The sequence below is a fragment of the Lissotriton vulgaris genome, chromosome 12 (genome assembly GCF_964263255.1).
Source record: "Lissotriton vulgaris chromosome 12, aLisVul1.2, whole genome shotgun sequence".
NCBI classification, from domain to species: Eukaryota; Metazoa; Chordata; class Amphibia; order Caudata; family Salamandridae; genus Lissotriton; species Lissotriton vulgaris.
Window position 1 is genome coordinate 762,845,117 of NC_141700.1, and position 144,179 is coordinate 762,989,295.

General features: G+C 45.8%; 1 protein-coding gene across 1 annotated transcript; it reads right to left on the reverse strand.

The window, feature by feature from the left end:
• Positions 1 to 6,075: 6,075 nt before the first annotated feature.
• LOC147678618 (protein mono-ADP-ribosyltransferase TIPARP-like) lies at positions 6,076 to 74,520 on the reverse strand. The gene is made up of 6 exons (XM_086946075.1): positions 74,188 to 74,520; positions 48,945 to 49,677; positions 21,832 to 21,994; positions 19,094 to 19,281; positions 16,540 to 16,803; positions 6,076 to 8,695 (listed from the first exon to the last, which is right to left on the reverse strand). The coding sequence occupies exons 2-6, from the start codon at positions 49,613 to 49,615 to the stop codon at positions 8,245 to 8,247; spliced, it is 1,737 nt and encodes a 578-aa protein (XP_086802201.1). The 5' UTR covers positions 49,616 to 49,677; positions 74,188 to 74,520; the 3' UTR covers positions 6,076 to 8,244.
• Between the last annotated feature and the right edge of the window lie 69,659 nt (positions 74,521 to 144,179).

Consider the following 144,179-nt stretch of genomic DNA (forward strand, 5'->3'; position numbering starts at 1 on the left):
CCAATATATTTTTATAGTTTTTTCATAAGATACATAAAAAAAACTTATCCTATTCAAATTTCATAGGTATAAATCCATATGTCCATTCATGTACGGCAACTCAAATATACACTGCTACCCAGTTTTTTAACATGTGCAGTGGTTTCTGACACAAAGAGTATATGGACAATATTTACAAATTTGCCATGTATACATTATTCAACGTTTATATACATAATTACAATACAATGATTGATATTATAAATAAAAAAAGTGTCATAACGTCAACGTTTCGGTCTCACACTCTGTAATTCTTCGAGACCATCATCAGGACATGTGTTGCACCATGAATAACAACAACTGGTAACTAAGACTTTAAGCCGTCTGGTCCTTCTGCCTCTTTATGTTAAGAGTATATAAGGAAGGCACCTTAATCTGCCCACGAAGAATTTTTGGGGGGAGATGGTATTAATCAGTCCTCATTCCCCTCGCTCGTCACAGTAGTCGAGTCGATACTGCAACCCTTCTATTTCCATACTCCAGCCCCATGTCCAGAGCCATATCTTCCTTGCTAACGCAGACCAAATTCCAGTGCACCAGCCACATCTGGAAGGACCATTCTGCCTAGCTAGCCCCTAATCCCCACAAAGGAGTACCATTAAAGTCGCCCAAGAACGCTCTTCACACCCTCAAATCCACCCTCACCCTTTCCACCAGTCATATGTGGTGATGCTGCAAGCAGCTGTACGATAACGCCTCCATCTTCACAGAATCTATTTCAAACCAAATGAATGTCAAAACTGTACCTGACCCACCATCTTCTCCGGTGCCAGCAGTACTCCCTCAACAACTCTTGAAAGTCCTTCAATAAGTGGTGGCAAGAACCAGGGTCAGTCTCCCCAAGGAAATAGTGTAAGACAGACTGAACCCCCGTTGTAATGTCAACAACCACTGTAAAAAAAGAACTGACCTTTTTAAACAGAGCACATGAAACAGCAATTTATTGGCAAGGCTTTATCCACATACGAACAGCCCTTAAACTGTATGCCCAAGAGCATAAAATCATCTGGATGCACCAGTAAAAGTCCAAATGCTGTCTTGACATCCCAGTTTGCCATGCATACACCTGCTCCTGCTTACTGTATCAATTCTATGGCTACATCCACGGAGGGTGCCCCTCACATATTAGCCCATCAAGTATAAAATCAGTAACAGATTGTCTTTCGGGTCAGGATAACCGTCCTATCAGTCTAAACTCACCTTTCAATTTCTTTGGGACCACGCCTGCAAATTAAATGACTTTTTCAAGCAGCTAGATCTTAAAAATATCCTGCTATCCTTTATCTTCCTCGATCTCCTTTGTCAATGTTTGCCTTGACACATCTGGGGGCTTTCTTGCCGAACTAAAGTTCTCTGCCCACTTTCCCACCCGTGAGCCCTCAGACCCAACCAAAATCTAAATTGATAACCTTCCAAAAGTAACTTTGTATTGTTTCTGTTTTCATTGAATTGCTATCAGGACTGTAAACACTCACGTCCTAACTAGCGCATGTGACTTTTCCCAACTGACCCAGATTGCCTCTTCCCCCACCCTTCCGCTGCTGCCGTCCTCCACCACCACGCCTTCCCTAAGCTCCTCCTGCCTGGATCCCCCAATGCCTCAGTGGGTGCTTACCTCCACATTTTGAACAATTGTGTTTAAATCTGCAATACCTTCTATTGCAGAAGCGTTTCCCCAAAGAGATCATGTTTGCCCTTAGCCTGCACACATCTTCTTGGGTGAACAACCCTTAAAAGGACCCATGAACCAGCAAACCACCAGATGTTGGCGTCGGTGCTGGTCTAGTTGGTGAAATCCACTGCAGCCACATGCTCATATCCAGGTCTCCCTATTTTACCTCAACATCTTCTTCCAAACTTGCCAGGAGATCTTGGTCATAACAAACCAAGGCATATCCACCAAATGTTATTTGAGCTTCCTTTTTGGCACGGATATACTTGCATAACGCTCACAGCGATCTAGCACAGTACGCACTTTGGGTAAATGAGAATCTAAGGCTCTTTGAAAGTTTGAATTTGTCCTCCTTGGAGCCTTCCTTGGCATTGTATAGCAACTTTAAACCCCCCCCCCCCCTTTCCATATTGTTTGCTTTGTGACGGTCATAAGATGTCCCCCAGCAGTTCTGGAATAGCCAAAGAAGGCAATTTTTAAAGTTTATCTGTTTACTCTTTTTTTAATCCTGGTCTTTATAGTGGTTGATCGCTGCATGAATCGACTTTCCAATAACCGACCTTTCACTTTCCTTTCAGCCATCATTTCTTTTACTGCTTGCTCTTCTCGCCCACTCCTTGATCTGACACATGTATATTTTAGTTACAGCACTTAGTTTCCTTCACCTCCATCCCCATTACTTACACTTTTGAATCTTGACCTTGCATCCAACTTACAAAACATTTTCCCAGCATTCCTACCTGTCCTCATGGTCAGGGCGCGCGCTGAAGCCGGCTGTCCTGCCAGAAGCCGCCTCCTTCCAGGGATACCACATGCCCCGTTGCCGCAGCTGGCAGCTCCTTCTGCACCTGCAAAACATCAACCTCTAATTGGCTCCCCTAGCCTTTCAAATCTTCTTAACACCAATGCCATTCCTCCTCACTCTTACTCTGTCCCCAACAATGCACCAGGCCCACAAATTCCCTTTCCTCCTGGTCATCATCCTCATCGTCGTGATCCTGCAACGTCTCATCCTGCTACTCACACATACTTGGTCACACGGTCACTCCAGTGGTGCATGGGACCGCTCCATCGTCCCCACAAACATCACCCAAATGCAAAGTCCTCTGTGCCAAGGTCTTCGTCAAGGAGCCACGCCAGACCTTCCTTACATTGCTCCTTTGGGGTCCATTGTGGCCACTGGGTCGGCCACCCAGGACCGTGCCCGGTCTTCAGTCCAGGATACAGGAGAAGCACAAAACGCTCCCATCTACCTTTCTTCACTTGCATTCTGGATTGAAAGACATTTCTGGCCACCCAACCCCCTCCCCATCATCCTAGTCCTTATCTGCGATCTACTCATCACTTTCCATCTACATTTCTTTGCCTTCAATCTCCTCTTCCCTGTGGCCTGCCAGTGGTCCAAGATTCCCTATTTCTGCTCATATGAACCATCCCCAAACCACTCTTTTCCTCCAGCCCCACCATTCTCCAGTAATCTCTAACCTTGTACCTGATCTTAACCCTTCCCTCCTCGTGGCCCTCTCCTACGCCCTTCACAAACCTTCAGGAAGCCTCTCACGTCCTCATTGGCCTGGTCTTCGCCCAAATCCAGCAGCGTTTCCACCACTGCATGGGTGCATCTATAATGCAGGCTTACTCTGCCGTCTGAAGGTGTGGCCAGTTTGTGAGTTGCAGCTTGCTGATGTCACACAACCACAATGCATGCTGGGACTGAGCTTGCACTACCTGACAGCGCCACCTGCTGCCCACCCTTCTCCTACATGGTCACCAGGCACAGTGCCTGGTGCCTTTTTTTCAAGCTCAGCGCCCTTTCTTCCTGCCACCCACAATGTGAACCCACCAAACCAGTTACGTCTTGTCTGTCCGCCCATACTGCCAGTCCCTCTCTCTTCCACAATACCGCTGCCTTCAAAGGCTTATCCGCCCTTGAAAGGTGTCCCTGGCTTCACCCCACAGCCTCCACCACTCCCGAATCCTCTATGCCCTCTGCCTTCTTCACCCGTGGCTTTGGCGGTGAGTAATCTAGCATTGCTGCACCACCCTCAGCTGAGCACCTAGGCAACCATGCATGCTCTAATGCCTCTGCAATAAACAAATCCACCCTTCCTGCATCCTTCAATGCCAGCAATTCCTCAACCTCTACTCTACCCTATGCATTAGCCATCTCCACCTCTACCAACACCGCCCCATCGTCAAGGCCTGGCCACTAACCAGAAGCCCGCCTTCTATGGTGGCTGAGGTGCTGTACTTGGCACATACCCATCCTGCTGACAGGGAGGTGCAATCAAAAGCATAAAAAACACAAAATACCAAACATTTCTAAGAAAAGCCAGCGTAGATGTATTGTTTTTCTAAAATGTTAACATTGGTGATTAACAAAAGTGAAACAAAATAAAATCAATCTCAAAATGAAAATGCCCTGAACAGGTCAACCCCATATTAAAACGCCCCAATCCAAACCTTTTATTTTTTTTATAAACAAAGTTTATTATGGTTATTATTAGTTTGCAAAAGGCAATACCTTTTTAAGGGCAAATAGGATATTTATGCCTCCTGTCCACAAAAAAAACCTAAATAAAGCATGGAAACGTAGGCAACTGGTGACCTATCCACTAATTCAGACCTCAAAGTCACGTATTGTTAATGAAACTCACACATTTCAAGGTTGTGTTAAGGTCTGACACAGAGAATGCTATTTGCCACACCTGGTGAAAAAGGACAGAACTTTAACATTTGGCTCTTTTCTTTAGGTCTTCTGCATCGGAGCAACTCCTGGTAATTATAGAGGATCCAGGAGGCGATCGATACTACATAGCCCAAGTTGACTGGAACGGCCACTTTTGACATATCCGAGTGTTACTCAAATACTTTTGTCCCGCTATGGCTAATGGGGTAACCCAGTATCTCGTAGAACCTGGGAAGTCAATTGGTATGGAGAACAGTTTGTCTGTAGGTAATTTCTTTATAAATCCCTTAATTTCCTGCTAAATTAGGAATCGCCACCTACATGGCGAAAAACACCCAGATTAATAACAAGAAAAAAATGTATAAGTTATTGACATCAAAGATTGTTAAAGGATAATGAGGTATATTAAAAATCATATACCAGGCAGTCTCACAATAGTACACAGGAACATTGTTTAACATGTACAAAGAATGCAAAAAATAATGGGTCCAAGATAGACAATTGGTGAACTGAATCACAAATACAGACATTTAAATATACAAGACTTTACATAATTACACAGAAAATAAAAAAATGATTCAAAAGTGGTGTCCAGGGATGGTTGAGACAGATTCAAGCGTGTGTCTTTATTGTTAGGATGTGGGATATGCTCAATCGTGATATGGAACAGCTGTAATAATAGTCAACATTTCGACCCAATTATGTTGTGTGCTCGCTCAGATCTAACATCATTACGGGTCTTCATCAGGACAAGAATACAGAGTTCGGCCTTGTGTAAATGGCCTCTACTTTGGTTAATGTATGAATCATAAGTATCGCTTTCCCGGGGTGAGGGCACTGGGTTTAGGGACCTGGGCACCAGAGTTGTCCAGTGTTAAGTTATTCAACATAATTGGGTCAAAATGTCGACAATTGTTACAGGTGTCCCATATCACGATTGAGCATATCCAACATCCTAACATAAGGACATACGCTTGAATCTGTCTCAACCATCCCTGGACACCACTTTTGAATCTTTTTTGTATTTTCAGTATAATTATGTAATGTCTTGTATACTTAAATGTTTGTATTTGTGATTCACTGCACCAATTGTGTATCTTGTACCCATTATTCTTTGCATATGTTTAACAATGGTCCTGTGTACTATTGTGAGCCCGCATTGTACATGAACTTTAATATAACTCATTCTTTAACAATCTTTGGTGTCAATGATTTATAAGAAATGTTTAGTTATTATCCGGTTGATTTTCGCACTTTAGGTGGCGATTCCCAACTAAACAGGAAATTAAGTGATTTATCATGAAATTCTCTACAGAAACAACTGGTCTCCATACTAAATACTCTTGCAAACCGCGTTAAACTTAGTAGCATGTTGGTGTAGGTGTATACATTTTAGATGTAATTAAATGTTTGTAAATCATTTTTACTGACGTTGCTTCCTGTGCCGTCCTTGATGCAAATGTTTGTGACATCACTTCCTCCGATTCCAGCACATATGGTAATTAATTCGCACTTAGAATTGAAAGTTCTGCATTTATTGGATGGCCTGCTTCAGAAACAAGCTGCACGTTTTCCCAAATGCCCGGAGGACCCAGCCCCCCAAACCTGCGCCCACTACAAGCAGAACAGAGTGCCTTTTTGTGCAACAAATCAAAACTCCTTCAAGGAGACATGGTTATAAAAAGTGTCTTTCTTTATTCAGCACACACATCTTCTTGACACAGAAATAGTTTGTAACAAAAACTCACAACTTTATTTTTCTTCCCTGGAAAACAGAGAAAAAAAATCTACTCATGAGGTTGGAAAGACAAGAGCGGCAGATAAAAACTGGTCTGGTCAAAAACATCCAAGCTTTTTACTAACCAGGAGACCCTGGGTGAATTGGGGTAAAGGGGTGAATCATTGGTCAGCAGCAGGTCTTTCTCCAGGGTCTGCAGAGTCCACTCTTTCAACCAATCGCAGCAGGTGAATTGTTGGCATGCTCTCAATTCATACATGGGGGTTGTGGGTGCACCGGACAATGCCTTTATCTAATTGACTCTTTGTGAAGGTGGGCAGTAAAGGGAACTGGTAATTTATAGGCTGTGCTAGTGAGGACAGGAAGAGGACAATCAACAAGAACACTGGAGTGTTGGTCAAGTGCTTGCATACAAAGGTGTGAGGAGTACAAACAGTGAAGTCAGAGTGGGAGGTGGTTCACAGAGTTACATTTTCGTGAGTAGTGGTTTTCGAAGTGTGAAAAGATAAGAAGTAGTGAAGGTATTTCAGCCTCCAACCATTTGATTCATCAGGTGAAAAATATATAATTCCTTCGATAATGAAGTAAAGTGAGGATTTCTTTTTTGGTCTCAATGGCCCAGTAGATCCAAGGGAGTGGCGCTTCCAGTTGAAAACATTTGGCAATGCTGAAGGTAAGGGCTCAAAGCCCGCGTTAAGGGTGCAAGAGAGAAATAAAATCTGATGTTAAAAAGTGTTCAGAATTAGTTGTGTTTCATATATTATTCTCTGTATATTTCTATATTTTACGCTTGCATTTGAATTTTTTGTATTTTTTTTCCTTGCAAAACTCCAATAAAAATCTTTAAAAATGTTTTTTTTTTTTAAGTGTTCAGAATGGTAACTTCAGGAAACGCCCCCAAGCTGCTTTGCAAACAGACCAGCTTCATAGCAGCGAGAGGTCCATCTTGATGCTTTGTAGCAAGACCACCACATTACGGATGGTCTGATGGGTCCGGTAAGGGCTTGTGAGATGGGCCGCATCCACCCACAGAGGCAGCCCCACCTGTCATTAAGCCCATGACTTTTTGTTAATTCTGTAAGTCTGCCAAAAAACAGTATGGGCTGGATTGGGAGTTTAGGTGCCATTTATCGCACCCGATAACTATACCACGGGTTATGTTATTTATCAGCAGTTACAAATCACACTTTTTACGAGTTAGTGGGGAATAACATGCAGATTTTGGTGTTTAATGCACAAAATCTGCACGACATAGTAAATCCTGTCTGCTTTTCCCTCGTTTAATTTCGGCAGGTTTGACTTGCAGAAAGTTAAAGAAGGTTGAGGTATTGACCGCATTCGATAATTATCGGATGTGTTAAATAACTACCAGCTCATAATTCTGACCCGTGCATAACACACAGGTCGGAGTACACCAACTACCTCGTAATCCGGCCATAAGAGGCAAGAGAGACAAACGCAGATAACATTTCTCTTGTCCTTAATTTCTGAAGCTGCTTCCTGGCTAAAAAGAGTATAGAGCCTAGACACATGCCTGCATTTATGAACTGTTTATCCTGGCTCAAGACAGTCTCAAGGCTGTTTTTTTCGAGTCTATGGTGCCCTTAGGACTGATGCCAGTGAAAAAGTTTATTAAGTAGGGTAAGTAGTATTTTTGGGGGATGCACTGGAAGACATTATCTAAGCCTCACCAGGTATTCTATTAGAGAAACACCATACCACAGTCAGAGTAGTTGCAACTCTCGTCAAAAACATGTAGTGAACAAGCATCTACTGCTTTGGCAAAAAGCGTGGTTAGAAGTTTTTGCTTCAACTCGCATACTAATAAAACATAAATTAAAACCAGTGGCTAAGGCACTAAACAAAGTGAGTTTTTCCCCTTCTTACATTTCAGCTACAAATCTTTGCAAATTTATTTTACTACAATGTTTTGCAACTTCACAGCACTTGATGGGGCTTGTGGGCGAAGATGTATCTTTCTTTTGAAACACAATCCTAAGGGGAATGGGTATCAAGGGAGTGGTTTTCTTCCGTTTCCGCTCCTGGTGTCCCATCCCAATTTTAGGCACGGTAAGCCCAGAGCCCAGCAATGGTCCAGGTCCAACCTCAGTCCAACTGGACGAGGTCTTTAATTTCTTCGTACTTTATGATGAAGTATGGGTAACACTGATCATTGTCAAAAATCACATAGATCTGTGGGTCCCTCAGGCTGTCAACGCACGAGTCATAGAGGTCGCTGGCGGGATCTTCTGGCACAAGGGCAGGGGGTCGCCTGAAAGTGCAGATGCCAGGTGAGGACTTGCCAACCAGCACTTTGGAGAGAAAGACATAGTGATGCCCGCTGGGCGAGCAGGGTGCATAGCGGTGAGAGTACTTCGCTTTCCTGGCAAAGTAGCTGCCCTGTCCATAGATGGTGGCGTGCTTGCCAGAGAGGCGGGGATCAAAGTTGTGTTTGCAGATCGCATCGATTGAAGAGTGTGAGGTACCGTGGAATAGATGCCGCTCGTTGACAAGCCGTTCCTGTTCGGACAACTTTCGAGACATGTGATCTTTTTTCCTATGGAACAAAAGAAAATTAGATTAGTAGAGTAGTATCTTTTGTGCGGCCATTGCCTTGAACAGAACAATGTACAACCGATTATTTCATGAATGAAATCAGAATTTATGGGCCACCAACTCTGACGCGGTAGCAGTTCACCATCGTGAATACTGACCAAGCCGTCTACCCAAAACTCAAAGGCAGCTAACCTCGAGCCACCAGTTCGCTCCATAACCTCGATCATCGGCGCTTCGTGGTCCACTGAAACATACCGTCTTCTGGCCCTGTTACTTCGGTAACGTATAACCAGTGCTGGCCTTACCATGTGCAACTAAGGTCCTGGACGCCTGAGGGCAACTGTAGCGCTTTATACATTTTATTTTCATTTCATTTCATTTTCATTTCATTTCCACTTAGAAACACACCATTGACTTTCTGTTCTTTTCACTCACTGCATACCCTGCTCATGGAGCCTGTAACCAGGCTGGATTCCCTTTCTAAGCTTCTTCATGTCCCATCTGGCTCTCATCCTGAATTTCTCAAGGTTGGCTACAATACATACTCAGCTACATCCCTCTTGGTGTAGATTCAGCCATGGATGCACCACACAACAGAAGAGGGCATCTAGGTTTCTATTTTTGAGACTGCTCCTCCAAGACACATGCGCCAACAACACAGCATCATCGAGGTGGGCATAAGACAAACAACTATACTCGACTGGAGCGATCAACACTAGAGGTGTGCCAGCTGCAAAGCCTCACAACTCCATCTAGACATTTTTTTCACATATGTATAACTATGTACACACAATCTGCAAGCATCCTCTTGACTCTCTTAAGTCTGCTTGCCCCAAGATCTGTTTTGGTTGCTCTCCCCCCCGCGCCTGCCACAGATCACATGACCTGCAACCTTCTGTCCATTTCCAACTCCTTGATGTCCCATCCAAGACCATACCGAAGCAAGAAACTAAAGATTTTTGCCACTCAAGTGAAGTACTGTGAAATTGGCCAAACTTCGGGTAACTGAGCAAGTCCCATTTTCACCTATTAGGCATGTGCAACAAAATCTTCACACAGTCCTAACAGACATCACACAACAACTGTCCACTCAAAACCACTCTTGACCAAACCCCCCCCCCCCCCCCCCCATCTCACCATTCTCATTACAACACACTATGCCTCACAATGCACTGAAATCAATTAAAGACAGGATAATTAGCAGTATTATAATCACACCGGCCCTTCCCAGGAGCCACTGCACTACACTGATCCAAGCAACAACCACCCACACGAGAACCTTTGGCTACGTGTCTTTTACTCATGCGCGGGCCAACACCACAAATGCCCATACATCAATATACAAGACCATCAATCACCTCAACACTGCAGGGTCTTCTCACCACAATCCACATATGCAGAAAATGCATCCTGCTAACCTACAGATTAAGGCCGACTATATCTCTCCACACCACACCAGTGAGGCAGCATATACTCTACACAACACAACACCCCCAGCACTACAGCTTATCCCTAAAGTATTTGTCATCTCCCAGAAACATACACACCTGATCTCTCGCTCATATACATACATATAAGCCTAACAGACACACACAACCACCTCACTCTCCCTAAACACTCAGTATCCCAGCCTCAATCCATCGATAAAAATGTCAGTTCCTCTTCTCTGCTCCATCCTAACAAGTAGGTAAATTGCCAAATAAGTCAACTCCCCACACCGGGGAAGACAGACAGTGCACACATATAGACTAAAATCTGGGAACCCTCCTCCTCAAAGACCGTGGTCTTGAAATGTGCTCAACCACTAACCCCAACTTGCATTAGCCAACTAACCTATGAAAAACTCTCAAGGCCCAACTTCTTTCTTCCCTGAACTCCTGAAGCAAGGCCACTTACAAACCCAAAACACAATAGGCAGTTTTCACTGTAAACCTCCACCTCTCTTTGCCCGCCCCAGAAGAGACAGTCTAGTAAATGAAACCAGGCTGGGGAAACATGCAAACCGGGAACAAAAGATAGGATAAGACCAGTGTACAGTAATACATATAGGATTGTATGTCCTTTAGGCTAATCCGGTCATGTATGCCCACTTTTTACATACATTGTCCCATCCACACAACAATAACAGTTCTGAATAGGTGACCTATTACCTACTTATTTTTATATCATAATCCCTGTACCCGATGTACATAATAAACATGTCCTTAGGTACTGCATAATTATTCCGTATTAAGGTCACAACGCTGTGATTGATTGCATTGTTTAGAAAAACATTTATGATTTCAAAACATTTAAGATTGTTTTCAACACATATTGGTTCTAGAAGAAACCCTGGAGTGACCACTCTAGTACATAAAACCCTTATCCCCCCCCACCCCTGCAAATTAGAGAATTCCTTCTTCGCTGACACAGGGTCCTACATGCCGACTCTTCGACACGCAGTGGTCTGACAGCCCTTGCGGGGTGTCATCCTCTGAGCAGAGACGGGGTCTCTCATTCTCTAGCATCAGGTGAGGGGGTTGGTTCTTCCTTAGGGGATTCTTGGCTATATACACACACATATATAAATATACACATATACATGCTACACCTACATAGCTAGGCACATTTAGGCAAATAATGTAGGGCGCGCATTATAGGAGTTTGCAAGTGCTGCTGTTTTATCTGAACTATACATGTTTATCTTCTTAGCACCATGGTATAAATGTATCTAATGTTTACTATTTTAGTACTTGCGATTTCTTTTGTATGCTTCTGTCTCTTGACTGTTGCAGCAAATATGTTTTACACAAGATTAACACTGGACTAATAAATACTTATCGAAGCGTCCTAACCACCATCCTGTGTATTTTCTGAGAATAAGTAAGCATGAGTGACTGAGCAAAAAGTACTGTACTGTTTTTCACGATCCCGGAGGAATCAGGGTTGTCATGTCCAGTGGTTGCCAGAAACTACCTACACCACTGTAAGATAAGGGTGCGGGGGGCGGCGTGGAAGTGCCACTGTAGAACTGGCTGGTCTAATGGCCGATCTCCTAGAACAGCCTGGAAATACCTAGTGCTCAAACATGACTTCAGGACTCCAGCCAATATCACTAGATATCCGAATTTCTTCCAACTATATTGGAACTGGCAGAACACAGCAGTGCAGTCATTTGCTTTGGCCACATTGTCACTAAAAGAGCACACCACAAACTACCCGCAGGAGGGTATGGAACTGAATTAGCATCAGGTGAATGGCAGCTGACACAGATTAGGCGGAGAGTCACAAGGCTGTAATTTCCACTGTAAACCGCGAAGTGTAGACAACCTCACTACTCACTCCACAGTCACCCGGATTAGGTTTGAAGTTTGCAAGACTCATCTCTCCTCATGGAACCTTGCCGTGCAGACAAACCACACCCTTTGAACACCACATCAAAAGTGTTTCAGGAGGAGACTTCCACATTGGAGATCCTCTGTTCGAAGAATAACAAGCAGAGATCACAGTCTGTAGAAAATGCCACAAAGCTACACAACTGGTAGATGCCATTGTATACAAACACTCACTAAAAGAACACAACATCAAATAACCTCTGCTGATCTCATCTTGTTAGACTGTTCTGGTACAATTTTGACTTCATGATTCAAAATTGCAATCCAATATATGCTGGCCTCTTGACTGAAACCATACAAGGAATACAAAAGGCCCAGAATTATGTAGAAATCATGCGCCCTCTCTCTTTTTTTCCAACCACACTACCTCAGACGTGAAGGCTTTGTAGTGTCTCCAGAAACTGGAAGCTTCAATGTGCCCCAGGCTTTTCATGCACTCATTTCTGCCTAACAAGGTATCCTTTTCCACAATTATCAGCCAACCAGATGCCTTCCTTCAGCTTCAGAGGCCACTACCAATCCAGCCAGGTTAAAATAATTCTAGAGAAGCCTCTAAACTCTACCCTTTGGAATTCTACTCCCAGAGTTTGGGATGTGTTGGACCGGGCAGACTCTGCCGGGTCACCCTCAAACGTTTGGCCTCCTTCCTCCTATTTTTTCTGAATTCATTTTTGCTGGCATTAGAACTCTGCACACCGGTGCTAAAGTGCTTGCGGTTTCTTCTTAAAACATGGCAGAACTGGCTTCTACCCAATCGGCATTGTTAATTTACTTGTAAGTCCATAATAAAGTGGCACTACATGTGCCATGGGCCTGTAAATTAAAGGCCTGCGCAGCACCGATTGTGCCACCCACAGTAGCCCTTTATACACTCCAGGATAGATGTGGATCCGCCAGGACGGGAGCACCGCGTACCACTGAAGTGGGCAGACACAACACTTGTGTCTTTCCTCGACTAGCGCAGTGCATTCCACAACATTTTTCTTATTAGGACCTATATAACATGGGAAGATGGTTTCCCGTATGTGATTGTACTGCCGTGATCTTTTTTTTAGCGAAATCGCTCAAGACCTCCGTGGTTTTCCAAATACTTGAGTCATTGAGCAAAGTGGTGGTCGGTTTGGAACTACCACCGACTTCACGTTCCAGCTATCTGTGGCCTTACTGGACAGCTACCTGCATTCTAGGGCTTATTTACTTTCCGTTTTGATGGACTTGTACCCCACCGGGTTGGAACTTTCACCGGCTGAGGGACTACACTGAGTTTGGAACTCTCCACACAGCCCTGAAGAATCAGAGACCACTGTTTCTCTGATGAAACACGTGTCGGCTGGCTTCTTTGTGTAACTACCGATTAAAAGAAAAACAAGATATTTACGTTGGATTTTGCAGTAATTTTGCTTCCTATCTACATTTGCATTGTCTGTTTTAATAACTGTGTGTGTGCATGGGATTGTCATTATATGCCCTTTATACAGGTCTCAGGCCTGCCACTGCATCCTGTAGGTGCAGTTGTAAACTCCCACCTTGGCCTGGCAAAAAAAAAACACGTTTGCCAGGCCTAAACCTTACTTTTTACTACACGCATGTTACCCCTAGGCGAGGCCCTGGACAGCCCAGAGTGCAGTGCATTCAAAAAGCTGGACATGTCCTTTAAGTTTGACATATCCTGGTAGTGAAAAACTCTTCAATTAGTTTCTCACTACTCCAAGGCCTACTTCTCCCATTCGATAACATTAAAGTTACCTTATTACATTTAATAAGCTGTAATTTCCAAATGGGAGCAGCTTTTCAGATCATATTTAGTGTCTTTGGAATTGTAATGACAAACCCTATCTTATGGTTAAGTTAGATTTTAAATCACAATTTAAAAAATGCCAATTTTAGAAGGTTGGCATTTTCCGTTCTTAGTCTTTTAGTGCATGAAGCAGGTCTCTGGGTCACATGACTGGGTGTAGTTGACATCTGGGCTTCGTGTATTACTCCTAGACAGCCACATACAACAAAGAGCTTAGATGTGGCTGAATGGACCATCAGTGGCAGGATGGGAAGGAGGAGCTGGGCCCAGCTCGGTTTACACATGAACAGGCTGTGTCCTTCCTCCACAAAAAGTGCTGCATACCCCCTGTAGTTAATCTGGAACCCGTGCCACGAAGGCAGGGCACCTGTGCACTTAAAAGGCATGCCTCTAGAACCTTCTCCTCTCAAAGGCACAACTATATATAAAAGAAGGACCTTAGACACCATCTCTTTAGTACACTAATGGACTTGTGGATACTCTGCCACGAAAAAGGACTGCCTTGCTGCTACAAGGACTGCCACACTCCTGGACTCCCACACTGAAAGAACTGCTGTCTTGCTTTGCTGACCTGCTGCCTGGGAGGAAGAAGTGGACCTGCAACCTCATCTTGAACCCAGGACCCCAGAGTGACTCCAAGGGCTAGTCCGCTGGCCTCCTGAAATGAGCCTTGTGGACATAAAAGGCTCCCAAACATCCTGCACCAGCCCCTGGGCACAGCTGTAGTGAGTTCCTGACCCCCAAGTGGTGCCCCTCAGATTCTGGGTGCTTGACGTTTTTCATGTTTTTCAGCTCTTTGCGACTGGGCTAGTTTGCATCGAGATCTCGCAGCTCGCGCCACAATTCAGTGCGAAGCTCAATCAGCCTGACTCTTCATGCTCCAGCATTGACCACTGCGGGGGCTGACAAAGCAAAGCGTCAGCAAAGCCCGCCTGCGATGCCTGGCCTTGGTGGTACTAGACAGCCTTCCAAGACACTCTCCCTTCTCCTCGAGGCTCCCTCCAATTCAAATGGGAGTCTTGGCATGGACTTTGAGATGGTAAACGTCAGAGAGCCTAACCTAGTGACTGTTGCCAGCCTGCACTCCATTGTGGTTGATGTGAAAGTGTGACTTTGACCCAGTCCAGCAGGACCTGATAGCCCTGGTTGGCACTATTTCAACCTAAAATCTTTTTTAATTTCATAACTCCGGTTTGGATTTGATTTTTGTCATTTTGGTCTTGTTTTATTTATTAGACTTTGCTCTATTCTAATGACTTGGTGTGGGATTCTTTTTGTGTGGTGTTTTTCACTTTACTATTGGAGGTAAAGTGTAAAGTATTTTTGCAACCCTTCCAAGTTAAGACGGACTGCTCTGTGCCAAGCTACCTAAGGGTTGAGCGCAGGCTTATCTGGGTTTTCTTGTTTCTTACCCGGAGACTGAGGTTGCTGCTTGACCGGGGGTCACACTCCAGTCAAACAACCCCATTGCGTACAGGACATAAGCAGCAAGAGGTGACTTTTCATTTTTAGAAAGATATCAGAAAGTCCTCTGCGTACATACGGTGCAGGTGAATAATTTTAGATTACAGCCTAGAGGCATCTCCATCTTGTCCCTTGACAAAACACTTCTGATATTCTACAGATTTATGAAAATCGTCCATTTCATGGCAACTTATAAGTGAATCCTGAAGTCACCTGTTCGCACCTTGCTTGCTCTCGTGTTCCACACTAAAAGGTATCTGGATGCCATAAACTGCTCATCCTGTGTCTGTCCTTTTTTACTGCTCTCACACACACCGTCTACAGCCTTCTCTTTCCATCTCCCTCCCATGGTATGCACTCTAAAGGCACACACATTAAAACGCAGCCAATCAGCTTCTCCTTTTCGACCTTAAAACAGTGCGCTGCATAATGCGCTGCATTATTTTATACTCCAAATCTGCACTCTGGAGGAGCACCACATTCCCAGCTGAAAAGAGCACCATGCATACCAATTTCACTTCTGTCCTCCAGCTAAGACACTACAATAACAGAAATGCTGCATCGTTTCTTATCCCAGTGGTACCCAATATCAGAGGAAATGCATCAGGTCTCCTTTCTGCAGTAACCAATACCAGAAACGCTGCACCACTTCCCCACTAGTGGCATCTAATATAATTTCCCCTCCCGCTGGTATTAAACACAACAGCCCCCCCCCCCCCCCCACAGGGGCTTATTTCCCAGTCTTAAGGTGCCTCCTTTCCAATAGGCAAGCTGTTCATCAACTACCAGCTCCCATTCACCTCCAAGCTGAATGAATGAATGAATACATTCTTCTATAGAGCATGACTACCCTAAGGCATCCCAGCGCTGTGTGACCTGAGAGCTGGTGGAATCTCAATGGAACAAGAATGTCTTTAATCGCTTCCTGAAGGCCAGATGGTTGGTCTCAAGCCTGATGTTATCCGGGAGAAGGTTCCAAAATGTGGCCGCTTGAAAGGAGAGCTGGCGGCCACCCATGCGCGCCCGCTTCACCCTAGGAACTACTAGGAGATTACGCTGATTAGATCTCAAAGGTCTATCTTAAATTTTCAAGAGTGGGTCTACCTCCAAGAATTAAGGCAAAGGCAATTAGGACCGAAGCTATTACAACGGGGTCAAGGATAATGAATCCTATGCGAGTGTGCCCAGTGTGATTACCCGATCACTCACCGTTTGTACTTGTCCCACAGGAAGCAGTTCTGTACTCGTTGAATGCTGACAATCATGTACTTGGACTCCGGCATGGTCTTGTGGAAGAAGCTGTAGATGAGCCGGTAGCCTCGGTCTTCAAAGGACATAGGAACCTGGGTGAAATCCTTCATGAGGTCAACCTCAAGCCATGTCTCGGGGTAAGGCTGGTACACACAGGAGGTACTCGAGGCCTGCGGCGAAAGTAACGCAGAGTTCTCCAGGTATTCGGTTCCGGACAAGGTGCTAAAGGAGGGAGAGAGAGTGGAAGAGTAAAATATGATACCGAGATACCAACGTGCCACCAAAATCTGCCCGGCTTTTCTGCAATAAAAAAAGTATACAAAAAGGAAGCCAAATTGGAGATAGACAGACAAAGGGGTTCATTTCAGTCACTGAGTTTAAATAAAGAAGCCAGAGATGCAAACACCTAAATGGCACAAGGAAAGTTCCACGTTAGGCATGGCATGTAAGCAAGAAAGAAACCCAACTGGAAGGCATGTATCCCTCAGAAGGTGTTAACCAGAGATGACAAGTAAGGAGAGTCACTGAAGGAGAAGATCTAGCAAAAATAAATATAGCCACACTGGCAAGCCAATAGAGATTCAGATTCATGGGCTTGTCAATGGTTGTTTACATTGGCACTTCCATGCACTTTATGTCTTGTATTTACATTAGTGTAAGAAATGGCAGTTAGCCATGCTGGATTGGTGAAGTTCAAAAATGAAATAAAAAAGGAAAACCTCACCCAATGCCTGCAGGTGCATCATGACCCCAGCGTCTACTTGACGTTGGACACAGACATGCATATGGCAGAGATCCTGGAATGGCACTTTAAGAATACAATTCTACGCTGGCTTATCTGCGCTAGCATTCCTGCACATGCACCAGCAGCCATTTTACTTTTTTTTTTTTTACACTTCATTGTTCCAACATGGCCATTAAAAAATGGTAAGGTAAACAAGTTTGTTCAGGAGTGCAAAAAGGAAGCCAACGTCCTGGTAGCAGCCTGCAGGTGGCTGAGCCAGCAACAAAGTAAATAAAGTTTTTAAAAAAACAGGAAATTGGGGAAGGAGAAGACTGGAGAGCAACAGACAAGAGGGAGGAGAGATGGATGCGATAAGATGGGGCGCAGAAATCCTCGAAGAAAAATAAATCAATGAACGCCACTGTGAATGTGTGTGTGCAAGAATGAGGGGAGACCAGTGCTTTAAATGGGCCGGTACTCGCAGGAACTGAGTACTGGCGCTTCTTAGTTTTAGCACTCTGAGTACCGGCACTTCTTAGTTTTATCACTCTGAGCACCGGCACTTCTCTACTGCTGAGGAGAGTACCGGTACTCATAAAGTGCTGGTGCTGGCGTCCTGTCCCTGACAGCCAAGGCACTTTTGTAGGCCTGAGCCGAGCCCCCGCTGAACTATTCAGCTTGGGCTCATATGCTTAGCGTCGGGTGTTCACCATCATGATGTGTTGCAAACACAGAAATCGAGGCAGCCCGATGACAACGCTATTCAGAAAGCTGTGGGAGGTAACCAGGTTCAAATGACTTTGACAACGTCGGTGCTCATGATGAGCTGAGGTCGTCTTGAGGCACAGAGCTGTGCTCATGACGAGCTGAGCTTGTCATAACTGCAGCGGAACGCCCACGCGGGGATGATTCCCCTCCTCTGCGGGGCGTTCCATTGAGTGGGCGGAGTCGTGACGAGCTCAGCTCGATATGAGCACAGCTCCATTGTGCTGCATGACGAGCTCAGCTCGTCACAAGCACTGCGGCGCAGCGCGTGGCCCCCCTCCCCCGCGCTGTGGGGGAATTAGCCCTGCGGCGAAGGGGTTAAACCCACCCGATTCTTTTGTGTAAGTGTCTGCTATTGTTTGTCTACTTGCCTGCGATTGTTTTTGAGTGAGAGAAATACGAGAAAGGGGGAGAGATTAGACACACTCTTAGAAGATATATTTAAGGAAATGTGTGGAATGCTTGTGCATGCACGTCTGCTCGTTTCTTTCTGTGTCGCTGAAGAATATATTGTGCAAAGCAACAGCAATTAACAGGCGTGATGTTGCAAATATTACGAAACAAGGATATGTTAAAATACCACCACGTTTACCTTTCGTTGTGTAATGAGAAATGAGTAAACAAAACTTCTTCTCATGTGTTTTGGTATGTGCTGCAAGTAGTACATAAGACAAGAAGCAGGTCTTCCCCTAAGCCCCGCCCACTCGCCACATTTAAATGAGTACCTGCCCCCCCCCCCGCCCCCCCTCTCCCCATTTAAAGCACTGGGGGAGAAGCTACTCTTTTATGCTATTCACATGCGGTAAATGTCGTGGGCTGATACCAACGCTGATTGACAGCCCTGCCAGCCACAGCAGCCAATGGCTGAATGGGGCTCTCGGAAACCTCCATTCAGGTTATGCATCTGTATGTGTGCGTTTGTGTATGTTAGCTCTTGACAGACAAACCATGCTCCCTGTAGGCCGGGCGCAAAAAGAGGGCGGCGTGCACAATGAGGGAAAAGCAAAGAGATCTCGTATTCACCGAAGCTGTGGGAGCAGCATGACGGGCGAGCAGAAGACGGGGCGGGCGCAGATCTGCCTCTTGGTGCCCGTCACCAGGTTCTGCTGGTAGCCGGCTAACAGGTCCAGGATGTACTGGTACTGGAGCGTCCGGCAGTGGGCCTCCCGCACGCCGTTCCGCAGGGCCTCCTCGATGTTCTGCACAAAAACCTGAGGGGAGAGCAGACAAGGAAATCACGTCCCTGCTGGATATTATAGAAATGTACATCTGTCGCCAAGCCCTGCACAGCTTCTTCGCGCAATAACTACACTCCACGCTGTTACTTGAAGCGTAAAAGGCCATTTTATTAGGACACGGTTGCATCATTTAACTTTATTGACATTACATAACTGTAAGAAAATACTTTTTCCATCCCATGCCGATACATTCTCTGTTCAGCCTTCTCAAAACCATCTCACCTGTTTGACTCTTCCCCATTCACTCAGTGACCTCCTTCCTCTCCCCATTCTCACCTTCACTTGCCCTCCAAAGATCCCCTGTTGACTTTCCTTCATTGCCTCCCGCGCCCCGTATCAGTCACCCGTGTACCGTTCTCCCTCCCTGAGGGGTGGATCCCCCTGTATGTGACTCACCACCCCTCCAAAGTACTGTAACGTCGCTACTCTGCAACCTGCCCTAAACTGGCATGCTAAGACCGCTCCAGTCCCAAGCCCTCCACGTAACCTGTAGGGTGGGTGGGTGGACAAACTTTCTTCTCTAATCCCCCAGGTGGTGCTAAGGTGTCAGGAAGAGGCTGGATCCTCCTCTCCTGACACCTTATATGTCTTCCTAACGCCCGCCCCTTCCCCTATCCACTAAACCCTCCCACACCGTGTCCTTCTGGGCCATCGCGCGAATAGCCCCGGGGGAAGACTGGTCTGCGACCTTAACTTCCCCCGGGGGCCCTCATTCACTCTGGGCGTCGTTTGTTTCTGATCTCTGTGGTGGCTGAAGTGCTGGGTTTCTGTTACTAGTGCTCTGCTAAAGTTGGAAAACATTTATACTGTGATCTGCTATGACTTAAGTCTGCAAATTCTGTGCCCAGAGCTCCTGCTGCAGCTGTACAGGGAGCAGGCCGGGCGTGCAGAAGGGAAGGAAATACCTTCCACAGCTGCACCTTAAAATGGATAACGTGCTTTTATAAGTGCTTCTGTAGAAGTGCAGCCAGAGAAAAGAGCATGATGCCAGGTGTAACATGGATTTAAAAACATGAATTATGGTGGCACAGGAAAGCGCCATTAAAACAAAGTCAACAGTGTACCACCAATCTGATCGAAATCTAACTTTACTGTTGTTATTTTGTGATCACCTATAATCCTTCTACTGGTTGGGAAATAGGAAAACATTTAGAGGTTTTTACCTAGGTACTTCAGGAAAAAGAAACGATTCTGAGAAGACAGAATTGTAAGGCAGCAAAAGCACAGAATTGCGGGGATTTTTTGTCTTTGATGCACTTTCACCTGAATACATAATCACCCGAAGAAACTGCCGGGGTTGTACACGTGCAGAAAGGGTATGCCCGGCTGCCCACAGTAACCCCCACCTCGTGGCCGTGTTGATTAAGAAACCATTTGATTTTGCTGCATAAAGTAAACTTCCTCATAGAAAACCAATGAATCCTCAGGGGTCAAATGTTTTAGGGCCTGTGGGAGCTCACAACCACTCACACCCCTCCCATAGGTTAGCAGCTCTATGTTCCACATATGTGAGGAGTTGAAGGTCCATGTGCCGCTGTGGAGCCCCCTGATCACGGAACCCACAAACCTACGCCTTCCGGGCGCTGCTGCGAGAGCTGGACCCAAAATGAATGGCTACTTGGTGTGATGGCGGCTGGAGGACGGAGGCTTGTCCCAGTGGTGCACAATGGGTATAGGAGAGACTTTGAGAGGCTGTCTCCCAGGGATTAGATGTATGCTGCCTTCTTGGGGAAGCATTTCTAGTTCTCCTGCTGCCAAATATGTGTCTGAAGCAAAGAAGGATTCTCAGCTATGACCTGATCCATGGCAGTACCCAACGCTTGCTTGCAATGGCCGCCTGGATCTAGTCTATTTGAACATTCAAAGGAGACCGGTACAGGAGTGGCATAGTCAACACCTGGGAAGAGATGTGAAGGGTGTTGAGAGGCTCTGCCCTGGATCACCTGCCACCCCCAAAAGCAAAATAAAGCTTCTCATTGAATACAATAATATATTTATTTTATGCCGATGCAATACACTCAATATCCATTATTCCCTCTTTCTTATAGAATCGCCTTCGCTACTCTGTGGATCTTATTTTCTTTTGTTTCCCTTTGGTATTCGTAAAATAATCTCTAGGATGAACTGTTCCTTAGGCCAATTCTCCAAATTGCGGGCTGTGCAGAGGGTGCAGGGCACCGGCTCTTCTGGCAGAACTGCCTACTCCCTTCCCCATAATTGCAAGACGGCCATTATTAGAGAAAGACATTTTTCATCAATATTTTGTTTGCACAAAGGTATTTCTTATGCAAAATATCACATATCGCCCTCAAGCCCTGGCGGCTCTCCGAAGGGGGTGCCTAGTGTTAGCCCGACATGGCTTAGCAGCTCTTGGACACAAACGCTGTGTTGTGCAACTAACTGGCGATGAAACGCAATATAAGTGGCACCACTTGAATATTAACTGCTAGGTTTCTCTGCGTTCAAGGATTTTTTTCACAGAAAATAATGTGGTAAAGAATACGGTATTACAGCATCTCTTACCGGGGAGCATTCGAGCCACTCCAAGGCTTCCTTGTAGTAGTACTTGTAGACCGTGTGGAAGGAGACGCTGGGATCCGCAGAGGTGCTCAGGCGCCGCACTCGGTTGAAGTCACTGCTGTACCAGACCAGCATAGAGTGCAGATCAATGACGAATCTTAGGCCCCTATGGAAAAAGCACATGTCATCAGAGACCTCCAGGAGTATGGGGACCAGCCACAGAAATAGAACAGCCTTTCTAAATGCAAGAGGTAGGGGAAACCATCCCAATCTGAGCACATGTATTCCTACACTTTTAACCCCTCCCATGCTCATGACGAGCTCAGCTGGTCATGAGCCACAGTTGCGCTGTGCTCATGACGATCTGAGCTCGTCATGACCCGCCCGGCGCTCCCACGCGGGGATAATTCCCCTGCTGTGCTGAGCGTTCTAAAGAAATGGGCGTGGTCATGACGAGCTCAGCTCGTCATGAGCACAGCGCAACCATGCTGCATGAGCACCGGGGCGCTGTGCGCGCCCTCCCCCACCCCCCAGCACAGTGTGGGAATTACCCCCGCGGCCAAGGGTTTAATGCAACTACAGAGCATTGTAGAATGCAACAATGGTAGATAGAGTAGGAAAGTTGACTTCTTGCAAGACCTTGATACTGGGACCACTGTTGGGCCTAATTTTAGACAAAGCTTTTCAGTTATGTGTTGGAGGAATCTCTCTTAAGCTGAGAAATGGTCGAAGGTTGTGAATCGGAGGACACCACTGCTACAGATATGAAACGTTTCCTTCTCTAACGTGGACAGTGGTGTCTGAGTCACACGTTTAAAATATGCATTCCTCACCCATGGAGAATAACCTCAACCTATCAATATTTATTTATGGTTTGGAACTCAACTAAGGTCCACATTAGAAATAAAAAAAATACATCCCTTATAAATATTTACACAGTCACTATTGCGACAACAATAAAACAATCAAAAAAAAACACAACATAAGAAATGAAAATGGGACATATAACTGCATAATTAGAATTTACAATTCATTTCAACTCAATAATAAAGTTGAACTGTGCCAATCTACTCGACTGAGGACCACATAGGAAATATAAAAGTACATCCTTTAAAGCATTTACGCATTCATTATTAAAACACTACAGAAATCTAAAAATACACGTTAAGTCCAAATGGGACGTATAAATGCATGATTCAAATTTACAATTCACTGCAACTCAATATTAAAGTGCTAATTGCACACAAAAGAGAATCAAAAACAATCCCAAGTAAAGTGCAAATGAAATGTATAACTGCCTGATTAGAGTTACAAAGCAATCGTATTCAGTAACAAAGAACCGAAGAGCAAAAATGCACATACATGCAAAAATTAAAACATAGTTACAAAAATATTTTAGAAAGTAAAAGCAATATGCGCAAACCATTTCAGTTGGGGGCGAATAGACATTGACGAGCCTCAACTGCGGAATATATTTTATACTGAAAGAAAATCGGTCTCAAAAAGTGACGACGTGTACATTTCAAATTTGGGCACATGAAAACCACCAGATTTAAATCTTGAATATGCTTAAAAGAAAATTCACAAAGGTTTTGCTCCTTCGATATCCCCTACCATATACCTGTGATCTCACGCAGAGGAAGCAGGTTTAGCCTAAAAAGCAAAATATTTCCATGTACACCATGGGGAAGGGTTCGAGTAAGGTAGGGTCGAGGATTTTTACATACACTATTTTCTAAAACAACCATATTCCCCTTATACCATGCGCAAAGCAAAATGTCCTTTTTGATGCTTACTCTATGCAAAGATTTTTTAGTAAGCTTTTAGAAAAAGATTTTGGAAGAGGGGAATGCTTATTTATAAAGAACTCCAACATCTACATTGATTTTACAAAAGAGGCATAAAAACACTTCTCTCTCATAATATCGAAAAAGTTATGCTTAATGTGTCTCCAATTGACCCCATTTCACTCCCAAGCAGGCAGTTCCTCAGTACTGCTGTCATAACAAGCATCAACAGTAGAGATAACCCAAATTTGAGCCGAAGAGCAAATGGGAAAACAAGAGAATACAGATTTGACCCAAACCCGCCCCTCCGCTATGTCGAAAAAGGTCCAGTGTCGCATGTCCATCACTTCACAGGCATAGCTCAATGTAGACAGGATTTTTGCCAAATAAACCGACCGCACATGTGCAAAGTGCCTTATCCCACAACTCGTATACAATCTATTGATGGTAGCAGCTTTGGAGAGTGCCTTACTTTTACAATGGTTTATGGTCATTATTGCTACAATTACTGGGAAAATCCTATCCAAGGAAGCGTAAAATTGCACTCGTTCCATCTTGACATTCCCCAAAAAATAATTAACATTTTGCCTGACTCTGGCACAGTTCTTTCTGAAAGACAAAAAACTTTACTCTTGGAGATGTTTATTTTTAGGAAATGCTCTACTGCATAGCCTGCCAAGACGCTGAAACGACTTTGGAGTCCTTTCGGTGCAATATCCAACAGGACTACATCATCGGCATTTAAAAGACCGCATACATCCATGGAAAAGATTTTAGGGGGGAACCCTTTGCCTTTCCTACTCTGATGGGCAGATCGTAAATATAGAGCGAAAAGAGCAGCTGCGCCAACAGGCACCCCTGCTTCAGACCGTTCTGAGTCTCCACTCTCTTTGATAAGTCTAGATTCCCACCCATCAAAACCCGAGTCCTCGTGGAGGAGCGAAGAGCTATAATGAGCCTCAAAGGATGATCGGGAGTTCCAAGCAGAAGCAATATTCTCCACAGCGTCCCTCGGACTACCCTATCGAACGCTGTGGAGAAATCAATGAATGCAGAGTACACCGGCATGCCCCTCAGCTGGGGCGACTTTTCTAGGACTGTTTGTAAAGCGGCGGAGTTAATCAGGGATACCATAGTACTTTCGAAAGCCAGAGATGGAGTAGAATGCTTTTGGCAAATAATTTGCCAATCGCATCCATAAAGGTAATTTGCCTATAACTGCCAGGGGAAGACTGCAAGCCATTTTTTTTGTTAACAGGGTGACTACAACGCTTCCCTTCTAGGAAGGCGGAACATTGAGCGAAAAGAAGCAATGATAAAATAGCCAACATAAGAATGAAGCGGATAGGAAGACCTCCGGCTTGACGATTGCTATTTCATCAGGTCCCATGGTACCAGAAGTTCTTGCACCTTTGATGAATCCCACGATCTCCTTACCAGAAGGTGGACCATATAAAGCAAAGTAAACTGCATCAACTCTTACGACAGGCGAGTCACGGCATGAATCCCACGATCTCCTTACCAGAAGGTGGACCATATAAAGCAAGGAAATCAGCATCAACTCTTACGACAGGCGAGTCACGGCGCCATGAGTTATATCCATTTAACTCAGAAAAATATACGGTCTAATTGTCTCCCGATAGCAGAATCACTTGAGCTGTAACTCTAGAGTCATAATATTGAGCGATTAGAGGCCAGTACTTTGAGGGTTTTAAAATGGCTGCCTCCCTCAGATTTATCCACTTCCTGTCCTCTTCATTTATTGGTTGAGTCACTTTCAATCTAACTCTTATGCTCGAGGCGATAAATGTCACCCTGTCTTGGAATTGTAAAGGAAATAAATTGCTTCCTCAATAGGTTTATTTCCTGATTGGTCCTGTTAGGTGGTGTAGGTCCTTTGTTTTCACTTTAACAGGAGAGGAGGGAAATCAACTGCAAACAGAAACGAAACATTGATGTGACATCACCAGATAATCAATGAAAGATTTACCAGGGGAGAATGAAAAGTGTAAGAAGCAGGTGAATCTTGGGGAAACCTCCCATTCAGGAAAATTAAATGATGCAATCTCATGTTATCTAGGAATAATAGACCCGCCTGTCTGTTCGGACCCTTTCCGGGGGAGCACCGCTTCAGGAACAGACCAAGCGTCATCCATTTTTGTATTATTAAAGATCATACATGCTGCATTAGATACCTTGACATTAAAGTCTTCTACGACAAATACAAGGGGACAGTCCTCCGACTGATGTTACTTACAAATGCAAACATGAAACAGACTAGACATTCCTGCGACTTGCCCAGGGGAATACACAAATTAACTAACAATTAAGCTACAGCCCTCCTTTCTCTTTGAACATAGCCAACTTTAAACAAAGATATAGGTTTGAACAAATATTTTTTGCCTCTAATTGATATTGCTTTTGAGTACGCCGCTTTGGCAGACGGTTTCGCTCTACAGGAAAAAAGTAAATAATTCTCATCCACAAAAATCGGAGCAGGCCCGCGTTTCCACCAAACATAAGATCAAGGGATTAAGATGCATTACATGGCTCAACTTCGAATCAGCTTGTTTACCTTACTCAGGGGGGTACCTCTGCCAACACTGTATACTTGGTAATGTTACTTGCACCCTTCAATGTTCCTGCTACCCAACTCCATTTAGTTAACTTAGGCCCCTGCTCAGGCACCTGGTCACCCAATTATACTGACTCCGAAACCTTTATAACTCTCCTCCCTTTGCCTCTGCCTACCGAGACAGTGAGATCCTTATCCTGAGTCCTGGAACTTTTCCCGGATCTTCAACTCAGGACTATTACAGTTCAACTCTGCCCTGGACACGACACACAATACATCAATTCCCCTTTTCAAGAAGTAATCAACATTCTCCAAGATTAGCATTAAGATCATCTTACAGCCAAATGTTACTCTAGAACTGGGCAGCAAGCCAGAAAAATATAAACATTTTCAATATCGCTGCTGGTTACCAGTCTTAAGGACTCATTTTACCAATTTTCATATAGCTACTAGAAACCTTCTCAGCAACAAATATGTTGAGACATTTTGGAGTAGCACGGCATAGTTTTCTGCTGAGAAGAAGTCTGGCAGAAAGCATGAGGGGAAGGTTTGTCCAACTCGGGGAGAGTTGGGGGGCTATTATGACGGCAGTCGTAAGGCCTCTGACCTCAGGTCGGAAAGCGTGCGTTTTCCTGTGCAGCCTCCGGTTGGTGGCCAAGGTGGCACCTAGGGTGCCCCTCAGTTAATCCCTGCATCCCCCAGGCAGGATCCTTGAGGTGCCTGCCACGAGGTTGCCACGAGGTGCAGGAATTAACACTTCCTCACATTTCTCCATAGTCGCATGTACTACGGCCAGTTTATGTCTGTAACACATGCTCCCATAGGGAAATTTCGGGGTGCGGTCACATCATAATGAGGTGGCCAGGACCGCCGATCGGAGGACGGTACTGTTTACGAGACGGTGTCGTCCGCCCGACATCCTAATAGGCCCCTTAGTGTTTAATGGAGTAGTGTTTGAGGGCAAGGTGAATGGGATTCAGTTTGTACTCAGTCACACCTTTTAAACTAGTGCTGGACAGGTGACCTTGCTAAAGTCATGTGGGTGATGTTTGAAAGCTCTGGTCTTCGGAGGGTTCTACAGCAGCGGTTCTTAACTTTTTGACTTCTCGGGACTTCCAAAGAATCATTAGTGGGATCCAGGGACCCCAATTGAGTGATTATTGGAAGCAGGAGATGCCTGGCCCAAGCAGTTTCAATGATTTTAACCACAAAACAATACACAAAAATACCAAAACACATATATACCAAACAAATGCTCAAATACTGAAATGTATTGTTTGATTTGTTATGAATTATAGAAAAAGAGTCCACATTTTCAATGTTGCTTCTATACTTGGTCATACTTTATTCATTTTAATTTATTAATTGTATTATCAATTTTGTAAAACTGTTGCAGATCCCTAGTAGGCCTTGCAGCCCCCCCAGGAGTCCTCAGACTGTAGGTTAAGAACCACTGTTCTTCAGCATTCCATCTAATTAAAAGCTTATAAAATAAGCGTTAGCAAGACTAATGGGTCTGGCATGCTTTAGATGTACATGCTCTTTATTGCATTGGTTCCATGCTATTGCATGATATTTTAGGATGCACTACCAGAAAAGAAACAGAGGCAAACCTTAATTTGTAGAACAACAACGAAAATACCAGGGCTCTCGTTAGGAGACTATTGGAGCGTGTACCACACATTGCCCCTGTTATGCGATGCGGTCAATGACAGTAACAACACAACTATTGGGCATTACACTCCTACAAGTGTGGCAATTCAGACTATTTCAGGATCCCAAAGCTATAATAATGGCGGAGGGTGACAGGGGGACAGGTAATAGTAATGTTTAACGCATATAGAATTATTAATGAACTGTTGTTTTGGCCACTTTTAAATTAACCAGACAGAGCCATAGTGTGACAGACTGTCACAAGCGCCAGTTTTTGGCAAATTAAGTGCTGAGCACCAAAAACCTCCAGCTAAAATAGCATAAAAGCGCCCATAAGCACACATGGGTGAGCAAGTGTGCCGAAGGGTGAGCACATGTAACGAAGGTGAGCACGTGCACTCACTCTTCCTCCCTCCCCCCCCCCATGCAGACACAGGTTGGGTACATGAAAGGATTCAAGGCTGTGACATTGAACAGAAGGATGAATGGATGGTTGATGATTGGGTGCAAGCAATGCTGGATGTGTGGAATACTCTGCTGGGCTGAGAAAATGTGAATGACACTTTCTTCACAGAATGACTACAGGAGCTAACAAAAAACAAGCCAATGACAGAAGTGGCCTGACCCAAAATCCCTCTCTGATCTATGTCAAAAGCCCTGGCTGCACCAGACCTAAAATGGATCTACTTTTAGGGCAGGCAAAGTTGTTGGCGTTATAAATGACAATGTCATTTCCCTATCTTAATTTTTTTTTTTGTGGTTTGGCAAAATAGTCAATATTTGCTTGTGCAATATATACTTGAGAACATACATGCCTATTTACATATTTACAGACATGCATACATATATGGGGATATTGCTACGCCTTAAACTAAAAACTGGAAACGTCGAACACTTGCGGCATTCCATCGCTGTATTATTTTCTGTAGTGTATGTGATCTAGGTGCTTTTTATGGTATACTACATCAGATGTGTGCAAAGTTTCAAATATACCAACTGACATAGTGGGTCATTTTGAACCTTTAAAACAAAAAATAACCCATCAACAAGTAGACAGTTGATGGAACCAGTACCAGGAAACTAACATTTGACCGGATTTACAGAACACAAATTTTCAAAATCTGCTCAGCGTGAGCCATTTATTGGGCTTGCTGTATGTTGGCATGTTGCCTTGTTCGTTCTAGCTGTATCCGATTTTGAGCACTTCAGTGTAATAGCCGACCGTCAGACAACAGAGCTATCATCTTTACATTGAAATATTGTTCATAATAAAACAAGAAGTCTACATTTTAATGCCTATATTAGTTATGTTAGAAACCAGGTTTAAGGGTTTCATAGTTTTAAAATCGTAAATCATAAAATGTTTGTAGATGAGCACAGTTAATTAATCTTTATATTTACTCTGATGGCGCTATACAAACTGATTTGTCTCTAGGCGCCGATGCTAAAAGGAGAAATGATTCTAGGCCATAACCATCACTCCTGCGGGAAAGTTCTCATCAGAGCTGCTGTACTTGCACCAGGATGCACCTCTCAGAATATACTTTTTATGTGCGTCACACATTGTACAGGGGATGCAGCGCCCGGTCACGACGACACGGCTCACCCACTTGCTTCAATTACACAAATTTACTATATGTGCTTTTCTCTTTCCCTGCTGGGTGACTTTCCACAAAAGGGTCATTTTTGGTGCATCATTCCTGTAATATCCTTTTCTCGTCATGCTACATCAAGCGCTCTCTCAGTGTCTCCATATTAAGTGTTATTGAGCGAGTGTTATTTTGAAACCATCACAGACCTAAGAAGGCCTTTTTAAACATTTGTCTAAAACGATTAAAATCAGGAGCCAGTAAATTAGAGTACTAAAGATAAATGTTTTTCAAGAATAAAACTGACCTTCTTATGAAACAGCAGCATATGAAGCAAGTGATATTGTGTATTTTATAAATTTTTTATATAAATCTTTTTATTTCAAGAACCAACAAGCAGATACATTCACCACAAATGAGTATACCACCCTTTCTCCTGATTATAGCTTTAATATTCTTGACACTCCTTACAGTCCTACTTGCAAGTTGTTCCTCCATCCTCAATCTATCTCTCCTGCATTTCCTCCACCCTCCTCTGAAGCTCTGGCGCCGTACATGGGTTGCCTCTAAAGTCATTCGATTTACTCCAGACCTTCCCCTATTTGCAGGGGTATCCTCTACTGGTATACATTGCCTTCTCCGCCACCATACACCAGTCCATATCCCTCTTCCAGTCTCCCAGGGAGGGAGTCGCATCAGATCCCCAAGGATGGACTATATTCCTTTTGGCGATCATCAGTGCTAGAGTCACCCCTATTTGGTCTCCACTTCCCAAATCTGTTGTCTCCCACACATTTAGGAGACGCCATTTTGCCAAACCTAGCAACGCACTCCTATTCACTTCATATAAACATTGAATTATTTTCGATCGGTATTCTTGTATTTTGGGGCAGGCCCATATTATATGGAAGAATATACCCTCCACTCTACAGCCCCTACGTCAGAAAGCTTCAGTTAGTTTCCCCATCTTTACCAAAGTGGTGCATGAAATGAAGGCCCTATGGAGTATTTTGCACCAGGCGAAACCGGGCTATGATCGCAACCTCCCAGGGGGAGGCCAGTGCCTCCTGCCACTCCTCATCTTGCAAATCAGGGGTGTCTTTTTCCCATTTCACTTTTAAGTGTGTTAAAGTATCTGGTGCATGATTTATTCGTTTTTTAGAGGTTAGTGAGGTCGCCTTTTTGGTTATATACTCTTCCAATAATCAGTTTTCGAGCGAGAATGACTCTGTAAGAGGGACCCCTTTTGGGAGGGTTGCCTGTAGGGCGCAACAGAGTCGTAGATAGCGGAACGCCTAGGCGGGGGCCAAGTTGTAGTCTTTCTGTAAATGGTCTCTTCCTCCGTCCCCTCCACACGTATCTCACTGTTGAGACACCCAGCGGGTCCCACTTGTCAAAACCCTGTCTCTCTTTCAAGGAGTTGAGATTCCCCCAGAGGAGTCACTTGTGTGATTTGATATTGTGTATTTTTAAAGGTGGGGAGCACAGATAAACAATCTTTTTTTAAATGAGAAGTTGCTTCAAAACTTTCTCAATGTGCACTCATTGCAAATGTTCGGAGTAACCAGCAGAGGATACATGGTTTATGTTCTTTCAAATGCCTGATCTACAGTAACAGAGAATGTGAAAGCAGCCAGCATGCATTCACAACAGCCTCTCCCCGTGCTTTTCTGTAGCCTCCTACCTGCTGGCCTCAGCGCCCGCTCTCCGGTGTTGTGGAATATGGCTGCACAGCAGCCGTGCCCACTTCAGGAGAGTTGAACCTTGGCTTTACAAGGCAGAAGCTGCTTCGAGCCACTGCTAGGAATGTGCCCATCGCTGTGGGTATGGAGACACTCTGAAAGAGTCTGAATAAAGTGCTCAACTGTTCCGTTTGAATGCACGGGTACGAATAATAATAATGAAGTTCCTGAAGGTTGCACATGAGCACTTTCCGAGTTGCACAACTTCAAACAAGCGGTCACTAATTAACCCCTTCCTTGCGGCCGCGATTCCCCTGGTGTGCTGTAAACAGCACGAACAGGGGCGGGCCGTGACGAACCCCAGCCTTCATCAGCACACGAGCACCGTAGTGCATGACGGCTGGGGTTCGTCATCAGCATGGAAGGGGTTAAAGCAGCCGATGTCTGCAGTGCGTGGAGTGGGAGGGTACAGAAAAGGCTGGCGGGTTGTGCGTAATGAAGGAGGGGGGAAGGTAATGGAGGAGAAGGGCAGTGATTAAAGATGTAAAGAAAGGGTGATGGAGGAGAGAATGACTACGTGCTCTACATGAAACACTGCTAAAGACGTTATAAAGCGCGGCAGCAGTCACGCCGATGATGATGAAAATGTACTCCTTTGAAAATGCAAACGTGGCGTCCCTGAAGCAGGCGCCGTGCTGATACACAAGCCCAAGGCAGACCTAAAAAAATAATAGTGCACAAAGGAATTTAAATTGAAAAAGTGTAAAACCACATGTAGCAGGGGCAGTCTGCTGGGAGGGTCTGACACGCTAAAAGGCAGGGCCGATTAAGCATGACCACCACACACAAGCAGGCATTTATGAAGGGCAGGGACAGGAATGAATAGAAAAGATGGGAGGGAAAGGATGTGGCCTTAGGGCTAGAGCTGCCGACTGAAGCTGGGGAACCAGGTTCGAGCCTCGGCGTAGGCCCAGCATCCTGTGATTCTGGGCAAATCACTTAATCTCGCTGCACCTACCAAAAAATGAATGTGTCCTTGTGTAACGTAACTGCTGCTGATGTAAAGCGCTCCAATTCCTTCAGGTCGATTTTGCGCTATATAAATAAGCAACAACAAAAAAGCAACAGTCAAGATCACAGCATGCATCGCAGATCAGCATGTGCGCTGCACAAGCGTATCCTAAAGAAAACGGTAAATAGGAGCCCTGCTCTCTGGCCATTGGACTGACTGCATTGCTTCAGGTACTTTTCAGCTAGGGACCAAAACTTAAAGCAAGAAAGTTCCAGCTGTTGGGTTTCCCGCATTCTACAAGGTGACCAAGCATCCAGGATTTGTTGGGCTAATTCGGTGCTTTTGCCAAATGTCTCACTAAATTTCAGAACATTTAGCACGTTCCAACTTTGACAGAGGGTGGACTGAACAGAGAGGGGGGCGAATATGTCCCAGGGCAGAACTGGCTTGGTTTCCTTCGTCATTACAAAACTACAGTCCTACTTCTCTGTCTGTAGAATGTCCCAGGCTTTGGTTTCCAAGATCTGGTCACGCTAGCAAGCCAGCCTCGACACGCCACACGCTGTGTTCACAGCCTTGTGGAGTGCAGTAAAATATGACGACTTTGACGATTTCCCCATTCACCGTGAGTGCGCGAGAATGGAATGAGTCAGGCCCTGAGCCCGAACCAAAAATGACAACATCTGCCTTCATGTCGGTTATGCAAAGTCACAGAAAGTCAGCTGAGCGCAGGCACGCCTCCCGGGCAGGGAGGGGGCCTGCAGCGCCGCTTCCATCCTGTCCCACACGAACATTTTGTACCTAGAGAGAACCGCTGGAGCACGCGCTTGCCAGCCCACTCTTGGAAACGTGTCCCTGCCAGCCCGAAGCCTTGAGATCCAGAGAAAGAACCCGGCGGGCGGCGCAAACCACCGGTGAAGGGGGGGTGGAGGCACGGCTTCCCTCTTTTTTTGGGTCAATCAGGGTGAGGAGAAGGATTCTTGGCACTCAACGAGGGTGAAGCCAAGTCCCAATCAGGGATCTGGTTATATTTATAGCCGCATCCTCCTGCAGGACAACAATTAAAGTGCTTGGATTCGCAGCCACCCCCGCGTCATTTGAACTTTACCATTCTCGTCCTCTGCGAGGAGGCAGGGCTGTCTGTGTGTTAAAGAGAATAAATAGTGCGCTATGTACTGGTGAGACCGCACACCGGTGTTCACAAGGAGATTTTATTAAACAAAGCCATACATGTCAAAAGACCCGATTCAGGCGGGAGACGACCGATTTTTCAAGCCAAAAATGGCTTTATTTCAGCTGCCTTCCGCCTGAAATAGCATTTTCTACAATAGAAGTCAGTGGGAAATGTTCATTCTCCCGATTTTTAATTTTGAATCTCCCACGTCCCTGTCCTAAAATGTTGGCATGTATGAAAAGCAGGTACAGTGGAAGATACTAAAGGGATTTTTTTTAATACAAACGATGACATCATCCGTTTTCCAACCAAATAATCAGTGTAAAGAACAGGTGCTTGTCTGCACAGGCAGCGTAAAAAAGCAGAAAACATTTTCACCAGAAGACATCCTACAATTTCTAAATCCAATGGTAGGGCCGAGTTTTAGCTTGAAACCATAGCGGACAGACAGCATTCCCCGACAATGAACGCACCCGGAGGCCCACTTCCGGGTAAGGAAGGCCTCTGGGGAGCACTTCCGGTACATTAAAAGCCACGGGGAGCACTTCCGGGCAGGACTGGATGGAGTCACACAATGCCAGTGCTAAGGAAACATCCGACCTCGGAGGTCGTGCTGGAACTAGTAACAAGAGTTTCCACATTGTTTCTCAGAATAATGCGTGTCTGGCAGAAGTTTCTGTTACAGAATTACAAAAAGCCCCAGTGACCCTGCTGTGTTTATCCTCCTTCCGACGGCCAGTTAATGCCTAGCCTTCAACACCAACAAGGGAGGGAGGAAGTGCTGGGGAGGGGTGAGAAACAGGTCAGAAGAAGGACGGGGAGCGAGGGCAAGAAGGGAGCCTGAAGGAGGAGGGGACGGAGCTGGGGCAGAAGAGAGCAGAGACCTCAAGTCTCACCCTTTGTGCGTGAGTCTCACGCTCAGAGTTCAAGTGGATCTCTCAGACACATTAGGCGAAATGTAAAACTATTACCAGGGATAGAACATAGACTCTAAAAACAACTCATTTTAGAGCTCTGCTGCGACCTGTGAAGCTCCAGGAAGCCATCAAGTTACAGAGAGAGCCATGCCAGAAGCCCCCTTTAGATGATGGAAAGTTAGATTTGGAAACCTCATACTAAGCAAGGTATTGGCGTCACTTTCTTTACTACCTATATTTAGATCTTCTCTTTCCATTTCCTCCCAAACCTTGTAATAGTCTGGCATGCTCCTATACCTACAAAACTATTAAATAAAGAAGGTCCGAAGAAGAAGAGACCAAAAGAAAAGAGTAACAGAGAAACTAAATAAATGTAAATTGGCAGTAGGGATGGGAAGCAAAGGCATTCTGTCCTGCTCTCCGCTGTGCAGCTCAGCTTGGGAACCAAGAAGGAACTCAGGACACGTCACTCCCCTCCTATAGTAAATATCTTTGTAGTGATATACAATAAGCCTTCTGTTTTCTCGAGTTAAGTGTTTCTGTGCCAGTCATGACCCCCCATAAGCAGTTAATATATACAGAGCTTCATTTTTTCTCAATGAGACACTCATAAGCTAACTTCATGACTAAGATTTTAATACTCGTTCCACTTTTTAGGTCTCGCCTAGACGAAAGCAAAAGCGAAGCTTTTGCTGTCTATGCGAGACAACTTATGTTGCCGCTTTTCTGGGAATATTGTGGACATCAGACTGTGACGAGCCTGTCCTCCTGGAGATTGCAGCTCGTGAGCGCGCACGTCGCGTCGCCCTGCCTGCTATTCGCATTCACACAAAGGCTCCCGCACGCATGCGCACATACACACACTCCATACACACACACGCACCCCCCTTTAACAGACACACGCGCAGACAGACACACGCACGCACAGACACACTACAACAGACACACGCGCACACCCCACCCCCACTCACCTCTCTCGGACAGTCTCTTCTCTCTCGCGCTGCGATGGGGGCGGGACTTCCGGTTGGGGCCGCGCTGCGATTGGCCGGCTGCCCAACCGCTTCCGGGTCGTCGCAGGCAGCGCGGCGGCAACTTGTTGTAATAGCAATGGTCTGAGAAGGACAGTGGCACATTTGTGTATGTTTTACTTCAAGGTGGTCGGTTCCGGAGGCACAGTAGCCTTGTAGCAGCATGACCATTAGGAATTACACTCATTCTTGTTTTTTCTTAAAATTCATTTTTCCCGGCCCGGCCACGCGGCCAATGCTTGTTTTGTAAATTTATGCACTCAGGCACCGCTTTCCCTCCCACAGCACCTAAACACCGCATCCATGCTTGGGGCCGCAGAGAGGAATTCCCTCCCACCTCTCCCCCGCTGCTTCCTGCATCATTTCCCACAAGCCGACCGTAACAGATTCCTAGCCCGCCACTAACCGATGTTCCGGAGCGGAAGCGCTGCAGAGCTCTAGGCGCTATGCACCCGTTGGCACTTGCAAACTCTGAGCTAGACAATGTACCAGAAGTGGTTTTCTTGGCGCTTACTTGGCAACCCATGTAAAACATGCGTGTCTTTTGTGCTATTACTAGCGAGGAGTGAACTGAAGGTTTCTTTACAGGTCGGGTCGGTGCTCTCAGCTGTGCCAGCCTTTCATATAGGCAGTGTGTGGCCTTATACAGCGCCCGTGCTCCGGGAGAATGGCAGCACTGCCACGGCTCAGTATCCTGCTCCCCAAGCTCCAAGCACACACGCATCCATGCTTGGGGTCGGAAGAAGGAATTCCCTCCCACCTCTCCCCGCTGCTTCCTGCATCATTTCCCACAAGCCGACCTTAACGGATTCTTAACTGAACTGTACCAGCTGTGCTGACGACCCTGGCACCCTGTGACCCTCTGCATCTCAGCGGCAGTGTAAAGCCTTGTTGGTTCTAGTGTGTGCTAAGACTGCAAGATGTCTATTTCGAGGCTCTATCCTGCGTCAGATGCATTACCAAAACACAGCAATATAACTCCCGATGCATTTAATTACTGGTTTGTAATTGCAATTAAAGTTTACAGAGCTGTGAGAGACAATAGGTATTGAGCACAGCCAGCAGTAATGCTACCTACAACCCCTGCACCGGGTTCAGCTATTATTCCCATGGAATGTGAATCCTGCTAAGAGGAAAGAAATCACCCGACAGCAGAGCGGCGTCACTTTGCTCTGTTAAGAGGCAATGCTGGCTGACTGCTTCCGACAGGCACGAGCATCAGTTCGAGCTGTCGGCTTTAATCACTTCCTCGGATCCTGAGGGGCAGAGAGAGCAGAGTGCAGAGCAAGTTAACACGCTTACTCTTATTAACTCTGTCGTTTGCACTGTAATGTGCTCCTAGAAATACGCTTGTCAGATGAACAAGGTCTATTTTATTAAATGCAGCATTCTGTGGCTACAGGTCGGTGATGTGAAACCGATGTGTGATGTCTCTGAGCACAAGATGTGGAATGCTGCATCTCAAACCCAGCCTGTGCAGTGAATCTGCCCATCAGACTAACTGGGGGAGTGACCCCAAGAACAACCAGCATTTGCAATGCAATAGGTCTCTCATTTAGGAGACTTTGAGCTATTGGCAATGTAAATGACAATGCCTTTTATTTGTTTTAAAAACCTATATAAAAGGCATTGCCATTTACAATGCCAATAGCTCAAACTCTCCTAAATGCGAGACCTATTGCATTGCAAATGCTTGTTTCTTTTAGAAGTCTACTTCTAGGTTCCAAAACGTTTCCTAATGAACGATTATGTAACTATCTTTTGCTGCTGAATTAAGTATAGAAGTGTGTTAAAGGCAAAAAAGCATAAAGGCTTGAATTTTAATTATCACTGTAGAATTTTTGAACACACGACTACGTCAGATTAAATTGGGCTTTGTCTATGCAATCACTTGCACACGATCAGAGTATTGTTTGGTAAAGTGCCCTTTGTTGATTTTAACCCAAGATCATGTGCACTATTTTAGAAGTCACCACTCTGAAGATAATGTGATGGAATCAGTGTCAACAATATATGTTAGAAAGGCCTGTTTTCACATGGTATGCCACTGCACATTTTTATCACAGAATATTGAGGGCTGAAGCCTGAAACATATACAGCGCCGGGACACCTCCTCGTGAGGTAGTTGTTCGTGCTATACAAAATTCTGTATTATTATTATTATTATTACTTGTCTATTATTTTAGAACAAATGACTTCCACTGCCACAAGCATAGGCAAAGCCTTTTCCTTGTGTATATATTTAGGCCATCCCAGGCACTGAAGCGGACTCGTTTTTAGGCTGCTGTGCACATGTGATCAAAAGACACAGAATTGATGGACGGTATGCAGAACAAATCAAAACATTCACCCCCCCCAGTCAAGAGATCTGGGCTAAATCCATCATTTCTTTGCTCACCATGCCACCCCAGTTTAGACCTGGCCATATGCAAATCAGTCTTGACCCTGTGCTTCATGGCAACAGTCCAACCCGAACTGCCAGGCCAGGTCCTTCTAGGACCGGAAACAAGCATCCTAGGACCGGTTTCGGGGTTTATCCCCTCTTCAGCCAGGATAGCTTGATTCCAGTGGCACAGTGAGCCCAGGACCCACATCTGGGCATACCTGGTGCAATTGAAATCAAAAGACACACATTTGATGGATGGAATACAGAACAAATTAAACATTCAAACCCCAGTCAAGAGATCTGGGTTAAATCTATCATTCCTTTGCTCACCATGCCAAGTTTAGACCTGGCCATGTGCAAATCGTGGAATCCTCCAGATTAAAATTTTTCAAATCGTGATGGAAAAAAAAAGGCAGTGCAGTCATTGTGTTTTACAGAAGTAGCAATCTGGGCAAAGAGAGCAGAGGGAGAGATCATAGGAGACACTAAAAGGGAAAGAAAATTGAAGTTTGGTCTCCAAATGTGGAAGACAAGTTTATAAAAAAAAGAAAGCACTGCCCATGGAATCCTGTATTCCATACACAGTCTTAAAGGTCCTGCTGGCGTTTTTTGCACCAAGCTAAAAATAGGCAGAGCTCTGGTAGCCTTTTTTGCAGTTGCATTATGATTGTTACAGATCTTAATTCGTGTAGACGAACATTAGTCAACAATGTTATAAATGAACTCCAGGCACAAGTTTCGCCGTCCTGTCGAGGGCACGGGTGTCGCTCTAGGTGGGCACGGCCTGCGCAGGCACAAAGAGCCCATGCCGGCAGCTGATGTCGGCTTCAGTCTCAGGGACACCGCTCAGCTTACACTTCCCTCTGTGAATCCTCCAGCTGGCAGGAGGCCCAACTACAGAGTCACTGCTCAGAACAATACCAGCCATTCAGCCACACGAAGCTGCACTGCCTTATGTGGAACTAGTGATCCAGGGAGAAGCTGGGATATGGTTCATGTTTCATAGGTTGGTCTTAGAATGTTTCTCTGCTCTATTATGCTGGCTCGTTTGTTAACGCAGGAGAGCGGGCTGGTAACACACACTGGTGTTGGGTGTAACGCTGTGTGGCAGTGATAAGGCTAAGAGAAGACGCTTCTGTTCATACTAACGGGATAATCTGTCTCTCGCCATTAATGAGGCAAGAGTACGATAGGGGGCCGCGGTTGGTAAGGCAAGAGCACAGTGGCAGTACATGGTACCTGTGTTAAATCAATGAGAACTAGTCTATCAAGACGTGATATGAGACTCAAAGCTGTATGTGGTTCGTGATATGAAGAAAATTATTTTTTCTTTTTATGAAGCCCTCACTCACCAACCTAGTTGGTGGCATGCTTCATCATCGGGCCCAGCTGGTAACACTGAATGTGCAACACATTTCTCGATCTACACACAATAGTGAGAATAGATAACACTTTTCATATACATTTCTAAATCCTGAAGAAAGCCAGTTAACACTAAAGGCCTGGCTGAAACATGTAGACCACCCACTGGATGCAGGAGTCCCCTAATACTACTACACCTACATCCATTGCCTTGCTTATACTACTGCCAGAGGCCCAAACATTGAAGATAATTCCTTTGGGTAATGGGACCACTGGACAGTTTTTAAACTTCACTTTCACGTCACTATCACTGCACACTCAGTAAATATACCTGCTCCACTGTAACACAGGTGTTGTAGCACACCCGGGACATTCAGTGTCACCAGGTGGGCCCAATGATGAAGCATGCCACCAACTAGGTTGGTGGGTGCGGGCTTCATAAAAAAGAAAAAAAAATGACTTTTCTTTTTATCACTAACAACATACAGCTTTGAGTCTCATATCACGTCTGGATAGACTAGCTCTCATTGATTTAACATATTAACCCAGGGGAAAAGGACTAGCTCTCTAATCCTCACTCTCCCTTTGATACTTAATAAGTATATGGTACTTACCATGCTGGATGGACAAGAGCACAATGTTATCTCTTGGTACCAACCACGGTTGGTGAGGCAAGAGCGTGCTTGAAGTCCAGTCCAGAGTACCCATCAGGGTTGGCAAGAGCGCAGTAGTACATGGTACTTACCACAGTTGTTAAGGCAAGAGCGCATTAGCATACATGGCTGCCACCATGCTCGATGGGCAAGAGTACAAGGTTAGCTTATGGTACCAACCAAGGTTGGTGAGGCAAAAGCATGCTTTTAGTCCACTGTACCCATCAGGGTTTGTAAGGCAAGAGCACAGTGGTAGTACTTGGGTGCTCCTACCATGATGGATGGGCAAGAACACCATGTTAGCCCCTGGTGCCAACCACGCTGGTGAGGCAAGAGCAAGATTGCAGCCTACGTACGGTACCCATCAGGATTGGTGAGGCAAGAGCGTAACAGCACGCGAAATATAACAGAAAATACCACCTCTTGATCTGTGCATAGGTGCCACACAATGGGAAATACTGACTTTTTGGGGGACAACTGGACAGATTAGTGCAAGTACATTTTTAGTTTCACCAACATAGGTAAAAAAAACACTGGTGCCTTACTGGCAATGCAGAGGACGTCACCCTCAAATAGAGCCCCCTTGTTCCCACGGCTGGCCACTGGCCGGACAACTAAACTAGCCATCCATCATTATCATCTTCACAATTTTCTAAGCTAAAAATTTTGTTATTTTTGCTTTTTTTCGCCAAAGTAAAATATAAATCAACTCCAATGCAAGTTGGAAAATTACTTTCCCGTGATTTTTAATTTTTTTTTTATGTGTTGCCAAGGATGTATAGAGCTCTCAAATTAACAGCGCCTTACAATGTAATGTGGAAGTGAAACTAACAGGCCACGCTGACCTGATCACGCCGACTCCAAAAGAATGTGGTTCCTGGGATGCTAGGGGCAGGATGAAAAGCAGGTACTGGGGGACCACCTAAAAGGAAGTATAAAAGGGGCCAGTTTGGGGGATCCGCGCACTCGAAAACGCTAGCAGATCTGTAGCTGAAACTATAGGGAACATGTAGGCAATACCATGACCACCACTGCTGGTACATACCACTCAAAGGGACCCCACTAAGGGCAGGGCTCGAGTCGGGGATGCACGCAGAAACACGGCGTCCCCCCACTGTTTTCACAGGGAGGACGCCGTCCCCCCTGCCAAGAAGCTGGGCCCCACAGAAATAAGCTGAACGTGTCCCGGTGTAATTTTCAGACACCTGGACACATTCAGGACGTGACGTCATTTGCATATTGTCAGCCCCCCACACTAGGACTTGTGCCCTGACTAAGGGGAAGGTGTTACAGTCTCCAGATACAGAGTGATTGATACATTACATAATAAAAATGTGGAGGAAATTATGGCCTCAAGCATTTAAAATACATTTGATGTATATATATATATATATATATATATATATATATATATATTCCCTCCCTCTCTCCCTCCCTCGGATCAGGACACGCAAAGGCATGTGCGAGCAAGTGTGGGCTTGCTGATGCTGGGAGCCACCGCGTGTACAGCGAGATCTGAGGCACGTGGGGCAGAGGGGCAGGGCGTTCATAGGCGTCAACAAGTGCATTTCCTGGAAAGAAAAATATCTGCACATTCAGTGGAGAAGCCAATAGTCCCTGCCATTTGAGGAGCGACACCCTGGGGTGGTACCGACAAGAACTGCAAGCCCTGGTAAAGGCGCCGGAAATGCACAGACAGCAGCAGCAGATCAAGGTTGGATAGCAGCTGTAAACCCAAGTAACACATGTAAATAAGTTAAGGTAGTAAATGAGGAGCAAAAAATCTACATTATATTTTTAAATATTCTATTTCTACTACAAGGGGGCTATTTTATATGAAGGTTCCAAGGGAGTTCGTTGTTCTTTGCATTATGTTACAATGTTTGATTGCATAAGCGGAAACTAATAAATAAATTCCTCAATTCAAATGAGGAACTAGTTCTTCAGATGCAGTAACACCATCACATGCCTGAGCAGTGAGGAAACCTACGCACAGGCCAAGAAAGTAACGTTGGCCATTTTCGATGGTTGACAAATAGAACATGACCGCATTTAATGGAACGTAAATGTAAAACGAATGCCACATGCCCAGCCTCTGAGGCCACGTGCAAGGTATCAGGAAGAAGCTGTAGCCATACATCACAGATGCACGAGCCCAGACAGGGCATTCCATTGGCCGCCATGCTCAAACATTCCTGCAAGTGCAGGAGTCACACTTCGATCGTCAATCACAGACGGTGATAGTCCGTGCTCTGATGTAAATGTAAATTGTAAATGTAAATTGATACTTGTATAGCGCACTACTCACCCGCAAGGGTCTCAAGGCGCTTGTACGAATACCGCTGTGGAACCCATCCTGGCTTTCCCTGTGAGGCGTCCACTCCTGGGCACCCCCAAGGTGGAGGCCAGGCATCCTTAGCGTTGTGGGGGCCGTTGTGGAGATTAAGCAAGCTATTGCCCAGAGTTGCAGAGTGGGACTCCATGATTGGAATAGGCACCGAGGCGAGAATTATCAGGTCCGTGGAATTTTTTAGCCCAAGACCCGCCGAGGTGGGGAATTGAACCCTAGTCCCGGGCTAGACCTCTGCATCAGGGTCTGCCTCTCTAACCATTGAGCCACACTTCTCCACTCCATGTTTGGCGCATGTAACGATCCAAATCAGAATAAAATGCTGCAAGGGGCAAATACGATCACTGTGCAGCAGCAGCAGCACAGGGAAACAGAAAAGGCCAGAGGTGTAAGTGAATTCTGGCACAGGTAAGGCGTCTTGCAGCATCCTTATTTCAGGCAGAGTGCACAAGCATGTGCTTAATCTCAACACCCAAGAAAAATATGGTACCACTCAGAAGTCAAGGCTACAAGGAGCACTGGCAAATCCAATAGGTCTCACCTATGCAAGAGTTATCGGCTTTCCCAATGTGTTTTAGTCGTGTTATACACCAGCGTAGATGCTGTTCTGCATGGCTAAAAGTTTGTGACACAGAAGAGAGTGATGTGGAGTAGCACATAGTGGCATAAGCTGGCATAGACTGTCGGAGTGAAGTGTCACAGCATCGTAGAATGTAGTGGCATAGATTCATGTGGGGGCAGGATAGACTAGAGTGGCGTGAAGTGCAGTGGCTTAGAGTAGAGTGGCGTAAAGTGCACTGGTGCAGCGTACAGTGCAGTGGGGTAGAGTGAGCCGAGTGACCCTGAGTCGAGTGACGCATGGTGCAGAGTAGAGTGGCACAAAGTTCAGTGGCAGGGAGTGAAGTGTTATAGAGTAGAGTGGCGTAGAGTGCAGTTCCATAATATAGAGTGGCATAGAGTAGAATATAGTGGCATACAGCGCAGTGACGCAGAGTGTAACAATACAGAGCTGAGTGGCGTAGCGTATAGTGGCATGGGGTGCAGAGTAGATTGCAGTGGTTTAGGGTATGGAGGTGTAGAGTGCAGTGGCATGGGGTAGAGTAGGGCAGAATAGAGTGGCATAGAGTGCAGTACGTAGAGTGGCACAGCTTTGAGTGGAGCAGTCCAGAGTAGAGAGGCATAGAGTGCAGTGGTGTAAAGTGGATTGTTTCAAATTAAAGTGGAGTGGTACAGGGTAAAGTGCAGTAGAGTGGCACACAGTAGAGTGTTTCTGTGTAGAACGTATTGGCAGAGTGTAGTGTTGCACAGTAGTGTGGTATGGAGTGGTGTAAAATGATGAGGCATGGAGTAGAGTGGTGCAGAATGGCGTAGACTAGAGTGGCATGGTGCAGACTAAAGTGCAGAAGCGTGGAGTTGAGTGGTACATCATGGAGTGTATTGGCACAGACTGCCGCAGTGCAGAGGGCAGTGTTGTAGAGTCATGTGTGGCACGGAGTCGTATAGAGTGGAGTGGCGCGGTGCAGAGTGGTGTAGAGAGCTGGGGAGCTAAGTGGAGTAGACTTAATTGACAAAGTTGAGTGGTGCCCAGTAAAGTGGAGGTGCATAGAGTGAAGTGGTGTGGAGTAGAGTGCAGTGAGAGTGGAGTGGCATAGAGTCAAGTCAAGTCAAAGGATTTGTATAGCGCGCTACATACCCGAGGGTCTCAAGGCGCTTGAAGAAGGGGGGGGATTACTTGTCAAATATCCAAGTTTTAAGTTGCTTTCTGAATAGAGTGCAGTGATCAGGAATAATGAATTGGAGTGGCGTAGACTGGAGTAACGTAGAGTCTCGTGGAGTATGCATGGCGTGGTAGCACACTGGCATTACGGACAAGATATTTTCAATTAAAACGACCATTACATTTGCAGACATACCGGATAAAACTATAAAGCACACCAACAGTGTGCAAATGTCATCACCTAGTGATTTGTTTTGATCGTATTAAAATACTTGTTTCCATCACACTTCAGAATTGCAAAAAAATAAAAGTTTATTTGTGCATTCCTAATTCTGAGATACTCAGAATTATATGCAGTTCATTACAAGCATTTAAACTTTGTGGTGTGCTAGAAAAAAAGTATTTCATAGCAAGATGATGCTATGAAACGTTTTAGGAAAGAGCTCTGGCACTGGGACCTGGTTAGCAGGGACCAGGCGCACTACCAATCGAAATCACATGTGGTATCAGGCAAAAAGTGGGGGCAACCCTATCAAAAAGGGGCACTTTCTACAAGCAAGACACTAGGTAACAGCCTAATGACAAAGACAGCCAGAGAAAATACAGGACACGCATCTATGTTTAAGAGTGCAACAAAAGGCAGGGATGAGGCCAAACATTGTGATGGAAGTACATAGGTGTCCTACATGGCAACAGTGCTATCTTATTCTGGTGAGACTTCTTGTTGTGGTCGCTTGATCAAATCGAAACCCATGCAATGGATCTTACAGCGGACACTGAAAATATCCGAAATGCTGGACAGCCGAGTGAAGGTCACTGAATAAAGAAGTTCTTATTCATAGTTAAATGACTAATCTGTCTCTGTTCTGAAAATAACTCGGAAAACAGGAATAACAAACTAACATGTCCTGATGGTACACACGGACCTAGCTTCACAGCAAGGAACCACAGAGCATAACCTGGTTCCTTAACGGAGAGAGATTCATACAGGTGCTCGGAAAAACCCTAACCGAGAAGCAAATATCACAGGAGCCAAGACAAAAAAACAACACGCACAGAGGGGGCATTAGTTCCTCATACTGCCCAAGTTTTTGTTGAAGTGCCTCTCTTAACACCTTCAGCGCGGCACAAATTTTCAAGCTGTGCGGAACTTTCTATTGAGCGGGCGGGGCCATGACGGAACGGTTCCGTCATAAGCACAGCCCAACCGGCGCTCATGACAGAACCGCTCCGTCATGAGCACCGAAGGGGTTAATCCTGTTTTCTTCATCCCTAGGTGCCGGCTTTCACCAGCACAGTCTCATTTTCTCCTGTAAAAATGGCCATATTCCCTTTAAAGGCAGAAAAATAAAACAAAGGCAGTTTTTCCTGCCTAAACTCCTAAGACCGCTTTTCTTAGGGCTGCCTCAACCCTCAATGACCATAACATGCGGTCCAGGGCAGAAAGAGAATTTGATTTCCGGCGCACAGATAAGGGGGTGGAGGGGTCACCTTTTCAACCAACCAGAATATGGCCAAGTGAAAGAACCAATCAGAACTAACCACTCATGAACTTCACAAACTGCCCACAAATTGCTAATTTCACAGACGTCCACTGGAAAATTACAGTCCACCTTCTTTTTTAGGTCACTGAACCCAAATGCAGATCTGGCAAAAATGGCGGATTTGATCTACAGTTTGTATTTGTATCTCATGGACTAAAATAGAAACTTTAAATCTGCCCTAGGACTGAATGATCAATTCCGCTGTCTGGCGGACAGGACCTTATACGGTCTCACTGTCCCAATTCTAGTGCCTCTATACGGCTACCTCCCACAGACAGTCAAGACACACACTATATGAAGGTTTGAAAAAGGCTTTCAGTGGTGGATCATCAAGAGATCAATCCATACACTTCTAGCACTGCATAGGAGAGTGAGATTTAAATAAAGCATTCACTTCTGTCATGTATTTCCTAGGAGTCCCATAGGACCTGCGCGTTTTGGAAGACCTAAACTGAGGGCTTGGTGTCCCAACCGCTTCCGGACACACCCACAGGATAGGTCAGCCGTTAGACCGGGCTGGCTCTACAATGCCGCTACCACCCCCCTGTATTCTACAGTGGTGTAGGTAGTCTCTGGCAACCACTGAACATGACAACCCTGACTCCTCATGGATCGTGGAAAACAGTACAGTACGTTTCGCTCAGACTCTCGTGCTGTCTTTCTCTCCGAGAACACACAGAACGGCAATTGGGACGTTTCAATAAGAATGTATTGGTCCAGCGACAGCCTGGTGTAAAAACAAACGTGTTGCGACAATCCGGAGACAGAAGCATACAAAAGATTTTGCTAGTACCAATATGTTGAATAGTAGATACAATTTTACCATAGTACTAATAAGATGAACAGATACAGTTCAGATCAAAACAGTAGCACTTGCATAGTCGTAAAATGCGCGCCCCAAGTAATTTGCTAAAATGTACCTAGCCTGACCTGGATGTGTAGGTGTGTATGCATATAGCTATGTTTATCTGTGCCAAGAAACCCACAGGGAAGAACCAGCCGCTCACCTGATGGTTCAGAACGAAGGACCCCGTCTCTGCATCAAGGATGACAACCTGTAAGGGATATCCGACCGCTGTGAGTCGAAGATTCACCATGCAAGACCCCCGTCTCAGTTTGTAAGGAATGCGCCTCTAATTTGTACAGGGGAATGAGGGTCTTTTATACTAAAGTGGTCATTCCAGGGTTTCTTCTAGAATCAATATGTTTTTAAAACAACCATGGATGTTTTGAAAACAATCTAATGTTTTGAAAACAATCACCGATGCTTTTCTAAACCAGTGCAATCATGCACAGCTGGCTGTTGGCCGAGGATGAAAAAAGTGGTGACCCTTATACAGAATAAATCTGCAGTGCCTGGGGACATTTTTATTTACGCCAGGTACAGGGATTATGATAAAATATTTAGAGCCTGGTGTCAAGGAGACAGGAGCAAGCTACTAGGTAAAAGGTCACATGTTTAGAATGATTATTGTCGTTTTTATGGGACAATGTATGTAAAGATGGGGTATACATTGATGGGACTATCCTAAAAGACATGACACTTCTGTCCATGTCTAGTCAACAATATTAAGTGCTCATTTTCGATTGCTGAGCATAAAAGCCATGAATCCCATTTTTTCAGTTTTTTTTTTAAGGTTTGAAATTAGCCAAGACTTTTTGATTGTACTAAAATTATATATATAATAAATTTACTTAAAGGGGCTTTTAGGCAGCCACCTTCACCCACTGATATGTTGTTGTGTCAATCACATGGGAATCCGCCCACCAACGCATATAGCGTGAGCCACGCTGGTTTAGCCCACTTATGCCATTGGCTAATTTTACGGTGAGCAAATCTGTCCTTTCACAAAGAGCACATGCAAACACAAACTCGTTTTCTTACGTTCTAGGGACCTCTTTGGTATTGGCCATAAATAAAAATTCCCAGACTTCTCCCAGGACGCGTACTTATTTCTCTATATGGTGGTACGCTTCGGTCCGGAGTCTACTTATTATTACAGTACCGAATAAAGAGCTTTGTTTGCCAATGATGATTTTTCGTCTTCGCTCTGAGATTCCAGATAGTCTCCAAGTAGATCCCTGGCAAAAGGTCCTTCTAGGGAACTGACTTGCCTCCCTGTTTGAGCCCATCCATGGTTGTTTTTCTAGGAAGTGCTGACCCCAGGGCCACAGAAGTAGGTGGCACTTTTGCCAAAACAAGTCTTGTGACTTTCCTAGGGTGTGCCAGGTAGGGTACAGGGTGTTTCAATCTACCTGAAATGTTCATATTGTGCATGCTATTCATGCCTGGGAATAAAATGTTTGTGGTGTCACATTAAACCAAGTTATTCAGAGTGAAGCATCACACCCTCTTCGCGTTGAATCCCTGCAGCACGTTTTGTCCTAATGCCTGTACTTGGAGGCCGTGCCCCGCCATGCTTCAAATCACCCAAAGAGGAGTTACTCAGCACACTCCAGTATGCCACAGAAGACAGAGGCAGGAAATCTAGAGTCTAACCATGACCAAACATCTGCACTAGTAGAGGCAGGATGGGATCTTGCTTAGCAATGTTCAGGTGATGCCAAGTTTCTGTCCAATTGAGATTAGTAGGTTTCTGTTGCAAATAGATACGTCTAACAGTTGTGAGCTTTTAACTAAGCCAGTTGAACTTATCACTTTAGACACATCTAACTCAGTCGGCCCTGAAACAATATACCTGCTTCTAACACTACTCATATGGTGTGTGTGTGTATTGGCATTTATATAGCGCACTACTTACCCGTAGGGTCCCAAGGCGCTTTGACCGCTGCGAAACCCTTCCTGGCTTCCCTGAGAGATGGTCCCTTAATGGGTATCTCCAGGGTGAGACCAGGCATCCCCGGCAGTCTGGTGGGGCCGTTGTTCAGCGCCAACACTACCAGCTCTCCGCAGCATGCCCACTCCTCCCTGCACCTCCCTCCCTTGTCCTCCGTCTGCCCTCATTTCTGCCCTTCCTCCTCTCGTCCTTACAAACCCAATCTGACCACCAACCTCCCTATCCTCCTCTGCAATTTTCCGGCTCTCTTTTCAATGTATGCCTGGTTATTTTTGATTATCACATCTCCCACTTTTCGGTGTTCTGATTTCCCATATTTATCATTTTGAAATATGTCTGGCGGAGACTTATATGTTGTTTATACTCATTTATGCTATGTATGACCCATGTCTTACTGACCTTCTTCTCTCAAAGATGTAAAGCGCTCTGATACCCCTGGGTCCAGCCAGCGCTATATAAAACCTCTAAATATAATAAATAAATAAATATCCTAACCAGACCTGTATCCCAGCTGCAAGTATTTTCGGCACTGAGAAGCCAACCCAGAATTCACATTGACAGTCCTGGGCATTATAACCAAAGTGAGGACTGGGCAGTATACCCACAGCTCACACTACCAGACTTTGCATTATACACTAAACCCACACTGGGCAGGACACCCACTGAAAACACACAGCAACACAACCACAGCTAACTCCACCAGACTCAGGCAGTACAACTACTAACAGTGGCAACTTTGAAGCACACCAACAGTGACAGAGTAGAGCAGTATCATCACAGAATAGCATTCCCACTACCACATGCGAACAAGCACTTCCACTGCAGGTGCAATCAGTACACCTGTATCAAACAATCGCAACAGCTGAAGCTGAACGGGTTATACACTTACTGGTAAGTCGCTCGGACGTGTACCTTAGCAGGGTCGCTGTAAAGTCTCTCTAAGATCTCCTGGGCATCTCCGCTCACACTTTCCCAGCTCTGTGTGGGTGTGTGCCAGAGCTGCCAGTGGTAGGGTAGAATGGTGTGGTGCTGTGGGCATAGTTGTCCGTAGAGGCAGCAACCCAAGAGGAAGGCAGAACACACCTCAATTCCCTCCTCCTTGTGGGTGTGGTAATGCAACTGGTTAACCACTTCCAGTATGTGGTCAAGGGTCAGCTCCTCCTCCAGCTCGGCTGTGTCCTCCCCCGCCACGCCCACCAGTGACTCCGCCTCCTGCAGGTCCTGCTCCACCCTATCAGCAAAGGCATCCTGGCCAGTTGGAGCCAGAGGGAGGTCAGTGAGCTTCAGAACGCACGGTCTGTCTTTTTGGGTGGCTTCCTGTTCTGGAGTTATGCAGCCTGGGGTTGCCAAGCACCTCATGTAAAATGGCAGCGCTCTCTGCCGACGCCGTCGGAGACGCCTTTCCCTCAGCAGGACCCGCTGGCAGGCCCGGATCAGCGCGCTCTTGTGATGCCGGTGAAACGGTTTGCTGCAGCCCCGAACACTGGAATCAGGCCCCGCCCTGCTGTTCACTGCTTTGAGCAGAACTGGCAGCTTAGTTCGCTCATGGCTGACAGCCATTGGCAGGTTGGGTGATCCGGGTCCAACCTCTCCCTTTTCACCGTTTACGGTCACTGGAAAACCTTAAAAAAAGAGAAAAAAAGAATCACTATTTATGACCAATCAAGACCAAATCTCAGTGCAGACACTCAAACAGAATTCATACAGATTGAAACAAGCTGTGAACTGGCCTACGAAGAGTTAGTGATGTGTTGAGGCTAACTGCTGCCTCTGAGAGAAATCTAGGGAGGAGAAAGGTCTGACTAATGTCAGCCTGCCTTTTCCCTACATGTCTCCAGGAGAAATGCTTCCCTACGTTAAGTTAGGGAACATTTTCAGAGAGAAAGGAAACATGTTTAGGTGAAAATCTTAGAACCATTGAACATTCTTCTTACAAGGCCTCTTTGGGTGATTTTAAGACTAGGTAAACTGTAAAAGAATTGCAAAGAGGGGGAGAATTGCAAAGAGGGGGATTCAGGAAGTAAAGACTTTTGAAAGATAGCAGTGGGCTTAAAATATCACCTCGCCGCAGCAGTCTCAAAGTAGTGGATGGGCAATGGTTTCCCATGAACATCACCCTGTAATGGTGGATACAGCCTAGTGGCATTGCGCATTTGGTACATACACAGCGTGTTAATAGATTGTCATGCACCAAACCAGAACCTTTTTAAACTGGATCAAAACCCAAAATGCATGACGTTGAGCACTGCACTCGACACCTTCCATAACTCTAGACATCTTCAGTTTAAAATCAAGGAAATAATTTACTCCTAATTCTTTGAGGAATGGAATATTTTGACATCCATTAAAGCAGGAATGCTTTCCAGGCTTTAACCCTGGAATTTTATCACCCAGCATTAAAGGGCTTTCTTTGGCAACCAACCAGTTACCGCCCAAAACCTTTGTTATAAGTGTTTACCCAACAAGGTATCCTGACATAACAAAATATCCAGGGAGGCTACCAGAATGCGAGGCGTTTTAAGAACATTTGACTGGTTGGACAAATAAAGATGCAGGAAGAAAAACAAACAGCACACGAACACCTTCAACCATTTTGCAATCACCACATTGCATGTTGCATTAAATGAGCTCCAAGGACAAAAACATACAGAGGTGGGATGAACAGAACACCCAGTCTAAAGAAAACACGGTTGAAAAGCCACAAAAAAAACTAGTTTGACGTTTTTATTTTTAACTGTTTAACTAAAGAATTATTTCTTGGTATGTGTTAGAATTCAGAGCACATTTCTGGTACGTCCTACGAGATCAGTTGATTTTGTAATAAACCCTTAAAGTTCATGGGGTTGTTCAGTAAACTCATGGGTCATCATGGTAGCCAGAACCCACAACTAGTGGTTGCGAAGCAGCGCTGCTGACAAACCAGGGCCCGGTTCCTGAACAATTTGAAGAGATCTGGACACACAACTCTCACAACAGCATGCACATGATCAAGAGCTCAAAGGATTTCAGGCCACTGAGGAAATGAAGTAACAATGCAAGTCCAGCACAGGGACCAGTTGTGTAAACTGGTACCGGGACACCCTGCTGCAGTTTACAGTCCCTGGTTTGACAAACTACACAACTAGGACTGCAATTATATTTAAAAATAGCGTATCCCTTTTTACAATCAAACCTTGGAACGAAAGTGAAAAATGGGGCGGGTAGTGGAGGGGAGGGGGGAAATGTACCTTAGTCAATGGCAGCTCAAGGGATCTGTGTAATGGATTCCCTGTAGGAGCAGTTTAAACCTCATCCCATCTACTGCTGAAACATGTGTGTCTGCTCACGTCCTTGCAGCCTGCCCTGCATAGATCCAACAAGCTACCATAGTTCATGAAGCAGGGTATATCCCCAGAAACACTTTCCTCCTCTGTGACTACTCATGCCCTCATCAGGGGTCTGTGTGCCTTAAGGGTGGTATCTACCAATGACCACTGCTCATACCCAGGCACGCCCCAAACACACGGCTCCAGACCCACACTCAAGTCCACCCGGCACCACCGTATTGTCTGGAGTAGTCTGGAGTGATTCTTCTTTTTAGTTGGTTTGGCCCCTGGTGTCCAGTTCTTGATGCCCCAATTAGAGAGTGGCACCAGTTCTGAAGGTCTCATCCATGGCAGAGGAAGATCCTTACTGGAGATCACCAGGAGCAAAACTGCCAAACAGTGCTAGATCTCCACAGGAGGTTCACAGTGAGAGTAGCTCCAGGAACAAGAGTTGCAAAGTCTAGAGCAGAGGGGGTTAAAGTGCACTCCTTAAATTACTTCCTGGGGCATGAATACAGAGGAGGCAGGGTTCTAGAAATATAGATCACAAGATGTTTAGGAGTGACATGAGAATGTTGCACACACTTGATGTGCCAGGTGGTCCTTCACTCCCATCAATATATTTGTGATACCCTATTAGGGTTGCTGGCTCAACTTTTCACCCAGTGGGACCACTTTTCAGCACAATACTGTTAGCATGCTCGCTTTCTTTCCTTCCCATGCCCAGAGACTGACCCAGTGTTCCTGACAAGTAACATCTTAACGGGCTGAACCCCTATTCCAGGCCAGCCTGTGCCAACTAAGAGATGGGCAGGGGCACATGCTGGAAGACTGCTGCAGAACAAGGCCATTTCAGTGGTGAAAAGGTAGTGCATGGAGATGTGAAAATGGAAAGCTACTGACTTAAAAACTGGGGAACCACTTTCGAGTCCCGGCGTCGGCTCAACATCCCATGATTCTGGGCAAATCAATTAATCTCCTCTTGCCTGAAAACAACGTGAATCCAATGTTATGTAATGCAACCTGGTTCTCAGGTGAAGTTGGCTAATCCCCTTGGACCAAGCCCAATACAGCGTTGGAAAGGGGAGGTCCAGGAGATGGACATAGGCTATACAGCACCACACCATATACGTTAGGTGGGGGAAAGAACGTTAGGGGAAAAGTAGTCCTTGGGCATATGCATAGTGTGATATGAACGCGGCGTATACAACGCTTGCGAGAGGCGCAATGGCGTGTGGGCGTGGCGTTACGTAAACGTGGCGTTCGGACAGGAGTGCGGGGAGGAGCGCGGAACTGACACCCGGTTCAGTGCAATGTCCGCCACCATCATAGCGAAGAGAGCGGCGGCGATAGTGGAGCCGTGGGGAGGAAAAGTAACGCGGCGTTCGGCAACCCTGTCGGTGAACGTAAGTCGCGCCTGACAGCTTCGCTATAAGCCCGCATGCATGCGCGCAGCCCAAACAACTAAGCCCTGTTTCCCAACCGTAGCCCCAGTTAGGCCAGAGCCAGACATCCTGCGGCTGGACCCAGCTCCCATGTGCTGCAGGTAGGGTGGGGGCGCGGCGGGGCAGAAGCTGAGGGCTGAGGAGCTGGGGGAAACTGTGGAAATGGTGTGGATGGCCTGAAGCTCTGCAATGGCACGTTGGGGAGGAAGAAAGAGGCACAGGGAACTTTGGAGTATATATTACACGTAGCGGGCGAGTAGAGTGCATGCAAGGGGAGAGGCCCAGTTCACTCGCTCTCCCGTGGAGCGTCGACGTGGGGGGAAAGAGGTATAAACTGCTTCCTCAAATGAAAACAAGCTGCAGCCAGCCACATTTGTTTTCAGGACACTCCCTCCACCCTGACTTCCCCATGGGAGGAATGGCAGGTATGTATGTGCCTGGGGCACCTCCCGCTACAGATGATGGGGAGGGGACTGTGATGGGGGAGAGAGGGGGGGACACTGCCTCTCTGGTGAGAGCCGTCAGGTAAACAAACAGATTAGCATTTCACAGAAACTGGAGCCGAAAAGAAACCATGACGGCAAATTGGATGGCCGGGACAGGTGAAGCTGAGGCTCTCAGAACAGAAGGCCAGGTAGTTTGAGGGGAAGTGGGCAAAAAGGGGTGATTGGTAAGAGAGAGAAAGGAGCTGCCCGTGTCTGGGGTGCGCAATGCTGGTGAGTACCTTTCACCTCGCAAAGCCTACCTGGACAACGTCGGGATGGGCTGCTAGTTTGGTTATATAGCGATTTTTGGGGACGTATTACAGTGAGCATCACTGGAGCATTTCCGCACACTTCTTACCCTCATGCATCCCCCCACACAGCACATTTTATCATAAAATGGGATGTAGATGCTTATGCAGCCCCTTCTATAATATGGATCGCTCTGATGCACTTTCTGCACCTTTGTGATTACTAGGGCATTTTCTCATTTGCATAGGGCTAGACTCCATGCAAATGAGGAAGCGCGTTGCGTCCACACTGCATGACAGACTCTGGCACAGAGGTAAAGAAGCTGTCGGGAGGCGCACTATCTGGGCAACACTTAGAGGTGGGTAACTTTAATGCACCCTTCAGAAGAGGAGACGTAGTCCTAGGGACCCACGTTTTTCCCGCTAGGCAGGTGGAGATACCCACTCTCAAATGCAGGCCAAACAGTGCTACCTGCTGGCTACCTGTACATCTAAAGCCAGGCTGGCGACTTGCAACAGCTGGTTCGCTTTTCACTAAAAGTGCTTTCACCAGTGCAAGTTTGCAGCTATATTCAGGAAAGCGCATGAACTGTAATTGTGCCCACTGTGCCAGTCTGTGCCCAGTGCACCCAGTTACATGTGTGCAAAAACAATTGATGGACAGAATGCAGAACAATGTCATACATTCACCCCAGTACGGAGATCTGGGCCTAAATCCATCGTTTTTTTGCACTCCACACCACTCCAGTTCGGACATGGCCATATGCAAATCAGCCTTGACCCTGTGCCTCATGGGAATAGTCCAGCCCGAACTGCCAAGCCATGTCTTTCCTGGACCGGGATCAAGCATCCTTGGACCGGTTTCTGGCTATCAGCCATTTTCAGCCAGGATAGCTCGACTCCAGTGGTGTGGAGAGCCTGGGACTCACGTCTGAGCATCCCCATCCCACTCGGGGTGACAAATGCAAAAAAAACAATTGATGGACAGAATGCAGAACAATGTCATACATTCACCCCAGTACAGAGATCTGGGCCTAAATCCATCGTTTTTTTGCACTCCACACCACCCCAGTTCAGACATGGCCATATGCATATCAGCCTGGACCCCTCGCCTCTTGGGAACAGTCCAGCCCGATCTGCCAAGCAGAAGCAGTGTGCCCTAGTTGTAATACAGGGCCCGATGTTTTTTTTTTTTGCAGAGTTTTATATAGCGCGAACTTGACCCGAAACCGAACAGGGGATCAGAGCGCTTTACATAGCACCAGTTACGTTACATGAGGACACGCACGGCGTCGGATTGGTAACGCGGGCATTCGGTCAATGCCCGAGGGGCCGGCCGGTGTCCGAGGGCTGCTGTGGGCTGGTTTTTTTAAGCAGTCTGGGGGGGCCATTTGGGCGCTGTCTCTGTTCTTCTGATACAGTCAGCGGCCCAGTGGGAGTCTGAGTGGCCTTTCTAGAGGCGGATGGGCGCTCATTACCTCCGTTTAGCACAGGTATCACTCCTCCCTTTGTCTCTCGGGCCGGCCCATTAATGTCTGCACATACTGAGCGGGGGCAGGGGGGCCTGAGTAGAAGTGGCCTCACTTGTTTCACCAGTGTAAACTAACGCGTGCATTTTTTTTACCCCCTCCTAAAGTTTTTTTATAAGATTTCACCAACGCAGTGATATGAAGAGTGTTTATGCAAATGTGGGCCGATTTTTTTTTTTTTGTGTGTACCCGGGCCGATTTTAATTCCCAATCCAACCCTGGACACGCACATTCATTTTTGTTAGGTGATGGGGAGATTAAGTGATTTGCCCAGAGTCACAGGAGGTTTAGCGTCGTTACCGAGACTCGAACCCAGTTCCTGATGCTTTACATAAGCGGTGGTCCGGCATCCATGTACCAACTCTTGGAAAGATGGCGGGTGAGTAACCCTAGCTGCGAATCGTTTCGCCGCGTCAGCGTTCAACTGGTTGACCCGTGCTGGCGGCCCAGGGTTCTTCCCAGAACACAGGGGTCGTTTGCTTTGTAATTTCCTGCGTTTTCAGACATCGCATGACACTGGGTGATCAGGCGTTTCCGTTTCCGTCAGACAGGCCAATCAGTCGCCGAGTTCTCAGGCTTGATCTTCTAAAATGAGAAACCCAAACCCGCAACTGCTTGAAAAAACATAGATAATATAAAAAGATAATAGTACAATGTAAAGTTACCTCTTCCAACTGCAAAAACGCGATAAAAAAACAACACTGCAACATGAATGCCTACCAGTAGCTGCTTGCAAAATGCGCTCATGAAAAACTAAAATACTGCGATATAAACTGGTTTAAAAAGCTAGTTTTAGAGAATGCCTTATGCTACTTGCCACTACTTTCTACATGGTACTGTTATGCATCAAAACTAAACAGAGATTAAACAGAACAAATACACATGCTTTTAAAGGAGTCAGTGCAAAAAATAGATGCATAGTTTCTTTAAAAAAAAATAAAACTGACAAGTTCAATGGCCACAACATTTCTGCAGATGCGAGTGCAAGATCTAAACTGTTGGGTACCACCATTCGAACTCGGGTGACCCTGGTCCTAAGGACTCTATCATTGACAGAGGCGTGGCCCCCAGGGGACCATCCTTCAGACATCTGACTCCAGCAGGTGATCCGTGGAGGAGAGAGGACACATCCAAGGAGGTACCCCTGGCCTGACGGACCCTGGAGCTCGAACAATGGCGACTTCTGTTGCAATGTGGGGGATTCTTGGCACCGCGGCTCGTGGCTCAGCCCGGACGGCCATGAGGAGAAGCTGCACGTGTCCCTTCAAGGCAAGAATGTGTCCAGAGACCAATTTAAATCACACCATAGGAAAAAAAAAAACACAATTTAAAAAACACTGGCCTTGGATTTTAGCAAACCCAAAACCATGTTTTAATGGTGCACCGCGAAGAGGCTTCCAACCCTCCCTCAACAGCAGGAGTTTGGGGCCGCCGCTTGAACTGGGTTGGAAGAGCTTTCATGGGGACTGCAGAGTGTGGGGGTTACCCATCCGACCCCAGCCACGCCAAGACGCTCTGTAGCCCCTCTGCATCCTTTAATGCCCCCGTGGAGGAAGAGATGGGCGGGGGAGGCTTCCTGAAAGTCTGGCCTCGAGCCACTGTCTGCTGCGCAATATTCGGACAGGTCCAACTCCTCCATTCAAGATCTTTTTTAACAGGTTTTCCCAAAATCATGCCAAAGTAGGCAGACCAGACAGACCTCAGAATAGTAAGGAAGCACATAGGGGGCAGAGAGGGGTTGAGGCATCTGTTTTTGCACAAGACAAAGGCTCTTTGCAGACAGCTGGGCCACGGGTAATATGATATTTATAACCAGGGAGTGTGGGAAGAGCCGGGGTTCTCAAGAAAAGCCCCACGGGGGGCGAGAGCCCCTCCTTTCTCTCAACCACGATAATGAGAAGTGTATTACTTTTTGTGGGTCTGCATGTACGGCGTATGTTATGGTGTGTTTTCATGTGCACATTAGCTTGGGATAAAGGTTTTTAAGCACGCACAGAGCACAAGGGGTCACGTGTGTGCAGAGACACAGAGTCACAACAGCTGGGCATAATGAGGCTGAACTCTCACTTTTTTCCTCTGTAAAACGACCCATAAAGGACGCAGGGAGACAAACATCGCTTATTTACATTAGATAACACTGGTCCCGTGGAAGGGACGTTGGATGGGACCTCTGCACCGCAGTAACACAAGAGGAAATGCAGGATTATTAAATAACAGGTTTAATTGGGACACCTGATTTTACTTCAGAGGCGGAATACCATATATAAACACACACATATGCAGATGTGACGAGTGCCATCTGCTATGTATTACCATTGATGCGTGGCGGAGGGGCCTATCCCCTCCCTCAATATTGGTCACAGTGTATTATGCGCTCATCTGCATATATAGTCTATTACGCCATGGAATTTCTAAATCTATTCATTTTGATAAATGTATTCAATTAAGCAAGAATTTAAGGGGTTAAATCTGTGTGGGAAGGTAAAACAACATTGAAAAGCCCCCCTGAAACTAGGAGGGTTGTCCCTCTGTGTATAATAATCGTAAGTGGCTAACTTGGGTCATTTGGATCGAATTGCATGTAGTAATGACTAAGTGGTTAGAAAAAATAGTGAGAGAACAGTTAAATAAAAAATAAAAAAAACAAGCAAACCAGGTAGGGCTAGTATTGGGGTACGGGTAACTTGGACGATGGATGAGGTTAGGCCAATGGCGTGAGTTAAACGTAGGATATAGGTATGGGTGAGAGTAATGTTTAGGTTTCAGCTTAGGATGTGAGTCAAGTTCAAAGCAATGGTTAAAGGGAGGGCTAGCATTAGGGTTACCCGATGGTTTTGGGTTAGAAATGGAGTTAAGGTGAGATTAGAGAAAAAGTTAATATTAAGGTGAAGAAAATTAAAAAAAATATTCAAACTAAAATGTAAATTCAAGTCAAATGATTTAAACAAATGTCCTTTTCTACACAAACTGCAATTTCTAGCCAGTCACAAAGTCTCTTTTGTGAAATACTTTTCTCACTAAATGATCCAACCTCCTCACAGGGCCCACAACAAGCATCTACCAAACGTTTTATTCAAAGCAGTGACTTTGGTACAATAACTCGCAGCCATATGGAGGGGAAACTGGATGGGGTTCAGGTATTCACACAATACTGACTTTCTCTCGAAATGCCTCCATCACTTACAGGTGTCTTCAGGTTTTTGCCCCAGGGCGGGATTTGAGCTAAGCTCAGTCATTTAACTGATTATCAGCTACATGGCCATCTCGAGCACCATGCCCTGGGGCTTTCACCGTCAAATAACTCGATCCTGGTAGCTGGATTGGCTGATCTATGCCAGAGCCAATGCTACTTTAAACACACTGCACCTTTAGAGGACAAGGACTGTCAAAGCCAACAGGACTCGCCATTTGCACACATCCGCTTTCAGAATGGTTTTAGCAATTTGTTTCTGTATACGCATTGCACATTTTACGTTAAGTACAAACTTACTTTGAACTTGTTAACATTCATACATTCTCTCTGATTTACTGGAATTTCGATTTGTATTGGACTTTAGAATTGGCAAAGTCCAAAGGTCTCTGCTCTAAAAGTCTGAGCTCCTCGGTTTCCTGGCGCTTGTATGGTACATGTGACCCGCGTCGCCTTTAGGTGCCCGCATGAGTTCTGGGTGTGGGAGGGTGACCTCTGGAGCTGAAGACAGTGTGAATCAGTGCATCATAACTGTGCTCAGATTCCAGCTCATCAAATCCTAGGCCTCTCCACATTGTGCATTTAGAAAGAGTCACATAGGTGCCTTTGTGATGACCAAATCCAATAATTTACAGAACCAGTGTTGTAACTCATTTCTTTCAAACTCCCAGCAAGTCATCAAGAAGGCCAACAGGCCTGGCTTGTTACAGTCATAGGTTTCTTGTGTGATCTGTTTAGTTGCAAAAGCAGAAAACTGAAACAGGCACTTGAATGCTGATCAGGCAGCATGCTGTGCAAAGCACAGAAATGTAGTTCACATGCTATATGCCATGGACTTAATTCCTAAGGCCACGCCTATTTTACAGAACCCACCCCACACACATACCCATTTCATGCCAATTAAAGCATTGTAGTCCACAGTAGGCTCTTGCCAACAGACAGCTTAACACTGTCTAGTAGTAAGATATTTCTAAAAATTGTGAGTTTGTAAAACTGTGGAGACGTGGCCCAATCCAAAAGTTGTGGAGCAGAAAGAAGTAGTGATCGCTTTGCTCTGGGGCACTCACACTGGGGAACTCACCCTGGGGCACTCACCCTGGGGCATTATCGGGAGGGCACAGCCAGTGTTGTGCACTTGAGTGAGAGAAATCAAAGAGCCTGGCCTCGTTCACTGACAAAACCTAAAACGCCCAGCCCAAAGGCCTTGTCTGGAAAGAGACTGGTCCCCTGTCCCGAGTCAGCTGAAGATTTATTTACTGGAGTTTTATATAGCGCTGGCTAGACCCGGAGGTATCGGAGCGCTTTACATGAGGAGAGTTACATAGGTTACAAATTACACATTGTTACAGTAAGCCAGAGGTTCACATCAGGCACTGCGTGAACCGAAGCAGTGGAAGAGGCCACCGAGGCTCTGATAAATGAAGGGGGTGATAGAGCCGGGTGCAGTGTTCCTAGCCCAGGGTGCTCCTTTCAATGGCAGTCACTCCAGAAGTCACAAGTTTCGTCACTCGACGACCAATGCAGCTCATTGCATCGGGGCACCCCCGTGGAGAGTCCGCACCCATCTAAAGCAAGAGGCAAGATGGCGCTTACAACCAAGGAGGCAAGCAGAAGAACGGAGTGGACGAAGGACTGGATTAGCCAGTCCCAGGGACTCTGATGAAAATCGAGAGCCAAGGAGGCGAAAACCTCCATTTTCTGACACAAACAGGTGAAATTCAGCCAATACGAATCTTCCTTGTCAGAATCGACCAAGAGTAATTTGAGGTCACCGATTTTTTAACAGAGACAAGATATACGATAAACTGGTCTTTAGAAATCTCCAAATGGACCCACGAGTACCGGTCAGAGACAGGCTGGACGGATGTATGACGTTACAACGCATGCTTTAACAACGCATGCTGTTACAACGCAGGTTTTACTACGCATACCATTACAACGCATAGCGCTTTGGGGTGCTGGATAGTGAATAGTTTAATTTACTATTCCAACTCCAGTCCCCGTGGACACTAGGGAAGGTGTTGGATAGTAAATTAAATCTATTCCCTATCCTAGAGCGCCCCCCAGCGCAATGCGTTGTAATGGTTTTAGTTGTAAAACCTGCGTTGTAATAGCACTGCGTTGTAAAGGTTTCGTTGTAAAGGATGTTTCCCGGATGGACATTACATCTCTCTATTTAGAGACCAGATCGGGGACGACCTGCTCAGAATGAGCGCTATTTACAATACATGATTGGGGCAAACCTGTCTCTAATAATCATAATCTCTATTCAGACATCAGGAGACCCAATCAATTGGGAAGTTCGTTTTGGGACACAATCAGGGGCCAATCAGACATTTATCCAAATCTATATTGAGGGACCTTTCGAACTGAAGGATCATTCTTGGCCACAACAAAAGGCGACCCAAAAATCAGGAGAAACTTCCCAGCGGACACCAAGTGCTGTCGCCCATCTTCTTCACAAGTCAGGGCGGTCACAGGTTGGTAACAGTGATACAACCGCAGACTAGGCTCATAGCGAGAGAACACTTCTTGTACCCTACCTCTACTCTCTCTCTCTCTCTCTCTTCTTACTATCCTGTCTCTAAGTTTCCAGCACGGCAACACAGAGACCAGCTGGGCGTGACAGTACCATGTAATTACTTTAATACCAACTACGTTTATCTGGAAACCCATAACAAAAATGCGAGTGTACCTGTTTTGTAAAAAATGTATTTAAATACTTGAAATGAAAAAAAAAAATAGCAAGACAGTCTCCCGCAGTCTGATTGGCCCTTGAGTGAACTGCTCACGTGACTGATCGCTGCGATAAACGCAGAGTTATCTTCTATGCTTTGAACCTCCTGTGAGCAAAGCAACTGTTCCGGGTTACTGCTCCGTGACGTCATCCCTTCCCTGTGAAAGGGGGAGGTTTGGTTCACAGGTGTCCTGGCTGTGCTCAAACCAGCCCAGGTAGGTATTGGTGATTCGCCATCAGCACCTTTCCTCGTGATGGCAGGTGCATGAACACGCCCACAGCGAGGCACGCTCCTATGTGGCAGCAGCCTTCTTAACCCCTTGGGCGCGGCCGCGATTCTGCGCCTGTGCGGCACATTCCGATCGCGGGTGCGGTCATGACGGCCGGGAGCCGTCATCAGCACACGAGCACTGTGTGCCATGACAGCTCCCGGCCGTCATCAGCATAGAAGGGGTTAAAGTCCAAAGTGGCAAAGATCGGAGCGTGTCCTCGTCCACTTTTGAGGGTTGTATGACGGTACAACTCAAAAATACTCAGCATGCCTTTACCACACTTTTTTTTTTTAGAACGCATATGCTTTTACAACGTATACCTTTACCACGCATTCTTTATATAAACAATGTATTTGTGGGAGGGCGGAAGATCCCCAACACCCATGAACTTACCTTAAATGCGTGCTAAAGGTTGACGTTGTAAAAACATGTGTTCTGAAAACATGCATGGCAAAAAAATGTGTGGTAAAAGTACAACGTGGTAAAAACATTGCTGTAAAGGCTGTTTCCTCTTTTGAGGCCCTTTGGCAGAGTTTACCATTAAGATCATCTCCATTCTGGCCCCAGTTCCCATGTCAAAAACAGAAGTTGAAAGGTTTGACTTTCTCTTCTCTGTTGTCCTATATCCGGGGTGTCAACAGGGTGTCCAGGAAGGCTTCTAAGTATATAACTTGCATTCAGATTCTCTGCAATGTAAATTTATTTTCTGTGGATACCCTGAAAATCTGGCATGGAGCCGAACCTCTTACGCCTGCGCTGGACACCCCTATTCTACAAGGATACCCCATCACCACATGTTATGGATCCGGAGTGCTATTTATGTATTTTTGTTACAGTAGCTAAGCTTCTCGTTTTACTTTTTCAGGTGGCGCGCCGCCCTCGCCAGGACCTTCTTTTTGCATATCTACCATAATCTTACCTCAAACTATTTAGACCAATTGCAGTTATAGAGCACTGTACGCTGCTTAAAAAGGAATTCTAGTGCTGAACAGTAGAGAAGAACTTCAAATGGGGTAGTCACAGCCTAAACAAACCGGTTTAAACCAGACCTCCGACTCCATAAGCATGGCGGATTTTTAGGTTTGGATTTTGATAGCGCAGTTTTTGCCTACAATATACAGAGTGGACTTGGAGTCTGTCCCTTTCAGCCATTGGCTTCCTTCCACCAGCCCCTTTAAGCCATTGGCTGGGGACTTTGTCAATCACAAGCCCAGTGGAGTATTCATCTCTCACCTAATGCTATTGCCTTTCTTAGTGTGTCCTTCCATTTTCATTCGAGTGCAAGCATTGAATTACAGGAGGGACTACTTTGCAACCATAGCGCCCTCTGTCCTCTCCTGCTGGCTTCCTGGAGTGTGTCTTGCTCTAATGTGCTAATGCTGCATGTGTTAGAACATTATACCAAGATCTTTTGGCTTTGCTAATGCTTGCTCTGAATAGCTTCTGGCCGACTGTTGCAACATTTAGAAACTGGATCTTCCTTCCACCCGTCCAGGCACGGCTGATGCTAGGAACAATTAATTGCCACTTGTCTTAGAATCTCTTCTCTGCAGGGGAAATGACAATGGGATTCTCTCCTACTAATAACATGAAGCAAACTCAGACTGTTCTAGGAACCCGAACCAGAGGTGGCACCGCTTTCACAAGAGGCCAGCGAGGTCATGGAGGGGTTGGGTCATGTCCATCGCTCTAGGATGTTTCTATAATAGCGCTGGTAATTTAATCTGGAACATTCTGCGGGTGATGAAAAAAAAAAACTCTCAGTGGGGCAGTATGGCGTTTAGCGAAGGAGAGGATGTGGCACTTTGGTCTGAGCTGCCGAATTTTGAACGAGGGAATGGATGGAAAGGGGGATAAAAGGAGGCGAGGAAGGGAGCAGGGCTGGCTCGAGCCTCTGTGCCATGGATGCGGCCCTCCCGCGCGTTCAGTTAATATGTGGCACCTTCATGAAGCGATTAGGGGTTGCTGTGTGTATAGCCCAAGAGGTGTCGTGCTTTGGGTATGTGCGCTGCTACGTCAGGAGTAGGAGTCTACGCCTACGGTGTCCTGCGGGGCCCACATAATCCGCGCAGCTGTGGGGTGTGACTTGGAGCACCGTGTGTTGTGTCCGAGGTGTGTGGTTTTATGATGAATGGGGCGTGCCCTCCGCGCTCCTCTGACGCATTCCTGGGTTGATTCTACCAAAAATGCAGGGGGGGGGGGGGGGAAGGGGGCAGCCGCTGGGCCTCTGCGGCCCTGCGGGGAGCGAGGGACCCATCTCTGCGGGGGCTGCGGCCCCGAGCTCCGTAGGCCTCGGCGGTCACATTTTCCACTCTAAATCTGGCTGCTTTTCCACACTCAGATGCCCTGGATGGTACCCCGGCCGCCGGGCAACGTCTACTGCCGTTTTTGGAAGGTGCCCACATCGCAGCGCCACTTAAGGGGGGGGGGGGGGGGGGGGGGGGGGTCCGGGGCAGCCTCTCGGCCTCCCCCTACGGAGCACAGCAAATAATGCCGGGAAGTGACAGGGACCAAGGTACTACCAGCAGGGCCCCAGGTGCTATCAGTACTCCATTAACTAGCGCCTTGCCAAACAGCGCTATACCGTGCCCTAGAAAGCCGCTCTGCCCCAGACCCACCCTGTCTAACCAGGTCATCTGACCCCACCCCGTGCAGACAGATGGTTTCATCCGGTGCTAAAGACTCGTGACTCCATAGTTCAGGCCCAGAAGCAGGGGGTCAAAGGTCGCGCACAGTAAACACCCGGTTAGTCACACCGACCCCTCCACCCAGCCTTACCCAGGCTGAGGTCAGCTGTTCCTCTGCCGGTCTCAGCCGTCTATCACAGGATGGGCCCTGCGTGACCTGTCACCCAGCACCAGCTTCCCCTCCCCCACTCAAGAAAAGAAAATAGACGCTTAGCAGGCTTGGAGTTGAGTTTGAGGCGCTATTAGGAGAGAGGGTGTGGCTAACGGCCAGACCTCCCGACTTTTCAACCGGAGAAACAGGTTCGAGTCTCGGCGTCGGCGCACCATCCTGTGATAGTGGGCAAATCACTTAATCTTAATTTACCGGCGAAAAACCGATTGTAACCTAATGCATGTAAAGCGCCCCAGTCCCTTAAGGTCAAGTTCGCGCTATATAAAATTGCAACAACAAAAATACAACGAAAATAGTAGTGTCAGAAGTTTAGGCATCGTAGGGTCGCCACACTCCTCAAGAGAATGCCAGGGTAAATCCGCGGATCTCGAGCGCTTGGACAGACACAGGGTGTCAGACCACGACGTCTGTCGGGTCTTCATTAAACTCCGGATGTACCGTGGACAAACAGCCAGCCCTAACTATCACTGATCTTTTTGAGCACTGCACGGTTTGTACAGCGTCTCCGACCACGGACGAGCCGTGTTTAATCCAATGGTTACCGGTTGGAAACTGGAATTCGTTTTTTTATTGCCAACGGCATCATTCCAAGCATCCGTTCCGGTTTCTCTCTGATCGATAAGAGGGGGTGAGCTAAGTCCCGGGGCCCCTGTGGGTTCTTATAAACGGATGATGAACTTAACAGATGGACGAGAGGAGGCCAGGTTTTGCTAAACTGCGTCAGTATGGTTCAAAAGAGGATAGGTTGTGGGCAATGAAAGGAGATTTTGACAATTTCCAAAAATACAATAAACGAGATTAAGGGGGCAGGCTTGTGACTGAGAGAGTAGGCATGCAGTGAGTTGAAGGTAAGGGGGAGACCGTTTAAAATAAAGGACTAACTCTTGAAAGATTCAAGTTAGGTTTTCAAGCAGACGGGGCTTTAAAATGTAGCGGGAGGGGTTTCTTGGGGGGTGGCATGCATCTAAGGCAGTGTTTCCCAAACTGTGGTCCACCAGTGATTAATGTACCTGCTGGGGAGAGATAAGAGTTTTGTCCAGTGGCAGCTTTGAATAATCTAATGTAGCACAGAGGGTTAACATGCCTACTGCAAAGAACATGTATAATGCATTTAAAAAAATTATTTTGGTACTGTGCAGTTCATAAGTGACAATCGTAATCTAGCACAATGACCTATAAACTGTCATCAAAGAGCTGCTTGCAAACTGCAAGGTCCAAGTTAGTGACATGTTTTTCCCAGTCTTTCAATATCCTGATACTGCTAAAAAGGTTTATTTGAGTGGAAATACATTTTTATTGTTAAAGTCAATGCTAGCCACTGTGATATGTTCTCAATCCTGAATTTGTGCTTTTCCAGACCAAGCACTATTTAAAAATGCCTACCAGTATGAATGACGTGAATGATATACCTTGTAGTCCCCTTTGCCTTATGTGACATTTTTTATACACCGATTTACATGTATGATTCACTGTTTCTATATGTGTGTGATATAAAGTGCTATTGCCTAGATGCATCAAGGGTTTTTGCATTCGCAAACGGCGCAAATTGCAAAATTCGGCCGTTTGCGAATGCAAATCCCGTTTTTGGGGATGCATCAAGCATTTTGGTATTTTCGCAATTTTAGAAATCGCAATTTTGTTGCAATTTGCAATGCATGATTACTTTAGAATTGCGAATTTGCAATTTGGAAGGGATAAATTCGCATGAAGTTGAACTTCATGCTAATTTATCGAACACTTTCAAACATACACTAGTTGCATATTTGAAAGTTTTAATTTACACACACACATGTCCTTGGGTCATGTGTGTGTGTAAATTGCACTTACAGTTCAATTTCTGGGGTGCAGGGAGGGGTTCTTTGAACCCCCCCCCCTGCACTCTTGAAATTGCATTCACATTTTGCGAATCGCAATTTGAAATTCGCAAAATGTGAATGCCTTCCCATTGATTCCTATGGGCCTTTTGGCCCATAGGAATCAATGGGAAGGGTTTTCCTTAATTGCGATTCGCAAATTGTGAATCGCAATTAAGGAAAATTACCGAATTGCTAAATAATTTGCGATTTCTTCTTAATTGCGATTCCTTAATTTTCGCAATTAAGAAATCGCAAAATGTTACAATGATGCATCTAGGGGTATGTCTCATACAATGGTATGAGAGATGCTATAAAAAAAAGTCATACATTGACAGAGAGGCTATGGAGAGATGAGAGGCCCTGTTGAAGGGTGATAGTGGGGGAATCATTGAAGAACCCCAAAAAAAGATTGTCGTATTCTGGTGCATAGTAGGAACTTAATTTACTATTCTTTAAAAGCTAATACAATTCAATATATAATGATAACTGTGTTGTAGACTACACCATTGTTTCCTAAATGTTTTTTTGGGGGAGCATCCCAAAGCCCTCTTTGTAGTGGTCAGGCTCACTCACTGCACTTGGTGTGCACCCTATGGGGACTGGTCTGAAAACATTTGCCAGGGCTGCTTTGGGTTTCCAGTCTGGCACTGGCAGGAGCCTCGTACTGCAAAATAAAACCAACCATTTAAAAGTTAGTCCCGGAGATGCAGCACCAACCTTCCCATCAATTGTCATCCTTTTTTCCAAATTCTTTTAATATAAAATACAACAGAAGTGGCAGAGAGAGTGGTTAGCCTCCTTGGCTGAACGACACGCTCCGCCACTGCAGAAACGCAGGGCTGCACCTTTATTTAAAAGAATATGAAGCAGCCCTGCGTTTCCCCTACGCTCACGCTAAACTCAACTTTGTGGTGCCAACACAGGCACCCTTGGCACCATAGTGCAAGGGTGTCTGCGTGCAGGGCAAGATTGTTTATGTACAGTAAAGTCCCCCTTCCTGCACATAAACAATTCTGAAATGCAGTTGTGTCACTTCTATATGTGCTGCTTGATGCAGCACACATGGAAGTTACAAAATGTCATTTTTTTAAAAGATTGTTTATGTGCAGTAAGGGTCATCTTCCTGAACATAAACAATCAAAGGCATTTTGCCAAAAACAAGGAGAATTAAAGCATTTCTCCTTGTTTCGCCAAGTTGGGACCAGGTTTTCCCACCCGCTTTCACGCTAAGCATTGGGTGAAAGGAATGTTATTCACAAACCAGTGTTAAAAGATGTTAAGTGGCTTAACATTGCCTTGTAATTAAAGCGAAGCCCCTGTCGCCATGGGAACGTCAAAGTGACACTCTCATGGTGATAGGGGCTTGTAAATATGCCCCTAAAATACTTACTAATCCGAGTATTTGTTTTGCGTGCACTCATGTTTATTTTTTTCGAATTACTGTGTAATGTTTGAATTTTAAATCCTACAAATTGCGTGGGGGTCCCCGGCTTCCACTGGTGACTCAACTGGGTTACACAGGAGTCAAAAGTTTGGGAACCACTGATCTAAGGACATAAACTGCAGAAAGAAACCGGTTGACGTGCAACTGAACCCTGCACGTCCAGGCCTCGCAGCGCAGACACCCACTGCACAGCCGAGCATGACCACTGTGGCTAGGACGCAACATCATACTACACAACACGTTGAGGCAGAATTCCCAACATACATCTGGCACTGCACAAACTTGGCATTCTTTTGCTACTACGACACCCAGCAGAACCTGCTGCTACTAATCCCTGCACCCCCTGCGTACCCCGATTCACCTGGAACCCGTTTCTGGCTGCACTAGGAGAAGCAAGGGGCCATTCACGGGCACCACAGAGGAAAGTGGCAAAACCATGCACCCGTGACACATGGTGCTGTGGGCGTCGCAGCAGGCTGGCACTGGGGTGCAAAGCAGAGCCCAGGTCACAGTGATGGAGCAGCAGTCGTGTCGCTGTCACGACTGAGATGCAGAGGGTGGCGGCGATCGGTCAGCAGGCTGGCACTGGGGTGCAAAGCAGAGCCCAGGTCACAGTGATGAAGCAGCAGCGGTGTGGCTGGTCTCGACTGAGATGCAGCGGGTGGCGGCGATAGGTCAGCAGGCTGGCACTGGGGTGCAAAGCAGAGCCCAGGTCACAGTGATGGAGCAGCAGCGGTGTGGCTGGTCTCGACTGAGATGCAGAGGGTGGCGCGATAGGTCAGTAGGCTGGCACTGGGGTGCAAAGCAGAGCCCAGGTCACAGTGATGTGGCTGGTCACAACTGAGATGCAGAGGGTGGCGGCGATAGGTCAGCAGGCTGGCACTGGGGTGCAAAGCAGAGCCCAGGTCACAGTGATGTGGCTGGTCACGACTGAGATGCAGAGGGTGGCGGCGGTAGGTCAGGCAATCGGAGGACGTAAACATCATCCATTCCTGGCCCAATGACTGTTGCCAAAAACATCTCTTCCATGAACTTTAGTGGGCGACACATGCAATATTCAAAACATTCCATCAGGCAATATTGTGCCCACGGTATTCTTGTGCTGCGCGGATTGGCTGAGCCGTGCCGTGACCCCAGGGCTGGAGTCCCTGCAGGGCACAGCAGCTGAGCTGGCGGGTAAGCCGTGCCAACACCTGCTGGCACCGAGGCGGGCTCTCAGCAGCTCCACGAGTCGCTGCACCCACCGGATGTACAACACCAGCGTCGAACACAACACCCCATCCCCCTGCGAGCGAGAGCAGCAGACCGGATATCCGGCCCGCAGCATGGAGGGGCAGGGCCCAGGCAGAGGCCTGCTGCTATCGGGCCGCCGAGCTCTCCTAAAAAGGGCAAACGGACTGTGATTGCCGGGCACCTTTGAGACACGCCGTCTGCATTACAAAGCGCGCAGCCGGGCCCCCGTAGGAGCGCGGACTGGACCTGCGGCCACCCCGGGGTTACCCGCACTGGGGCCATTTCACGAGCAGCATCACCAGAAGCCAAATGACCACCAGTGGTTCCAGAGGGAAAGACATGCCGACTCGGATCGGGAGGGGGTAGTCCACAGCAAATGACCAAGATTTCGGTAATGAGAAGTGGACATTAGTGCGGAAACGCCAATTTCCAACGTTAATCCACGTTGGAGGTAATTGTGAGCCCCAAAAGTAATAATACTGTAATTTCAAGGACGGATGCAGAATCACCGAGGAGGGTCCGAACCTCCAGTAGTTTGGGAAGATTCCTAGATGACAGTAGCGCGACAGGGGCCCTGTAACGACCCCTCTCCCTCTAGTCTGTAGTACTGACTTGCACGGGGTCTGCAGTGTAATCTGAAAGGTGCAGGGTTGGCAATGCCACGGTGTGCTCCGAACAGGTGTAGTTCGCAGCTTGCATTTGTTTTCACCTTCGTAACATCCGGAGGTTTTCTGTTCAAGTCCAAACGAAAAACTTGGAACCAAGAACAATTTCCCGCATCGGCCCCAATTCCACAGGGTCACCACGGGATGATGTCACATACGATTGTGAGGTCGTGGTACCCCCGCCAGCCCCCCTAGAGACCTCAAGGGTCTCCCAGCAGGTGAGAGCAGCTCCCCCAGTCCCTCTTCTTTGCATCCTGATGCAAGAAGATTTCATTTATCTTTATTAACTACAGGAACTAGAATGGAAAAAAGCATTGCAAGAACGTAGGTGAACTACTCACGCCTGAGCTGGAACAACTGGAAATGTCTGCCCTGGGCCAGCAACTCAGACCGGATCACTAATGAGTGAGGAATCGCAGCTGACCCGGGCCAACCTGAGAACTCTGGGTTAGGTGAGCCTCTAACAGCACCCAAGGGACAGCTGGAGATCTTTGTATCGGGGAACTACTCACACCAGATGTGAGACAACCTGGGCTCTCTGTACTGGGGGGCTAACCCCACCCTGACGCGAGACAACCTGAGACCTCTGTACGGGGAAGCTACTTATCCCAGACATGAGACAACCTGCGATCTCTGTACTGAGGAGCTACTCCCACCCAACGCGAGACAACCTGCGATCTCTGTACTGAGGAGCTACTCCCACCCAACGCGAGACAACCTGCGATCTCTGTACTGAGGAGCTACTCCCACCCAACACAACACAACCAGAGATCTCTGTACTGAGGGGCTACTCCCACCCAACACGAGACAACCTGCGATCTCTGTACTGAGGAGCTACTCCCACCCAACGCGAGACAACCTGCGATCTCTGTACTGAGGAGCTACTCCCACCCAACGCGAGACAACCTGCGATCTCTGTACTGAGGAGCTACTCCCACCCAACACGAGACAACCAGAGATCTCTGTACTGAGGGGCTACTCCCACCCAACACGAGACAACCTGCGATCTGATCTCTGTACTGAGGAGCTACTCCCACCCAACACAACACAACCAGAGATCTCTGTACTGAGGAGCTACTCCCACCCAACACAAGACAACCTGCGATCTCTGTACTGAGGAGCTACTCCCACCCAACACAAGACAACCTGCGATCTCTGTACTGAGGAGCTACTCCCACCCAACGCGAGACAACCAGAGATCTCTGTACTGAGGGGCTACTCCCACCCAACACGAGACAACCTGCGATCTCTGTACTGAGGAGCTACTCCCACCCAACGCGAGACAACCTGCGATCTCTGTACTGAGGAGCTACTCCCACCCAACGCGAGACAACCTGCGATCTCTGTACTGAGGAGCTACTCCCACCCAACACGAGACAACCAGAGATCTCTGTACTGAGGAGCTACTCCCACCCAACACAACACAACCAGAGATCTCTGTACTGGGGAGCTAACCCCACCCTGACGGAAGACAACCAGAGATCTCAGTATTCGGTGAGCTTTTAACACCACCCAAGAGACAACTTGAAATCTTTTCATCGGGTGACAAACTCACACCAGATGTGAGACAACCTGGGATCTCTGTATTGGGGAGCTACACCTACCCGACGCGAGACAACATGGAATCACTGTATGGGGAGCTACACCTACCCGACGCGAGACAACCTGGGATCCCGGTATTGGGGAGCTACACCTACCTGACGCGAGACAACATGGAATCACTGTAGGGGGAGCTACACCTACCCGACGCGAGACAACCTGGGATCTCTGTATTGGGGAGCTACACCTACCCGACGCAAGACAACATGGGATCTCTGTATTGGGGAGCTACTCCTACCACACGCAAGACCACCTGGGCTTTCTGCATTGGGGAGCTACACCTACCCGACGCGAGACAACATGGGATCTCTGTATTGGGGAGCTAATCCTACCACACGCAAGACCACCTGGGATTTCTGCATTGGGGAGCTACTCGTACCCAATGCCAGACAACCTGGGATCTCTGTATTGGGGAGCTAATCCTACCACACGCAAGACCACCTGGGATTTCTGCATTGGGGAGCTACTCCTACCCAACAAAAGACAATCTGGGATCTGTTTTGCAGAGCTACTCGAACCGGAATCGAGACAACCTGAGATCTTTGCATTGAGGAGCTGCCCCTACCAGACACAAGCCAATCTGAGGTCTCTGTATTGGGGACCTTCTCCTCCCAGACGCAACACAATCGGAGGTCTCCACACTGAAGAGCTACTCCTACCTGATGGGAAACAACATGAGATATCGGTGTCGGGGGAACTACTCATGCCCGACTAGAGACAACCTGGGATCTCTGTATTGGGGAGCTACTCATCCCCGATGAGAGACAACCCGAGATCCCCGTGAGTTACATCTGACAGTGGACAGCCTGAGAGCTCCTTATTTGGTGATATACTCAGCCCACCAATATCTCTGCTTTGGGTGACCAACTTATACCTGAAATCTCTGTATTGGGTGCACCAACCCCAACACCACGAAACATCTTCAGGTCTCTATCTAGGGCGAGTTACTCCAACACCCACAAAAAATATTCAAGTCTGTATCTAGGACGAGTTACTCCAAAACCCTCGAAACATCTTCAGGTCTCTATCTAGGGCGAGTTACTCCAATGCCCACAAAACATCTTCAAGTCTCTATCTAGGGCGAGTTACTCCAACACCCACAAAAAATATTCAAGTCTGTATCTAGGACGAGTTACTCCAAAACCCTCGAAACATCTTCTAGTCTCTATCTAGGGCGAGTTACTCCAACACCACGAAACATCTTCTAGTCTCTATCTAGGGCGAGTTACTCCAATGCCCACAAAACATCTTCAAGTCTCTATCTAGGGCGAGTTACTCCAACACCCGCAAAACATCTTCTAGTCTCTATCTAGGGCGAGTTACTCCAATGCCCACAAAACATCTTCAAGTCTATCTAGGGCGAGTTATTCCGACACCCACAAAACATCTTCAAGTCTCTATCTAGGGCAAGTTACTCCAACACCCACAAAACATCTTCAAGTCTCTATCTAGGGCAAGTTACTCCAACACCCGCAAAACATCTTCTAGTCTCTATCTAGGGCGAGTTACTCCAACACCCACAAAACATCTTCAAGTCTATCTAGGGCGAGTTACTCCGACACCCACGAAACATCTTTAAGTCTCTATCTAGGGCAAGTTACTCCAACACCCACAAAACATCTTCAAGTCTCTATCTAGGGCAAGTTACTCCAACACCCGCAAAACATCTTCTAGCCTCTATCTAGGGCGAGTTACTCCAACACCCTCAAAACATCTTCTAGTCTCTATCTAGGGCAAGTTACTCCGACACCCACAAAACATATTCAAGTCTCTTTTAAGGGGAGTTACTCAGACCAACCCATGGAACACCCTGAGATATCTGTATTTGCTGAGCTTCTCTCACCGCCAGTGGGACAACTTGGTATCTGTACATTAGATGAGCAGCTCACATCCAACATGGGGCAACTTAAGATCTCTTCTCAACCCCTCCGCTGCTAATCGCTCAGATCACCACAACCAACTTTAAACAGTAAGCGCCTAGAGGCAATAACTTTGGTGGCCACATGCGCTCTTTGACGCTCTAGCTGCATATCTGGTCTGTGAAATAGCGCGGGGTTATGACAGGGCCTAGAAGCCTGCATGCTACAGATAAGATTACCCTTCCTTTCCCACGCATCCGTCTGCATCTGGCATAATATGGTGTATCGGGCGGTAATAAGAATAACTTGCTTAGTATCACAATTATTGATACAGCTTTGTCATTTCCAACAGACTAGCTTGTTTAAAAGCAGATATTTGCATTAGCAATGCCCTTTACCCACTGGATTAGTTGGGCAGGTGTCTCAGTGGTAAGTCATGCTGGTGGCATAAGAGTTCACTAAATAGAATCAGCGAAAGGCGAACAGCCATACTAATCATCCGAGACCAATAAAAGGAGCTTATACAGCTTCACAAAACCAAGCAGATGAAATAAAATACATAAAGAAGCAAAATGTAAAACTATATTTTTATTAAATGTTCTGTAAACGTGAAGGAATTTGGTAGGAAGGCTGAAAATGAAGTAAGTAGCCTTCACATGCATTTTTTTTATTTGTTTGTGAATTAAATAAAATATTTAATAATGTGTGTATTTGTTTCATGAATGTTTGTTTCTGTATTTTTTAAATATTGTTTTGAGGCAGAAATCCTTAAAAAAGCTTAGGCCGGGATCCAGTAGTTACTCAGTGGGGGTCCCTGGCTTCCAGTATAGACTCAGTTGGGGTCTGCAAAAGGTTAAGAGCGGCTGGTATAGACATTAACCCGATAACTCCTCCCATCGTGCTCCAATTCCCCGATTTTTAGGCTAAAACCAAACCCCAGTCTCAGGTACAGCTAGCCACTCTGTCATCGGGCTACCCACAAGTTGCGCTTAATATCGGCAGCAGGTGCCTTAACCCACTGTGCTTCACAACTAGGATGGCTTCAACGCATGACACATACAGGGCTACGTAACAGGTGCATTGACGAACTGCGCAATACATTTCAGACTAGTGAACAGTCCACATTCTGTACTCCTCACTCGCAGGGGAGGATGGAGGGGGGATTTTAAAAGAAATTAGAACATTCAGGTAAAATTCTGCATCCCCTCCCCCAATCCCACAGATAAGAGTGAAAGATCATATTATTTTCTCCTACACTTTCAGTGAAACTTTAAAACCCTCAACTTTAGTAAACCACCCCACCCCCAACAGTACCCACACATTTAATATTTACAGGCCCAATGTTCTCAGCCCCATGTCGGCGTCACTCTTTCGAAGAAAAGTTTCCATCCCCCCTTAAAACTAACCTTCCCTCTCTTGTCCGCCTCCGCCTCGATCTTCTTTTTCTCGCGGAGCTGCCACCGTGTGCAGCCCCAAAGTTTAGCAGCCAAGGCGCGCGCACCCGTGTCGCCCCCTTTTTCACTCGGTGTCCGTAGGTGTCAGAAGTCCCCCAACTTTTTTCCTCGTAAATTTCACCCGAAGGCCGCGAGGAGAGGCAAAGTTCCTGGGAGTCCTGCTGTCCGACGGCTGCTGCGTGTGGCCGGCCTCAGTCTGCCCCGGCCTCTTCCCTCCCTCCCTGGCCCCGACACTTCCTGGCCTCCCTGGAGCCTCTGGTCACAGCCCTCCTCTGCCTCCACCCTCCGGCCTTCGGTTTATGAAGTTAAGTCCGCCCCATGCCCGGCTCCACCCCTTTCTCTTCTCTGATCTTTGCCAGGCTGAGTCAGTCACATAGCAGGCAACAACCAGGAAGGCAGCCAGGCCAGGTGCTCGGCGGGAGCCTTTTCCTCAGAACTCACCCCTCCCTGTCGCCTTTCGGTTTCCTTTCGACTAGTTTTTTGCCCTGTCATGTCCAATCTGCTTTTGTGTTTTTAAAGGTTAAGGTTTCAGCCCGGCTGGCATTTTGCAGCTACGGTTGTGTTATGCTTATGTCGCTGAAATCATGCGTAACCAAGGACCTGCCACGTTTCTCAGAGAAAATTACCGGCCGTTTGTTCACGTTTTAATATTATGTGCAAGCCGGGGCATGATAATTTAATAGAACTTTGCAAAATCGTTTATTTTTATTTTTTTTAATTGCTTTTCAGTTTTTGTTTACTCTAATTTTCAACCAGGACTCGTTCAGGAAGCTCTGGAACACATCTTAAAAGGATTTCCTATATTTACTGTTTAAGTTGTATACTGATATTCTGAAAACATACCCGTTTTAGGTGATTTTCCAAATTTTTGTACTGGTCGGGACCCTAAAATACTTGTCACTCTGGTAAAAAAAAAAAAAAAAAAACCTACGCTACTGAGTACATTGATATAGAACTCTAGTGCCTAAGGGCAAAATATCTAGGACAGATCTATTCTCACAGATTATACTTTTCTATCAGGACCCTGAGTTATGGGGTCAAGGCAAGGAAGGCACAAGTAGAATTAGCTTAAAATAGAACATTTTGCTATTAAATTCAGTGTCTGGTGGTATCTAGGAATGAGACCAGTCCCCTAATGTCTAAAAAGTCTACCGTACAGGGAACTAGCTATAAAGAGAGATAGCTAACAGGTCAGAGATCTAGAGAGACAGAAGGGTTATCTGCCCTGGGAGATCCACAACCTGAGAGAGGCGTCGGTGTCCCAAGTCAGATATTCGGCTAGCCGGAGACCAGACCACGCTCAATGCCAGGCATCCGCAGGAAAGTTCTGCCTTAAAATCTGACGGTTGGGTCTAATATACCTGAAATTGAGGAACTAAGGTTCTGTGGTGACACTAGCCTACGCCCATTCAGTTCAGGCGGTCTAACCACACGTGTTCTAGGACACCGGAAGGATATCTTTAAAGAACATTTTGTTACGTACATCTTTAAAACAGAACATTTTGTACATTTCTAAAAAAAGAACATTTTGTTACGTACATTTCTAAAAAAATATCTGCAAGTGCGAAACTTATGATAGGTGCTGAGTATTGCAAGAGGTTGCTGCTTTTACTTTGTGCAAGCTATGTTTCAAAATATTACTTTAGCAATGTTTTCAGGAAGCTGTACCAACGTGCACCAGTCTGTGTATGTGTGGGTGTGGGTCTTGAAGCTGGCTGTGAAACTAACTAATCTCTGAAGGCCTAATTTCACCTCGTTTATTTCAATGCACAGAAACGTATATTTTTAAAAAAACATCCTTAGGCCTAGCGGAGTTTAATGTGAGAGGCTGTTCTCATAAGATGGTAGCCCCTGGACACGTTTTAGGCCTAAGCATGGTGGGCTCTTGGGCCTTTATTTACTAATGGTGCATGATGAGAGTTAGTCATATTAGCATATTTTCAGGTTTCTATCACGCAGGGCCTCACACAGGGCCAACATCAGACCTTCATTTTACCAAGGCCGATAGAAATATCCTTTCTGGTGATTTAGATGGTAGAACGGGACCGACCGCCCATCTTTACTAGTCTAAATCGTGGAATAATGAAATCACCATTCTCTGAGGATCTTAAGGTACGACTTGGCCTGTATGGTTGGTCTAGGCTCTGTAAATATTTTGGAGCCGAGCCTTGTCTAATTTTAAAGAGATAGCACACAGCTTTGAATTTAATACGGCTCGGGATCCTGAGCCAGTGTAGATCGCAGAGTGCATGGGAGGCAGATGTTCTCCTCGGAACATTGCGAAGAAGTCGGGCAGCCGCATTTTGTACAACTTGAAGTTTATTAATAGTTGTCGAGTCTGCTCCGAGATAAAGAACATTGCCATAGTCCAGGCGGGAAACAACTAAAGCCTGGACTACAGTTCTCTGGGTGGAAGGGGGCAACATCGATAAAAAATTCTGTAACCATCTCAGAGTAGCAAAACAAATGGACGCCACCTTAGTGGCCTGCTGCCTCATTGAGAGCTTTTCATCAATGAGAAAACCGAGATTGCGTACTACGACAACAGGCTGGGGAGTAGACCCCATATCACTGGGCCAGTGCTGGGGGCCCCAGAGATCTTTGTTCTTGCCCAGTTTCACAACCTCGGTCTTGTCTCGTTTAGTTTGAGAAAATGACTCTGCATCCACTTGGCAACTCGTGTCAAGCCTAGCTTAAAGGCTGAAGTTTTATTGCAGTCACTACTAGAGAGGGAAAAAACAATTTGAGTATCATTGGCGTAAGAGAATAACGTGAGCCCAGCGTCCTCCAAAAAGGTGGCCAGGGGTCTAACATAGATGTTGAATAATAGAGGACTAAGTATAGACCCCTGAGGAACACCGTACGCCGATGGACAAATTGCAGATGCAGCTTTTTCAGAAAAGACCTGGAAGGTGCACCCACTTAAGAAGGAGGCAATCCAGTCTAGCGCAGGACCCTCCACTCCAAGGGACCGAAGAGATGCAAGAAGAATAGAATGGGACACGGTATCGAACGCAGCACTCAAATCCAAAAGGATGAGTGCAGATGTTTCACCGCAATCGATACCGTGCCGCAAACTCTCTGTGACTCCTAGGAGTGTGGTTTCGGTGGAGTAATGCGCTCGGAAACCGGACTGGGAAGAATGTAAAAACCCCGAACTCTCAACAAGATGACTTAACTGTGTATTAACATGCCTTTCCAGGACTTTGGAAAAGAGAGGCAACAAGGAGATAGGTCCACAGTTTGAGAAGTTGGACACATCCGCTCCTGCCTTCTTGAGGAGAGGAACAACCATCGCATGTTTCTATTCCTGCGGAACATAGGACTCAGATAGGGATGAGTTAAGAAGTTTCATCAGTACACGACGAGAGCTAAGATCCAGTAGCTTCAATACTTTAGCAGGTAAAGGATCACGTGGGGAGCCAGATCTGATGCTGTTCAGACAAGACGAAAAGGAAGCATCTTCAAACAATTGCCATTCCGTGAGCTTCACAGCTAAAAATGGTGATTTCTCTAAAGTCAGTACAGATCCTGACAATGATTCATCAACCATAGTAGAGGGGCTCAGGGAATCATAAATACGTTCTACCTTGGCAATAAAAAATTCAGCTATGGAATTACATTGGGCTTCATCCAATGCAGGGGGACCGGGGTTGTGTCTGCTCCTGTTAGTTTCTTTACCACAGAAAAAAGTGTACTGGGACAATTCTGGGCATGCGTCACTGTGTTAACAGTGTGGGCTGCTCTTACCATTTTGCATTGTTTATGGTACTCTTTTGGAGCTTCCTTGTAAGCTACTTTACGGGAGCTGGAGTAAGAACGGCCTTACAGTTAGCCCTCAGGAGCTTCAAGTCGTTTGAGAACCATGGCACAGGAGGACGATGAGACAAAGAATGCTTAGGAGTCAGGGGAAGGAGTTTGTCAACGGCGGCACTTAGCCATTGGGATACCACCGTGTTCGACTCCGATACAGGCATATCAGTGCCCAGAAGAGTGTCACATAGGTGCTGATTAAACTTTGTGATGTCAAGTTTACCCCACTGACGTATATGCTTGTCCCTTCCATTACAGCCCTTGCCCATAATCTTGGTAAGAGGCAAGGAAAAATGGACAGCATAATGGTCCGACCATTCCAAAGGACGGCATTCAGTGAGCACTCGTATGGAAGATTGGAAAGAATAGGGTCCAACAAGTGCCCAGTAGAATGAGTGGGCCCAGATTTGCACAGTGAGATGTTAAGGGCTTCCAGATCTGATAAGAAGTGTTTATTAACGGTGCGAAGAGGATCTTCTAAATGAAGATTGAGATCACCAAGGATGGTGAAATTTGCAGCCCTCAGGGATAGTGGGGCAACTCTTTCGGGAAGGGAAGTCGTCCAAGTGTTGGAATTACCAGGAGGACGATAAACCAGGAGACCTGACAAGGTAAACTGAGGGCTAATCGCTAATTTGAAAAGCGCAGCCTCACATCCAGGCAAGGAAAAGGTTTCAAACTTACAACTATAACTGGATTTGAAGATTATCGCGATACCCTCTCCTTTGCCAGTATCTCTATCCTTCCTTACCATGACATAGTCATTGGGAAAGGCCATGGCAATATCTGGTCCGGAGCTCTCATGGAGCCAGGTCTCAGTAAGGAACATGGCGTCCGGCCTCTCATCAACTATGAAGTTGTAGATATTATTTTTGTGTTTGTGTTAGTGGTCCTCGGTCTGCCACGCATATGTGTTCGTTTCATCGCCTTGCATCTGATAATTTTCCCCGTAGAAAAACCACAGCCATGACAGTTAAAGTTATGAGCTGGCAGAACACAAGATGTACAATTGGTATGAGGAGAGGATCTGAGAGATTTTAATTCATCACCAGTATATTTACGTACAATAGTTCGATGGATGAATGCGTCCGGAGTCAGAGTAGGGGATATGGCCCCTGGGCCCGTCCAAGCGCGGACGGGCGCAGACGGGCAGGACTCTGGCTCGACTCCGGCGCGAGTGCGGCGCAACCGCTGCGCGTCACCGCTGCGCATCACCGCTGCACGTGTCCATGACAGGTTTATGTAGGGGCCTCGCGATCACGCCTGAGCACTAGAGCGCTCACAAGATGGTGCCGCCAGACGTCCCTGGCTACCACCAAAATGGCTGCCAAAAACGAATGTACCGGCCAGGAACCCGATAAAACAGCGGTGGTGATGCCAAATTATAGTGCAGGTATGCGCTATTAATCTTATTAAAATCAGGGGTTAAGAAATTATTTTTAAACGAAAATATGCACAAAACAGGAAAGTTTTAAAATACAATAGCTTTGCACCGGTTAACTCGCCCAGAGCGCAAGTAGCACAAATGCGCGGAGTAACATAAGGGTACCTTGTCCAAGGCCGAACTGCCCACCACCTTCAACAATCCAGCTTATGTCGCTAAAATCATGCGTAACCAAGGACCTGCCACGTTACTCAGAGAAAATTACCGGCCGTTTGTTCACGCTTTAATATTATGTGCAAGTCCGGGCATGATACTTTAATTGAACTTTGCAAAATCGGGTATTTTTATTTTTTTAGTTGCTTTTCTGTTTTTGTTTACTCTTATTTTCAAACAGGACTCGTCCAGGCTGTTCTGGAACACATCTGAAAAGGATTTCCTATATGTACTGTTTAAGTTATATACTGATATAATGAAAACATGCCCGTTTTAGGTGATTTTCCAAATCTTTGTACGGGTCGGGAAGCTAAAATACTTGTCACTCTAGAAAAAAAAAAAAAACAAGCACTGGCGTTGCCAATAGGTCTCGCAGTAGGAAAGTTGGAGATATTGGTTTTGTAAATGACAAAGCACTTTATGTTTTTTTTTTTTTTTTTAAATTTTTGAAAACCTTTATTGTGCTCAATAAACAGTACACATACGGGCCTACAACCATCCGGCCGGCCACGACACCTCATGTAGCACTAGTGCGCACAATACGGCGCCAGGGAAATGCGGCATAGCAACAGTTACGATGAAATGACAATATGTAAAGCACCATACTTCCCAGGCACAGGAGCAATGTAGGTTAAATTTAAGATTTTTTTTTGCGCAAATAGTAAGAACAGGTCAAAGTGTTCCGTACAGTGACTACGAAAAGAAAGAAGCAAGGACCATGTAGGTGGGACTTGACAAGAAACATCAGTGCCTGGCGAAGCGCTTCACAACATGTAAGTCCCGACCAGAGGATGGCCACAAAATAGACAATCACCAGAAAGCTGCCTAAACAACCCATCTGCATATACACCACCACCCATCCCCCAGTACACCTAGCACGGGCCCAAAAGGAAAGAGAAAAATCATAAAAGAACAAAGAAAGGCACCATAGAAATAAAAACTCGAACTAAAAGTAACCCCCCACCCTACACACATGCAGAGGCTATGGCCTGCCCCCCCCCCCTAGCAGAGTGTCTGTCGCCCCGTGAATCCGAAATATAGCGAGTGAAGAGAAAAGAAGAGAAGAAGGAGAGAAAGCAATAGGGAAAGCGAAAAAGAAAAGGTATAATCCAATAACTCGGGGAGTAGGAACAGAAACCCGTCCCTGGACTCCCCATCGAGAAGATCCGGGAGGAGGGTCAATTAAACATACAGGCGAGCTCCACCGGCCCGTTAAGCAATACCCGCCCCAACAGCAACATCAGATAGAGCAACAGCAAGCAATCATGTGGGGAGAGTCATTGCACAGTCCGTGATAAAACAGGCCAAAATCGAGAACCACCCTACCTCCACCCACCCGCCCGGGTGTCAAACAATGAAAGTCACCTATCCCTGGCCCGATCTGGGACGTTGTCTCTCGCCCCCTCCGCTCGGCAATCCCTTGAATTGCAGGAGAAGAAGAGAAGATGGCCGCTCGGGGGAGAGGGGAGGTGCAAAAACTAGGAGCAAATGGCGTCCGGTCCCAATAGAGGATTCCGCCGCAGCATCAGTTCCCCCTGGCATGGTCCAGCCGTGATATGCACCAAGCGAAGCGAACAGAGTCCAAGGCAAACATGTTGGGAACGAAACAGGGGGACAAAGCACTGGCAGCCAAATCCCCGACATCTCCAGTGACTGCACACAAGAGAGCGCGGGGCAGGAGGGAAACCATGTATCAAAGACTGTAGTAGGAAGTGGCAACAGATCTCCGCCCGCCACAGCAAGGGTTACAGTTTCGTCCTCAGCTGCTTCTCGAGACAATGTTGCGGCGGCAAGCTGCGGCAACCCCCGTCCGGAGTGATGTGGGTAACCCTCCTCCTGCTTCTGGGTGGAATTCCGGGCACAGGCGTCTAGTCTCGCCCCCAGCGCGCTACAGCTGTGCTGCACCATCGAACGCAGCTCATCCAGGGCTGCCAACACATCTGTCAGCGTCACATCAGACTGTGGGGTCCCCATCGTCTCAGGTCCTTGGGATGAATGTGCTCCGATCACATGCACACCGGAGTGGCCGTCGTTCCGTCGGACTGCCCTTCAGTGGCCAGCCGCTGGTATCGCCATCTTGTCTCCCTCCCGGGTCTGAAGCGCCGGGGGAGGACAGGGAAAAGCAGCGGGACGCGACCCGGCAGCAGTGAAAAACCCCTGGCCAGTCGTATTCCGTCCGATGCAGGTAGCTGCCCAGAGCCGGCAATTACGTGGCGAGGTGTACAAAACCGGGCAGAGTGCACCGCCTCAGTACGGAGGGATCCGTAGGACAAAACAAGTATGGCGGCCAGGCACAAAGAACTCACTGGTCAGGCGCCTCTGCCCTCCGTCATCTATAGTCCGGGGAATGCACTCCGGTCCCCGTCAGCAGGCAGCACTCAGGTCGCGTCCCAGCAAAGATGCGCCGTCCAGTTCCACCGTCGCGGCACCAAGGTTGCTGCAGGTGGGGACGAGAGGTCCACAGAGCGGCTCGGAGCAGGCTGGGTCCCGGGCCAGGGCGCGTTAGCTCATAACTTCAGAATCCGGGCGGGTGGAGAGGCCGGCGGAACACCGATGACATCAGCTCCGTGGCCCGCACCTTTCAGGTCGAAAACTGACGAACATTGCAAGCAGGATCCAGGTGCGGGATTCCGGGGCCGGCGGAGCCGAAGGCTGTGCGTCCGCTCAGGTCGCCATCTTGGCTCCTCCCGCACTTTATGTTTTTAAAATGAAAACAAAAATAAAAGGCATTGTTATTTGCAATTGTAATAGCTCCAACTTTCCTACTGCGAGACCTATTGGCAACGCCAGTGCTTGTTTTGTTGAGGTCATCATCAGGGCGTAAAATTCAATCTGACCAATAATATGAACAATAAATGGGAATTCGGATAATGGTCTTATTATAGGAACCATTTATTTTTCAAGAAACATGCTTTCCTTTACATCTATGGCAGACATACTGTCTTTATGGTGCCATGCCTATTTTGAAAATGCCAACAAATTGGTCCTAAAACTGAGACAATATCCTTATCGACTTTTGAAAAAAATCCATGAAAAGAGCATGATGCATACCCAGAGAGATTCTATTAGAACCTAAGATGAGAAAACCAACAGATAGACTAGTGTGTAGCCACATTTAATTCAGTTACAACAAATGTCAAAAAGGTAGGACGGAAACATTGACGAGCCATCTCATTTCTGAATCCCCTCAAAGAGATTCCACTGTTTGGCCTGAAGAGGAATAAAAACCTCAGAAACAAGCTGGTTCATTCTAATACAGAGACCCAACGCATACAGAGAACTGTGCAAACCCTTATAGGTTTGCCAACCATAGTGGGACATCATAAATGTGGCACACGTGTGGCTTGTGCATCCACTTAAGAAGGTTCTACATTTACATATAAAAACATCACAATACAACACAAAGAGATTACAAACTGTAAATCCAAAAATGTAATCTACAGTGTACTATGCCCATGTGGGAAAGCCAGTGTAGGTGCAGAGAAAGGTTCCTATCGGCCTCTCCATTTTTGCACTTACTCTCGGGGTGAAAAAAAATTCTTAACTCTGGAGCAGTACCACTCTTTGCTGCCTTTGAGGCAACTTCAGAGAGAATCTTTATAGTTCTTACGCTGTTTCATCATTTCAAAACTGAAGCATTTTCAATATTCTACAAAACGAAGCCATAGTTGTTGCTTATTTATCTTATTCCGCTAACATCCACTGACAAAGCCAATAGTCCTGGCTGGTAGATATAATGTTACCTGCTATATTATATGTGGATGTAACGACTGAAACTGACATTAACGGTCGGGTGGCACACAATGCTAAAGCAGAGGTGTTTAGCTTAGGTGTTTTAAGCCATGCCTCTAATTATATAAGCCACGCCCTGTTGAGGAGACCTCCCCACCCCCAGTGTTTTCATCCTTAAAGCCCTGTTCGGTGTGACGTGGTTCAATTACTCTAAATACCATGTTTTCCATTGGTCTATGGAATGGCATGACTGCATATGAAAAATTTTACTAAACCTCTGTGCTCGGATAATCTGATCTTTGAGTTTTAGGGCTGATAAGCTAAAAAAAACGACGACTGCCATAGTTTTAAGATCACACAAGGTTTGTTTAGAGACTTCCTCATAATAAAGAAAAGCAACGCAAATCTTAGGAACATGCCCATATCAGCAAGGATTCGCTATTGTTTCTCACCCACACTTTTCTGAATAAGAGAAAATCTTTCATGATTCTTCACGTAACGTGAAACCATGTAGACTGATTCTTAGATGAGGGATATAGTTTAGAGGTCGCTGGAATCATAAAAGAACGGTGTGATTTCTGCTCTTTGCAAAGTATGGCTAACATTTGGCAAGTGGACAAGCATAGTATAGTGATTTGGAAGTAGAGTAATGAATGCTAACACAGTAGTACTTAAATGTTGTTTTAAGTACGAGGCTGATACAACTCCTAGATCGGCAAAATGTTCGAGGAAGATAACTGTTCGAAAATAAATATTTTATTTTGAAAACACCAATGTCCCGTGCCTTAAACACAGCGGCACGGTATTCGTGAAAAGTAACTTACAGCTGAGACAGAAGTTTAAGCGGGCACGCGTCCTGAGCAAAAGAGAGAGCGCCCAAAATACATCCTTTATTTCAAGCACCGTCGGGTTTATAAAGGGCGGAGCTTCCGGGATGACAACTCTAGCATGAAAAGACCCCGGCTGAAGCTTGGGAAAAGCGACCGCCATTAGAGAATAGTAGGCGTTTTGTTTGTACAGAGATCGGCATTAAAAACAGTAATTACTTGTGGCATGTTTCTTACAAACCTGGCCTTTTTAATGTGAACTATTTACAGTTCGTAAACACAATAAAAATAGAAGAGTAACTATTTCCATCCTGCCTGTATCACTGATTAATTCGATAAGTGATTTAATTCGAAAACTTCCCATTTTCGGGAGTTCGACTACGGAAACGACGATTTCTTAGATTAACGTTTGCAGTAGTTTTATTTCTAATGTCCTTAATGTTTAGAGTAGGTAAGGTAAACTATGTAGAGAAAGGCAGTGTAGCTAAACTCTAAGGGAAAAGATACTCCCTGAATCAGAATCTAAACAGAATAATAGACCCTTTAAAACAATCAAATAAATGTGTGCTGAAACGAAAATTTATACAAAAATCCTTTAGTTTATTATATATTATTTGTTTTTGGTATATTTTGTTTGTTATTTATATCTTTTGTGCAAAATTCATTTACTTTTTTAATTCATTGTTTACATTTAAGAAGAAGCTTGATGTGTATTCCATGATATCAAGAAACATTAATAAGTGAGAACAGAAAAATTTACATAGACACAATTACATATATACATTAACCCCGTGATATACGAAATATTCAGTTGTTGGTAAATTGATGAAGGCAATGCGGTTGAGTGGAACTACGCGCGTTTCGGCCTGAGGCCTTCGTCAGGTGACCGTCATTCGTATGTTAAACATAAATCAAAAACAGTGATTTAACCTAAACAGAAACAACAAGAACAAAAACATATTTAAATATATTTACAATTCAGACACACTTCTACATTACAGCTATTTACAACTCAGTTTATATTTCTATATTTTACGGGTCTATTGCCGTTGCTATAAGGGTATATGTACATTTTTTAGCTTTTTAGTGCAAACAGCAGATTATAATTAACGCCAGACTATCTAATTTTTATGCTCTCCAGATACATCAGTGCATATTTGTTGACAATTAGCATTACTAGCTAGATGAAAGATCGTCACTTAAAGTGTATCTATTTCATTAACAGTTCTAGTTTTGATAGTTTTCTTTGGGGATAGATATTGTTACCAGCAGCTCTCTATTAGGCACTAGAATTTCATGAAAAGAAAGATAGAACAAAGAGAGAGAGTCCAAAGAACTGGTATAGACATAGATACAGAGGAATAAGGCCTTACACTATCAACACAGAGGCAACCTAACTAAAGGGATGAAAAGATGAGGATTTGGGATGTAGGTGGAATAAGGTAAGGACTATTTCTACTTACACAACACAGGATAGGATGACGTATCAACGTTTTTGCCTCTTGTGGTGACACATTTAATATCATTAGTCCAATGTTAGGTATTCTGAAAAATAGATATGTACCCATTTGAGTTCAAATTCGGCTGTGTATGTTTTATCATAGTATTATCTATTCTATAGAAATACCTTATTTACTCCTGCCGCGTGGTTTTGTATCCATCAAATCACATCATATGTTGAAGAATAAAGTGAAACTTTGGGATCCTTAATTTAGAGAACTGGTTCTAAGTTTGAGTGAGGACAAAAGAAGGTTACTATCTGAGAGTCTATTCGTGCAATTAAAAGTTTTTTAACTTGGTGCCTTTATTAATTATATGTTATTCATATCTAAAGACTCTCATTTGTCATTTAGAGGCAGGCACTGTACAGGTAAGTATAGATTTTATATCAAAGACAGGTCCTAGCATCATAATATGTTCTAATATTATCTTGGTGTGTTTACACACTTTACATACTTTGTAGTATTAGTCTTTTAATCACATTTTTCGTACGGCATTAACGCATACCTTAAAAATCTGATATTTCTGAAGTATTTTTGTCGCAAGGTAAACCACCGAAGAGGTACAAGCTTTTGAATCACTTTCTTTTTAGTTAATCTGAATATAAGGGAACATAAGACAAGGACAACTCTATGTTACCATACTTAAATACTGCTATGTAGTGTTTCCCAGATAGGGCATGTTGGTGTCATTACCTTGATCTAATAGCGCTGTCAGCTGCGCTTGCTGAGGGTATTTGCCACTGTTAGAGGGAATGCAGAATGGAAGCAAAATTAAAATCGGCATACCCATATTTGGTTTGGCTTTTTTACAAAGAGTTTCTACATTAGCCCGCATGATATACTTGGCGAGTTCAGAGCGTACCTTATAAAACTGGTGCTCGAGCGTTCTAACGGGGGTTCTGTTGCGATGATGCTTCCGATGTCCGCGATCTAAACGGACTGGGCGGATACGGGCTTATTTATTTAAAAAAGACGCGCGTTCGTTTACTCGCGTTACATGGCTGGCAGCTGTGGCCAATTACCCCGGGCGCAGCTCGATGACGATGCCCGAACGGGACACGAATCCCCCTTGTTTGCATAGAGATCAAAAGCAGACTAGTGCGACGTTTAGAATACTGTAATTAAGGCTATTAAGCTATTGGAAAAAAGACTTTAACTTGATCTGGCTCCCAGTTTCACAAAGCCGAAACCACTGTGGAAGTCGATATGTATATATCGTTTAAGGATGTTATAATTTTGGGTGTTAGAGTTAATCAACAAGAAGCTGTTTATATTTGTGGACAATTTGTATTTATAGTTAGATGGTATATGAAGTTTAAATAATAGCACATTTCCTCTATTTTACAGTTCTCTAGAAACTTGAATTCAGGTACCCCTTTGTTTTAAAATATAAACATGCTCTCATTAAGAGGCCTCACATATTAATTAGCTTAATTGTTAAGTAAATATGTATATTATATTTTGGTATAAGGTTAGAGTCAAGTACCTCTATTTTATTTAAGCTTATGTTCAGATGGTGATATTAAAGGATTAATGTTTAGAGTAACATTTGATGTACCTCGTATGAAAGATATGCGAATAACTTCCACTATCAGGTTTAACAAATGATGTGTGAAGGCCGTTTTAATAATAACTTGTTTTTAACAGCACTTAAAAGTATCTCCGTTAATTATTGTACGTTCGGAGAGCCCTCGCCGGAAACCTGATCTGTTTGTTCTTGTTCATTGAGGACCACGAGGTTAGTGCGCTGGGAGTCGGGAAGCACCCAGCTCTGACCGGATTAGTATTAGATTTATTTTAGTGAAGCTATTTGTATTGAAATGCAGATATATAGTGCCAAGAAACATTTTTTAGAAGAGGCTTAGAATTGAAAGGAAAAAAATAAAGACAAGTACGGGAAATGCAAGGGGGGAGGGGGTGGGTTCACTGGGGGAAAACCACGAGGGAGACGCACGCACGGAGAAAAGTGAAACAACACGTCTGTTCTTGTTCATTGAGGACCACGAGGTTAGTGCGCTGCGAGTCGGGAAGCACCCAGCTCTGACCGGATTAGTATTAGATTTATTTTAGTGAAGCTATTTGTATTGAAATGCAGATATATCGTGCCAAGAAACATTTTTTAGAAGAGGCTTAGAATTGAAAGGAAAAAAATAAAGACAAGTACGGGAAATGCAAGGGGGGGGTGGGTTGGGTTCACTGGGGGAAAACCACGAGGGAGACGCACGCACGGAGAAAAGTGAAACAACACGTCTGTTTGTTCTTGTTCATTGAGGACCACGAGGTTAGTGCGCTGCGAGTCAGGAAGCACCCAGCTCTGACCTGATTAGTATTAGATTTATTTTAGTGAAGCTATTTGTATTGAAATGCAGATATATCGTGCCAAGAAACATTTTTTAGAAGAGGCTTAGAATTGAAAGGAAAAAATAAAGACAAGTACGGGAAATGCAAGGGGGGGGGGTGGGTTGGGTTCACTGGGGGAAAACCACGAGGGAGACGCACGCACGGAGAAAAGTGAAACAACACGTACCTGATAATGCAGAGCGGCCGGGAAACTGAAAGTACGGCCGGCCTGCGGCCGGCCATTAATAATTAGGGGAGGAGAAGCCCTTTGATGTGCTGTGAATGCGCGTGCTTGTTTGGTCACGTGATTCACGTGAACTTAAACAAAACCGCACGAACGAAACCCTTGGTTTCACGAGCGTTTTGAGGACATGAATTCTCGCTCCGTTCAATGCGCTTGCGCGCATTGATAGGTCGCGAGACCTAAAAAAAACCTGGTGGCATCACTCTTCATGGACAAAGACAAACACAGCCGTACGCATATATAAAAGGATCGCGAGCAGGCGCGCAACACCCATTCGACTCAAAGGGCTTCACACCCTCCCCCCCTCGTCGTGTGTGGCAGCCCCGGATGAGACACTTCCCGGGCACACACACAGCCGCAGCCAAACACTTCACAGGTCTTTAAAAGACCATTTGCATGTTAATTAGGCCTTGATGTTGTTTCACCGCTTCTAAGAGCCCCTGCAGCTCCACTCTACCTATTGCTTAAATATTCAGCCCCCCCCCCCGAAATTGTTTCTTTACCCCCCCCCCCCCGAAATGTGGCTCTAGTTGCGCCTCCAGGGGCGGCTCATGGCGGCCCTGGGAAGGGAGCGTAGGTAGGGGGCCCCAGAAGAGGGGGTCCAGGCAGGGCGGAGGCCAGTGAAGAGGGGGGGGGGTCAGGGTGTTTGGAAGTGGAACAGAACCGGAGGCCGCCAAATCCCTGCCAGGGGCCGCCACGCAAATATGTATCCATCCTCAGAGGATTATTATATTAAGGATATATATTGGCGTGGTGGCCCCTGGAGTTTGGTCGCCCTGTGCAGGTGCACAGCCTGCACATGCCTAAGGCCGCCCCTGGCGCCTCTAATCGTGGGGCATATAGTGGCTATCAGCAATTTGAACGGTGTGCAAGCAGTGCTAAATTTGTAAAAAAAAAAATAAGTGCCAGGGTTCTTCTCGGAAGGCCACTGCAGCTTGCGTCCCCCATTGCCCCTTCCAGTGCTGCCAATTACAGTACCAACATAACACCTAACCATCACACTCCTGCAAGTGTGACGATTCCGACTAGTTCAGGTCACACAATGCTATAATAATGGTGAGAGGGGCTGGTATTACACATTTTCTGTGCAAATTGACTTCAACACAGTTGCTGTGCTCCTTTCATACTTAAACAGACAGCGCCACCATTTGATGGACTGTCACAAGTGCTGGTGCTGACAATTAAGTGCCGGTGACAAGCACCATAAACCAGCTGCTCAAATTAAGCACTGGGTGCAAACAACACTGAGGCTGGGATCATAAGGTAACCGGTGAGCGGGCATTCAATACCTTTTCGAAAAACAAGTGCCGTTTATGCCTGGCATAAGACTGGGCATCTCCCCATACCTGCAACACGTGGAATCCGGTAACAGAAACTTTTAAAAAAGACATCTGGGGAATTAATTTTCCCCACTGACTTGCATTGAAGTGGAAGCATTTCTATGTGGGAGAACCCCCCCCAAAATATATTTTGGGGTTTAAAAATTGGCATTCTCCCACCTGAGCTGGATGGGTTGGCACATACTTGCTTTAAATAATACTAATATTAACTATTCTTCAATACATTCTTAAAGTTCTTAAGTTTTTTAATTATCCAAACCTTTATTTTGCTTAGTTTTCACAACGGAATATTGAAGTTTTCATTGTAAAATCTTTACCATATTGATTTACCTTTATAATCCTACATCCAATTTTTTCTCTAGAGTCTATCAGCTGGACCTCTAAGTCAATAATGATTACTTGAGGCACAGAGCTGTGGTGTCACCAGTGTAAGTTTGAACAAGCATTGGCATAGCCAATAGATCTCGCCTTTGGGACCTTATAAGTGTTTGCCCTGCAACAGTTGATGTTGTTGCACCAAGGATATTGTTCTGGATAACTAAACACTTATAAGGTCCCAAAGGCGAGACCTATTGGCTATGCCAATGCTTGTTCCTTGATGCATTCCTATACTGGGCTCAGTTTCCTGTTAGTGAGTGGAGTGCTTTTCGACAGGCCTGGTACTCGGCAGTGAAGATTACCCATCAGCTACGGGAACTATATAATCTTCAGTTTCAAGGAACAGAGACAGTGCCAAATTCCAGTTTCTAACGCGAAGAGAAAACAGTGGTCTGGTGCTCAAAACATAGCGAGTTCTGAAAGGCAGATGGGACATATAGGTGTTTTTGAGACCCGAGAGCGTTTATACTGCTTAAACAATGTTTAACTAAGATTTCTGTAAATTATTTGTTTTGATGAGGTGCTAATATAAGAACACTTATTCAAATACAATTTTAATGGTTCCTTCTCCGCACAAATAGTTCATAAAACGTGAAGTTGAAGGGCTGTAAAATGAGCATTTTGTTATTGATATATGTAACCATCATCGTGTTAAAGATGGCAGGAGGCTGCAGCATTTCATATTCGTGACTTTCGCTTCATATTCCGGAGCCCGTTGAAGAAAATATTATTTTTAACACGGTTTTAAGATTTGTGAAGACTTGGGGGAAAGTGTCCCTTTCCCCTTTTCTGTTCACATTGATGGAGCATTTGAAGGTGGCTCCATCTCTTTGCGTGTGTCTTCAGCTGTCATCAACCCATACACAAGGCTGTTTATTGCGCTCGTAAACACAAAGTTCATTGGAATGTGCCTTTCTTAGATACTGGTGAAACGCCCGCTACTGCTGAAATACTGGCATTTGGGCATCGGCCCTCCTTTTATCCTAGAGCAGATGGCTAACATTTGCCTTGCCAGTCTTATTGCTAGTTCTAGATCTCCCTCAATAGCTAAGTGGCTTCGATTTTGCTACAAGAGCAATGTCACAGAACTCGGGTGCCTCAAAATGCAGCCATGCATTGTCAACACTATACTTAGAATTTGTTTCAAACAGTAAGAGCTGTGCGCAATAAAGCAATTGAGGTGGCTAGACATCTGGGCCTAAAGAGCTCATGACACGGAGAGGAGCCTTTCTCTGAAAACACTCTCTTTTTGAGGTTTCTGTCTGTTCGGAGAAAAACAACAAAAAAAATACAGACAAACCTCCTCCTCAGGAATCTGGTCTGACCATAAAAGCTAATGTTTACACCAGGTCTGAGAAAACAAATCAAGGGGAGCCGTTTAGAACGGAAGAATAATGGTTGGTTCAGTATTTATTTTGCAACTAGAGGGCAATGTTGTTCCGTTTTTATTATGTGCTAGTTCTGTGAATTGGTGATCGGAGCAGTTTCTTTTCATTCTCGTGTATCCGTTAAAAACACAAGATCAAAGCTCCTCAGCCCCACCACATCCGCATTGAACAAGAAAACAACGAGCACATGGGAACAACTCCTGGGCAGGCGGCTAAAGGAGGATGAAAAGAGCAAACTGTGGCGTTCGTCGTCAACAAATAAGATAACCCCACAACTAGCACAGACAAAATTCTGGCTTCTCCACAGAGCATACTGGACCCCGGCAAAACTCCACAAAGCTGGCATAAGAGACACTGATAGCTGCTGGAACTGCGAAAAAGAGAAAGGCACCCTAGAACACCTGATCTTCGAGTGCCCCAAAGTCAAAAGTTTTGGTCAAGGGTGAACAACTTCATCAACGACATCTTCAACATAGACATAACGATCAGCTTTGTGAGCCTTGCCATGGAGTACATGACGGCAGACCTAAACAGCAAAGAGGAAAGAGACCTAATGGACATACTGCTAACAGCAGCGCTAAAAATAATCCCGACAAACTGGAAAAACACAGCCAAAGCGAATTTTAAAACTTGGATAAACTGGGTGACATTTCTCAGGGGAGCAGACAATATAACCGGCAAGTTCTCAAAGGAGCACAATGCTAAGGAGGAGATGTGGGAACGCCTCGACGCACACCTGAACACTGGATAAGAAACCCCCCCCCCCTCTTTCTTGTTCCTTTTCTCTTTCTCTCCTCTGACGACAACGGTGCCGCAGTTCTATTATGTTTACTATACTGTACTGTATATATAACCTCTGATATGCACATTTTATATTTTAATAAAAACATTTGAAATATAAAAACACAAGATCAAAGATCATGTAAGAAAAGAAAGAAACTAATTTCACTGAGTTCATTAAAAATTAAATCAAAGTTGGCCAAAGAAAATAGGCCTCCGCCTTCCGTGTAATTGTATTGAACAATTGTTGCATGAGAGCCATGCGGCTGACACTAAACTAGCGCGGCACCATGGCAGCGAAAGCTAAAGCGACGCGCAGCCTTTCCCCTGCGGGAGCAAGCAGGTGCGCCATCTGTTTTGAAGATCATTACTAACAGATGGCGCCGCTGGTCGCTCCCGCAAGAGAAGCGCCAAACGTGCACACGTTGCAATACAAAACGTGCACGCCTTTAGGCAAAAGTGGTGATCGATTGCAAGAGGTCCCCTCCTATGCAGCTCTTGCGCACTGCGTAGGCGAGACCTAAAAATGGTGATTCAGTGTTTCCAGGGGTGATACAGCGTGAAAGAAGCCACAGTCATCCTTGGGAGAGCGTGTCGGTCCTGTGGAAAATGTGTGGCAGGCGGGGTTCAGAGGGTGCTCCAGAGTGGATGCTCTTCATGGTCTTTAGGGTATCTACTGTCATGAGAGAGGTCCAGGTGAGAAGGCTCTGTTGGTCGGCAGCGCTGGGGGTAGGGGTGAGGAGGCAAGATTCAGGGTTACCCCAAAATACAAAATTTTGGAGTGTTAAAGGGGTGTGCCGGTCGGGACTGATTGGTCCCTTCCCTGGAGTGGGTACACCCCTATTATACCACCCTCCAATGGGATGGAGGCATGGGCCTCTCCCTAATTGGCTGTGTCACCTCATCTTCAAGATGGAGGGGACCAAGATATGTGCTTCACCTCGCCTTCTCCACCTGAGAGTTTGGGTTGGCAAAGGTGTGCACCCCTCTCCTCCTAACTCGGTATTCCTGCCGATTCTGCCTCCCAGAGTGGGGGTCAGAACCATTGGGAGCCAGTTGCTGGGGTCAGCAAAAGGCAAGGACAGCTTACAAAGGAGACAGGCCTTTAAAGCTTCCCCTTAGTGAACCCAGGCCATCGTGGGGGAGGAGGCATCACACCTCTGCCCAGGATGGGCTTTGTTTCTGGACCCAGAGAGTGGAGGCCCTCTACCCAGGGGTCCAGAAACCTATCTGGTGGTGTCGAATGACGGGCAGCCATTCAGGAACCACACCAGGCCATCAATTTTCAGGGGGGATCTCTAAGATGCCATCTAAGTGCATTTCACATTAAATCCCACACTGGCATCAGTGTTGGGTAATGTGCTGGGAAGTTTGTCACTAAACTTCCCATGTTTCAGTAAAGCCATTATGGAGCTGTGAAGTTCGTTATGACCAATTCCTAGATCATATACTCTTTATGGCTTTACTGCACTTACAATGTCTAAGAATGGACATAGACACTGCTGGAGTGCTGGGCTCATGCTACTGTACCCTCACCTGTGGTCTAGTGCACCCTGCTAGAGGGGTGTTTTACCTAGGCCCGAGGCTGTGGGTGGCTGGCCTGGCACACAGGGATGCGTGTCAGGTCTATTCTTTTTCTCTGCGCTAGAACACGCAGCCTGTAGTGGCAGTGTGTGAGAGTTTAAGGTGCAGGGCCTCTAAGGCACCCAGAGTGGGTTAAACACATTGTCCGAGGTCTCCAGACTTTAATCTGCACTTTCACAACTCATTGGTTAAAACCGATATAGTGCTTTGCGCGAGTCAGCATCAGTATGGATGGAACGTGTATGACTTTGTGACTCGGACAAAAATGAAAAGACCCCCCTTTTGAAAATGATATAAAATCTCCGAGCTAGGCGGCACCAGAACTACATGTCCCACAATTCTTTAATCACGTGACTAAAAGCCTTTTTATCACGTTTACAGCAAGATGGCTGTTGTTGCCAAAACGCCAGCTGTAACGCGGAAGTAGAGAGCGACAGAGCGCTAAAGATTGCCGGATTTTTCCAAAGAAAATCTTCTTGTTTTCCAAAGGTAGGAACTAAGACAAGAGATTAACATTTGAAACGCAACATAAATGCGAGCGCAAGGCATAGAATCTCATAGATCCTTCTGTTCCCTGATAGACTAAGGAGGAACAGTGCCGCACCCCAAAGAGAGCGTCTTCACGTCCGCTGAGGGATGTCACCCTTTAAGGTAGATTGACCCAAGCATTTGTCCTTGCTAATTATATAACACAATTTCGTTCCACCCAGTCGTACAAACGGCTCTAATTTTTCTTACATAGGGAGGAGAAAATCCAACTCCATAAATAAAACACTAGCAGAGTACAGAAGAAAATAAGGAGACAACGGATATTGATCTTAAGAACAGCGGTGCTATAAACAGGTATGAAATACGAGCACCGCCCACTAGCTAGGGGAGATCACCCCACAATTATCACCACACTAATAGACAAAACTATCTTACAGAATACCCTGATTCAACCAAAAAAAAGCGAGAAGGCTGTTGAACCCGCTGGATCCGGCCACACGTAAAGTTACAGGTACACAATGATTCATAGACAGAAGTTAAGCGAAGCGCAATGGGTGAGATCTAAAAAACTAAAGCATTGTTCTCTCTCGTTTGCACATTTCCTAGATAGAGAAAGGATAGAAGTGACAAGGCCCTGATGAGACCCCGTTTATTGATTTTACGGGTTCGAAACGCGTCGGAATCAAGAAGGCTATAAAAGTGCACAGGACTTACTGCGATATTGCATTCATTGATTTGTATCTACTAGCCTTCTTGTAGACTCTTTGTCCTTCAATGATTCTTTGAAATTCACATTTCATGATATAGGCATGTTGTAAAACTTCAATATTTGCCGCAATAGAAAACAATGTGCAAAGGGTTTTTTTCATTGTTTTTTCATTTTTGTTTTGGACTTAATGTTCTTGTAATTAATGTGTAGTCATTCATGAGTTGCATATTTTTTGAATAAGTGTTATATGTTTCGTGTGTTTTCTCATACATGCAATAGAAATCCATTTTTGTATTTGAATGCAGTAAAAGTAAATGGTCAAATTAAATTAACCTACATAATCAGAAGTAGCCCTGATTTATGTGCTTGCATTAACAAGCAACAAAGAAGTGTGAGAGGGGCAAATTGTATGTTATTTGATTGTAATATGGTCCAGCTCCTCCCACGTCCCAGGACCTAATTCCTTAAGCTCTAGCGGGCCTCTAAGGATGGCACAAGAGGTTCTGCAGCCCTTAGAGGCCTTCCCTGGTCCCAGTGCCCTTGGTACAAGAAGCTTACCTGTGGCCAGAGATGTGCCAAGTGTGGATACAAAGGTATAGTGTTGGGAAAAAACACACGTCCTGAGAACCTGATTGGCCCGGACCCAGGGCACATCAAGTCAAGCTGCATCAGATGTCAGGCAAAAAGTGGGGGGTAACCGTGCAAAAGGGGGCACTTTCCTACAGTGAGCTGAGAAACTACATCACATGCAGATACACTGTGGAGCAGGCACCGCTGAGTGACATTGACTGTGGACCTGCTCGAGGGGGAACGTTGGGCCACAAGAGGCCCAAGACTGAGACTGCCGCCTTCGACTGCATGACTGCGGGCGTTCTGTGACAGCCCGCGGGGTATCGTCTGTGGCCACTCCCTGCTGTCCTGAACTAAGGCCGTCATTAAGTGACAAAGGGCTCTACCCCACCCAAACCCATCGGGGAGGCCTAGGGTGGCTGGGGGTGCCCCCTTAGATGTTAGTTGATATAGAGTCAATGGACCCTGCACTGTGAAACCCCGTCGTGGCCCATACCATTGCCCCACAATTGCAGCAATAAGACATGGCAACAAGCATTTGCATAGCCAATAGGTCTCACTTTTGGGACCTTATAAGTGTTTAGTTATCCAGTACAATATCCTTGGTGCAACAAAATCAACTGTTGCATGGCTAAACACTTATACGGTCCCAAAGGCAAGACCTATTGGCTATGTCAATGCTTGTTTAGAATTGTATCTTCATATTAATGACTAACACTAGTTACAAATTAATTTTAATTGAGGGCATGCTTTTTCCTGCTACTTGTGTTATTGTCACATAGTGTCACTATCATTTGGGAGAGTGCAAGATCTTAGAAACAATTCCAAAGCCTGGTATTTACATGAGGAAAACATCACATTACTACTCCTGATGGCGAGGGACTCCACAAAACACAGATTTATTAAGTTTGCTCTTCTTAGTTTTACTAAATGAAGTCAAGCAGTATATCCTGAGTCCTGCCAATCTACTTCCCTCTATAAATATAACAACCGTAGAACCTTTTATCTTAGTGGATAAATTGTGCAAAAACAATGCAATTTAAAATATATGTAATGCAGAAGAAAAATTAAAGTACTTTGAATATACTCACAATACATTATTAAACAAGACAGAAAGTACTCAATTTCTCTAATAATCGTTTTGCATTTTGTGCTATACCTACCCTTGGAACGGTATATGTCCTCACGACTATCGTTGACTAATCCTTTTCTATGATGGACGGCGCATTTTCATTTATCCTGGAAGCACATTCCACGCTAGTCATTCTTCTAGGTCTAGAGCTCCTGCTACTTAGGAAGTATTCTGTACATTGCCACTTCTTATTAATGCAAAGAGTTTTCAAGTGGTGTTGTGTCCACCGGGTTGAAGGAAGTTGATCATGTTTCTTTTAGATTATCGGATGAGCACTGGTGTCTCTGGTCCAGTGTTTGTCGGATGATTTCTGGGGATTGTTGGGGTCCAGCTGCCTCTGTGTGTCCAGCAGAGAGAAGAACGCGTTCCAACGTTCATCTTCCCAGATTGGTTCCTGATAGAATGCGAAGCCCCTGCTCTTAAATACACCTTGAGGGATCTCCAACGACAGGTAGAGTTGTCACGAGTGGAGAACCAAACCTTGCGGTCACATGTAATAGGGATGCCCCAAAGGTTACATTGAATACAGAATGGGGGAGCTGACTCTGGACCTAACCTTCCTACGGGTTTAACTTATACCTCTCACTTACTGGAATGTCAACAAATAGCGGTTCCTTCGGCACCCCCTGAGCGCTATCAAGGCACAATCTAAATTAAGGTTAAGGTTTCAGCGCGGCTGGTATTTTGCAGCTTTACGGCTGTGTTATGCTTATGTCCCTAAAATCATGCGTAACCAAGGACCTGCCACGTTACTCAGAGAAAATTACCGGCCGTTTGTTCACGTTTTAATGTCATGTGCAAGTCCGGGCATGATACTTTAATTGAACTTTGCAAAATCGTGTATTTTTATCTTTTTTAGTTGCTTTTCTGTTTTTGTTTACTCTAATTTTCAAACAGGACTCGTCCAGGCAGCTCTGGAACACATCTTAAAAGGATTTCCTATATTTACTGTTTAAGTTATATACTGATATAATGAAAACATACCCGTTTTAGGCGATTTTCCAAATCTTTGTACTGGTCGGGACGCTAAAATACTTATCACTCTGGAAAAAAAAATAACTAAAAAAACCAAGCATTTACAATGGTCTCGGCATTATTAAAGGTAGAGCTATTGGCATTGCTCATGACTTTTTTTTTTTAATCATAAATAAATGGCATTGTCATTTACATTGCCAATAGCTTAATCGTTAAATAATGGCATTGTCATTTACAATGCCAATAGCTTAATCGCTCGCAAATGCATGACCTATTGCATTTACACCCACACAGAGACACACACACAGAGCCACCCACACACACATAGAGCCACCCACACAGAGCCACCCTCACACAGACAGAGCCATCCACACATAGAGCCACCTACAAAAAAGCTATCCACACAGAGCCACACATACAGAGAGCCACACACACACAGAGCCCCCCACACACACAGCACCCCCCACACACACACAGCACCCCCCATACACACAGAGGCCCCCCCACACACACACAGAGCCTCCCCACACACACACAGCCCCCCCACACACAGACCCCCCCCCCACACACACAGAGCCCCCCACACACACACAGAGCCCCACCCACACACACAGCACCCCCACACACACAGAGCCCCTCACACACACAGAGGCCCCCCCACACACAGAACCCCCACCCACACACACACAGAGCCCCCCCCACACACAGACCCCCCCACACACACACAGAGCCCCCCCACACACACAGACCCCCCACACTACAAATCCCATGACAATCGCTACCACCACTCAGAGCCTGCTGGTATGACCCACACCTCCAGGATTCCCAATCTGCATACAGTTCCTTGGTGCAACAGTAATCCCTGCTCCGCCACACTGCAACGCGCCTTCAGGCCTCGACAAGAGGTAGGAACGTGCTGTAGAAATGAGGTGGAAACAGTCAAAGCTGACAATCAGACAGGTGCTGGCTGGGCCACAGAATAAAAGACTAAACGCAACGTCACTTCTATGGACCCCATCAGGAGCAGTAACATCAGAGCAACCAGACATCCACCCTCTAAAGGAAGGGGGAATGACCCTCTGGCAAGAAAGATGGCCCTCCCTCTTTTTCCAGCGATCCAAAAAACCCCAAAAAACAATGGCCCGCTTATTCACCTAACACTGCCATGCTACAAATAAATCAAATGGCAAATGGGAAGGAAAGACTACTCGGTGTGCCTGGGAGGAAAAAGATCATCAAATTCATAACACCACTTGCACACAGACAACCGCCTCTAATGGGTAGGTAATGATGCCACAAACACCAGGGCACATACAGGTTAACATCTGAACAAGAACTGTGCCTTTGACACGCCTTTTATTTTTGTTATTATGGCAAATTTATACAAAAGTCAATATCAATTCTAAAACATGCTAACAGTAGTGCACAGGTTTACAAAAAAAAAAATAAACTGGTGCAAAAATACATAAAAAAATTAAATAGAATCAGATAGGAATGCCAGCCATGTACATAAAAGTCGACTACATAAAAGGTAGGATGCACACATACTAATTCACAGACAAGAGCCAATAATGGAATAAAATGCGAAAGACACATTAACAGACTGATAGATGAAGGGGGTTGATGAAAAGTCTCTCTGTGTTTGAATATGTGTATTTAGATTTATGGTTTTTGGAGGAAAGACAAGGCTAGCAAAACAGCTAAAACTACCTCTGGCCAGCTCTAAAAAGAAAGATGCTTAATCAAAGGGGCAAAATGACAGTGCAAGATAAGCCGCTGACAAAAAGGTGATGTCGGACGTGTTTCTATTCACCCGCCATACTCGCCCTTACAGTGGACTCTGGGGATGGGGCAGGGTAACCAGGGGAGCAGAGGCCGCGTTACCTCCTTTGTAGAAGAAGGCATGTAGCCTGCATAGGCCAGCACGAAGCTGCAGCACGAAGCTGCAGAACCTGTTGAAGTCTTCGATGGTCCTTCGTCGTTTCTCTGGAGGCTGCAAGAAAGACAGTCAGTGAGAATAATTCTCCGTGGGGCACACCACCTCTAACTTTAGCGGGCGCCATCTTCCACTAGCGACCCATGACGGGACGGCCAGTTCCCCGAGGTGGCATTCAGGAGTCACGCTGAAATCTCAAGGAAATGTTTACAACATCCCAGCGACACCCGAGTCTAAGGCACTCATTGGACAATTGAAAGCATGTTTCTACTGCATAAAAATAAATTAATACACGTATTTCATGCTACCAAACTGGACATGGTTGCTTTTCGGCCCACTAGGCGAGAATTTAAAAAAGATGAAGTGGGTGGAATTAAACAAATAACTGGTAGCTAGCTGGCCGCTGGGTTGATGCAATTAGTACACTGTGGATTGAGATAAAGCAGCATTCACCTACCTGTGGCTCCGTCTTCAGGCTTGGTGGAGGGTCTGCAAGGCAGAAGCACAGACAGGGGAGCACAGAGGCACAAAAACGGGATCACGGACAGGGGAGCATTGTACCTTGTGCCCCTCCCTGAGTTTCAGAACTCCACAAATCTAATCACACCAAGGAGTGACTATAACCTGAATTTGTATAACACTTTGTTTTAATTTAGGGCTTCATATTTCACTTTGGCATTTTCTAAGCGCTCTAAATAGCAAGTGTTAAGGATGACTAATGTAACCATACTGAACTCATCAGCCTTGGAGATATGAAAGCCAGAGTTGACCTTGCAGGGATTCAAATGAATAATCTAAAGATAAGCGTTCATGGGAGCGGTGAGAAGTGAACTCGTGGACCGACTATTCATGTAGCACACACCCCGCCAGCCGAATGAACTCTGCCTTGAATGACAGGTGGCAAGCTGAGCAGACATACATGGGTCATGACCCCCCCTCTATCCAAGTGGCTGAACATGGGCCGTTTACACCCGGCGTTTGGGTCACTCGATCCCACTGAAGGGATGGGCGGATGAATGATTGTACTTGTAGAGCGCAGATCTGCTAACACTATCGCCTCAAGGCACTTCCTGGTGGAGGGGTGTCGGAGCCCCGCACCTCCAGCGGTATTCCACGCGCTCCATTCATTGTCCTCCTTACAAAGATACGAGCACGTCTACCAGCCAGTGGAGCCGCCTAGCTGTCATAATCCGCAGACCCGGTCTAAACATACACTGCATTCTTAAGCAGTTTAGGGCGGGGGAGAGAATTTGAAAACTCTTATGAAAAAAAGGATTACAGCAGCGGTGGTTGCTGGTAGGTGTAAACACCAATTCCTTCGCTCTTCGGCAAGGAATGTGATATTCATCGTCTGCAAGCGCCTTGCACAGGGTAGCCAGCAGCGGAACGGGCAGAGGGAAGGGGGGGGGGGCGAGGAGAGATGAAGGAGAGCTGCGGGCCGGCAAAACAACAACAAACAAGGCTGCCCCGTGTGTTGTACACCTCCAATGAGAACTGCATGGGACGGGGGAAGAGAGGCAGGACGGGGCGGAAGAGACCAATCGTAGACGGCAGAGGAGAGGAAAGCGAGGGCGAGGAAGATAGACAGAGGAGTAGAGGAAGGAGAGATGGAGAGATGGAAACGAATACAAGGATGAGTTGTAGGAGGAATTCTAGAGGATAGGAAGGGAGAAGAAGACAGGAAAGCAACGGCTCACCTTCACGGCAAAAAAAAAATGGCGGCCGCAAGCTTCTGAAATTTTCGGAATCGGGGGCTTGTTTTGGCGTTGAGTGACGGATGACGTCACAGGTGGAAAGAATGCAAAAAACACGCCCCCGAATCCGAAAGAGACGGGGCTTGTTTGGAGTGACTCCCTTCTCCTCCAATGGCTGGCCTCCGTTTAGGAAGCCAGCCAATGGAGGAGAGGTGGAGGAGAGAGGCGGGTTCAGGCACCCATCTCAAAACATTAAATCTCTTCCCGGAAGCTGGCAAGCCAGCCTTCCAGTCCTCGACGTAAAAAAACTGGTGGCAGCACGCTTCATGGACCCAAAAAAACACAGCTGTACGCATATATAAAAGGGTCGCGGGCAGGCGCGCAACACCCATTGGACTCAAAGGGCTTCAGCCCCCCCCCCCCTCGTCGTGTGTGGCAGCCCCGGATGAGACACTTCCCAGGCACACACACAGCCGCAGCCAAACACTTCACAGCTCTTTAAAAGGCCATTTGCATGTTAATTAGGCCTTGATGTTGTTTCACCACTTCTTTGAGCCTCTGCAGCTCCACTCTGACTATTGCTTAAATATTCAGCCCCCCCCCCCCCGAAATGTGGCTCTAGTTGCGCCTGAGCGCCTCTAATCACGGGGCACAAAGTGGCTATCAGCAATTTGAACGGTGTGCAAGCAGTGCTTAATTTGTAAAAAAAAAAATACGTGCGCATAAGTGCGCATGTCTGGGTGGCCGTCCCAAGACGGCCGTCCCAAGAGACATGCGCATTTGAAAGCACACAGCTCCCCGCTGCTGCCACTCGACAGCTCTGTCCCCACGCCATCCTGACACTTAGTTCAGGATGAGTTGCTGAAAAATATAATAGTAATAAATTAACTATACTCCCATTTTAGTTTTCACCTATTGGGCTTGTGGGCGATGTTCCTCCGCTCAAATTGAGGAGCCGCCCCTAGCTTATAGTATTTAATAAACCCACTTTATGAGTTGGAAAAGCTTTCCTGAATTGCAAAATGGGTCTAGTTATCCATATAGAATGGCAATAAGGGAGGGGCATGACATGTGTGTCACTTCCTAAATACAATGGGGTCTGGCATTTATCAAAGACCACAATTATAGTTGCAAACCATTGACCAATTTCTCACACCTCAAAGGAGGTGATAACTGATTCGCCATGGAGAAGGGGTCCCCTTGGAATGGTGAAAGGTGTTGGGTGACCTTGGGGGGCAGGACAGTGGTCCAAAGGACAACGGTCTGCTCCTACTGAAGTATTACCCAATGGGAAACAGTTTTTTTTTAAGAATCAGTGGGTTCTTTAAGGAACATGGGTTGCTTTAAAAAAGAAAAACTTTCCGGTTTAGGAATGCAAGCACTGTGATGGGGGTTTGCTGCTTCTTGCAAGGCACCATCACTGGGTTTGTAGCCAGCCACAGGCGGTCGCAAACAGCAATCTGACAATTTTGTGATCTATTACTTGATAGGTCACCTTGCAAAATCAGAGGCGGGTCAAGCAAAGTTGGGGTGCAATTCGAAATGACCTTTTGCCACCTGTTTTTTAGTACATCTGGTGCTCTGTTTGCTGTTGCCAAGCTGTATCTTTTGCATGAGGCAATGATTCTTGTGCTGCTGCTGCTGCCCAGTTTACACTTATCATGTGATGGAAGAAAAGCAAAATAAAATTCAATTTGTGATTTTGTGCCTTTTTAGGTAGGAGCCTTGACGCATTCCTGGCAGCACAGCTCTCTGGTTAAGAAGGATTTATTTGGGACATGTTGATAGCTGACCTAGGAAGCAATTCCACCCATTGCTTTCCATTGGCTTTCTGTTTTGTAGCTCTTATGTTCTTGCTTTCTGTTCAATGGCTTTATTAGTCTTAGCCCCTTTATCTAGCCTTCGTGGGAGGTAGTCTGTCTCTCTGACCGGTTTGGTTTATCCTTCCACAAGTGTCTGCTTTTCAGGATTTGTTTTTCTTTTCCTAGAAACATTCCATGAGATTGCATGTGTTTCCCTCATTCTCCATGTTTTCCCATTTTTCTCAGCACATTTTCATAACATCATAAAAATGTCATTTCGCGCCACCTTGTCCTTCGCCCTGCTCTTACACATGCGTTCCATTTTTACCAGCTTCTCTCTTCAGGCCACAGAGACAGTGGGTCTGTCTCTGTTTGTTTTCCGCTCTACGCTCTCTGTGTTCTTCCCTCTACCTGCACATTCTTGTATTGTTTGTTTCCCTCCCCCTGCCCTCCTTTTGCTTCCCTGCCCTCTGCGATTCCACCCTCCGTGTTGCTTCCCCCACCCGTGTTCTTCCCCACCCATCTTCTTTCCCCCACTTGCTGGTGTTTCATTTCTTTTTGTTTTTTATATCCAACTCGGATAATTTTGTGTTTGTTTTTCCATCCAACTCGGATCAGTAAAGAGAAAAATAACTTGCATCGGTTTGTAGGCATGTGCGTGCTTGGTGCATGCGCCTACAAAACGCCACAGCTGGCTGTGGGGGCCTTTTTATCCTTTTTTTTAGCCAGGCTGCACAGTATCAGGGTCGGATGTGCTGCACCATAGCTGAAACCATGGACCCGGTCCATAGGTCCCAAAGACACGATCTATTGGCTTTCTTGAGGCACTTAAATGTAAATACTCCACTGAGGTTGGGAGATAGCTGAGATAACCTTTCGGTTGCAGACGCCAGCATCCTGCCCCTTCTTGGTTCATTATCACTGCCCTAAAATAAATTATTGTAGTACTGAAAAGTCCTCAGGTCCCAGACAATGCTAGTCTGGGTTTGGGCACTCAAACACCCAAAGACCCTCAACCCAGTCTCCTGTGATGACTGTATCACCAGCCACTTAGTCTGTCTAAAGAGACAAGAGAAAACAAAACAAACTTGCTGATGCTTCTCTTCTCGAGCCTCAGCCAACAGTTTGGCGCTTCCCATGGTGCATCTGCAACCCCTATGTTAAGCACACTGGCTTGAACAATGAGTATCAAATGGCTGGCAGGAAGCCCTAAGTCGTGTAAAATTTCAGCAGTCCGGTCTTTTTGACCAACAGTCTGTACATACTTGGATTATTGACCATAACCTTTCCATGTTACAACTGAAACTACAAGTCCCAGAATGCAATGCGCTGTTTGTATAAAGGCCAAAGCTGGCTAAAGTTGGCACACATGTGCGTGGCAGTTATTAAACTATAATTGAGGTCTCAATAGTGAGCTTTATGTCTGTTAATCATTGTGAAAAAAATGATTTGCTGATAACTTTGCTAAAACGTGCACAAAAATGTCATCAAAAAATGCAACACGTTTCACCCATCCTTTTATGTTTTTTAGAGATCAGACAAGGACAGAAAGGTTTGAGATGAGCCACGTATTTGTTTTCCCTGGAGAATGACAAGATGTGGCATGCACAGAGAGGCCAGATAATGTTTCAAATTTGGTGCTAATTTGTTGAGGACGTTTTGAGAAATTAGTAAAAAAATCACTCTTTTTCAGACAGTCTTCAAGAGGTTAATTGAATGTACAACTTTCTATCTGGTTCGCCCACTCCTTTAGGACTCCCGTTTGTGCAACCAAATAAAATGTTCGTGAACACCACATGACTGGGGCTGACGTGAATGGAAAGCACCCAAATCTGCACGTTATTCCCCATTATCGTGGAAAAACAACCAAGAGATGGTATTTATTGCACCTGATAATTTGCGACTCTTGAGGGTTCAGATTTTATCGGGAAACAGCCATCGGTAGCATGTCTGGATACCTTTGCTCATCAACTCGTGTCCCCAAAAGTGACAGCTCTGTGTGTCCCCAAAAGTGACAGCGGGTGCACAAAAAGTTTGGGGACATGATGAATGTGCGGCAGCCCTACCAGGAGCAGAGCAGACGAAGGCGCTGCTTGTAGCTTTCCAGGCAGGGCTCCGTCATGATTAGCAGATGTTAAAAGGATAAAGGGACAGCAGACGGGCAAAGGGGTGGCGGAGGGGTCCCAAAGTTCCCCAGGAGAATCTGAAACCTGAGAACACGGGCAGGAAAAACACTGCAGGAAAACACGATGCAGGAGATAAAGCTATCAGTCTCAGCAGCCAGGGCTGTGCTGACTCAGCAAGACCTACAAACACAGGGCCCGATTCACAGAATGAATTTAAGACTCAATCCTAAACTTACTACTATTTTGGTATTCACAGAATGCACTTACTACTTTTGGCATTCACAGAATGAACTTACTACTTTTGGTATTCACAGAAGTTAGGAATTTGTCTTAAGACAAACTTAAGACATACTTAAGACAGACTTAAGACAGACTTAAGACAAACTTAAGACAGACTTAAGACAAAATCCTAACTTAAGTCTGTCTTAAGTTTGTCTTAAGACAAACTTAAGACCAAATCCTAACTTCTGTGAATACCAAAAGTAGTAAGTGCATTCTGTGAATACCAAAATAGTAGTAAGTTCAGGATTGAGTCTTAAGTTCATTCTGCGAATGCCAAAAGTAGTAAGTGCATTCTGTGAATACCAATATAGTAGTAAGTTTAGGATTGAGTCTTAAGTTCATTCTGTGAATCGGGCCCATATTTCCTGGCCTAACTCCTTACGGTTCTCAGGCGTGATGTAACTGTGAAAATTTTCCCTCCAAAGACCACAAATGCCTTGTTCTAAGCCCTCCCAGCCACCATAAAGTGTGGGATCTTCTAATTAGGATGCCAGGACAAGTATAAAAAACTGTACTTTAGGTGCCGGCAGTAATAGACATTTTAAAAACCCTTTTGGAATGCCTTGTTTGGACTGTCTGCTGCACAGACCTACATCAGAAACTTAACGCCACGATGAATCAGCAACTTCTCACAGATTGACGCTGCGTGCTGCGCTCCGAACGGGGCAAATAAATCGGTGGATGGTGCAGTTTTGCAGGCTGATGGGATTATTTAAAGTGTTGGTAGGGAATGTATTTGATGTGAACAAGGTTGCATTTTAAAGGGGGTTTAGCGCTATGTAGGACGGTGTTTATATTGTTTTAAATAATGTTTATAGAGTTGTGGTCTGATGCCTAATGTGAATAAGGTTGGAGGTGAGACAGGGTTGTCATTTTAAGTTTTTAAAAGGCGCAAAGCGCAAGGGAACTGAATGTAATATGAATAAAGGCAGGTTTTGGTTGTGGCGCAGGGTTAATACCTTACGATTATGCAGCTTATAGAAACATTTTACCACGATGGGGTACATTTAATGTGGGTAATGCTAGAGGCTATGAGGGTGTAAATGCATGCAACTTAAGGTTTTAAAGGGTTTTTAAAACATATGGGGCTTGTATATGAAGTGAATAATGGTGTTTTTTGAAGCATTGAGTTTAAAGCTATGTGTACAGGCATTTAATGTGAATGCTTTTGGTTATTATGGGGGTGGCGCAGAGGTTGCATGGTGTGTATTTAGGGTGCATAAAGCTAGAGGCCTTAGTAGGGTCCATGTAGAGGGAACCGTATATTTTACAGCGCCTAGAAACATTTTACATGGTATGTGTGGTACTGTAAGGTTGGCACAGTACAACTAAATAATATACACTGTTTACAAATAAAATAAATAAATATTACAGTTGTGTACTCACCCACACGGCTGCCCTGTGTATGTCTGGGGTCTCAAGGTTTCATGGGGTGGGGTGTTGGAGGGTTTTCAGGGGTTCTAGAAGCCAAGACTGCTTGTCCCTGCAGGAGATCAGGCTTGCTGTGGTGCGGGTTCTGGCGCATGTTGTTCCTCCAAGGTTTGTGTCCCGGGCACAGTGCTTGAGTCAAGGAGGTCGATGCTCAAAGGCGTGTGTTCTCGGAGCGAATGTGTGGGTTGAGGCCTTGGCTGCGGTACAAGGGGCCAAAGCTCTGTGGTGGCTGTTTCAGGGGTCCAGTGCGGGGTCAAGCTACCCAGTGTTTTAAATAAGCCCCCAGAGCCCTTTGAGGACCGTGCAGTACTGTGAGGTTGGTGAGGGCCGGTATAGTATGGGGAGCGGTGTCCCCAAAGGGTTTTTAAATTAGGCACCTCAGAGCAGGCTGAGGGCTGGTCGGTGCTCTAGTGCCTTGTGTTGCACGGGGGTCTTTGTGGGGCTTGAGGCCCCATGATTTGAAGAAATAAAAGACCCTAGAGCCCTGGCGATCCTGGAGGGCTCAAGGGGTGGTGAGGTATTGGGGCTCGAGGCCCTGGTTTATGGATATAGTTCCATCATCGGCGCACGATGATCCCCACCCGCACCAAAGTAGAAAAGGCATGCATAAATAAATACACAACACAACTTTTTGTTTGGAGAAAATTATGGCTGCAGGTTTATTACATACAACAGTATGCAAATTATGGTGGGTTATCTTACGGGCGATCCAAGGGCAGGTAGCCGTCCTAACCTATGCTACTCTGCCCGCCTGATGAGCCAAGCACTGTGGAAAACCCAATCAGTGCTACCCTTATAGGGGTGATCCCCTTACTGGAGCACGCAACTGTGGAAAAACCCAATCAGCGCTACCCTTATAGGTGTGATCCCCTTACTGGATCACCTGACACATTGGTCCCTTATTACTCGCGCCCCTTTCAGGGCGGAGCGTAGCAAGGCAAGCCCCCGGTTGTTCAGGCCCACAACCGCCCGAAGGACTAACGGGGCGCCAACGTCATTGTTCCAGGACTCTCCCCTGAGGCTCCTGGGATTTGGCTCTGGCACCCTTATTGTGCTCTTGCAGAGGTATCCTTCTGTACCCAAACTGCTTCCAGATCTCACTGTAACTCGGCCACAGCGCTGGAGGCGGCCCCCGTCGCCTACTGAGCCCCCGCGGGCAGCCGCCGAGTTCGGCATAGTCCGCTGGGTTGTTGGGAGGCCGGGTCCCAGCGTATTTTTTTCAATAAAACCCACGGAGCACACTGGGACCTTGCGGTGCTCCGGGGGTTGTGGGTAGAGTGCGGCATGGTCCGTGGGCCCTGTGGGGTGTGTAGGTTTCCCTCGTGCGGGGCATCCCCCAGAGCCCCTGTAGATCCGGTTGGGCTGTGGGAGATCGTTGCTGCCTTAGTGTGGGGCTCAAGGCCCTGTTTTTATAAAATAAAGGTCCAAAGAGTCCGCTTCCCAAGGCTGGGCCATGCGGAGCTCTGGGGCTTTGTGTGGGCGTTGGCGCTGGGAGGAGTGAGGGGGGCGCTAAGTACTAAATAACCCCCAGAGCCTGCTGTGTACCGTACAGGGCTCTGGGGAAAGGGGGGCATGGTCCGCATTGTGTGGGGGCCGCGGACCAGACTTGCGGTTGTAGCCCCCAGAGCCCTCGAGATCCGAGAGGCCTTTGGGGCGAGTTGCGGCAGTGTGGGGGGGCTCGAGGCCCCGTTATTTATAAAAAAATAAAGACCCCCACAGAGGCCACTTCCCAAGTGCGGGACTCCGAGGGGGCTCCTGCCACCTTGGGGCTGTGTGGGGGACAAGTTTTTTTAAAATAGAAGCCCCTAGAGCACGCGTGTGGAAGATGTTGTTCTGGGGATTGTATGGCTGGTGTCAGTGCGCGGTGGGATGGCTCTGGGGGCTAGAGGCGGATGGCGGCGCTTCCTAGGATCCCACGTGGATCCTGATGTCGGCGGCGGCAGGAAGCAGGGAGCTTCCTCTTCGTGTCGGCTATGGAAGGGCCTGCCCCTTCCGTGATGTCACTGGGGCACCACTGACATCACCAAGGGTTGGGCCCTTCCACCGCCAACATGGAGTGGAAGCTCCTGGCGGGGATTCCTCCAGGGTAACTGTGCGGCTATGGTGATTGCCGCACCCAAGGGCTGCCAATAAATAAATAAAAAATGCATGTACAGCCGTAGGGACCAGTTTAGCAGGGTTCCTGTGGCTATGAGGATTTGTTGTTTTTTGGGGCATATTTATATAGCGCAAACTCGACCCGAAGGTCTTGGAGCAATTTTAGGATCCACGGTGCCTACACAATCACACACTCATTTTAGGTGTGTCTGGGGATCTTAAGTGCTGTGCCCAGAATTACCATACCCTCCTATATGGCGTTCATGCTATCTAAGGAGAAACTCCCTTAAAAAGCACTGTATTGCTTATTGGCACCTTGTTTTTCTTGGGGTGCAGATCTCCATTGACAAAACAAGGTGGCACAGCAGATGGTTATCTACTCCAGAAATATTATTTTTAATCTGATATCCCAAATATCTCTTTGGTTTGTCAACTCAGGATGTCCCACTTTAGGAAAATCACAGCTCTCAGGCCGTCCTGTATGTCTTTTTTTTTTTTCTTCTGCAGGGTTGGATCTCATCAGTGTGAACTTACACTACGCCGAAAGAAACACCAAAGCAAGGTCGCAAGGCATTGTAGGAAAATCCAACGAGGAGTTTGCCAGCATGAACCTCCCAAACTCCTCTTAACCTGCATAGAATAAAGTAATGAGAAGGTGGAATCTGCTTTGACCGACAGCTGAGAAGACAATGTCATTATCCTTGACGAAACCAACTGGGCTACAATCTTCTCCTGAACCTGCTTGCAGGAAGTGACTTAATCTACCACAATCTGACTTAAAAGATTCAAACCTTCATTACCAGTGGCACTTTATTTCGGCTGAGCAATATCGCACCCAGTAAAAGACTTTACCATACTGTTTAGTGTGTGTTGTATTATCTCAGTCCTGGTTGCACACTTCAGAATGGGTTATAACACAGTAAAACTCCATGTTTTTTCTGTACCAAGTTGCAGATCTCTGAATATTGTAGCATTCGCCCTCATAAATTCCAACATAATTGACCATAGGGACTTACCCCCACATGCATCATTGTTGGTATTTGCGATTCCTAAATAGCGAAAATTAAGGAATCGCAATTTAGAAATCGCAAATACCTATGCATGAAAAATTCGCATTTTTTTGGCGATTTGGTATTTTTCCTTAATTGCGATTCACAATTTGCGAATCGCAATTAAGGAAACCCTTCCCATTGATTCCTATGGGCCAAAAGGCCCATAGGAATGAATGGGAAGGCATTCACATTTTGTGAATTTCATTTTGCGAATCGCAAAAGTTGAATGCAATTTCAAGGGTGCGGGGGGGGGTCCAAAGAACCCCTCCCTGCACCCCTGAAATTTGACTTTAAGATCAATTTACACACACACATGCCCCAAGGACATGTGTGTGTGTAGACTAAAACTTTCAAATATGTAACTTGTGCATGTTTGAAAGTTTTGGGTAAATTAGCATGAAGTTTAACTTCATGCTAATTTACCCCTTCCAAATTGCGAATTCGCAATTTAAAAATAATCATGCATTGCATTTAAGAAATCTCAAAATTGCGATTTCTGAAATGCAATCGCAATTTAACAAATCGCAAATAAATTGCGATTTCTTAGATTGCGAAAAAGCCAAAAAGGTTAATGCATCCCAAAACAATGATTTGCATTCGCAAACGGACGAATTTTGCGATTCGCACTGTTTGCGAATGCAATTCAGTTTGATGCATGTGGGCACTTGGCACTGTTAGAGCTGGGTGGTCATTTTACAAGACCATGTGAGGTCCAGAGGAGAATCTAGTGGTGGAGTTAATCACAAGGGTAGCAGGGGACATTCATTTTTGACGATGGATTCTCCTCTTCTGGGTTTAGCATTTCCTCTAGAAATGTGACCGCTTTCCATTACCACCAAACTCTAAATCAGGCTACAAGACAAAGTCAAAGTCCTCGTCCACTTACGGAACAAAGCCTGGTACCAAATGTACCCAGACAGTAATTTGCCATGTGTCACTGGATGAGGAAATTATTATATTAGTCTGAGTCCCCTCAGCTCCCCAACACCTAGGGCCCCTAAAGCCATATATTTTTTAATAATAACCAAAGTCCTGCCTCCAGCACCCTCTACTAGCACAGGTCTTCAGGGACCCCCCTTTTACCGGCCCAAACATCAGGTACCGCGCTGCAGCCGTTGGATGTCCCTGCATGCCCAGACATGCCCCGGCTGGCCCAACCAACATGGCGCACGCAGGTAAGTCTCTGCTCCCCCCAACCCAAAACCTACACACTGCATCAGATCCTGGAGATAATCTACATGTAAGGTAAGTGTATGACAGTCATTGTTTTCTTTTTTCATTTTTACCCTCCTAAACTGCTAAGCCTCTCTGACATAGTACTGCAATCCCATTTGTGTGCATGCTTTTTACAGTTATTCCTGGTCTAAAGTTAATAAGTAATGCTTGAAATACTTTATAAATTAGAATCAATATTCAAAACTACTTACATTAGGTATAGAGCCGGTTTTATCAGCGTGACTGTTGCCAGGGTGTGCCATGTTAACCTCGGGGTCTTCTGCCGCAGCCTGTTCACTCGCTAAGATGCTGGGAGGTGCTCCAAAACACTTGTCAGGGTGCCAGTGTGCGTCTACGTTATGTCCCTATTTTATGCCTGTTACAATCTGATAAAAGCCCAGGAGGGTTGTCCTTCAGACTGGCGGGAACATGTGGCAGAGAGTTTACGTGTAAAAGCGCGCCTTTAAAAAGCTGTACACTCGCATGTGTTACACTCTGATAAAATAGGCTCTGTAGGATCCCTCTAAGTGGCGGGAAACTGGTGGAGAAGGAACTTACGTATTACCCTTCAATTTTTCTCTGAACACTCCCAAGGAGTAAAAAGCGCGCCTTGAAAAAATGTCATACTTTCACTGCCCCTCTCATACACTGCCCCTCCTAAGAGTCCCATGTGCACTTTTCGCGCCACTCTTTTACAATAGAGTGGTGCTTATCAGTCCCTGACAGCTGACTCCAACGTAGAAGCCTCTTGGTGTCTTAGCAATCTTTTAGGCACTGAAAATGTTACATCAGCAAACTTACATTTTAGTTTTGCCGCTCTTGTGAGGCTTTTGTTCGTCCCGCTCTTTCTGGACTGCAGAAGCATTTTTTTTCACCCTGTTACATCTCCATGACTGGTTTTCCGCCTTTTGTGGAATTTGCGCCATCCAGCACCTTATGGGCTGTGGCAGCCTATTTTGCAGTTACAAAAATATGCCTGTACATGTTGCCGAACCCTAATGCATGTTGTACAAGAATGCAATGTTTATCAGCCATGCCCCCCACACTCGCACGTAGAGCTAAGCCTCAGTTGCATAACACAGGATTTTATTTATTTATTTTTTTCTTTTCGTGATTAATGTTATTTACATCCGAGACTTTCAAATAGGCTGTACATAATATTACACCAGGACCTTACAGTCTAGGTTTGTGACAACACCCTACCCTGTTAATGGACCCTGCAAGGGCTTGTCACACAGCCCCCAGCTGCCCTACATACTGGCCCCTGTTTATCATCCCTAAAACATTACGCTCCCGTAGAAAGAAGCCACAATTACACAACACATGGTAATTGAAAGCCTCACTAATTAGTAGCCATTCAAAAATAGATCAAATGTATAATTCTTATAAACTCTGAGGTTTTATGTGTCTTAACAGTTTGACTAAATACATTTGGTAGAAATCCTGAACTCGATCCCAGAAGTGTTCAAAAGTTGGTGGCTGTTCTTTTTTCACACCCTACTAGGAAATATTGAACTGTAACTTTGGACTAGCATTGCAGCATACTGTCCATGTGTTAGCATTTCACTTATAAACGTGTTTTGGGATTTATAGAAATACAATACCAGGAGCATAGGACAGGGCCATTACTCTCCAGTCATGTCCACACCTGCATCTTACTTTACACTCCCAATTGTGTCCTTGCCTCTCACTAATTTTATGCACATTGTGTAATAAACTCTTGTGTTTCATTTTTACCTATTCAGTCTATTGCTGCTCCCAAACAAGGACAAGGTTTTTGGGTGAACCTTCATAGACACTTGCCCAATGAAATTGCCATAATGTAATGTTATCTTTCACTATTCAGTTTTGATATTCCTGTTTCACTCATTTATAGACTATGGGCTATTTACAAACTCCATGTTTTATGTTTAGTAGTACTACTAACATACTACAAGATGCTATTCACAAACCTATGTACGGAGACCTCTTCCTCGCCTATCTTTTCTGTGATGGGACCTCCAACCCAACTGCGGAGGTCTCTGCACTAAAGTCTAGGATTTAATCGGAACAGGGTCAAGACTGATTTGCATATCAGTGGTTCCAAACCGAGTTGGCATGGTGGGCAAAAAATACGATGAATTAGCATGTGGCCTGAGGGATTGCCATGTCGGAGATTAGTTCAAGCTTTCCATTTATCACCTGGTTTTTGATACCCAAAAAACTGAATAGCAATAACACAATATTATTTTATAGAATATTTTTATAACTTTTTTTAATTTAAAAATGTGGACAACTTAATTCTGCACATCACATTTATTGTTTTTTCATAATATATATATATATATATATATATATATATATATATATATATATATATATGAAATAACTCCCTTCCACGAAAGAACGGACAGAGGCCAAAGGGGATTTCCAAGGAGAAAGCAGGTTTAATTGGCAAACAAAGCAACGCAGCAATCAGGCGTATGCATTTCGGCGAGTAGCCTTCCTCAGCGCCCTGCGTTGCGTGGTCAGCTTCTCTGAATAGTCCCACAGCTGCACCCCTTCAATTATAGGTCCGAAGGCTCCTCCCCCCAAGCAGGTTCAGCTCGCCTGATGGCTTCCGAAAAAAGTTTGTCGGACTCCAACTCCCAGAGTGCACCATGTGAGTGCTACTGGGCTGGCGGTGTAGGGGAAGCTGGAAAGTCGGCTGGAGCAAAGTCCGGGTGGTGCAGGTGGGAGATGAGGCTGCACGCAGGGGTCTGTCAACGTCCCTCCACCCCTCCTCGGGTCCCCTCGGTCCGCTGCTGCCTCGCAGTTCAGGTAAGCAAAAGGGCAGGGACAGCCATGTAGCATAGCGTCCTGTCGGAGGTCAAATACCTCACTCCGCCCGTGCTTGTGCTGTGCTGGAAGGCGGACACTGGATTATCCGGTCCCCCGGAACATAACCTCGCTGAGCCCAGCGTGCCAGTTAACGTCCAGGTCTCTTCTGCAGCGGGGCCATCTGGAATGTTCCTCTGGCTGGAACATAAACATGAAATAACTCCCTTCCACGAAAGAACGGACAGAGGCCAAAGGGGATTTCCAAGGAGAAAGCAGGTTTAATTGGCAAACAAAGCAACGCAGCAATCAGGCGTATGCATTTCGGCGAGTAGCCTTCCTCAGCGCCCTGCGTTGCGTGGTCAGCTTCTCTGAATAGTCCCACAGCTGCACCCCTTCAATTATAGGTCCGAAGGCTCCTCCCCCCAAGCAGGTTCAGCTCGCCTGATGGCTTCCGAAAAAAGTTTGTCGGACTCCAACTCCCAGAGTGCACCATGTGAGTGCTACTGGGCTGGCGGTGTAGGGGAAGCTGGAAAGTCGGCTGGAGCAAAGTCCGGGTGGTGCAGGTGGGAGATGAGGCTGCACGCAGGGGTCTGTCAACGTCCCTCCACCCCTCCTCGGGTCCCCTCGGTCCGCTGCTGCCTCGCAGTTCAGGTAAGCAAAAGGGCAGGGACAGCCATGTAGCATAGCGTCCTGTCGGAGGTCAAATACCTCACTCCGCCCGTGCTTGTGCTGTGCTGGAAGGCGGACACTGGATTATCCGGTCCCCCGGAACATAACCTCGCTGAGCCCAGCGTGCCAGTTAACGTCCAGGTCTCTTCTGCAGCGGGGCCATCTGGAATGTTCCTCTGGCTGGAACATAAACATGAAATAACTCCCTTCCACGAAAGAACGGACAGAGGCCAAAGGGGATTTCCAAGGAGAAAGCAGGTTTAATTGGCAAACAAAGCAACGCAGCAATCAGGCGTATGCATTTCGGCGAGTAGCCTTCCTCAGCGCCCTGCGTTGCGTGGTCAGCTTCTCTGAATAGTCCCACAGCTGCACCCCTTCAATTATAGGTCCGAAGGCTCCTCCCCCCAAGCAGGTTCAGCTCGCCTGATGGCTTCCGAAAAAAGTTTGTCGGACTCCAACTCCCAGAGTGCACCATGTGAGTGCTACTGGGCTGGCGGTGTAGGGGAAGCTGGAAAGTCGGCTGGAGCAAAGTCCGGGTGGTGCAGGTGGGAGATGAGGCTGCACGCAGGGGTCTGTCAACGTCCCTCCACCCCTCCTCGGGTCCCCTCGGTCCGCTGCTGCCTCGCAGTTCAGGTAAGCAAAAGGGCAGGGACAGCCATGTAGCATAGCGTCCTGTCGGAGGTCAAATACCTCACTCCGCCCGTGCTTGTGCTGTGCTGGAAGGCGGACACTGGATTATCCGGTCCCCCGGAACATAACCTCGCTGAGCCCAGCGTGCCAGTTAACGTCCAGGTCTCTTCTGCAGCGGGGCCATCTGGAATGTTCCTCTGGCTGGAACATAAACATGAAATAACTCCCTTCCACGAAAGAACGGACAGAGGCCAAAGGGGATTTCCAAGGAGAAAGCAGGTTTAATTGGCAAACAAAGCAACGCAGCAATCAGGCGTATGCATTTCGGCGAGTAGCCTTCCTCAGCGCCCTGCGTTGCGTGGTCAGCTTCTCTGAATAGTCCCACAGCTGCACCCCTTCAATTATAGGTCCGAAGGCTCCTCCCCCCAAGCAGGTTCAGCTCGCCTGATGGCTTCCGAAAAAAGTTTGTCGGACTCCAACTCCCAGAGTGCACCATGTGAGTGCTACTGGGCTGGCGGTGTAGGGGAAGCTGGAAAGTCGGCTGGAGCAAAGTCCGGGTGGTGCAGGTGGGAGATGAGGCTGCACGCAGGGGTCTGTCAACGTCCCTCCACCCCTCCTCGGGTCCCCTCGGTCCGCTGCTGCCTCGCAGTTCAGGTAAGCAAAAGGGCAGGGACAGCCATGTAGCATAGCGTCCTGTCGGAGGTCAAATACCTCACTCCGCCCGTGCTTGTGCTGTGCTGGAAGGCGGACACTGGATTATCCGGTCCCCCGGAACATAACCTTGCTGAGCCCAGCGTGCCAGTTAACGTCCAGGTCTCTTCTGCAGCGGGGCCATCTGGAATGTTCCTCTGGCTGGAACATAAACATGAAATAACTCCCTTCCACGAAAGAACGGACAGAGGCCAAAGGGGATTTCCAAGGAGAAAGCAGGTTTAATTGGCAAACAAAGCAACGCAGCAATCAGGCAAGACTTTTTTGTCTTAAGTTAGTTCTGTGGATCGGCCCCTCCATATTTTATGTTTAGTAGTACTACTAACATACTACAAGATGCTATTCACAAACCTATGTACGGAGACCTCTTCCTCGCCTATCTTTTCTGTGAACGGACCTCCAACCCAACTGCGGAGGTCTCTGCACTAAAGTCTAGGATTTAATCGGAACAGGGTCAATCAAGACTGATTTGCATATCAGTGGGTCTAAACCGAGGTGGCATGGTGGGCAAAAATACGATGAATTAGCATGTGGCCTGAGGGATTGCCATGTCGGAGATTAGTTCAAGCTTTCCATTTATCACCTTGTTTTTGATACCCAAAAAACTGATTAGCAATAAAACAATATTATTTTATAGAATATTTGTATAACTTTTTTTAATTTAAAAATGTGGACAACTTAATTCTGCACATCACATTTATTGTTTTTTCATTATATATATATATATATATATATATATATATATATATATATATATATATATATATAATCATTTTACTTTAGGTGGGAATTTTTAAATATTTATTTAGAAAATGTAAATTAAATATTTAAATATATTTTTATCAATTAAATGTTTATTGCAAAAAGAAGTAGTGTTACACCATTTTTTATTTTTGTTCCACATGTCCAATAAATATACAACATTATTTTACATGAATGTTGAACATTTCCTGTACTTTACTATGGGGAGATCTCCACCTTGGTGGTGAGGACATATTCCTACGTGAGAAACGGTCCCAGTAGTAACTGCACACTCATAAATGTGACTTCGGCCCTATTTCCGGGGTGGAGGCATTCTAGTCTACACTTTGTAGTAAATGTGCCACTAATGTAAGAGTAAATTTACAAGTGCTTGTTTACCGATATGTAACTTTATCTTGGCAACAATCGTGTGTGCCAGTTGGCAGGACCTTTCTTTGGCAGCTGCCTAGGGTATCACCTTAGGAGGTGCCATATTTCCCGCAGAAGCACTAATAAGGCCCCGTTGACAAGGGAAGTGACGTCACAATGCGCGTGCCCTCCGTTTGCGGTTGGGTGTTAGTTCAGCGTTTGTAGCGGGCTCTAACTCGGTGACATCCGTTTGTGATTTTTGATGGAATTGGGGGAGACGGTGACAGGTGATTCGTACAATGAGGTGTAGATGACTACAATTTGAGTGAGTTTGTTATGCCCCAAATGTTCATTTTTTTTGCCCCCACACTAATACTTAATCGCCTTAAGGGTCGAAGAGGTGACCTCTGAACTCCCATGCTGTGTATCCCTGAACTGACCTTCTTTGTATCTGGAAGGTGCAAGAGTCGCCGTGAAATATTAATTTATGGAGGTTTTTTTTAAGTCTACATGTTTCCATGCTTTATACGCTACTTTTATTTTAGGAGAAGTTAGAATCATGGGCTACTTGAAGTCTTCCGGTCTATCATTCTCTATAGCTGACATGGACAGTACCTGAAATCCGCGAGAAAGCTCAGTAGATTAATGCGCCTGCTGCACAGATGTGTGCATTGAAAACTAGCAGGTCTCCGGTTCAAGTCCCAGAGGGGCCCAGTTTGCCTTTCATCCATCCAAAACACCAGCTCTTATGCATAACAGTAGTCTCCATGCCGCTGATTCGCCAAACGCCTTGATTAATGTCTGGCAATGATATCTTGTTCCCAGCCTCCAATGGCATAAGTTGTCTCAAGCAGTGTTAAACTGTGTACACAAAAACAAGCCTCATGTCATCACAGCGAGATTTGAAAACCGCCTTGTTTCCGTTTATCGGAGACCTGGAAAGCGCTGTGAAGTCACCGAGCATTGTTGTTGTGCCTTTCCTGTGCTCTTGTGGGAGCGTCACGCAAATTCGACAGGTGGCGCCGGAGCGTGCATGAGACGTGAGCCTCCCAGGTGGGGGTGTCGGACAGAGACCAATAAAAGAGTCCTTGGGGCTTCTCTGATAGCCACTCTCTGTATGAGAGATAACACTGACTGTACCTTTTTGTTTTGGGACTTTTTTGGCAGGAGGTGGCGAGCCATACCAGTAGCACCTGTATTATAGATTTTGCGCATACGTCTTTGCAGTGTTGGGCCTAACGGCTAGGGTGCTCGACGCCTCGACCTCGGACCTGGGGATCTGGGTTTGAGTCTCGGTAAGGACGCCCAAACCTCCTGTGATCCTGGGCAAATCACTTACAGCCTGATTCATCATTCTCCCGTTTTGCGAGGCCCTAATAGCGATTCATAGCGAATTGCTATTAAGGACTCGCAAAACGGGATTCATGTAGAAATTGCATCAAGAAATGCGATTCCTACATATTCCTTATTTGCGATTAGCTAATTGCTAATCGCAAATAAGGAAAAACTCGCCATTCATTCCTATGGGCCAAAAGGCCCATAGGAATGAATGGGGAGTATTCCTTATTTGCGATTAGCAATTAGCTAATCGCAAATAAGATAGCGATTTGAAGGGTGCCAGGGGTGTCCAAAGGACAACCTGAAGCACCCCTCAAATGAAAAGTTACACAGGTGTTGCACACACACATGTGTGTGTAACATGCAAAAGAAAAAAATGCACTAAAGTGCTTTTTACTCTTTTTTCGCAATTTACCACCAAGTCAGACTTGGTGGTAAATTGCGACCAAATATTGCGATTTCGCAATTTCTAATTGGTTGATGAATTGCATTTAAGGAATCTCTATTAGAGATTCCTTAAATCCAATTCCTCGCAAATATGCGATTTCGGTAATAACGATTTTTGCATTTGGGATGATGAATCCCAAATGCAAAAATCGCACTCGCAAAGGGCCAGATTCTCAGAATCTGGCCCTTTGCGAGCCGAATTCAGCTTCACGAATTAGGCTGTTAATCTCCCCTGCTCAAAATGAATGTGTGTCCTCATGTAATGTAACCGGTGCTTTGTAAAGCGCTCTGATACCCGATTCGGTTTGGGTCTTGTTAGCGCTATATAAAACTCAGCAAAAAAAAGGGTATTACAAAGAATATCTTGAATAATGTATACTATTGATATGCACAAATGTTATGGGTGTACATATGGTGGGGCCTGTGGGTGGCAATCATGGGGTTCTTATTAAAAAGTAAACGTCATTGCACAGGTTGGTTTCACTTATGGGTATGTGCTTTCCCAAACTTTCACCAGGGTGTTTAGAATTGGGCTTGACAAATTGTGTCAACAGTTTGCGGGCCTATGGTCTATGTAACAATTTCCTAGATGCTGTTTTACATATACCATGTGTAAGGATGCGTGTCTCTATGTAATATGTATTTACGTTTTCTAAGAAACTGTAATGCCGTGTTTATGAGCTCTAGTTTTAAAACCATTGGTTTTTTAAATTTAACCCCTGACACAGGGCCTGCCGGAATTAACTATCACTGACGAAGACATGCGTACCCTGCAGCCAGGTATAAGTATTTAGAGTTGCATAGTTCTGGGTAGTTTTTGTACAAAGGTTTCTCAGAAACGTTGCTTGTCTAATGGTATTCTCATGTATGTGTGATTTTATATGTTATGGCGCCGAACAACAACTAGATATTGACGGTATTGATGGGTACATGGAGGCTCAAGGTGTGTCTTTGAGTGTGCAGGATAACACCGTTCTTACAGGTAAATACAAAATGCCTGTGTTCTTTAAACTGTCTTAGACTTGGGAGGGGCGAGTCCCAGAAACCACAGCTGTGAACTATAGGAGAGGTGCCTGCTAAGGCCTGGTTTATACTACAATTGTGATTAGTTTTTTCTTTACAGTACCCACAGTGTCATGCACAGAGGCGGCAGACCCAGAAGCAGGAGTCGGCCCGGGACCAGGGTTCAATTCCTGACGCGGCAGGGTCGTGGACCAGGGTCAGCGGACTCGATCATTCTCGCCTTTGTGCCTACTCTAACCAGGGGTCCCACTCGGCAACTCTGGGCATTAGCTTGCCTAATCTCCGCAACAGCCCCATCAACGCCGGGGTTGCCTGGTTTCACCTTGGCAACTCCCAGTAGGGACCATCCCACAGGGAAAGCCAGGATGGGTTCCCCAGCGGTATACCGCACCAGGATACTCCGGTAGTAATTGTGCGCGTTACAAAACAGCTTATAACATAACATTATAACATGTGTTTTTTTTTGCTATGCTTGCGTAGTTTTGTTAAACTTTTAAATGTGAATGATTGACTATCTTCGAAGCAAACTCGGGTTGTTTTTTTAATTACAAAAGTAGCAAATACACTGCAATATCACTTTAATCCTGGTTTTAGGAAAGGGTTCTTCATTGGCTTTGGTTATCTTGATAAAATCTCTCCAACCTGGACACATCTAAAGCAGATTAGTTTTTGCATTGCCGCAAGAAAATGTCTTTGATATAGACAGGAGCACATTTTTTCACAATTGCTTATGAAGCAGTAACATTATATGCACTGACATTTTCACAGGAGCGCTGTTAATCCAATATGACCCAATGTGCAAAATGTTTGAGTTTTAATTTGGTTTGTCAAAAAATTGAACTAGTATTTAGATGTGGAAATGAATGGCATTCTTAAATGCACGGGTAGTCCTGTGGACCGAACCCCACCGGCCTGCAGGAAAAACTCGTAGCATCCGGATAGGCCTCTTGCAGAGAACATAGAAAAAGGACTTTTTTCGTCACACGAAGCCAGGTGACTGCAGAAGAATGCGATGGGATGGGCTATGGCAGCGGCAGAGCTCCAAAGCTACAGAGGTCCATCATGCAGGGCCGGCCTTTAGCATGGGCAAACCGAGCATAGGCCCAGGGCGCCGACATGTAGAGGGGCGCATGGAGCTGCCTGTGTACAGGTCATGCAGCAGCCTCTCTTCGAACAGTTTAGCTGCAGCCTGCCAGTGCTTGTTTATCCTGCAGCTCTGCACTAAAGTCTATAAGTGAGGGAGTTGTATGACAGTTTCACATGCAAAAGAAGTAGAGGGTACGAGCAATATTTTCAGCAAAAGTTGTGTGGGGACATCTAAGTGGGTTGCGCCCGGGGTGCTAGTGGAGCAAAGGCCTGCCCTGGGCCCATGTGTGAGCAGCTCAGTAAGTCCAGGTATTTTTTGTTTTGCATTGTGGCACCGGTAGCGTAATTGGCACACCGCCCCCTCCCGAGACCCACGGTGTACTCTGAATACACCTAACAAGTGCAGAAACCAAATTTGGGAGCCTCCTAAACCAGGAGTATTTAGGAGGAGACACCTCCTCCTTCCTGCACTTTTTTGTCACTTTCTTTTTCACTAATTCACGTCCCTAGGTAGGGTGAGCCTTTGCGCGCTCATACCGCCAGGGTTTAGTACACTTCTATAGTCCTGACGAATGCCTGGTAAAATCACACCGTTTCAAGGCAGAAACATGTTGGCTGACAATAGATAAATTTGGAAACAACCACACAATTAATTGTGGACTACTTTCCTACACTAATGTTTTTACTGATGTCCTAGTGATCAATTAATAAATATTTTGGGATACACTGAAGACATTTTTTAACCCCTCACCACCATTTAATTTTACTCTCATTGCACGCCTGAACTCACACAAAAAACCCGCTCCGCAGTAAATCTGGCGTCGAAGCACACTGAAGAGGCACTCTGCCTCTTTAGCGGGGCCCGATGATGAAGCATGTCACCACCAGGTTGGTGAGTGAGGGCTTTCTTAACTAACCTAAGTGAGGCTAGTTTCTTTTGCTCCTTTTGTGGTCTTTTTGAAAACCTTAGAACACTCTTTTTTTGTTTAAAAGATGTAACCGGGGAATAAGAGTGTCCTATAACTCTCCCTACCTCTCTCCTTGTTGTCATGCACTTTACTTTTAAACATATTCATCTAAAGTGCAGCATGCCACCATTGCTACAATTCCAATCCAACCCACATAATTCCACTACACACCACATGCATATACTCCATAACACATGGCTAAAAGACATTGCCATTTACAATGCCATTAGCTCTAACTCTAATAAATCCAAGACCTATTGCATTTCCAATGCTTGTTTAAAATAGAAGCCCCTAGAGCACGCTTGTGGAAGGTATTGCTCTAGAAATCGTATGACTGGGATCAGTGCGCGGCGGGATCGCTCTGGGGGCCAGAGGCGGATGGCGGCGCTTCCTAGGATCCCACGTGGATCCTGATGTCGGCGGCGGCAGGAAGCAGGGAGCTTCCTCTTCGTGTCGGCTATGGAAGGGCCTGCCCCTTCCGTGATGTCACCGGGGCACCCCTGACATCACCAAGGGTTGGGCCCTTCCACCGCCAACACAGAGTGGAAGCTCCCGGCGGAGATTCCTCCAGGGTGACTGTGCGGCTATGGTGATTGTCGCACCCAAGGGCTGCCAATAAACAAACAAGCATTTGCAATGCAATGGTCTCGGCATCATTAATGGTAGAGCTATTGGCATTGCTCATGACATTTTTTTTTCTTTAAATCACAAATAAATGGCATTGTCATTAACATTGCCAATACACAGCACTCTGCACTCAACAGCACACAATGCTCTGCACACTCACTGCTCTGCACACTCACTCTGCACACACTCACTCTGCACTCACTCCTCTGCACTCACTCCTCTGCACTCACTCCTCTGCACTCACTCCTCTGCACTCACTCCTCTGCACTCACTCCTCTGCACTCACTCCTCTGCACTCACTACTCACTATTATGCACTCACTACTCTGCACTCAGCACTCACTACTCTGCACTCACTACTCTGCACTCACTACTCTGCACTCACTACTCTGCACTCACTACTCTGCACTCACTACTCTACTTCAACTGACTACCTGTGCTTAGTGTACACTGGAGCTACTAATTAAGCACAGTATAGAAGGCTATTTCCGGTGCGAAGCCCTATTTAGTATCCCTTGCGTGGAGGACTTCCATCTATGTCCAGGATAGCACAGGTACAGCTGGTAACACATGCCCCCTAGTAGTCAGGGGCCGCTTAGATCATGCTACTGAGAAATAGCACCTCTATAAAGGCTGCCACACGACCCTCGCCATAATAGATACTAAGCTGGATCAAGGAGCTCCCAAAATTGGCGTTAGGAAACCTCAGGACAACACCACACCCTGGGAGGTGCACCAGGAGTCTAAAGGTTACTCAGGTACAACACAACGCTGTACCATGACAAACAAGAGGAGCAGTGTTAAACTTATTTTACTAACAAATAGAGGAACTGGTACAACCTTAGCCTGAGCCTGGACAGCAATGAAAAAAACTGAAGGAGAAGGTCCCTAGAAGACTCCTATGTTAAATTGCTCCAGAAGTGGCTTACCAGCTGTAGAGCGAACTCCGAAGTAATTCTCTTGGTCGGGTTGAAACACCGACACGTATACTGATATTAATTAAAAGCATATTGACATAAAGGGGGGCACTGGGCCTTACATACCCAACAGTGACCTCAAACACACTATGCCATGATGACTTACTAGAGTACAGGAGAAAGATGAGGATACCAGCCAAATAATATACCCATTTCTAACTTGACACTAAGCTACAGCTGAAAAGTACAAGCCAAGAATGTGATGCCATAGACAAACCTGTATGTGGTAGCTTGGAAGACTATTATCAATGGTATGCAAGAGAGCTGTGCTAGTGCGCTCATGAACTCGAGGGCTCAAATGAGAGGAACAAACTGAAACTGGAGGGTATACAAAATATACAGGGTACAGGATAGTCCATTGAGACTTACAGTATAAGAATATTTAGGAATAGAAGCAAGGGTCGAAGAAAAGGATAGTTTCCAATGTATATGTCTAATGAACAACTTGGACCCTCCAACGCAGACCGGAAATTGTTCTGCTAGATAATCAGATGGTGCTGTAATTATTCGATATATATCCTGAATATTTTGATCGTAAGCATGTCATTAGCTGCCCAAAGGTTGTAGACACACGTGGTCTGGAGGGAATACAATAGGCCTAGTTGCCCCCCAGTGCCTCTGCTCCATTAAAACGCGAGAGGCCTGCCCCAGTGACAGCTTCTACTTTGCATTACATACATTTACAATACTTCACTGCGCAATCCCACGCAGGGAGCATTAGACGTGTGACGAGACATAAACATGCCTATAATACATAGCGACACGCTCTTTTGGAAGGCCAGCGCTTAGGCATGCTTGATTCGGGACCATGATGGCGTTTTGCACCCTTGACACTTAATTCCTCGTTCCTGACTCTAATCACATCCGCTCCTGCATAAAGGATGCTAAGTTTCCAAATGAACATTCCACGCTTCGAAGAAGACGTACATTTCGCCACTCCAAGAAAGACAAGCAGCGTCCTACACAGTCCAGAAGCACGCCAAGGCGGGGGGGTGGGGGGGTCTGTGCTCAAAGGGGGCTGATTATTATGACAGATTGTCAATCACTGACATATCACTGCCTCGTTTGTTATTGAAGTCTGCATCTTGGTCTTTAATAAGAGGCGCCTAATACCTTGGAACAGTACTTCCGATTCCCTAAACATGGGAAATCTTGTTTCCTTGTCAAAACTGTGAGTACTATCCATGCGAGAGTCGGACCTATTGCAAGCCTCCTGAAATAGTGAGCCGTTACCATATGCGGCCTTTCCGATCATGCGACTCTGAAGCCTTAGAGGCTGGCGGTTGCCCTACTGCGAGCTGCAAAGGCTCTCAAATGTTAAATGTACACACACCATGTAGCGAAAACCAAAACACTGGAACAGTGCCAACCGGTGCTAAAACGCGTGGCCCATACTGCCGGACCCCCTACCCGGAGCCCGAAAACCCTGCTAAATCACTCAGCCCCAGTTGCTTGACGGGGCCAAAATTGCAACTGCCGCCCGTGTAGGCCTCCCAAAGTGGATATTTTACCACTGAAACATATTAGATGCACGGAACTGACCGTTTAACGTTCTCACCAGGCTTCGAACCCGTGACCGCTGGTCCCATCGTACTTCGGCAGCAACGCTTACTACCATGAGCCCTATTTAAGCTAACATGGGAGCTGTTGTACCTCAGGAGTAAGCATGAGCGAATTTTGCGGATCTCGCGTTTGCGAATTTTGCGGATTTGCGGATTCGCAATCCGCAAAATCTGCGAATTCCCGCGAATTTGCGGATTTTTTTTTTTTTTGTGTTCGCCCGTGTTTCTGCCAGTTCGCGAGGGTTTTGTACACTTTCGCAAATTGCGAACTTACCTGTCGGGTCGCAAGTTTCGCGAACTTGTTGTTTCTACGTGTCCAGCCTGTTTGGGACACTCTTCTTCATCACTGCCACTCTCTGTCACCACTGCCACTCTCTGACTACTCATGCCACCCTCTGGCCCACCCATGCCACCCTCTGTTTCATCACCACACCCTCTGGTTGTCCAGTGTACATTATTTTCGGCAAAGCAAAGCACACCTTCCCTGCCTCAAGTGACCTGAATTAATTTGGGGCTGATTAATGTGTCACAGAATATTTTTTTAGCTGGCACCTGCTTCCTTAGTGCGCCCTGATTAGTGATCTTTTGCACTTGCTAAGTGCTTTCATTGTTGCAAAATTAGTTACAACACCTGCCCTGCCCCAACTGACAATAATGAATTAGGGGCTGATTAATGGATTTTAACTTCCAGCCTGGCTCCTGCTTGTCTCCCTTAGCTGTAATTCAGGACCTTTGTGGCATATGTGTAACTATTCTGAGGTTCAGAGCAGGGTCACATAATAGTTTCAACTGGCAACTGAACTCTGGAGGGGCCCCTCAGGAAGCACTACAGGAAATGGCTACTAATGATGAGCCTGAACTTTTGAACCTGGTAAGTAGTTACTTTCAGTTTTGCTAAGATCGTATTTCTGCAATTTTGCACTTATTCGCGGGGCGCGAACTCACGCGAACAGTGCGAGCAGTGCGAGCAAAATCCGCTGCTCGCGGATTTGCGGATTTTGCGGGAAATTCGCAAATCTCGCGGATTGCGGATTTCCCGAAAATCCGCAAAATCCGCGAGCGGAACGGATTTTCCGCCCATGCCTACTCAGGAGGTGCCCGCGGCCCGGCCCCTGCAACACCCAAGCCCTTCTCAGCGCTGGTCGTGACTAGGCAATACTGCAACCTACGCACCAAACCAGGAATAAATAATCACACTCGGATTGGACCCCAGATGAGGCATCACGCTATAATTTTGTCCAACACCGGGGTGGCGCAAGAAATTCTACAGAACAAATAACCGGCACCAGGGAGGACGCAGGCTATGTACGACCCAAACGAAACCCACGTAGCACCTATGTGCTGTTAAAGACAACGCCATGTTAGCCATCCCTGCTACCATGACATATGCAATAAGTCCCGTTCAGGAAACACTTGTGTTAAACCCCATGTGATTGATAGGCTCCCTGGTAACAGCAGACCTGCCGTACTGCATGGACCCTTCATAATTTGCCGAGTTTACACGAAGATGGGGACCAATCCCTCTCCCCCGGGGACAAAACTAGAAGGGGGAGGGGGCACAGGCAGCGACAGAACACGCCTCAAAGCTTTCCCAACCAGAGAAGTAACAGTGGGCGCGCAGCAGGAGCTTAGCGCACCATGGTCCCCTACACCCGCGGAAAACTGGAAAGACGATAATGAAAAGGGGGGGGAGGGGGTGGGGTAGAACACACGAGCTGGAAAATCACACACACCCCATCAGCGCTAAGCACTTCGGAACAGCTCGCTGCAACCTGGTCTTCGACTAGATGGCACCCATAGTATACTGGCCATACCTGCTTACTAAGGCGAAGCCCAATAGCGATCAGGCCTGCAAATTTCACAAGCCAGAGAGGAGCACTCGTAGCAAATATGCAAATTAAATGGGGCCACATGGAGAGGGTGGTGAGAAGGTATGCGCGTATCTGGGTGACCAAACCAGCTCTAGTGTACTACCGCGACCGGCATAACTAATCGCGTCCTAAAGATAGAAATACCATGCGTATTGCAGCGCTACAACGCCCTATACCGGTCTCACAAACCACTGCCATAAGCCCTCAGGAATACCTGTACCACGTGCTAAGGCTCACAATCCGAGCCAGGGGAGCTTTGTGGAAGGCGCCCGTGGGAAGAGGCAGCACGAGCCCTGGCTCGGAGGAAACCTGGGGAGGCACTGGCGCAGGACTGGGCGCATTGCGCTCTACCCCCCAACATCCCGCTCGCCAACGGAAAAGCCAGCCTGCAGGTAGTAGTGTCTGAATCAGGCCTAAAACACGCCTCACAGGGGCCTCCTCCCGCCATGACTCTTATGACGTACCAGACTGGGCCACGGGCCGCCACATAGGTTAACCATTTAAACACCATCTTTCCCCCTATCGCATAACAGCGCAAAACCGCTATGCCCTTAACATATCCAGGCCATTACTAACTTGCATGCCGGAGGAGAAAGTGCAGGAGCGAATGCTGACACCCATATGCACGCCATCCTGTCAATCTTCACCCCTGGCCATCGCTAGACGCTCGCGTAAAAGCCCCCCGGGCAGGCAGCATGCGGCTCTAATAGTCCCGAGACACCACGCCGATCGTGGACCCCACGCGGCGAGTGTGCTGCGGCCGGAAGTCAGGCACGGTCGCCTGTGACGGGGGCGGGGCCACGTCCAGACCGGAAGAGGAGGCAGGCGGAGTGAAATGCGTCTCGCGCCCGGGGCTCCTGTGAGCGGTGTGGAGCCCCGGGCAGGAGGTTGGGCGCCGCGTGCTGAGCAGAGTCCCCGACATTGGCCAGGTAAGTTCCAAAAGGCTGGTGGGGGGGCTTGGTGCACTTGTGTGTCTGCGTGTGCGTGTATGCTCGTGTGTGTATGTAAGAGTGCGACGGTGACGGCGGGGAGGGGTGGGGGGGGGCCTCGGTGCACTTGTGTGTGTGTGCGCGCGTGTGTGTATGTGTCAGGGGTGGTGTCTCTGTATGTATGTATGTGCGTGCGTGCATGGGCGCTTGTGTGTGTGTGTATGCGCATGCGTGTGTGGTGCTTGCGCTTCCCAGGAGACAGCGCCTGGCCACAGCGCGCGTTCCAGTTACAAATCGCCTGGAAGGATGCGCGTGGCCGGGACTGTCTCCTGGGAAGCATAGTCGCTAACAAAAGATCTCGGCGGAGACGCGCTTCCGCGCGTTGACGCCGAGACCTAATAAAAAAAAAATATGCATGTGCAGCCTTAGGGACCAGTTTATCAGCGTCCCAGCGGCTATGAGGATTTGTTGTTTTTTGGGGCATATTTATATAGCGCAAACTCGACCCGAAGGTCTTGGAGCGCTTTTAGGATCCACGGTGCCTACACAAGCACACACTCATTTTAGGTGTGTCTGGGGATCTTAAGTGCTGGTGCCCAGAATTACCTTACCCTCCTTTATGGCGTTCGTGCTATCTAAGGAGAGACTCCCTCAAAAAGCACTGTATTGCTTATTGGCACCTTGTTTTTCTTGGGGTGCAGATCTCCATTGACAAAACAAGGTGGCACTGCAGATGGTTATCTACTCCAGAAATATTACTTTTAATCTGATATCCCAAATATCTCTTTGGTTTGTCAACTCAGGATGTCCCACTTTAGGAAAATCACAGCTCTCAGGCTGTCCTGCATGTCTTTTTTTTCTGCAGGGGTGGATCTCATCAGTGTGAACTTACACTACGCCGAAAGAAACACCGAAGCAAGGTCGCAAGGCATTGTAGGAAAATCCAACGAGGAGTTTGCCAGCATGAAGCGGGCAGAATGGAATATGGGATGAACGAAGCTCTGATTAGATACAAGATATATTATCCTCAAAGAAACGCCCTATTGCTTCCATGATCTCTTCCTCAGTTGACCCCTTTCAAACTGATGAGGTGTGTAAGCTTTAAAATGGAATCAGAGTATTAATCCCACTGATGTAGCCCTTTCCAAAGCAGTGAGTCTTGATTTCGTGCAGTACTCATATCTGATATCCTCGGCCTCATGAGTGTGTCCCCCAGCCATGGAGATAGCCCCTGCATGTCTAAAAAGGCTGAAGCAACCAATAATCTACCATAAATTTCCAGTCAATTATAAGCAAGTACATTCAGAATTTCCTAGGTCATGTAAAGTCCTCAAGAGGGAAGCTGCAAAACTGCATCAGCCCCTTGTGAAACCTCACAAACTCCTCTTAACCTGCAGTCATAGAATAAAGTAATGAGAAGGTGGAATCTGCTTTGACCGACAGCTGAGAAGACAATGTCATTATCCTTGACAAAACCAACTGGGCTACAATCTTCTCCTGAACCTGCCTGCAGGAAGTGACTTAATCTAGCACAATCTGACTTAAAAGATTCAAACCTTCATTACCAGTGGCACTTTATTTCGGCTGAGCAATATCGCACCCAGTAAAAGACTTTACCATACTGTTTAGTGCGTGTTGTATTATCTCAGTCCTGGTTGCACACTTCAGAATGGGTTATAACACAGTAAAACTCCATGTTTTTTCTGTACCAAGTTGCAGATCTCTGAATATTGTAGCATTCGCCCTCATAAATTCCAACATAATTGACCATAGGGACTTACCCCCACATGCATCATTGTTGGTATTTGCGATTCCTAAATAGCGAAAATTAAGGAATCGCAATTTAGAAATCGCCAATACCTATGCATGAAAAATGCGCATTTTTTTTGCGATTTGGTATTTTTCCTTAATTGCGATTCACAATTTGCGAATCGCAATTAAGGAAACCCTTCCCATTGATTCCTATGGGCCAAAAGGCCCATAGGAATGAATGGGAAGGCATTCACATTTTGCGAATTTCATTTTGCGAATCGCAAAAGTTGAATGCAATTTCAAGGGTGCAGGGGGGGGTCCAAAGAACCCCTCCCTGCACCCCTGAAATTTGACTTTAAGATCAATTTACACACACACATGCCCCAAGGACATGTGTGTGTGTAGACTAAAACTTTCAAATATGTAACTTGTGCATGTTTGAAAGTTTTGGGTAAATTAGCATGAAGTTTAACTTCATGCTAATTTACCCCTTCCAAATTGCGAATTCGCAATTTAAAAATAATCATGCATTGCATTTAAGAAATCTCAAAATTGCGATTTCTGAAATGCAATCGCAATTTAAGAAATCGCAAATAAATTGCGATTTCTTCGATTGCGAAAAAGCCAAAAAGGTTAATGCATCCCAAAACAATGATTTGCATTCGCAAACGGCCGAATTTTGCGATTCGCACTGTTTGCGAATGCAATTCAGTTTGATGCATGTGGCCACTTGGCACTGTTAGAGCTGGGTGGTAATTTTACAAGACCACGTTAGGTCCAGAGGAGAATCTAGTGGTGGAGTTAATCACAAGGGTAGCAGGGGACATTCATTTTTGATGATGGATTCTCCTCTTCTGGGTTTAGCATTTCCTCTAGAAATGTGACCGCTTTCCATTACCAACAAACTCTAAATCAGGCTACAAGACAAAATCCTCGTCCACTCACGGAACAAAGCCTGGTACCAAATGTACCCAGACAGTAATTTGCCACGTGTCACTGGATGAGGAAATTACTATATTAGTCTGAGTCCCCTCAGCTCCGCAACACCTAGGGCCCCTAAAGCCATATATTTTTTAATAATAACCAAAGTCCTGCCTCCAGCACCCTCTACTAGCACAGGTCTTCAGGGACCCCCCTTTTACCCGCCCAAACATCAGGTACCGCGCTGCAGCCGTTGGATGTCCCTGCATGCCCAGACATGCCCCGGCTGGCCCAACCAACATGGCGCACGCAGGTAAGTCTCTGCTCCCCCCAACACAAAACCTACACACCGCATCAGATCCTGGAGATAATCTACATGTAAGGTAAGTGTATGACAGTCATTGTTTTCTTTTTTCATTTTTACCCTCCTAAACTGCTAAGCCTCTCTGACATAGTACTGCAATCCCTTTTGTGTGCATGCTTTTTACAGTTATTCCTGGTCTAAAGTTAATAAGTAATGCTTGAAATACTTTATAAATTAGAATCAATATTCAAAACTACTTACATTAGGTATAGAGCCGGTTTTATCAGCGTGACTGTTGCCAGGGTGTGCCATGTTAACCTCGGGGTCTTCTGCCGCAGCCTGTTCACTCGCTAAGATGCTGGGAGGTGCTCCAAAACACTTGTCAGGGTGCCAGTGTGCGTCTACGTTATGCCCCTATTTTATGCCTGTTACAATCTGATAAAAGCCCAGGAGGGTTGTCCTTCAGACTGGCGGGAACATGTGGCAGAGAGTTTACGTGTAAAAGCGCGCCTTTAAAAAGCTGTACACTCGCATGTGTTACACTCTGATAAAATAGGCTCTGTAGGATCCCTCTAAGTGGCGGGAAACTGGTGGAGAAGGAACTTACGTATTACCCTTCAATTTTTCTCTGAACACTCCCAAGGAGTAAAAAGCGCGCCTTGAAAAAATGTCATACTTTCACTGCCCCTCTCACACACTGCCCCTCCTAAGAGTCCCATGTGCACTTTTCGCGCCACTCTTTTACAATAGAGTGGTGCTTATCAGTCCCTGACAGCTGACTCCAATGTAGAAGCTTCTTGGTGTCTAAGCAGTCTTTTAGGCGCTGAAAATGTTACATCAGCAAACTTACATTTTAGTTTTGCCGCTCTTGTGAAGCTTTTGTTCGTCCCGCTCTTTCTGGGCTGCAGAAGCATTTTTTTTCACCCTGTTACATCTCCATGACTGGTTTGCCGCCTTTTGTGGAATTTGCGCCATCCAGCCCCTTATGGGCTGTGGCAGCTTATTTTGCAGTTACAAAAATATGCCTGTACGTGTTGCCGAACCCTAATGCATGTTGTACAAGAATGCAATGTTTATCAGCCATGCCCCCCACACTCGCACGTAGAGCTAAGCCTCAGTTGCATAACACAGGATTTTATTTATTTATTTTTTTCTTTTCGTGATTAATGTTATTTACATCCGAGACTTTCAAATAGGCTGTACATAATATTACACTAGGGACCTTACAGTCTAGGTTTGTGACAACACCCTACCCTGTTAATGGACCCTGCAAGGGCTTGTTACACAGCCCCCAGCTGCCCTACATACTGGCCCCTGTTTATCATCCCTAAAACATTACGCTCCCGTAGAAAGAAGCCACAATTACACAACGCATGTCTTTTTTTTAATTGAAAGCCTCACTAATGAGTAGCCATTCAAAAATAGATCAAATTTATAATTCTTATAAACTCTGAGGTTTTATGTGTCTTAACAGTTTGACTAAATACATTTGGTAGAAATCCTGAACTCGATCCCAGAAGTGTTCAAAAGTTGGTGGCTGTTCTTTTTTCACACCCTACTAGGAAATATTGAACTGTAACTTTGGACTAGCATTGCAGTATACTGTCCATGTGTTAGCATTTCACTTATAAACGTGTTTTGGGATTTATAGAAATACAATACCAGGAGCATAGGACAGGGCCATTACTCTCCAGTCATGTCCACACCTGCATCTTACTTTACACTCCCAATTGTGTCCTTGCCTCTCACTAATTTTATGCACATTGTGTAATAAACTCTTGTGTTTCAATTGTTACCTATTCAGTCTATTGCTGCTCCCAAACAAGGACAAGGTTTTTGGGTGAACCTTCATGAACACTTGCCCAATGAAATTGCCAAAATGTAATGTTAGCTTTCACTGTTCAGTTTTGATATTCCTGTTTCACTCATTTATAGACTATGGGCTATTTACAAACTCCATGTTTTATGTTTAGTAGTACTACTAACGTAATACAAGATGCTATTCACAAACCTATGTGCGGAGACCTCTTCCTCGCCTATCTTTTCTGTGAGGGGACCTCCAACGCAACTGCGGAGGTCTCTGCACTAAAGTCTAGGATTTAATCGGAACAGGGTCAAGACTGATTTGCATATCAGTGGGTCCAAACCGAGGTGGCATGACGGGCAAAAAATACGATGAATTAGGATGTGGCCTGAGGGATTGCCATGTCGGAGATTAGTTCAAGCTTTCCATTTATCACCTTGTTTTTGATACCCAAAAAATTGAATAGCAATGAAACAATATTATTTTATAGAATATTTTTATAACTTTTTTAAATTTAAAAATGTGGACAACTTAATTCTGCACATCACATTTATTGTTTTTTCATTATATATATATATATATATATATATATATATATATATATATATAATCATTTTACTTTAGGTGGGAATTTTTAAATATTTATTTAGAAAATGTAAATTAAATATTTAAATATATTTTTATCAATTAAATGTTTATTGCAAAAAGAAGTAGTGTTACACCATTTTTTATTTTTGTTCCACATGTCCAATAAATATACAACATTATTTTACATGAATGTTGAACATTTCCTGTACTTTACTATGGGGAGATCTCTACCTTGGTGGTGAGGACATATTCCTACGTGAGAAACGGTCCCAGTAGTGACTGCACACTCATAAATGTGACTTCGGCCCTATTTCCGGGGTGGAGGCATTCTAGTCTACACTTTGTAGTAAATGTGCCACTAATGTAAGAGTAAATTTACAAGTGCTTGTTTACCGATATGTAACTTTATCTTGGCAACAATCGTGTGTGCCAGTTGGCAGGACCTTTCTTTGGCAGCTGCCTAGGGTATCACCTTAGGAGGTGCCATATTTCCCGCAGAAGCACTAATAAGGCCCCGTTGACAAGGGAAGTGACGTCACAATGCGCGTGCCCCTCCGTTTACGGTCGGGTGTTAGTTCAGCGTTTGTAGCGGGCTCTAACTCGGTGACATCCGTTTGTGATTTTTGATGGAATTGGGGGAGACGGTGACAGGTGATTCGTACAATGAGGTGTAGATGACTACAATTTGAGTGAGTCTGTTATGCCCCAAATGTTCATTTTTTTTGCCCCCACACTAATACTTAATCGCCTTAAGGGTCGAAGAGGTGACCTCTGAACTCCCATGCTGTGTATCCCTGAACTGACCTTCTTTGTATCTGGAAGGTGCAAGACTCGCCGTGAAATATTAATTTATGGAGGTTTTTTTTTTAAGTCTACATGTTTCCATGCTTTATACGCTACTTTTATTTTAGGAGAAGTTAGAATCATGGGCTACTTGAAGTCTTCCGGTCTATCATTCTCTATAGCTGACATGGGCAGTACCTGAAATCCGCGAGAAAGCTCAGTAGATTAATGCGCCTGCTGCACAGATGTGTGCATTGAAAACTCGCAGGTCTCCGGTTCAAGTCCCAGAGGGGCCCAGTTTGCCTTTCATCCATCCAAAACACCAGCTCTTATGCATAACAGTAGTCTCTATGCCGCTGATTCGCCAAACGCCTTGATTAACGTCTGGCAATGATACATATCTTGTTCCCAGCCTCCAATGGCATAAATTGTTTCAAGCAGTGTTAAACTGTGTACACAAAAACAAGCCTCATGTCATCACAGCGAGATTTGAAAACCGCCTTGTTTCCGTTTATCGGAGACCTGGAAAGCGCTGTGAAGTCACCGAGCATTGTTGTGCCGCACTTCCTGTGCCTTTCCTGTGCTCTTGTGGGAGCATCACGCAAATTCGACAGGTGGCGCCGGAGCGTGCATGATACGTGAGCCTCCAAGGTGGGGGTGTCAGACAGCGACCAAAAAAAGAGTCCTTGGGGCTTCTCTGATAGCCACTCTCTGTATGAGAGATAACACTGACTGTACCTTTTTGTTTTGGGACTTTTTTGGCAGGAGGTGACGAGCCATACCAGTAGCACCTGTATTATAGATTTTGCGCATACGTCTTTGCAGTGTTGGGCCTAACGGCTAGGGTGCTCGACCTCGGACCTGGGGATCTGGGTTTGAGTCTCAGTAAGGACGCCCAAACCTCCTGTGATCCTGGGCAAATCACTTACAGCCTGATTCATCATTCTCCCTAATAGCGATTCATAGCGAATTGCTATTAAGGACTCGCAAAACGGGATTCATGTAGAAATTGCATCAAGAAATGCGATTCCTACATATTCCTTATTTGCGATTAGCTAATTGGTAATCACAAATAAGGAAAAACTCGCCATTCATTCCTATGGGCCTTTCTCGCCATTCATTCCTATGGGCCAAAAGGCCCATAGGAATGAATGGGGAGTATTCCTTATTTGCGATTAGCAATTAGCTAATCGCAAATAAGATAGCGATTTGAAGGGTGCCAGGGGTGTCCAAAGGACAACCTGAAGCACCCCTCAAATGAAAAGTTACACAGGTGTTGCACACACACATGTGTGTGTAACATGCAAAAGAAAAAAATGCACTAAAGTGCTTTTTACTCTTTTTTCGCAATTTACCACCAAGTCAGACTTGGTGGTAAATTGCGACCAAATATTGCGATTTCGCAATTTCTAATTGGTTGATGAATTGCATTTAAGGAATCTCTATTAGAGATTCCTTAAATCCAATTCCTCGCAAATATGCGATTTCGGTAATAACGATTTTTGCATTTGGGATGATGAATCCCAAATGCAAAAATCGCACTCGCAAAGGGCCAGATTCTCAGAATCTGGCCCTTTGCGAGCCGAATTCAGCTTCATGAATTAGGCTGTTAATCTCCCCTGCCCAAAATGAATGTCTGTCCTCATGTAATGTAACTGAAGCTATGTAAAGCGCTCTGATACCCGATACGGTTCGGGTCTAGTTCGAGCTATATAAAACTCTGCAAAAAAAAAAAGGGTATTACAAAGAATATCTTGAATAATGTATACTATTGATATGCACAAATGTTATGGGTGTACATATGGTGGGGCCTGTGGGTGGCAATCATGGGGTTCTTATTAAAAAGTAAACGTCATTGCACAGGTTGGTTTCTCTTATGGGTATGTGCTTTCCCAAACTTTCACCAGGGTGTTTAGAATTGGGCTTGACAAATTGTGTCTACAGTTTGCGGGCCTATGGTCTATGTAACATTTTCCTAGATGCTGTTTTACATATACCATATGTAAGGATGCGTGTCTCTATGTAATATGTATTTACGTTTTCTAAGAAACTGTAATGCCGTTTTTATGAGCTCTAGTTTTAAAACCATTGGTTTTTTAAATTTAACCCCTGACACAGGGCCTGCCGGAATTAACTATCACTGACGAAGACATGCGTACCCTGCAGCCAGGTATAAGTATTTAGAGTTGCATAGTTCTGGGTAGTTTTTGTACAAAGGTGTCTCAGAAACGTTGCTTGTCTAATGGTATTCTCATGTATGTGTGATTTTATATGTTATGACGCCGAACAACAACTAGATATTGACAGTATTGATGGGTACATGGAGGCTCAAGGTGTGTCTTTGAGTGTGCAGGATAACACCGTTCTTACAGGTAAATACAAAATGCCTGTGTTCTTTAAACTGTCTTAGACTTGGGAGGGTCGAGTCCCAGAAACCACAGCTGTGAACTATAGGAGAGGTGCCTGCTAAGGCCTAGGTTATACTACAATTGTGATTAGTTTTTTCTTTACAGGACCCACAGTGTCATGCACAGAGGCGGCAGACCCAGAAGCAGGAGTCGGCCCGGGACCAGGGTTCAATTCCTGACGCGGCAGGGTCGTGGACCAGGGTCAGCGGACTCGATCATTCTCGCCTTAGTGCCTACTCTAACCAGGGGTCCCACTCGGCAACTCTGGGCATTAGCTTGCCTAATCTCCACAACAGCCGCATCAACGCCGGGGATGCCTGGTTTCACCTTGGGGACTCCCAGTAGGGACCATCCCACAGGGAAAGCCAGGATGGGTTCCCCAGCGGTATACCGCACCAGGATACTCCGGTAGTAATTGTGCGCGTTACAAAACAGCTTATAACATAACATTATAACATGTGTTTTTTTTTGCTATGCTTGCGTAGTTTTGTTAAACTTTTAAATGTGAATGATTGACTATCTTCGAAGCAAACTCGGGTTGTTTTTTTAATTACAAAAGTAGCAAATACACTGCAATATCACTTTAATCCTGGTTTTAGGAAAGGGTTCTTCATTGGCTTTGGTTATCTTGATAAAATCTCTCCAACCTGGACACATCTAAAGCAGATTAGTTTTTGCATTGCCGCAAGAAAATGTCTTTGATATAGACAGGAGCACATTATTTCACAATTGCTTATGAAGCAGTAACATTATATGCACTGACATTTTCACAGGAGCGCTGTTAATCCAATATGACCCAAGGTGCAAAATGTTTGAGTTTTAATTTGGTTTGTCAAACAATTGAACTAGTATTTAGATGTGGAAATGAATGGCATTCTTAAATGCGTGGGTAGTCCTGTGGACCGAACCCCACCGGCCTGCAGGAAAAACTCGTAGCAGAGAACATAGAAAAAGGACTTTCTTCGTCACACGAAGCCAGGTGACTGCAGAAGAATGCGATGGGATGGGCTATGGCAGCGGCAGAGCTCCAAAGCTACAGAGGTCCATCATGCAGGGCCGGCCTTTAGCATGGGCAAACCGAGCATAGGCCCAGGGCGCCGACATGTAGAGGGGCGCATGGAGCTGCCTGTGTACAGGTTATGCAGCAGCCTCTCTTCAAACAGTTTAGCTGCAGCCTGCCAGTGCTTGTTTATCCTGCAGCTCTGCACTAAAGTCTCTATAAGTGAGGGAGTTGTATGACAGTTTCACATGCAAAAGAAGTAGAGGGTACAAGCAATATTTTCAGCAAAAGTTGTGTGGGGACATCTAAGTGGGTTGCGCCCGGGGTGCTAGTGGAGCAAAGGCCTGCAATGGGCCCATGTGTGAGCAGCTCAGTAAGTCCAGGTATTTTTTGTTTTGCATTGTGGCACCGGTAGCGTAATTGGCACACCGCCCCCTCCCGAGACCCACGGTGTACTCTGAATACACCTAACAAGTGCAGAAACCAAATTTGGGAGCCTCCTAAACCAGGAGTATTTAGGAGGAGACACCTCCTCCTTCCTGCACTTTTTTGTCACTTTCTTTTTCACTAATTCACGTCCCTAGGTAGAGTGAGCCTTTGCGCGCTCATACCGCCAGGGTTTAGTACACTTCTATAGTCCTGACGAATGCCTGGTAAAATCACACCGTTTCAAGGCAGAAACATGTTGACTGACAATAGATAAATTTGGAAACAACCACACAATTAATTGTGGACTACTTTCCTACACTAATGTTTTTACTGATGTCCTAGTGATCAATTAATAAATATTTTGGGATACACTGAAGACATTTTTTAACCCCTCACCACCATTTAATTTTACTCTCATTGCACGCCTGAACTCACACAAAAAACCCGCTCCGCAGTAAATCTGGCGTCGAAGCACACTGAAGAGGCACTCTACCTCTTTAGCGGGGCCCGATGATGAAGCATGTCACCACCAGGTTGGTGAGTGAGGGCTTTCTTAACTAACCTAAGTGAGGCTAGTTTCTTTTGCTCCTTTTGTGGTCTTTTTGAAAACCTTAGAACACTCTTTTTTTGTTTAAAAGATGTAACCGGGGAATAAGAGTGTCCTATAACTCTCCCTACCTCTCTCCTTGTTGTCATGCACTTTACTTTTAAACATATTCATCTAAAGTGCAGCATGCCACCATTGCTACAATTCCAATCCAACCCACATAATTCCACTACACACCACATGCATATACTCCATAACACATGGCTAAAAGACATTGCCATTTACAATGCCATTAGCTCTAACTCTAATAAATCCAAGACCTATTGCATTTCCAATGCTTGTTTAAAATAGAAGCCCCTAGAGCACGCGTGTGGAAGGTATTGCTCTAGGGATCGTATGACTGGGATCAGTGCGCGGCGGGATCGCTCTGGGGGCTAGAGGCGGATGGCGGCGCTTCCTAGGATCCCACGTGGATCCTGATGTCGGCGGCGGCAGGAAGCAGGGAGCTTCCTCTTCGTGTCGGCTATGGAAGGGCCTGCCCCTTCCGTGATGTCACCGGGGCACCCCTGACATCACCAAGGGTTGGGCCCTTCCACCGCCAACACAGAGTGGAAGCTCCCGGCGGAGATTCCTCCAGGGTGACTGTGCGGCTATGGTGATTGCCGCACCCAAGGACTGCCAATAAACAAATTAAAAAAAAATATGCATGTACAGCCGTAGGGACCAGTTTATCAGCGTCCCAGCGGCTATGAGGATTTGTTTTTTTTTGGGGCATATTTATATAGCGCAAACTCGACCCGAAGGTCTTGGAGCGCTTTTAGGATCCACAGTGCCTACACAAGCACACACTCATTTTAGGTGTGTCTGGGGATCTTAAGTGCTGGTGCCCAGAATTACCTTACCCTCCTTTATGGCGTTCATGCTATCTAAGGAGAGACTCCCTCAAAAAGCACTGTATTGCTTATTGGCACCTTGTTTTTCTTGGGGTGCAGATCTCCATTGACAAAACAAGGTGGCACTGCAGATGGTTATCTACTCCAGAAATATTACTTTTAATCTGATATCCCAAATATCTCTTTGGTTTGTCAACTCAGGATGTCCCACTTTAGGAAAATCACAGCTCTCAGGCTGTCCAGCATGTCTTTTTTTTTTCTTCTGCAGGGGTGGATCTCATCAATGTGAACTTACACTACGCCGAAAGAAACACCAAAGCAAGGTCGCAAGGCATTGTAGGAAAATCCAACGAGGAGTTTGCCAGCATGAAGCGGGCAGAATGGAATATGGGATGAACGAAGCTCTGATTAGATACAAGATATATTATCCTCAAAGAAACGCCCTATTGCTTCCATGATCTCTTCTTCAGTTGACCCCTTTCAAACTGATGAGGTGTGTAAGCTGTAAGACGGAATCAGAGCATTAATCCCACAGATGTAGCCCTGTCCAAAGCAGTGAGTCTTGATTTCGTGCAGTACTCATATCTGATACGTCCCCCCAGCCATGGAGATAGCCCCTGCATGTCTAAAAAGGCTGAAGCAACCAATTATCTACCATAAATTTCCAGTCAATGATAAGCAAGTACATTCAGAATTTCCTAGGTCATGTAAAGTCCTCAAGAAGAAAGACCACATCAGCCCCTTGTGAAACCTCCCAAACTCCTCTTAACTTGCATAGAATAAAGTAATGAGAAGGTGGAATCTGCTTTGACCGACAGCTGAGAAGACAATGTCATTATCCTTGACGAAACCAACTGGGCTACAATCTTCTCCTGAACCTGCTTGCAGGAAGTGACTTAATCTACCACAATCTGACTTAAAAGATTCAAACCTTCATTACCAGTGGCACTTTATTTCGGCTGAGCAATATCGCACCCAGTAAAAGACTATACCATACTGTTTAGTGCATGTTGTATTATCTCAGTCCTGGTTGCACACTTCAGAATGGGGTATAACACAGTAAAACTCCATGTTTTTTCTGTACCAAGTTGCAGATCTCTGAATATTGTAGCATTCGCCCTCATAAATTCCAACATAATTGACCATAGGGACTTACCCCCACATGCATCATTGTTGGTATTTGCGATTCCTAAATAGCGAAAATTAAGGAATCGCAATTTAGAAATCGCAAATACCTATGCATGAAAAATTCGCATTTTTTTGGCGATTTGGTATTTTTCCTTAATTGCGATTCACAATTTGCGAATCGCAATTAAGGAAACCCTTCCCATTGATTCCTATGGGCCAAAAGGCCCATAGGAATGAATGGGAAGGCATTCACATTTTGTGAATTTCATTTTGCGAATCGCAAAAGTTGAATGCAATTTCAAGGGTGCGGGGGGGGGGGTCCAAAGAACCCCTCCCTGCACCCCTGAAATTTGACTTTAAGATCAATTTACACACACACATGCCCCAAGGACATGTGTGTGTGTAGACTAAAACTTTCAAATATGTAACTTGTGCATGTTTGAAAGTTTTGGGTAAATTAGCATGAAGTTTAACTTCATGCTAATTTACCCCTTCCAAATTGCGAATTCGCAATTTAAAAATAATCATGCATTGCATTTAAGAAATCTCAAAATTGCGATTTCTGAAATGCAATCGCAATTTAACAAATCGCAAATAAATTGCGATTTCTTAGATTGCGAAAAAGCCAAAAAGGTTAATGCATCCCAAAACAATGATTTGCATTCGCAAACGGCCGAATTTTGCGATTCGCACTGTTTGCGAATGCAATTCAGTTTGATGCATGTGGGCACTTGGCACTGTTAGAGCTGGGTGGTCATTTTACAAGACCATGTGAGGTCCAGAGGAGAATATAGTGGTGGAGTTATTCACAAGGGTAGCAGGGGACATTCATTTTTGACGGTGGATTCTCCTCTTCTGGGTTTAGCATTTCCTCTAGAAATGTGACCGCTTTCCATTACCACCAAACTCTAAATCAGACTACAAGACAAAGTCCTCGTCCACTTACGGAACAAAGCCTGGTACCAAATGTACCCAGACAGTAACTTGCCATGTGTCACTGGATGAGGAAATTACTATATTAGTCTGAGTCCCCTCAGCTCCCCAACACCTAGGGCCCCTAAAGCCATATATTTTTTAATAATAACCAAAGTCCTGCCTCCAGCACCCTCTACTAGCACAGGTCTTCAGGGACCCCCCTTTTACCGGCCCAAACATCAGGTACCGCGCTGCAGCCGTTGGATTCTGGCAGCCTACACACCGCATCAGATCCTGGAGATAATCTACATGTAAGGTAAGTGTATGACAGTCATTGTTTTCTTTTTTCATTTTTACCCTCCTAAACTGCTAAGCCTCTCTGACATAGTACTGTAATCCCATTTGTGTGCATGCTTTTTACAGTTATTCCTGGTCTAAAGTTAATAAGTAATGCTTGAAATACTTTATAAATTAGAATCAATATTCAAAACTACTTACATTAGGTATAGAGCCGGTTTTATCAGCGTGACTGTTGCCAGGGTGTGCCATGTTAACCTCGGGGTCTTCTGCCGCAGCCTGTTCACTCGGTAAGATGCTGGGAGGTGCTCCAAAACACTTGTCAGGGTGCCAGTGTGCGTCTACGTTATGTCCCTATTTTATGCCTGTTACAATCTGATAAAAGCCCAGGAGGGTTGTCCTTCAGACTGGCGGGAACATGTGGCAGAGAGTTTGCGTGTAAAAGCGCGCCTTTAAAAAGCTGTACACTCGCATGTGTTACACTCTGATAAAATAGGCTCTGTAGGATCCCTCTAAGTGGCGGGAAACTGGTGGAGAAGGAACTTACGTATTACCCTTCAATTTTTCTCTGAACACACCCAAGGAGTAAAAAGCGCGCCTTGAAAAAATGTCATACTTTCACTGCCCCTCTCATACACTGCCCCTCCTAAGAGTCCCATGTGCACTTTTCGCGCCACTCTTTTACAATAGAGTGGTGCTTATCAGTCCCTGACAGCTGACTCCAACGTAGAAGCCTCTTGGTGTCTTAGCAATCTTTTAGGCACTGAAAATGTTACATCAGCAAACTTACATTTTAGTTTTGCCGCTCTTGTGAGGCTTTTGTTCGTCCCGCTCTTTCTGGACTGCAGAAGCATTTTTTTTCACCCTGTTACATCTCCATGACTGGTTTGCCGCCTTTTGTGGAATTTGCGCCATCCAGCCCCTTATGGGCTGTGGCAGCCTATTTTGCAGTTACAAAAATATGCCTGTACATGTTGCCGAACCCTAATGCATGTTGTACAAGAATGCAATGTTTATCAGCCATGCCCCCCACACTCGCACGTAGAGCTAAGCCTCAGTTGCATAACACAGGATTTTATTTATTTATTTTTTTCTTTTCGTGATTAATGTTATTTACATCCGAGACTTTCAAATAGGCTGTACATAATATTACACCAGGGACCTTACAGTCTAGGTTTGTGACAACACCCTACCCTGTTAATGGACCCTGCAAGGGCTTGTTACACAGCCCCCAGCTGCCCTACATACTGGCCCCTGTTTATCATCCCTAAAACATTACGCTCCCGTAGAAAGAAGCCACAATTACACAACGCATGTCTTTTTTTTAATTGAAAGCCTCACTAATGAGTAGCCATTCAAAAATAGATCAAATTTATAATTCTTATAAACTCTGAGGTTTTATGTGTCTTAACAGTTTGACTAAATACATTTGGTAGAAATCCTGAACTCGATCCCAGAAGTGTTCAAAAGTTGGTGGCTGTTCTTTTTTCACACCCTACTAGGAAATATTGAACTGTAACTTTGGACTAGCATTGCAGCATACTGTCCATGTGTTAGCATTTCACTTATAAACGTGTTTGGGATTTATAGAAATACAATACCAGGAGCATAGGACAGGGCCATTACTCTCCAGTCATGTCCACACCTGCATCTTACTTTACACTCCCAATTGTGTCCTTGCCTCTCACTAATTTTATGCACATTGTGTAATAAACTCTTGTGTTTCAATTGTTACCTATTCAGTCTATTGCTGCTCCCAAACAAGGACAAGGTTTTTGGGTGAACCTTCATAGACACTTGCCCAATGAAATTGCCATAATGTAATGTTATCTTTCACTATTCAGTTTTGATATTCCTGTTTCACTCATTTATAGACTATGGGCTATTTACAAACTCCATGTTTTATGTTTAGTAGTACTACTAACATACTACAAGATGCTATTCACAAACCTATGTACGGAGACCTCTTCCTCGCCTATCTTTTCTGTGATGGGACCTCCAACCCAACTGCGGAGGTCTCTGCACTAAAGTCTAGGATTTAATCGGAACAGGGTCAAGACTGATTTGCATATCAGTGGTTCCAAACCGAGTTGGCATGGTGGGCAAAAAATACGATGAATTAGCATGTGGCCTGAGGGATTGCCATGTCGGAGATTAGTTCAAGCTTTCCATTTATCACCTGGTTTTTGATACCCAAAAAACTGAATAGCAATAACACAATATTATTTTATAGAATATTTTTATAACTTTTTTTAATTTAAAAATGTGGACAACTTAATTCTGCACATCACATTTATTGTTTTTTCATAATATATATATATATATATATATATATATATATATATATATATATATATATATATATATATATATATATATATATATATATATATA

Coding starts and splice junctions, on each gene's coding strand:
- LOC147678618 (XM_086946075.1), bottom strand. CDS start 49,615: ATGGCTGTCAGCCATGAGCGAACTAAGCTGCCAGTTCTGCTCAAAGCA. Junction 21,995..48,944: donor CACGTCCGAGCGACTTACCA/GTAAGTGTATAA, acceptor CTTTTTCCATAG/GGGCCTAAGATTCGTCATTG. Junction 8,696..16,539: donor CTGTGGGACAAGTACAAACG/GTGAGTGATCGG, acceptor TTTGTTCCATAG/GAAAAAAGATCACATGTCTC.